Source organism: Macrotis lagotis, chromosome 3 (assembly GCF_037893015.1).
Source record: "Macrotis lagotis isolate mMagLag1 chromosome 3, bilby.v1.9.chrom.fasta, whole genome shotgun sequence".
NCBI lineage: Eukaryota > Metazoa > Chordata > Mammalia > Peramelemorphia > Peramelidae > Macrotis > Macrotis lagotis.
Genome location: NC_133660.1, coordinates 214,804,921 through 214,929,813, shown reverse-complemented (window position 1 = coordinate 214,929,813; position 124,893 = coordinate 214,804,921). Strand labels below are relative to the sequence as shown.

At 37.3% G+C, this 124,893-nt stretch overlaps 1 protein-coding gene across 3 annotated transcripts; it reads right to left on the bottom strand.

The window, feature by feature from the left end:
- Nucleotides 1-5,765: 5,765 nt before the first annotated feature.
- Nucleotides 5,766-120,337, bottom strand: TBC1D14 (TBC1 domain family member 14). 3 transcript variants are annotated; one of them, XM_074229828.1, is made up of 14 exons: nt 120,185-120,337; nt 106,975-107,710; nt 77,538-77,658; nt 52,005-52,123; nt 50,001-50,083; nt 47,632-47,749; nt 46,245-46,351; nt 38,530-38,610; nt 37,301-37,395; nt 35,524-35,595; nt 34,475-34,603; nt 31,051-31,160; nt 10,383-10,641; nt 5,766-6,016 (listed from the first exon to the last, which is right to left on the bottom strand). In XM_074229828.1, the coding sequence occupies exons 1-14, from the start codon at nt 120,222-120,224 to the stop codon at nt 5,951-5,953; spliced, it is 2,136 nt and encodes a 711-aa protein (XP_074085929.1). In that variant the 5' UTR covers nt 120,225-120,337; the 3' UTR covers nt 5,766-5,950. The 3 variants fall into 3 exon arrangements, with proteins under 3 accessions (XP_074085929.1, XP_074085930.1, XP_074085931.1); XM_074229829.1 differs by lacking the exon at nt 35,524-35,595 and having other exon boundaries at nt 120,185-120,285; XM_074229830.1 differs by lacking the exons at nt 77,538-77,658; nt 106,975-107,710; nt 120,185-120,337 and adding an exon at nt 61,009-61,092.
- Nucleotides 120,338-124,893: the final 4,556 nt, after the last annotated feature.

Below are 124,893 nucleotides of genomic sequence, written 5' to 3'. Positions count from 1 at the left end.
AATAGAGGTCTGGAAAATCCTACTTCAAAGTAAGACTTTTTCAGTCTTGCAGTTTTGAACACTCCATCTATTATCAGAAGCACCTTTTTGGTGCTTAAACTCTTAAATTCTATTTGGATGAATTGAAACATCCAGTGACTTCACATCCATACCCTAGAAACATTTTGTAATCACACCATTTATATGTGGTCCTCATTGATGCAAAGCCCAGCTGTTCATTTTGTGGTTAACTTACTTTCCCACCCTGCTTTCTTTACTTTCTCATCTGGAACTGAAAAATGAAAGCCATTTTGCAAAAAATTTCTATGGCTCAAGGTATCAAGACACATCTGGGAGAGTGGGTTAGCACAAGATGCAGAAAACTAGAAAGTGAAACTTAGAATTAATACTAAGAATGACTGGCTCTGCAGCAGCCCAGAGTTACAAGGCTGGCAGCATTTACTTAACAGTTGAGCACTTGACTCTCAGGAGGAACAAAGGAATTAGAGTGTTGGGCCAGGTCAGAAATCTAGGATTAAATTCAACTCTCAACTTAAGCAAATGTATGATTTCGGGACAGTCACCTCATCTCTGAGTCCCTCTAAGATCTGCAAGTGGGGCTCAAATTCTTTGACAGCAGTCATTTAAAGAGAATTTATTAAACTCAGATATCCCATACTAAGCACAAAAATGGTTTTTTCCCCCTCACTAATGGAGAAAACATACTAGTGTGTACAGAAAAAAATATAAGTTGAGGAAAACCCTGGGGGAAGGAGTGAAAGGATGATGCCTCTCTTGCATCACCCTGGGGATTTAAAGGGAGCTAGACAAGATGGGAAAGCCACCCAGATATTTGGGAGAGTCAGTGAAAAACTCAGGTCATAGCTGATACTTGCATTTAATACAGAAAATGAGGCCCAGTAAATTGGTAATGATGTATCAGAGGCAGAATTCTCTCCAGGGGGGTGGTAGTCAAATAAGCTTGATCCTGAACACATTTTATCCCACCCTGTCCCAAGATAACGATAGTTTGCTAATAAGCGAGAGACCTCTCTGGAGGATAGAAGAATTGGTATACCAGTTAAAGCAAGGGACCTGATGAGCCTGGCACCTAGATTTTTAAAGTTCCTAATTTGGCCAAGAAAAGAGAATGTTGCTCACATTTTTATTTGTAAATGATGTGAAATAATTCTAACTACAGAATAACAGATTTGGAAATGAAAAACAATCCATGCATTATTAACCTGTAAGTGGGGTTTTGTCAGCACTGATCAAGGGCATGAGAGAACCCAGAGTCCAGACAAAGGGGGTATTTAAATAGAAAACAAGAACTTCAATTAAAGCAAAACAATGCACTGGAGATAGGCAAAAGGAAAAATCACAACTATGGTCATTTGATTTTCTGAGCTTTTTTTCAACAGTTGCAATGTGCTGCTGGTGTGGGATTTCTGCCCAGATTTTTTGAAGTTCTTTTACACCTACCCTGATTTAAGTGTTAAATTCCATTCAATAATATATTGAACCATAGATGTGATGAAAGATCTGTTTATAAAGGGAGGGAGGAGAGAGGATGAAGGTACCTAATGCAGGAGGTATGATGGCTAAAGTCTGGAAAATTAGGGAAATGGAGAGGCTACCCCGAGTCTTTTCTAACAAGGGAGGCTCCAAGAAGAAGGGGAATGACTCAAGAGCAGGACATTCCAAGGTGAAAAGGCTGTAGAATCAGTGATATTTCAGGGTGAAACTGCAGAGAGATATGGTGCTGAAATCCAGAAAGGAGGGCAAGTATAAAAAGACAGATAAATTGCTGCAGTGATGTAAGCAAAAATGAGTAAAAATACAGGTAGGAGGGAGCAGCTAGGTGACCGAGCACCTGAGTGGATTAGAGCCCTGGAGTCAGGAGGACAGGAGTTCAAATCCAGCTTCTAACACTTAAAATTACCTAGCCATGTGATCTTGGGCAAGTCACTTAAACCCCATTGCCTTGCACTATCCCCCACCCCCAACAATACAAGCAGGATAGCAATACTAAACAGGAAAAACAACCAAAAACTGATAGCAAAAGACTGATGGCAAAAGACTGATCGTGTGGAACACTGCACTGATGTGTTATCCTGGTTTAGCTACTTTCCCCCTTTTTAATATGCTACATGGAATGGCTGACTGAAGAAATCTGATGTAGATATTCTGATATTTTGTCAAATTCTAAGTTTCTGGGATTTTGTGGGACAAAAAATTAAGGGGAACACCTTTTAAGCAATGATATTTTGCATGTTTTCTACAAACTGTCAGGGGAACTGAACCTGTACAAATAAGACCTCTTCCTATCTAAATATGGTTCAAAGTTCTTATTTAGTAAACTTCCAAAGAAGGATCAGGTTTCTGAAAAGTGTTTATGTTAACTGAGTTGACCCAATCATCTGAGAAAGATTGCTTGAAATTTGCGCTGACTGATAAGGGTCATTATCAGAAGAAGGAAAGCAAGACAGGCCCAGAACAAAGGAGCAGTAAATGGAGTGCGTGAGAAGCTGGAATAGACCTGGGCATTTATTTCAACCCCTTCCTTTGGAGAACATGACGAAGGGACCTAGAGAAGTTCAGCAACTTCCCCACAATTATACCCTGAGGAGAAAAGCAGCCCTGGAAGAACTGGCTTTTGACCCCAGTTCCTCTAGTTCCAAATTTGAATAGTCTTTCCCTTGTAGCATGCTGCCCAAAAGACAAGTTACTGAAGCCTGTGGGATGGATTTATTTAATAGGGTTCTCCTTGGGAATGGTGCTAAAGACTTAGGAAATGTCCATTACTGGAACCAATATATACTCCTGATTTATGTAACACAATTGGATATATTTTTTTTTTGCAAGGCAAATAGGGTTAAGTGGCTTGCCCAAGGCCACACAGCTAGGAAATTATTAAGTGTCTGAGACCGGATTTGAACCCAGGTACTCCTGACTCCAGGGCCGGTGCTTTATCCACTGTGCCACCTAGCCGCCCAATAATTGGATATATTACTTTCCAGCATATATATATATATATATATATATATATATATATATATATATATATATTTTTTTTTTTTTTCCTTCAGAGAGCACATTCTAAGCAAGGAGGAGTCCCTTTAAATCAGTTTAGTTTTCTCCAAATATCAGGAACTGTATCTGCCCGTTTCCATGAAAAGCCCTTAACCAACTTTGTAATAAAAACCTATTAAAATTTCAGACAAAATATAATTTATTTCTAATTTACAAGATAAGAGTTTCAGCTAAATTATATGAACAATAGGCATAAAACAATTTTACATGACTTTTATTTAATAAAACCACATATTTACAGTTCAAAAAGTTTGTTTGATACACTCACCTAAACAAAACATATGGATAACTGTACAAGCAATCAAAACATGATAAAAGCAAGTGTATCGAGTTATCAATAAGCAATATGAATTATTTAAGACATTGAAAAATATAAGAGTAATAAAGTACCTTTAAAATGAACTAAAAAAACCCCTAAAGACATTCTGACTAGTGATTGAAGATGCCAAGTTTGTTCTCTACTATAAAGTGCAGGTTGCCTAAGATCTGAAACATGAAGTCTTAGATTCTGTAATTGAGCTGCACATAAAGTGAAAAACGCAGACTTTTGAAATGGCGCAGCATGTCAATATTTGTTTTCCAGTTATTATTAAAGAAAAGCCAAGTTTGGATAGGGACATCTACTGAAAAGAGGACAAGTCTGTCTGTCTTCTAATTTAATCCTCCCAACACTTGAACAGTAAAAATTAAGTTGGCAAAATCTTAGGTTATCCCTGAATTGGTTATGAAAACTATTCTTCAGAACTTGAGATTGGGTAAATTGTCCAAATATATGGTGTCAAGGACTCTTGTACCAATTTCACATGCATCAATAATTCTCTCCAAAGGCTTATTTTTTTCTAAATTAGTCTGACAAAAGTTAAATAGCTGAATTTTTAGGAGGTGAGAAATTTCACAAACTGTGCAAAGTTCATTATTGCATCACTTTTCTTCATTACTTAACAAATATTTATGTACACCAAAAAACCCAGAAAATATATACATCCTCAGAGATCAGAAATCCTAAGTCACTGAACAAAAATAATTACATCTGTGGGTAATTAACAGTGCACAAGTGCTGCATGGCAAGTCTTAGGTCACAACCATGCCACTTTCAGTCTGTTACATTCACCATATTGATTTTAGGAAATGGGCATATGCAGATGGGTTAGAGGCTAGAAGGGATGGTAGGCATCCAGTGGAAAAAGAATGCCTTCTCAAAAAAATTAAAATTATAGATAGGCAAGTCCTCTTTTAAAAGGCTGAGGCAAAGTGACATCAACAGCACATTACAAATCTCACTGGAGGAGACAGCATTTTATACCTGAACACACACCTAAAAAATTCATTCCTAAAAAGATAACAAACCACACATAGTGCAAGTATTTGATGTTAGGCATACGATGACTTCAGAAATAGAAACCTTGTCTATTGTATCTAGGCTGATTAAAAGAGACAAGTAGCAGTTTTGGAAAAACTATGGAAATAACACCATAAGTCAGATATGTATGGGCTTACTTGAATTAGTATATACTGATAAATAAGAGTAAAAAAACTTTTTCTTGTATTGAGTGATAATATCCTTAAGCACTTATGGGAATGTCAAGTGACATTATGATATGCTTTGAACTAGTCAAAACTGCACTCAAACCAAGAAGGTGGTAGATCACTGGGCATTGGGGATGGGGAGAATCATCATTGCACAAAGAGATTATCACTCATTTATAATTTTTTGTCCAAACAAATAAACAAAACAAAACAAAAAAAACAACCCTGTCCATTTTCTAGTGGAGTAGGACTGAAGTAGTGGAGTAACTGAAGTTCCTAATTACATTACTAGGGAAAAAAAGCATCTGAAGGTAACCACAAAGAATTTTTTATATCCTAGTTCAGAGCTATTAAGGTATATATTGCTTCATTCTTTGATGATGATTTCTAAAGCGCATGATGCCAGACAAAAAAGGTAATCATGGGCACTTATGATTTATTCTGACATTCAGCTGGTGAAGTCAGGGAAAGATGTGGCCTTTCCCTCATGCATGACATATTGTTCTTTTTGTTTGTTTCTGACTGTGTCTATTACATAACTTGCTTTCATATAGATATTATATAATCATATCTCATACAATTGTGTTTCTTCCATTTCAATAAATAAAGGCTGTTTATGTTCTTCCACCCACCAAGTTTTTATTTCCTCTTGGTATGATTGCCAATAGAGCAGGGGAACAGTCTCTGGGAGAACTTGGTACTCTTTGGATATTAAATGTATCACTTGCGGCAAACACACATGCTAAGAAACTTTATAAAGGCAACTTGGTAAAACTCCAAAACAAGCAACAGGTTTCTTCCCCAATAATGTGTAGTTCTTTCATTGTATTCATATATAATCCCATTTTCACTGAATGTTATCTTTGGTAAACGTGTTTTAAAAATATGACCCAGAGCTTTGGAAAAAAAAACAACTATTGGAATTAATACCTTCTTTAACAAAAATATGCAAATGAACTGGTGTCATAGATTAAGAGATCTTTAAAACTACATTTCTTATGCATTTTGGCTATAAGAATGTAAAGTACTGTCCAGCATTTCATACTGACTTGAGATTTAATTAACTTGCATGGAAACTGAAAGGAAAAACTTAGTTATTGCCCTTATTCAAAATCCTGCACAGAGTATGAGGGCTATGTACAATCAACATCAGGTCATCATGCCACTGAGCTTTTTAAGGCTAAGCCTTGGTTTATTCTTCAAAAGGTATGTGTGGGAGTATACTTTTAAGGCCAACTCTAGTACTATAAACAAAATTTGAAAATAATAGACTTGATGTTTCTCAGATGCCTGTATCCATTTGAAAGCAAGACAGCCACTGGAGATCTTCTACCCCAATATATCTGAAGTGTCAGTGTCGGAGGGAAGGACTTCCCCTTTCCATATCCCGGTTGTCTTTCTGCAATGCAAGCAGTACCTAAAAATCGGAGATGGGAGACAATCAAAAAGGCTGGCTGGAAGAGAACAGTTACATAAAAGAAAGGACAATAAAGGCAGTTACAAAAGGGATTCACAGCAAGTTTTACAGGGCATGCTATAGGACCCACTCTAATTAAACAATTCAGATAAGAAAATTTGCCACCTCAAGAACTTCTTGAGTTTTAACCCAAATGATACTGAGATACAATAGTACTAATGATAGACAGATATAGAATTTTACAACTGTCAAATGCTTTTATGCAAATTACCTCATCTGACACAATTAAACAAAGCCTATAAGAACATGTGACATCTACAACTCTTAACTCTTTGCTGCTAAAAGCTGAGGTGACTACAGTATTTGTCCCTGATATAGGATGATATACATCAATGAAATAATCCTTAGAATTCATTTTAGCAAGTAATTTCAAACTCTTCTCCCACAGACAAGATTTCATATTTATGAGGGATAAAATACAAAGCAGCAACAATTCAGGAACTAAAGAGTTAACTACAGCATAAACCATAAATTATGTCAGACACTGACTCCTTTCCCCATTTACTTTGGCAAACACTGTACTGTTCACTCAACAAAGAGAATTTCTAATAAATATATCAATAAACAAGTCAGATGGCACTTAGTTCTCTCAATTTGATTTTGTTTAATTTCCAATTCTAAACTTGGAATTTTCAAATTCTCTCTCCCCCTTTATCACTTCCCTATCACATTGAGAAGGCAATAAGAACAAAACCTAATTCAAATATGTAGAGTAATGAGAAACAAATTTCTACATTAGCCATGTCCAAAAGGAAAAAAATGTTTCAATCTGCAGTTTTAATCTATCCACATTCTAACTACTGGTAAATACCCTATCCCATCATGAGTCATTGGGAACTGTGATTGGTCATTGTACTGACCAGAATTCCTAAGGCTTTACAATATTTCTGGTTCTATAAAAATTGTTCTCCTGGTTCTCACTTCACTTTTCTTCAGTTCATTACAAGTCTTCTCATGTTTTACTGAAACAATCCCTTCATCATTTCTTACACCACAATGGTATTTCTATATTGATATATGATAACTTGTTCCATATATCCCCCAATTAATGGGTATCCCCTCAGTTTCCAGTTCTCTTCCTACCACAAAAAGCTGCTGTAAGTATTTTATATAAGAATCCTTTTCTTTTGTCTTTGATTTCTTTGGGATATAGGGGTTTTGTGTCAAAGACTATAGACACTTCACTACTTTTATGGGAAATTGTTCTCCAGAATTGTTGGACTAGTTTCCAGTTCTACCAATAGTGCACCTACCTATTTTTCATAGCCCCTCCAGAATTTGTCATTTTAGCTAATCTAGGGCAGTTATTTTAATTTGCATTTCTCTCATTATTAGTGATTTAGATTATTTTGTTTAATATTGGGCAGCTAGGTAATATAGTGGATAGAGTGCTGGACCTGGAGTCAGGAAGATTCATCTTCTGATATTCAGATCTGACCTCAGACATAGCTGTATGACCCTGAGCAATCACTTAACGCTATGTGCCTCAGTTTTCTGATCCATAAAACAAACCTGAGAAGGAAATGGCAGATCACTAATGTCTCTGCCATGAAAACCCCAAAGAGGGTCACAAAGAGTTGAGACACAGCTGAAAAATGGCTGAATCCAAATAGCTTGGATTTGTTCCACTCAAAACTATTAATTCATATCCTTTCATCAACTGAAGAAAGGCTCTGATTTGGGTATGCTGCACTTCATTCCATATATTATTTAGAAATGAACTCTTTATCAGAGTAACTTGTTAGAAATATTGTACCCACTTTGCTGCTTTTCTTCTAATTTTGGATGCACTGGTTTTATTTAATTTACAATTTTTAAACTTGCTTTCTTCTGATTCTTCTTTCACAATATGACTAATATGGAAATATGGTAAAACATGATGGCACATGTAAAACTTATATCATAGTTGTAGGGTTCAGGAGGAAAGGGAGGAAGTAGAAAAATGTGGAACCCAAAATCTTACAAAAAGATGAATGTTAAAAACTATCCTTAACATGTAATGTGATTTTATCCGCCCCCCCTCCCCCCCACAAAAAAAGAGTCTTCCTTTTTCAGAACTTTTCTTCCTTGGTTCTCTGTCTTAATCCAGTGCTAGAATGCTCCCACTGCAAGCTACTAGTCAATGCCAAAGTCAGCAGACCTCTCTTGTCTCCTAAGCAGCACTGGGTTGGAAAAATGACTCACTTTGACTGTTTTCTTAGCTTTCTTTACCAGAGTTCTGTCTGGAGCATTACAAACAAAATGGATAAGCTAGACAAAAATATTTATTCTCATTATACTATCTTGATTCTGCCAGTATTTAGTTTTTATGACCATATTATCAAAAGAAAATAGCTCCATCATAAGTTTTAACACCTTTTAGGAATTCTGAACCAAAAGAACAAATAAAAAATGATGCATATTTCACAAATACTAATAGACATCACTCACATTTGTGTGGTATTTTATAGTTTACAAAAACATTTTCTTCAAAATGACCCTGAGAAATAGATGGTGGAAGTATTATTCCTATTTTGCAAATGGGAAATATAACTATATAGAGAAAAGTAATGTACCTTGATTAAAGTCACAAAATATATGACAGAACTGTGAGAATCCCCTTTCTTCCTTCATATCCAGTACTGCTTCTTAAATCCTATACAGCCTTCTTAATCATGTCCACTAAGTATAAGTCTTTATATATATTTAACCACTACCAAAGAGAGTATATTAAGTGTATATATATATATGTGTACATATATATATATAATTTTTGCATAATTTAATCAAAATGCTAAGAGTCATGAGTAAAAGAGCTAAACTTTGTGTACATTTGGATTTATTTACCGAAAAATTTACCAGGAAACACAGAGAAAGGCAAAAATTTTATTTTATGAATGGGGGAAAAAAACTCTAAGATCTATCCCTATTAATCACTTCAAATATGGACTTGGTGGTGGTATTTCCAAAAACCTCTGACTAATATGACAAAGAGCTTATCCAGTATCCAACTGCTGGCTCAGGTCATCTCAGGACTTAACACTATTCCAAATCACAAAGAATGCCAAAGTTAGGGGCCTCAAAGAAAGGGGGGGGGGAATTAGAGTCAGCATCATGATTAATGTTCAAATGGAATTAACACTGATAAATAAACTGTAATGCCAACATTAGACTGTCTGATCCTCAAGGGAAAGAGAAGCCTTTTGCCTCCTCTTATATCACCAGTACTGCCTGGAACCAGTGCCTAGCACATGGAGGCATTTAAAGGCTGGCAGACTGACTGAAAATGGTGCATTCAACTCTGAACTGTCCACAGCAGTCCACTACCTATTCTTTTCATTCATCCCCAGTTATGCAGAGGAAACTGGGAAAAGTACCTTAAAAACAGTAATATGGATTATTTACATCATTATCATTTCAGAGGCAAAACGCCCCAAGAATTCAAGACTCATTCAATAAATAAATACACAAATTTAGGTGCTTATGGTATGCCTACACTGTAAGAAAAGGTTGAATTTGTTAATAATTTCCAGACATGTCTAATGTTTTGTGCTTTGAAAAACACTTTTCACAAGCATTATATTTTGTTTCTCCTTAACAACTACTTTCCAAGAAAGGTGGGGCAGAGATTTTTCTGCATTTAGAGATGAAAAGCAAGTCACAAATTGGAAATACCAAATGGGTACATTTTACTTTGTATGTTTCTTTGAAACAACAACAACAACAACAACAGGACCATAACAGAAATTATTGAGGTAATAAAAATGAATTTGGCCAGGCCAATTTATCTCTCCAAGCCACAAGTGCACCAAATTTATGTGTAAAATGGGGATGCAGAAACTATTTCAAAAGGTTGTAGGGAGGAGCAAATGAAGTAACATGGGAATGGAAAGTCAGAGAAATTAAATCTCTTGATCAAGATTGCAGAGTAAACTCTCAGATTTTTGGGCCAAGGTTTCCTAGTTCCTCATGTAGTGACAGTTTGCTAACAAGCTTTACTGTACCAACATTTCAAATGAAATAGATTTCAAACTCATTAATTGAATCATGTCAGTCTATTATATAGGATCAGCACTTTGCAGTGTCTGGCTAATTAAGCAAGTGTTTCACAAGTGCTTTACTGACAGACTCTATGATCACTGGAAAAAATCACTTCCTTTCAGTTAACTCATCTGCAAAATAGTAAATAAGACCTGTTGCACAAAGCTATTGTGTGAAGGGAGTTATATAAACTTTAAGATGCAATAAAACTGGAGTCATTCTATTTTTGCCTAGTAAAGTCATATATTCAAGGGGAAAACTTTAAAATGTTAAGAGTGTTATTTACCTGAGCCCATTTTTTGTTTCTACTTTGCATCTGAATTGCAGCAATAGATGTAAAGAATTCTTCTGAAGGCAAATCTTCTGGTAATTTTGTGAGGAACTGGGCTATATGAATAAAATCCATTTTGGTCAAAATATCTTCAAACAGTTTGAGGATTCCCAGGGCAGTTCGGAACAGAAACTCTTCCCCATCACGGCAGAACACATCCCATATTCGACAAGCCAGATCGAGTGGCAGAGATTTACTGTACAAGGTAAAAATCCTGGAAATGAGAGGGCAAGATTTTCAGGTGTAGGATATGAGGCAAAAAAAAAAAAATTCTTCAATACAGTCATAGTCCAAACCTTTTGAAAAAAAGAATACCTAAAACAGAAGCCCTGGTTTCTTTCTTTGTTATGAGTTCTCTACAATCTGCAATAATTTTTTTTTTAATTCTAAAATCTGTATTTTGGTAGGTTTTTTTTTTACTCCCTCTTCCAGCCATATCCCCCCAAAATTATTTATTTATTTTGAGGTTTACAGTATTTCTCCTAATCTCACTTCCCTCCCCCCACAGAAAGCAATCTGTTAGTATTTATATTGTTTCCAGGGTATATATTGATCTAAGTTGAATGTGATAAGAGAGAAATCACATCCTTAAGGAAGAAAAATAAAGTATAAGAGATAGCAAAATTACATATTAACTTTTTTTTTAATTAAAGGTAATGGTCTTTGGTCTTTGTTCAAACTCCACAATTCTTTCTCTGAATATAGATGGTATTCTCCATAGCAGATACCCGAAAATTGCACCTGATTGTTGCACTGATGGAATGAGCAAGTCCATCAACACTGATCATCACTCCCATGTTGCTGTTAGGGTGTATAATGTTTTTCAGCTTCTGCTCATGTCACTCAGCATCAGTTCATGAAAAATCCGTCCAAGCTTCCCTGAATTCCCATCCCTCCTAGTTGCTAATAGAACAATAGTGTTCCATCACACACACCACAGTTTTTCTTTTATAATTAAAAAACATTTCTTTTTCAAGGCAAATGGGGTTAAGTGGCTTGCCCAAGGCCACACAGCTAGGTAATTATTAAGTGTCTGAGGATGGATTTGAACCCAGGTACTCCTGACTCTAGGGCCAGTGTGCCAACTAGCCGCCCCTATACCAGTTTGTTAAGCCATTCCCCAACTGAAAGACATTTACCCAATTTCCAATTCTTTGCCACCACAAACAGGGCTGCTATGAATATTTTTGTACAGGTGATGTTTTTACCCTTTTTCATAAATCTCTTAAAGGTACAGACCCAACAAACCATCAACAAGCATTATATTCAATGGGGAGAGGCTAGAGGCATTCCCAATAAGATCAGGGGTGAAACAAGGGTGCCCATTATGACCACTACTATTCAATATCATATTAGAAATGTTAGCTTCAGCAATTAGAGAAGAAAAAGAAATTAGAACTGGGAAGGAAGAGACAAAACTCTCACTCTTTGCAGATGACATGATGGTATACATAGAGAATCCCAAGAAATTATCCTAAAAACTACTGGAAACAATAGCAATTTTAGCAAAGCCGCAGGATATAAAATAAACCCTCATAAATCCTCAACTTTTCTATATATGTCTAGCAAGATACAGCAGGAAGTGCTAGAAAGAGAAATCCCATTCAAAGTAACCTCAGACAATATAAAATACCTGGGAGTCTATTTGCCAAGACAGACTCAGAAACTTCTTTGAAAACAATTACAAAACACTTCTCATACAAATTAAATCAGATTTAAATAACTGGGTAAATATCAACTGTTCATGGATAGGCAGAGCTAATATAATAAAAATGACAATTCTACCAAAACTAAACTACCTTTTTAGTGCCCCACCAATCAAAATTCCCAAAAATTACTTTAATGAATTAGAAAAAATTGTAAGTAAATTTATATGGAGAAATAAAAAGTCAAGAATTTCCAGGAATTTAATGAAAAAAAGTGCAAAAGAAGGGTGCTCAGCCTTACCTGATATAAAATTGTATTATAAGGCATCAGTTATCAAAACTGTTTGGTATTGGCTAAGAAATAGAATGGTGGACCAGTGGAATAGACTAGGTGCAAAAGCAGGAGACGATTATAGTAATCTGCTGTTTGATAAACCCAAAGAGTCCACTTATTGGGATAAAAACTCTCTCTTTGATAAAAACTGTTGGGAAAATTGGAACTTAGTATGGAAGAAACCTTAGATCAGACCAACAACTAACACCCTTTATTAAGATAAGATCCAAATGGTTACAGGATTTAGACATAAAAAACAATACTATAAGCAAATTAGAAGATCAAAGATTAGTTTACCCGTGAGATCTATGGAAAGGGGAGCAGTTTATGACTAAGGAAGAGATGGAGAACATCACCAAAAACTATCTAGATGATTTCATTTACATTAAATTAAAAAGATTTTGCACAGATAAAACCACTGTAACCAAGATCAAAAGAAATGTAGTAAATTGGGAAACAATCTTTACAACTAATGATTCTAACAAAGGTCTCATTTCTAAAATATACAGAGAACTGAATCATATTTTTTTTAAAAAGCCATTCCCCAATTGACAAATGGTCCAAGGATATGCAAAGGCAATTTATAGATGAGGATATCAAAGTAATCCATAGCCATATGAAAAATTGCTCTAAATCATTAATTATTAGAGTAATGCAAATCAAAGCTTCTCTGAGGTACCACCTCACACCTCTCAGACTGTCCAATATGACCAGAAAGGATAATGATCATTGTTGGAAGGGACGTGGGAAATCTGGGACACTATTACACTGTTGGTGGAGCTGTGAACTTATCCAACCTTTCTGGAGAGAAATTTGGAACTATAACCAAAGGGCAACAAAAATGAGCATACCCTTTGATCCAACAATACCACTACTGGGTCTATACCCTGAAGAGATGATGAAAAAGGGTAAAAACATCACTTGTACAAAAATATCCATAGCAGTCTTGTTTGTGGTGGCAAGAAATTGGAAATCAAGTAAATGTCCTTCAACTGGGGAATGGCTTAGCAAATGTGGTATATGTATGTCATGGAACACTATTGTTCTATTAGAAATAAGGAGGGACAGGAATTCAGGGAAGCCTGGAGGGATTTGCATGAACTGATGCTGAGTGAGATAAGCAGAACCAGAAGAACACCGTACAGCCTAACAGCAACATGGGGGTGATGAGCAACCTTGATGGACTCGCTCATTCCATCAGTGCAACAATCAGGGACAATTTAGGGTTGTCTGCAATGGAGAATACCATCTGTATCCAGATAAAGAGCCGTGGAGTTTGAACAAATTTCAAGGACTATTCCCTTTAATTTAGAAAAAAAAAAAACAGATATCTTATTGTTTGATCTTGTTATCTCTTATACTTTTTGTTTCTTTCTTAAGGATATGATTTCTCTCTCATCACACTCAATTTGGATCAATGTACAACAAGGAAACAAAATAAAGACTGACAGATTGCTTTAAGTGGGGGGGAGTAAGATTGGAAGAAAAATTGCAAAACTCAAAACTCAAATAAAATCTTAAAAAAAAAGAAGGTACAGACTCAGTAGTGATATTGCTGGATCAAAGGGTATGCACATATTTGCTTCCCTTTGGGTATAATTTCAAATTGCTCTCCAGAAAGGCTGGATGAATTCACAGCTCCACCAACAATGCACCAGTGTCCCAGATTTCCCACATCCCTTCCAACACTGATCATTGTCCTGTTGGCCAGTCTGAGAGGTGGTGAGGTGGTACCATAGAGATGCTTTAATTTGCATTTCTCTAATAATTAGTGATTTAGAGCAATTTTTCATATGACTATGGATTGCTTTGATTTCCTCATCTATAAATTGCTTGTGGATATCCTTTCACCATTTGTCAATTGGGGAAATGGCTTGTCTTTTTTAAAAAAGGTTTGACTTAGTTCTCTGTATATTTTAGAAATGAGTCTTTGGGGGGTGGTGGAGCCAAGATGGCGACAAGAAAGGATCAAATCTTAGGTGCTCTCTGATAAAACTTCTAAACTAAGGACTCTAATTAAACTTTCAAGAGACAGAACCCACAAAAGGACCCAGAGAGGCAGTTCTCCTACTCAAGGTAAGCGGGCAAAGAGTAGAAAGGCTCTGCTCCCCGGGGTCAGAGGGGCGGCCCGACAGAAGCATGGCCCACCAGAGGGGTGGCCCACCAGAGCGAAAGAACTTCAGCCTCCCGGAGGCAGCCCCAACTCACAGCAGCAGGGGAGTCTCCTGAGCTACACCCCGGGGTAGCACCAGGCACAAAGTGGGGGAACAGCGGGGGACCTCTGCCAGTGCGAGCACGTGGAGCCCAGTCAGGGCACACAGCGAGCAGCATGGTCATTCAGCAGCCTAGATCCAGGAACAGAAGCAGGCAGAGCCAGTAAGCAGGAGCCCCCAGGGCATGAGCCCATTGAGCTGAGAGAGGGGAGTGAAGAGAGAGAGACTGCAGAGCTCTGTCCTCTGTCCCTGGAACAGGACTCTGGGGCTCTGACCACATTCAGATCCTAATCGCAGTCTAGGCCCCCCCATAGAACAGCAGCCCCCCTCCCCACCTTGGCCCCTTGGCAGAGGGGGGCGTATATGGTCATTCACAGACCAGGAGGGAGGACAGAGCCTCACATACTGAGGCCCTTGTGGGAGTGCCCCAAAAGCTCAGGAAGCACCCCCAAAACAGGCTTAGGCTGGGAAAATGAGCAAGCAGAGAAAAAAGAGGAATACCATTGAGAAATACATTATCTATGATCCCAAGAAGGATCAATATACTCAGTCTGAAGATGAGGAAACACAAGCTCCTGCACCTAAAGACTCCCAGAAAAACAGAAACTGGGATCAGGCTATGACAGAGCTCAAAAAAAGACTTTGAAAATGAAATGAGGGAGTCAGAAGAAAAACTGGGAAAAGAAATGAGAGAGGTGCAGGAAAAACATGAAAATGAAGTCAGCAGTTTAGTCAAGGAAGTGGAAAAAAATGCTGAAGAAAATAGCATGCTAAAAACTAGCTTAGGTCAAATGGATAAAACAGTTCAAAAAGTTATTGAAGAGAAGAATGCTTTAAAAAGCAAAATTGGCCAGATGGAAAAAGAGATAAGAAAACTCTCTGAGGAGAACAAATCCTTCAGACAAAGAATAGAATTCAGGGAGATTGATGAATTTACCAGAAATCAGATATCAATACTTCAAAACCAAAAAAATGAAAAATTAGAAGAAAATGTGAAATATCTCATTGAAAACACAACTGATATGGAAAACAGACTTAGGAAAGATAATTTAAAAATTAATGGGAATACCTGAAAGTCATGATCAGGAAAAGAGCCTTGATATCATTTTCAAAAAATTACTACAGGAAAATTTCCCTGATATTCTAGCAGAGGGCAAAATAGAAATGGAGAGAATCCACCAATCCCCCCGAGAAAGAGATCCCAAAAAACCAACCCCTAGGAATATTATAGCCAAGTTCCAGAACTCCCAAGTCAAAGAGAAAATATTACAAGCAGCCAGAAGGACACAGTTCAAATATCGTGGAGCTGCAGTCAGGATCACACAGGACTTAGCAGCAGCTACATTGGAAGCTCGTAGGGCTTGGAATACAATATACCGGAAGGCAAAAGAGCTTAGAATGCAGCCAAGAATGAACTACCCAGCAAGGCTGAATGTCCTCTTCCAGGGAAAAAGATGGACTTTCAATGAACCAGGGGAATTTCAAATGTTCCTTTTGGAATGGCCAGAGATGAACAGAAGGTTTGATCTTCAGATACAGGACTCAGGTGACGCATGGAGATTGGAGGAGAAAGGGGAAATATGAGGGACTTAATAAGGATGAACTGCATGTATTCCTGCATAGAAAAATGACACTGATAATACTCATATGAACCTTCTCAGCTAATAGAGCAGGTGTAGAGGGAGCTTTTTTAGTTGAAGAACAGGAGAAAGCTGAATTCAAAGATAAAATATGGTAAAAATGGAGTCAATAGAAAAAAAAGGGAAATGGAATGGGAGAAAGAAAAAGGAGAGGGGGAATAGGCCAAGATATTTCATATAATAAGATTTTTCTTTATTATAATGAACTATTGCAATGATATAGAAGGGGGGAAGGCAAGGGGGGAAGGCAAGGGGGAATGAGGGAATCTTCACTCTCATCAGAGGTGGCTAGGAGAGGAAACAGCATATATGCCCAATGGGGTATAGACATCTGGAGTAAGAAGGAGGAGCAGGGGGAAGGGGTGGGGATGTGAATAAAGGAGGAGAGGATGGACCATGGGGGGAAAGTGGTCAGATATAACACATTTTCTTTTTTATTTCTTGCAAGGGGCTGGGATTGGAAGGCCTGGACCATAGGGCCAGGTGGATGCTGGGCCTAAGGGGTGGTATGGGGGCTCAGGGCTTCTTGGCCCCAGGACCAGGGATCTGTCTGCTGCGCCACTCAGCGACCCTACAGCAGAGTCAGAGTGAAAGGAGAGAGAAAATATAGTACATGGTAGTGGAGAAATATGAAAGGAGGGAGTTGCGATCAGCAATGGCAACGCTGGAAAAATATGGAAGTAACTTTTGTGATGGACTTATCATAAAGAATGTGATCCACCCATGACAGAGTTGTTGGTGTTGGAACAAAGACTGAAGCACATTTTTTATTATTATTATTTGGGGGAGGGTGCAGGGCAAATGGGGCTGGGTGGCTTGCCTGGGGCCACATAGCAGGGTGATCTTTGGGTGTCTGAGGCCGGATTTGGACCCGAGTGCTCCTGGCTCAAGGGCCAATGCTCTGTCTGCCACCCAGCCACCCCTACTATTATTACTATTTTATTTTATTTTGAGTCTTTTTTTTCTTCTTTTTGGTTTTTGAAGGGCAGTGGGGATCAGGTGGCTTGCATGTCACATGGCTGGGTGATTGTTGGGTCTACGGGGCTGTATGTGGGCTCGGGTGCTCATGGCTCCAGGGCTGGTGCTTCATCCATTGTGCCACTTGGCCATACCTACAATTATTACTATTTTTTTATTTTAATTTTTTTTCCTTTCCCCTTTATCGCTCAAGCAAGTTTATATTCATGGGGGGAGGGGGTATTTCGTTTACTCTTAAACAAGAATATTTTATTAATGTAAAAAAACATTTGTACAAAATGAGAATAAAAAAATAAAATTTAAAAAAAGAAATGAGTCTTTTGTCAGAAATATTAGTTGTGAAAATTGATTCCCAATTTACTACATTTCTTTTGATCTTGGTTACAGTTTTGTCTGTGCAAAAGCTTTTTAATTGGAGTGGCTAGGTGGTGCAGTGGATAGAGCACCGGCACTGGAGTCAAGAGTACCTGAGTTCAAATCCGACCTCAGACACTTAATAATTACCTAGCTGTGTGGCCTTGGGCAAGCCACGTAACCCCATCTGCCTTGCAAAAAACAACAAAAAAAAGCTGCTTTTTAATTTAATGTAACCAAAATTATCTAGTTTGTTTTTAATGATGTTCTCCATCTCTTTCTTGGTCATAAACTGCTTTCATTTCTAGAGATCTGACAGGTAAACTATTCCTTGATCTCCTAGTTTGCTTATAATATTGTTTTTTCTGTCTAAATCCTATATCTATTTTGATCTTATCTAGATAAAGGGCGTGAGATATTTGTCTAATCCAAGTTTTTGCCATACTAACTTCCAATTTTCCCCAACGGTTTTTATCAAAGAGAGAGTTTTAATCCCCAAAGTTGGATTCTTTGGATTTATTAAATAGCAGATTACTATAATCATTTCCTGCTATTGCACCTAATCTGTTCCACTGATCCACCACTCTATCTCTTAGTCAATACCAGACAGTTTTGATGACTGATGGCTTTATAATATAATTTTAGATCTGGGAGGGCTAAGGCACCTTCTTTTGCACTTTTTTTCATCGAATCCCTGGAAATTCTCAACTTTTTATTTCTCCATATTAATTTACTTACAATTTTTTCTAACTCATTAAAGTAATTTTGATTGGTATGGGCACTAAATAGTTTAATTTTGGTAGATTTGTCATTTTTATTATATTAGCTCAGGCTATCCATAAGCAGCTGATATTTGTCCAGTTATTTAAATCTGATTTATGTGAGAAGTGTTTTGTTATTGTTTCTAAAAAGTTTCTGAGTCTGTCTTGATGGGTAGACTCCCAGGTATTTTACAATGTCTGAGGTTACTTTGAATGGGATTTCTCTTTCAAGCTCTTTCTGCTATATCTTGCTAGTCATATATATAGAAATGGTGATGATTTCTGAGAGTTTACTTTATACCCTGTGACTTTACTAAAGCTGCTAATTATTTCTGGTATTTTTTTAGGTGATTTTTTGGGATTCTCTAGGTATACTATCATGTCATCTCCATAGAGTGAGAGTTTTGTCTCTTCCTTCCCAATTCTAATTCTAATCCCTAAATTCAATTTCTTTTTCTTCTCTTATTGCTGAGACTAATATTGAATAGTAGTGGTGATAATAGTCATCCTTATTTCACCCTGATCTTATTTGGGAATGCCTCTAGCCTCTCCCCAATTGAATATAATGTTTGTTGATGGCTTCAGATAGATACTGCTTAATATTCTAAGGAACAATCCATTTATTCCTACACTCTCTAGTGTTTTTAGTAGGAATGGGTGCTGTATTTTTGTCAAAAGCTTTTTCAGCATCAATTGATATAATCATATGATTTCTGATAGGTTTGTTATTATATAATTAATTATACTGACAATTTTTCTAATATTGAACCAACCCTGCATTCCTGAGATAAATCCTACTTGGTCATAATGTATTATCCTAGTGATAACCTGTTATAATTGTTTTGCTAAGATTTTATTTAAGATTTTTGCATCTATATTCATCAGGGAAATAAGTCTATAATTTTCTCTCTGTTTTAACTCTTCCTGGTTTAGGTATCAGCACCATATTGGTGTCATAAAAAGAGTTAGGCAGAGTTCCATCTTCACCTATTTTTCCAAAGAGTTTATATAGAATTGGAACCAACTGTTCTTTAAATGTTTGATAGAATTCACTTGTGAATCCATCTGGCCCTGGAGATTTTTTCTTAGGGAGTTCAATAATGGTTTGTTGAATTTCTTTTTCTGAGTGAGATACGGTTATTTAGGTATTCAATTTCCTCTTCATTTAACCTGGGCAACTCATATTTTTGTAAATATTCATCTATTTCATTTATTGGCATAGAGTTGGGCAAAATAATTCTGCACAATTACTTTAATTTCCTCCTCAGTGGCAAGTTTACCTTTTTCATTTATGATACTAGTAATTTAATTTTCTTCTTTTTTTTAATCCAAATGACCAGAGGTTTATCAATTTTATTGTTTTTTCATAAAACCAACTCTTGCTTTTATTAGTTCAATAGTTTTTGCTTTCAATTTTATTAATTTTTCCTTTAATTTTTAGAAATTATGTTTTGATTTTTAATTACGGGTTTTTAATTTGTTCTTTCTCTAATTTTTTTAGTTGCATGTTTAGTTCATTTATTTTCTCTGTCTCTAATTTATTCATATAAGCATTTAAAGATATATCCTTTGATATATTATATTCATGGGTTGTTTGTTTTTTTTTTTTGGCAGGGGTCAGCAAAGAAGCAAAGTTAATTTTTCTAATAAGCAGACCTGTGACATATCAAGTTGCCTTGGCTGTGTTCCATGAGTTTTGGTATGTTGTTTCATTATTGTCACATTATCTAGGATGAAACAATTCTTTCTATAATTGGTTGTTTGATCCATTCATTCTTTTTTTTTTAGGTTTTTGCAAGGCAAATGGGGTTAAGTGACTTGGCCAGGCCACACAGCTAGGTAATTATTAAGTGTCTGAGATCAGATTTGAACCCAGGCACTCCTGACTCCAGGGCCGGTGCTTTATCCACTACGCCACCTAGCTGCCCCCATTCATTCTTTAAAATGAGGTTATTTAGTTTCCAATTAGTTTTGGGTCTATATCTCCCTGGCCCAATACTGCATGTGATTTTTATTGCATTATGATCTGAGAAAGATATATTCACTATTTCTTCCTTTCTGCAATTATTAAGTTTTTATGCCCCATAGTACATGGTCATTTTTTGTACAAGTGCCATGTACTGCAAAAAAAAAAATATATTATTTTCTATTCTCATTCAATTTCCTCCCTAGGTCTAACATGTCTAGGTTTTCTAACAATCTAATTACCTCCTTAACTTCCTTCTTATTTATTTTATTATTAGATTTATCTAAATATGAAAGTGGGAGGTTGAGATCTCCCACCAGTGATCTGTAATAATTTTAAAGAGCAGTTAAACAGGTTTCAAGTCACTCACATTGAAAAATTATTCTCAATTTTAAAACAATTCATTCCACAACACTATTGAAAAAAATGGTGCAGTGGATAGAGCATCAGGCTTGAAATCAGGAAGATCTGAGTTAAAATCAGGCCTCCAACATTTATTAGTTGTGGGTTCCTAGACAAATCACTTAACCCTTATTTTCCTCTGTAAAATGGAGGAACAGAAAAAAGGTCAAACCATTACAATATCTTTGCCAAAAAAAAAAAAACAACCCACGGACAAAAGTCCACAAGGTCATAGAGTCAGATGTGCCTGAAAGACTGAACAAATAAAAAAAGTTAATTCTACCCTACCTAGACTCACATTTTCAAATTTTACACACAAATGTACACTAAGATAAGCATTCTGCTTTTCAAATCCACTTCAAATTTTACTAGTATTAATCCATATCAAAAAGTACTGAAATTGCTGAAGAGATATGAGTTACTTAAATATACTGCTACATACAGCATAGGTATATAACATTCCAAGAAAGTGCAATGCAGTTTTTCCCAGCAGGGGTCAGCAAAGAAGCAAAGTTACTTTTTCCAATAAACAGACCTGTGACAGCTAGAAGCTGACCAAAAAATGCACAATAAAATCCAGGAATGCCTTACATCAAGACTGAGACTACAACTGGAGGGACCAAAAATTAGAAGAAAGATCAAATGCTTGATAAAAGAATTCACTAAGTATTCTATTAATAGTTAATTCCTCTAGTGCATTTAAAAAATAAATTGATATATTTTTCTGTAATTTATTTCATACAGAAAATTATGAAAACCAAACTATTTCTGAATTTAGGATTCACTGGTTTGTTCTCTTCCAAAGCTGTTCTGAGTTTCTATCATTTTATATGCCACATCTAGATAAAACTGGAAGGCTATGGTTGAGCTTATTTAGTAAAGCTCTATGGAAAACCATTCAACTTTTTAAAGCATACATAGCATTATAACAACTCCAGGGTGCCAAAGGAGTATAACAACTTGAGAGAACATCAAGAAGAAGTTCAAGTTTGGAGTAAATGTTGCGAATGATCCTTGTTCTAGGCTGTATGCTAAGCTCTGGAGAAAGAAAGACAAGAGACAGTCCCTGCACTCAAGAAGCTCACACTTCAAAGGGAGAGACAACATGCTAACAATCATGAACAAACTACAGACAGAGAGAAGGCACTAGAATTAAAAGGGGTTGAGAAAAGCTTTTTCTAAAAGGTGGGAGTATTTAGCTAGGTCTTGAAGGCAGCCAGAGAAGGCAGGGGGTTTGACAAAAGGAAGAGAGAGAAAATTCTACACATGGGAAAGAACCCATGAAAATGGAGAGTAAGAGGATTTCAGGGCTGGTGGCACTATACAAGTGTAAGGGCAGAGCTGAAGAAGGAATTGAGTGGTTTTAAGAAAAGATTAATGGCTAATATTTAATTAGAGCAGATGATAAACTCCAAATCATATTTTAATCATTTTGCAATCTTTTCCTTGTTCAAGATTCCAACAATATTACTTTAAATGGTCTGAAGTCATGAGGAGCCTATGAGACTTTAGGCATTTTTTTCTCCAAACAGAGCAACCCTTGAATTTAGAATGCCAATTTTTTTTTTAGGTTTTTGCAAGGCAAACAGGGTTAAGTGACTTGCCCAAGGCCACACAGCTAGGTAATTTTTAAGTGTCTGAGACTGGATTTGAACCCAGGTACTCCTGACTCCAGGGCCGGTGCTTTATCCACTACGCCACCTAGGAGGGCCTGGAACAAGAAGGTGGCCATGCCAGAGGAGAAAGGGTGCAAAATGGAAAGGGTTTGAAGGTAGAATTGACAGGACCTGGCAACAGATTGGATATGAGGAGTAAATTATCTTCACTGGGGTCTTTTTGAAAATGCTCACAATGAATATAGCAAAAAGCAAGATGGCCAAAAGTTGCCCAAAATTCTCTTTTTTTACTGCTTTTGCACACACACTAAAAACAACTCTGCCAAGTTCCACCACTTCCTCTCCAAAAGGAATCTCTAGCCACCCCCCTAGAATGTCAATTTAATAAAAACTGTTCCTGAAAAAAGTATGCAGAGTGCAATGTTAATTTCATGTCAAAATGGGTTCTTTCTTGCTCATCCCCTTCCATCCCATGTATTGTCGAACTCTACCATTTCTATCTCTTCTAAAAATATTTTGGAGACACCCTGTTTCTCAGAGCTAAGGTCTAGTCAGCAGGCTTGACCTTGAACTTGGCATAACAACAATTCTTTGTACTCTGGATGATCTCACCCTTTAGCAAAATATATTACTTAGATGAGCATTAGATGTTCACTAAGGGATTTATGATTTTAGCTCCCCCTATTTCCCACAGACCCAAGAGTAATATCCATATCTCTTGACATGTTCATACTATTGCACTCCTATTCCCATCACAGAATTCTAGTTCTGCACTCTGAAGAGTAACCACAACTCCTAAGAACTGTTCCCACAGGACCCAGGAACACCAGCAACTCATGGCTAAGTCCACTTGTAATTTATGTATATAGACTTTGCCTTCCCCTCAGAAGGACTTCTACTTGCAAGCTTCATTTTCCTCATGATGAAATTCAACTTGTGTTTCATCTCTAATAACTCATATCTCTAGCCTGTTTTGTGAGGCTTTGGCCATCCCCAGGTTAGAGGCCAGTTCCAGTCCATCAGTACCAACTACATCAACTACTGTTCTGGTTCAGAGTTCCATTTAGTAACCACAATAGGACAGTCACCATACTAAAAACTGGGGATGTGATGAAAAGACAAAAAGCAGTCCCCACCTCAAAAAGCTCACAGTCTACTGGGGAATAAAATATAAAATCAACTGCCTAGAAAAAAATAAGACAGAGAAGATCTCAGATGGAAGGTATTTACATTGATATACACAAAGAAAGGCTTTCTGCAAAAGTGAGACTTGAAGGAGGCCAGGAGGCAAAAATGGAAGACTGTGGACCAGAGGGATATCCAGGGCTGGGGTGATGAAGCATCTTATAGAAGGAATAACAAAGGATGTACAGGGATGCAAGGTAGAATAAGACTAGAAGGGCAGGGAGGTCATTAAAAACTAAAAAGGGGGAGTTGTATGTGGGCATGGAATTAACAGCAAGCCTCAGAGTTTGTTGAATGGGCAAGGATGGTAATATGGTCACACCTATACTTTAGGAAGATTTGTCAGCTGAGTCAGGGATCATCAGAAGCAGGGAGAGACCAATCAGAAGCCAGCTCCTAAAAGCCCAGGAATGGGTAAGGAGGGCCTGGAACAAGAAGGTGGCCATGCCAGAGGGGAAAGGGTGCAAAATGGAAAGGGTTTGAAGGTAGAATTGACAGGACCTGGCAACAGATTGGATATGAGGAGTAAATTATCTTCACTGGGGTCTTTTTGAAAATGCTCACAATGAATATAGCAAAAAAGCAAGATGGCCAAAAGTTGCCCTAAATTCTCTTTTTTTTTACTGCTTTTGCACACACACTAAAAACAACTCTGCCAAGTTCCACCACTTCCTCTCCAAAAGGAATCTCTGAGCCAGCCTTCCATTTGTGTCATCTGGTTCGTCATAGGAACAATGTCAAGGCTAAACACTCAGTTCATCTAGGTTTATCAACTAAAAGAATCTCACATTTAGAATATCAACAACTAATGCATTAATCTGTATAGCTTGTCTCCAAAATTATGTGACTCATGGAATCTTTCATCCCAGCCCCTAACTCACCACCTCCCATTAACCAATTAATGTCATTACAGGTAAAGGGGGCCTTGCAAACAGATCCATTTTAAGTTTTTCTTTATTCCATGGGTTCCCACGACCAAAAACCATATCACTTAGGATTCAATACACTGATGCTGAGCTTTTTAATTTGCCAGAATTCAGTTTCCTCATATAGAAAGTGAAGGATTCTGACCAGACAATTTCTGAAATCCCTTCTAGTTCACAATGTATTCTCTCATTCACTGGTCATTAGCATGGCCTGCTGAGAGTGGCCGTAGGATATCACAAGGATGGCACCTAAACACTTTCCCAGCATAAAAAAACTCCAAGTGCTACTGCTCTACTGATATAACCTTTACAAAACCAAGGTTCTTCCACATTCCTCAACAGCCTCATAAAAGCAAGAAAGTGACCCTGGAGCTTAACAAAGTCTAAACCATTGTGCCAGGTACTAGACCAAGTCAAAAAGACATTGATCTGCTGCTGAGATAAGATTGAAGATTGCATCCAGGTTGCACGATGATGAATTATTGACCAAATAATGTCTCCTTGATGATTTAAGTCATGAAAGGGCCACAATCCCTGTCAATGGAAGGACTATCTATACCAGTCTTTTAAGTAAGGAGTGCAAAATAAACCTGCTATCAGAAGCACAAAATCAATATCTGAACATGATGGTTCCCTACTGGGTTAGTTTTCCATCCAAGTCAGATGGAGAAGTCCCATAAGATACCCTTATGGGTAGATGGAATTACTTCTTTTGGGTTTTTTAGGTTTTTGCAAGGCAATGGGGTTAAGTGACATACCCAGGGTCACACAGCTAAATAATTATTAAGTGTATGAGGCCAGATTTGAACTCAGGTCCTCCTCACTCCAGGGCCGGTGCTCTACCCACTGTGCCACCTAGCTGCCCGTGCAATTACTTCTTTAGCATCATTTCCACTGACAAAATTTGTTTCTGATGTTGAATCATTTGATGATGTCAAGGACTTTGGTGACAAGAGCTTTCTTTTCTGAGTCTTTAGGCCCTTTGGATATAATCCCTGTAGGAGTGATCAGTCAACAGGGTATATTCAACCCTAGAAGTTTTCTTCAAAAAGTAAACATTCATCATAAAAGTAAGAACTCTGTGTCAAAAATTTAAGACTTTCTTCCCTCCAAAATCCATTTGGGTCTCCTTGTAAATTCTTCATTTGATTGTTACCAGAAATATTTTGACAAGTGAAATGACCTCATCCCATACTTCCCACAAAATACCTATTCTTTTTTGTCTCAACATTGAAATCAGCATAGGAGGGCACTGACAGCTATGAAATGTTCTATTCCCTCACATCCACATCAAAGAAGGGAGGTGCGAAAGACAAAGCAGTACAAGACTCCTGCCAGAGACACACTATCACTCTGGTTTGGGTTCTGTTGGGAGTGTGCACCTCCAGGGGCTGAATGGTCTCCCTGCCTTCAAGGACACAGTCCATCCACACCTTCCTGTTCTTCACGACTCTTTGTCTGCATCTCCCATCCATCTTCTGGAGGCTTTCCTCAATTTCTCTAGGTGTCATGAAGAACTCAGTGAAGGAAAATTTTTTATAAAGCGTATAAGGCCAAACTGCAGGCTTGTCTGAACAAAGAGGAGGGTTTCTCATTCAGGAAAACTACTGATATAGTCAGTCCTTTATGCCGATTTCTAATTATTAGGATATGCTCTTTTAATAAAAGCTTCCATCCTGCCCCATCCAATTTCTACCTGTTGAGAAGACAACTCTCATGACTCCAGTAAAGATGTTTTAAACCCTTGCAACTCAGGCACTCAGAATACCAAGCCTTATTCTAAATTTAACAAATACCATTGCAATATTAAGATCCAAATCTCTCCTCTTTCTTTTCACTCCTTGAGAAGGAAAGACATATATATGTGGTGCTATTGAAACAAACAGGGAAGTGACCTGACCAGGGTCACATAGCAACCATCTGAGGTCAAATTAGAATTCAGGCCTTCCTAATTCTTGGTCAAGGCCCTATGCACTGCATCATCTAGCTATCCTACTAAAAAAAAAATATATATATATATATATATATATGGAAAGAGACAGAGACTTAAGAGACAAAGAGAATTACAGAGAGAGAGACGGAAACAAGAGACAAAGAGAGACAGAAACAGAGAGATGGAGATAAGAGACAGAAACAGGGGGCAGAGACAGAAACAGAGAGAGAGAAGGGGGCAGAGACAGAGAGACAGAAACAGAAACAGAGATGAACATAAGAGACAGAGAAAGAGAGACACAGAAACAGAGAGAGAGAGGGGCAGAGAAAGAAACAGAGACAGAGAGAGACAGAAATGGAGAGATGGAGATAAGAAAAAGAGAGACAGAAATGAGGGGGCAAGACAGAGACAGAGAAAATTTGTAAAATAAGCAATCTTCTTAAAAACTAGAATGGAACAAACAGAAGTTAAAACCAAGAATTATTAAAACAAATTCAAAAGACTAAAGAAAAGAAAATGTAAGATATCTCATATCACAAATAATTGATCTGCAGAAATAATTATGAACCACGAGACTACATGAGAGATATAACCAAAAAAGACTACATCTTTAATATTTTAAGAAATTATTAAAATAAAACTTGACCAAATCTTATTAGAATCAGAGAGCAAAGGAAAATGGAATCCTACAGGTCATCTCCTAAAAGAAAACTCAAAATGAAAACATCTTTGAAAATCGTGACACATATGTCATGAGTACCTAACTTGCTTTCCATTATTTTTCAAAGATAAGTTATTTCCACTGTCTGCTGAGTATCTCAGGAAAAAGTTCTCTGATTCTGGTGAGCTGAACTCACTGAAAGCAACTAGATCTTTACATTCTCAATTACCTTGGGCTTAGATTCCCTGTTAATTCACTTTTGTTCTATCTTCTAGTGTTTAAAGGTCATTCTTTGCAAAGTAAAAATAGGGAGTGGACCTGTGATGTCATACCTAGGAAACTATGGTGTACAGAACCATATTAAAAATTTCCTTTATAGGGGAAGTTAGGTGGAGTAGTGGATAGAGCACTGGCCCTGGAATCAGGAGTACCCAAGTTCAGATTGGACCTCAAACACTTAATAATTACCTAGCTGTGTGGCCTTGGGCAAGCCTTGCAAAAACCTTTAAAAAAACCCATTGCCTTGCAAAAACCTTTAAAAAAAAAAAAAGAAAAGAAAAAACTTCCTTTATACTTCAAATGAAAACATTAAGAAATATTTCTCTAATCTAAAGCCTTTTCCTAGGATTTTCTTTTTCAAAATTATGTAAAAGTTAAAAAAAAGTTAAATCCACAGGGAAAATGGACTAAGAATGGTGGCCAAATATAAAATAATTTACTTTTTTAATTATAAGTTGCTCTCTCCCACCCCCAGACAAGATTAGAGTTTTGACCTATCTAAGGGCAGAGTCTAAGAAGGAACTGAGTGGTTTAAAGATAAGATTAATGGCTAATATTCAATTAGAGCAGTCCATAAACTCCAAACCATATTTTAATCATATTGCAATCTTTTCCTTGTTCAAGATTCCTATAATATTACTTCAAATTGTCTGAAATCACAAGGAGTCTGTGAGAGTTTGGACATTTTTCTCCAAACTGAACAACCTTTGAATTTAGAACACCAAATTAATGAAAACTATTCCTGAAAAAACTATGGAGAGTTTGTTTGTTTTTTTAATTTGACACAGGTGAGGAAATTTGCTTTACCATGTAATGCAAGTCACCTTTTATGCAATTTAATAGTCCCAGAAGGCTGCCCAGGATCACCCAGCCAGTCAGTATGTGTCAGAGGTCAGACAATCTCCTGCCGCTTCCTGGCCTCTAGGCTAGTGTACTCAGTCATGAGGCCCTATCCACCTCCAGATGGACAAAGCAAACAGCAGCAAGCAGAACTTGTAAAGATCCGCCTTCTCTAGGTCCTTGTACCCCAGTGCTGAAGGATATTTTTATCAATGACCTATATTGAAAGCATATGTAGTCAGTGGGCTGTATACTTTACAAATATTCCTTAACCTGATCCTCACCACAGCCCTAGAGGGAGGGTGGTTAGTATCCCCATGTTATAGATGAGGCAACTGAGGCAAATGAGAGTTAAGTGACTTGCCCAAGAATGTGGCTAAACAAGATTACCAGGACACAGCAAGAATTCCTCCTCCCGTGTTTTGCCTATCACACCATCTTGTGAGCACCTTGTTCAACGTGGGACATTCCATTTAAATCAGAGCCCTGACAGACTGGCTCTTCTCTGGGGGCCCAGTCTGATGGAGATGATATTCAGGCTTTTAGTGTTATGTTCCACTTACTATGATACCTTTTGAGATTTTTCTGGAGTGGTCTGAGTAAACCCTGTGCCATCATCAAATGATCAACAAGTGCTACTTCAGCATCTACTTTATGCTAAGCAATGGAAATGATATCAAGACAAAAGGGAAACACTTCCTACCCTCAAGGAACCTACAATCTAACAGAGAAGGCGCTTCTACACCAATCAGTATATGCAGAATATATATACTATGAATAAAAATTCGGTGGGGGGGGGCTAGCGCCTTTCTTGAAGGAAAACCAGGGCTTCTAAGTCAAAGTGAGAAGGGTATGTGTACGAGGAGTATCCAAGGCAAAGCTCCAGAGGTAGGAAAAGCTGAGTCTGTGGAGCAGCAAGGAAGCCAGTAAGACTGGACTGTGGCATGAGGCAGTCTGGGAGGGTCTGTGAATACCAAATATATGACTTTACATCTGATCCTAGAGGAAAACAGAAGCCACTACAGATTACTGAGTAGCTAATCAGACCTACCCCGGGGTCCTCCTTGGTTCCCATGGATTCAATGATCATTTCTGTACAGAGGATTCTCAGCTCTTTTTCTGTCCTCATCTTTTTCCTGACCTCCAGGTTTGACTTCCAACTGCCTCCTGAGAATCTCAAAGACCTTATCGTGTCAAAACTGAGCTCATTCTCTCCTGCTCCTTCCCAAACCATTCCCAGGGCACCATCATGCTCTTATCTCCCAGACTCACAACCTAAGTCCAAAGTCCTCATTCTACCATGTCACCTCTCTCTTCAATACATCCAGAAATTCCCTGTATCATGAAGAAAGTCCTGCTTGACTTGAGAGCCCTTCTTAACCTAGTCCCCTTCTACCTTCTCATTTTCATTGATCTCTTCCAGACTCTCCCACCCACTGCCAACATCTCCTGGCTCCAGATATTTCCACAGATTGTCTCTAAAGCTAGAATTCTCTCCTTCCCTGCTTCAGCCTGTTGGCTTCTTTCAAGTCTCAGCTGTAAGAAACCTTTCTTGCTCCCTCTTAATTTAGTGCCTTCCCTCTGAGACTAACTTGGCCTGTAAATATACTGTTTGGATATAACTGTTTGCATATTGTTTCCCTCATGAGAATTTGAGCTTCTGGAGGGAGTTTTGGCTTTCTTTGTATCTCAAGTGCTTAGCAAGAGCCTGCCAAAACCTAATTAATAAATGCTTCCTGACTTTTTGATCTGCTTTAGGAAAATCACTTTGGTAACCTAGTGGAGGATGGACTGAAATGGAGAGAGGCCTGAGGAACTCAGACCAACGAGGAGCTACAGTAATGGTTCATGGTGAAAAAAGGGAGGAAAAGGAGGTGATGGGCCTACAAATGATGGAGGGGGGACAGGCTGAGAGAAATGCTGGAAAGAGAGAAATAAGATCTGGCATGTGACTGTAAATGGGAAGCAAGAGTGAGCATGACAGATCCTGGTCAGCAGAAGAATCGCAGTGTCCAAACAGAAAACAGAAAGTTGAGAAGGGAAATGGGCTGGAGAGATGTGTCTCTGCTCATGCTGTGCAGCTGACTCTGACCCAGTAACCTTAGGGGACCAAGTCTGGTGAGAAGGGGATTGCCCTTGTAGTTGCTAAGGCTTAGTCGGTGGTTAGATTATAACTGCCCTGGGTGAGGGGAAAATGCTCAGTGGACATAGAATGAGGTTTGAAGCCTATCCCCACCACAATGGTGGTGAAGGAAGTAGGGTCTCTGGGGCATGGCTGAGAGACTGGTTAAAATATGGAGGGTCAGAAACAGCTTAGATGCCCACTCTCTGGCTGGCCGATCATGCAGCCTGTAGGGCCATCCTGCGGCTCCTGACTTTGGAGACCACTAATCTTAATCTAATCAAGGGTCTGTGACCACGCAATAATTGTTCCACAGTGGCTATTTCCAAGCTCAAGGATTGGTTATGAGGGGTTTCTGACACAAGCATCAAAATTTTGTTTCACTTAACAAACACTCAATGAGCCCATGAGCTCCAGTTAGCCGCAACAAATCCATCCAGGTGAACTGGCCAGAAGCTGAGTCTACTGGATCTAATAAGATAACACCATGATTCATTTTTGAGGCAGCATTTCACCCTCCACAAGTGACGTCTTTCATTTACTCAAGAAATAGGGCTTCAAAAACACTGACTATTAATGGCTTGAAACAAGCCACAAGGTCTAAATTTTCCATGACCAAAGATCATTGGCTTTCCTCTGTAAAGGAATCACCTCAGACTGAGACTGCTGGGGATGACTTCATGGAAAAAGATATTGAGAGCAGATCATCAAAGACAGAACTAAGATAAACCAGTAAAAGTGGGGTGTTTCAACAAACACAGTCTTACCAGTCAATCAGATAGATGTCTGGAGTTAGGTTATGTTTCTTGAAATGGGCAAATAATTTTGGCAGATTTTCTTCAAAGAATACCTCAAATGCTGCAAAGTATGTCAACATCTGTGGAAACAATGTGAAATACTGTACTAAACAAATCATTGATACAAGTCAGTCGTGCTTCATCTACATTCATTTATCCTTTTCAATCATCACAGAAAAATCAACATTGTTCATAAAAGGTTCAGATTTTAAGAATTATTACAATCTATTCTTTCTTAGGGTCATAACATGGATTCACTGGAAACAACCTGGAGTAACAATAATATTTTTGGCTATAAGCAAAAAAACAAAAAACAAAATCAACCAAAAAACTCAAGAGACTATTTTTATCTAAAAAAGCATCCCGTGTCTCTTTCTGGGAAAGAGCTATGCTAGTATTTGGCAAGTCATTGTGGCTGCTAAACTTTATGTTGGCTTGAATCAGTAGAAAACGCTGCAGCCCAAAAGGTAACTGGGAGTACTACTTTTAATATCACCATCAACACACATTTCTATAGAGCTTCTGTATCTTAGGGGGGACAAAGGGCAAGAAGACATACACTTCTACATACATTCAACAACCCAGGTAAGAAAGCCGGACAAACACACTGCTCATTTTACAGAGAAGGAAAAGTTCAAAAAGCGATGTGATCAAGACAGCAAAGCCACCAAGCAGAAGAGCAGAAAACAGGTGTCTTGTCACTGCAAAACTTGTTCTCTCTTTCTAGGGCATCACTTTTATTTGTTCATTTTATTTTTGTAGCTTTCTTTTGTTTCTGCATCATTTTATTTCCAAATACATAATCACCCTCCCATCTCTTGTGAAAAATACATTTAAAAGCAGGGGCAAAAGGCCGGTTCAGCAAAACCAAGCAATACTTCTATGCTAGCAGCCTCTCACAACTCAGTAAAGAGGCAAGAGGAGGTGGCTTTTAAACAGTTACAAAAGAACAAGCATTCTCACGACCCATTTCTTAAAGAAAGCATTACAAGAGAATTGAAAATATTTTTTATAAAAGTAAAATAGTCCTTTAAATAAATGATTACTTTTTTTTGCAACTTATATAATCTTATATTCCCAAAAAAAGGCAACGTGGAAATTAATTGAATTCAAAAATACTAACTACATTTCTTGGTCAGAAAGCACATATTATATAAAACAAAGTCAACTTTTATTAGCTCAATAATCTGTCTTCTCATCTGGGCATCCCAGAAAGCACCAAGAAGATACCCTAATATTCAAATACCTTAACTGATGTTTCAAGAAAAAAAATGCTTGCACCTAATTTTAGCTTGTAGAACCATTTTTTTTAAAATAAAAAATCTTTTTTTAGCAAAACTGAGACTACTGGGGAGGCTAGGTGGCACAGTGGATAGAGCACCGGCCCAGGAGTACCTGAGTGAAAATCCCGCCTCAGACACTTAATAATTACCTAGCTGTGTGGCCTTGGGCAAGCCACTTAACTCCATTTGCCTTGCAAAAACCTTGCAAAAAGAAATAAAAAAAAAAAAAAAACCTGAGACTAATAAAAGAAAGAATAGTTTTCTAAAACTTTTCCCAAAATCCTTAAGGAAAAGCCCCTGGGAAAGGTGACAGGTTACTGATAAAAAGGTTTTTCTTAAGAAATGGATTAAGGAGGATACTCAACCTTTTAAGAAGAGTAACTCAGGATTTGTCCACCTCCTTTCTTCCCTACCTATTTGAAGTAACTGGTGTGGGAAGCTGCCTTTATTCTCAACAGGAAAGGATTAAGATGTTTGCTAAACAAGAAGGCCAGTGGTCCAGGCAACTTCATTCTTCAACCATAGTTGAAGATTAACACAGATTACATTTCAGCTTATTTTTGCCTTGTTCAAAATGTCTATAAATTTACCTTTCATATTCCTTTGGACACTTCTCCCTCCAAGCTAGAAATAGCTAAAAAAGGTTAAATTAAGTTCTGAGAAGTATTAGTCTTGATATTTTTCCTTCAAAAAGCTCAATTTGATACAAAAGATAAACTAGCTATATGTGTCCTTATATGTGTTTTCCCAATTTATCAGAATTAATTCTTAAATTTAAGAAATCAGAATCCTGCTCTTTCTTCTCAAAAGGAAAAACTCATCAAAGAACAGGGCATGATGAAAATTTAGAGGTCATTTAGTTTAACCTACTCCTCATTCCAGGAACACTTCTATACTATTATCCCTCACAAATGGCCAGAAATGTTTAAATATGTTATACTCTAAAAGATGAAAAATTGACAACAAATAAAAAGAGCTATGTGTTAATGTATGTTGTTAAGTAGTGATGAATAATCTGTAATGAGACTTCTTTTGTTGAAAATGTTTGTGCAAATGAGAAATAAAATTTAAAACTAAATAATAGCAATTTAATTACTAAAAACTTTCTTAATAGTACGTGATTTAGAGTTTGGAGCAATCATGAAAAGGTACTCTAGTCATTTTATGAATACGGAATGTAAGCTCCAGAAAATATTAAGTTTACTGCATAAGGTCACACAGCTGATGAGGAACAAAGCAAATTTTGAAATCCAAATTTTCTTACTTCAAATCCTCTGGATTATCTAATACATGCTACTAAATTATCTGAAAACTCTAATTTATACCTTTTAAATCTACTTACAAAGTGCTTCATGATTTATAAAGTATTTTAGAAATATCAACATTTAAAAATATTAACATTTTATTCTCATAGCAAAGGTGCTTTAATCTTCACTTTGTTGATGAAGAAAATTAGATGAACGTTAAACATCTTGCTCAGGATCAGTCACACAGCTAATCCATTTTTGAAGCTGTATTTTGACCCTAAGTTTTCCTTACTCTAAGTCCAGCACTCCATCTACTGTGCTAGCAGTAAAGTTATTGATCATTATATTTGGAAATATCAGATATTTTCCCAATATTTAAAACTATATAAACCAATAAACTATATTTTACCTTCCCAAATCTGAGTTAATTTCATTTCTTAGAGTGAAGTTTGGAAATCAACAATTACTAGGATGATACAATTCAATTAATGAGTAATTATTCCAAATGAATTGAAAATTTTGTAATCAAAATCACTCCAGTTCACAGTTAGTCATAAAATCAATAGCACTGTGCTACTACTCCCTCTTAAAAAAACCTTGGTAGTTAACTCCAGTCTACAGTAATATCATTCAGTCTGATTTCGCTAATAGTTAGCAACATATGCTATGTGTCACTTTTGATAAAAGCTATTACGGAAAAAAAAATGACTTAAAAATCCAGCAACGAGCTGTATTACTCAGTCTTGGAGCATCAAAGTAGAGAGAGCCAAGAGTAATTAACAACCACAAAAATTAGTTCTTTGAATATCACTGATAAGGGGGAAACATTTATAAAAATATCCATAGCAACTACAGAATACTCACAAGGCCATGGTCCACTCGAAAAAAAGCCATTTGACAAGGTTTATTCAAAAGATTAGAAAATGCAATAAAGGCATCTGCAGTATCTAAGTTCAGAATCAGTACTGCTGCTATAAATGACATGCCCTGAACCTAAAAGAAGAAAAATATTAAGTATCAACCAACATGGATATGTATACATAACACAGTACATATTTTTTTTTACTGTTTTGAGAACTAAAAGTTAGGTTGAAAATATATTTGTCACTCCATTCCAGCATATTACAAGGGAAAGTAATAGTCCTTTTCCCATCTACCTCTCCCCCACCACCAATCTCACTTCAAAATTCAATGTTTAGAACTTAGTAGATAACAATAAGATGGACCAGAACTGTATTAATGATCTTCATTTGTTTTTGATCTTTTCTCTAACCCCCATTCACCTCTTTCCCTAGTCCCTATTATTCTCTTTATTTCTGTTAGCCTGTCTGCCTTTGTAACTACAAAAATGAACGATATAATAGGAAACAAAAAGTACTTTACACTCAATACTTGAAAAAAAAATCCCTTCAATACATGTATTTCATCCTGACTCAAAAAAAAATCTTTATGAAAGTGACAAAATCATATAGTGTGGTGGGCACAAAAAGAGAGATGTCAACCAACCATATTTTTAACAATATATGTCATGGTTAGAAGAGTCTGTAGAAGAAATTCTATATCCATCATTGACCATGCAATGTAGAATAAGTCATTTATCAGTAGACTTCTCATTCTCCCTTCTTATCAAAAATGATGAGACCATGTAATTTAATTTGAGATTTTTTTTTAGGTTTTTGCAAGGCAATGGGGTTAAATGGCTTGCCCAAGGCCACACAGCTAGGTAATTATTAATAGTCTGAGGTTGGATTTGAACTCAGGTACTCCTGACTCCAGGGCCGTTGCTCTATCCACTGCACCACCTAGCTGCCCCCTAATTTGAGATTTTTCCATTGTAATATGCTATTCCCCAAAAGTTCTATTTTTGTTCAAGCTTATGCCACCCCAAAACACTGAAGAATAACTTCACTTACATAACCAACATCCGGTCGGTAACAAGTATATGCGCCCAAAATACTGTGCAACATGTCATGATATGGACCACCCTATAATGATTAACACCAAAAACAATACATGCATAAGAGTACAGTTAGTACTAGGAGTATCTTTTCACATGGGTTACCAGCAATCCATAGTTAATCCTCACAAACAGAATTTGGAGCCAAGTCCTTTAAGAAAAGCAGTAGGTCAGGTTTGAAGGCTGGAGTGTTAGCCTTATTCCTTGCTTGGTTTCTCCTCTATAGCTACATACTTTCTCAGAAAGGAAAAATAAGCTATATTTAAAACACAGAGGTATGTCTTGTTTTTTCTCCTTCTAGTTCCTTAGTATTCTCAGTTTCTCTGTTTATTATACCTCTCAATGAATTTCTGTCTGCCCCTTCCTTTCTGCCCTCTCAGTTTCACCTTCCTTTCCTTATCAGTTTCACCTTCCTTTCCTTATGTATGTAGCTGTTGTCCTATGTAGAAAGTACAATCTCACAAACTATGGTTAATCCCTGCAATGGTTATTTCAAAACCTGAGGTCATCAAGGTGTGCTTTCCTTCCCTTAGACTATATTCACCATTTAGAACAGGGGTGAAGAACTCAAACACAAGTAAAAAACAATGTTGTTTGGTAGGTTTTCTTTGAGAGATATCAAAATCTCAATCCATTTGGCTTTTATAAATACCAACAGTTGGGAGTACAAAATTCTACTAAATGTGGAAAATTAAAATTATGAACCTAGGAACTATTGGGACCATTACATTGATCTCTCCCTCCCTGCACTCTAGATTCCATTCCTACCTCCTCTAGGAGTTATCTTTATTTTTTTAGTTTTTGCAAGGCAATGGGGTTAAAGTGGCTTGCCCAAGGCCACACAGCTAGGTAATTATTAAGTATCTGATGCTGGATTTGAACTCAGGTACTCCTGACTCCAGGGCCAGTGCTCTATCCACTGTACCATCTAGCCGCCCCTAGAATCTCCTATTTCTCTTTTTCCAAGGGCTCTTTTCTTAATGTTAAAAGATGTTCAGATCTCCCCATCTTAAAAAAAAAATTCACTTCACTCTGATACTCTATCCAGCAATTACACTCTTTTATATCTTAGCTAGTGGTAGAAAAAAGATGTTCCTCAGCTTTCCTTGATAGGGTTTACTTGTATTTCAGTTTCAGTATTCATTTTTTAAAGCTACTACTTTCAGTACATTAGGAAAATATACTGGTTGTGAGATCTTGGAAAAATCACTTGATCTCTTAGTATCTCAAGCAACTAAGAATATAAGTTGCAGAGAGCATACTAATTGGCACTGGTATAGAAATTACCAATGAAATATCAAAGAAAATTAAAAAAAAAGAAATAACAAATACAATAGGTTAGCTCCCAAACAACAATATTTTATTAAGTATCAACTATGTGCTACAAGAAATTAAGCCAAGGATGATTTTAGAGCATGGGTCATGCATTAGGTTCAGAGCTACAAGTACAACTTGTATAAAGGGGGTAATTAGGGATTTTTATTGTATCGGACCCAGAAGACCACCTCCAACGCTAATCAGTGCACACCAAGATATATATGTAAAATGTGGTAAATGCAAGCAGCAAAATATGCCAACAAATGAGTGTTCAAAATACTATCAAGTCATGGATTTCAATATTATAATGAAAGAATATTTAAAAACAGATATTTCATTTATAAAAATACAAAGTTCATCCTCTTCAAATTTTAAGCACAAACTACTGGTGTAAAAGTAACATATATACCACTTACTTGCTGAAAAATACAGAGATTAGGGAATGTTCTAGAAATGTCCAGTTTGATTAGTTCCAGACTGGCTTCTCTGTCAGCTGCAGAAAAACTTGTATCTATCAACAACAAGAATAACAATGTATATAAGAAACAGATATATTACGATTAATAAGCATCAAGTGTTTTTGTAACTGTATGTCACTAATGGACTCCAAGGACACTGACATAATTATATTTTAAATCAAATAGGTTATATGACTAATTTTTAAAAGAAGAGTAGTGTTATTCTGTCAAAGATCTGACATAGAGGGAGAGGCAATGGAATATAAGACTATAGATCTTTGTAATATACTAAACTACCTGCACATAAAACTAAATCATTCCAACAAAGTGAGTTTATTTTTAATACAACATGACATTTTTAAACTAAGATCCATAGGAATTTACTACTTTCATCCAAATCAGGAAATTTAAAAACCAACTATTACTGGAATATTGAGAGATATTTTCCAGTTCTGAGAAACTGAGTGATTTGACAAAGTTCTCTATTAACTACAAAGTTACAGGAATATAAGAATATATGCACTTTAACGATCAAAACTGAATACTAGTTATAGTTAAAAATAAAAAGTACATATTTTCTAATTTGGAATTGTTTTCCTAAATCTACTTATGACTAGGATCTCAAGGGTTTAGGAATTTTTCACCTTCATCTCAGAGTTTCTTTGCTTTCATTTTTACATTAAAAGATGTTCAGATCTCCCCATCTTAAAAACCAGTAAAATCTTACAACTAAGAAATGTTCAAGTGCTAAGCCAGGAAAATAGATTAGAATATAGTAATATTCTAAATACTTTATATGAAGAATGCTATAATAATATAAGTTTCAAGTCCTAAAACTACTGCTAGTTAGAAAGCAGTCCTCATATAAAATGATGCTGAATTGCAGTTTCTTGAAATAACTCATCTAGGATATTTCTAGTTTCCTTTGTTGCTCTCTGGACTCAAATACCACACAGGCATACCTTTAAAATAGCAAAATGGTAATGCCATATTGCCTAAATAGTCCTGTATGTATTCTTCTCCAATCTTAATAATCTTCATAAATTTTAGTTTTGCTTTTAAAATTAACCAAAAAAAGTTTTCAAAAAAAAAGAAAAAAACATGAAATCCAATTAGAAAAATCACTATTTTTTTAAATGCACTCTGTTAATACTAGTATTGTGTACTAAATGCATATGGAGACAGACCTTCATTCTCTGCTTCAGAGACCCCAGCACTGAGGGATCGCCACTTTTCCTTGGCTCGAGAGAGACAAATATCATAGAGTTCTGAAAGACAAATTATTTTTAAAAATCACTTAATGAGATGAGCAAAACCAGAAGAACAATTTATAAAGTACCAGCAATACTGTAAAGATAATCAGCTTTGAAAGACCTAGTATTTCTCATGCACACAATTATCAATCACAATTTTAAAGGACTTATGATGAAACAAGCTATCCACCTTCACTTAGAGAACTAATGGTCTCACAGTGAAACTGAAGTACATTTTCTTTTGTTTTTTTTGGAATAGAGCTAATGTTGAAAATTATTTTATTTGACTATGCAGTTTTGAAGGTTCTGTTTTTCTTACTTTCTCAATGGGTGGGGAAGAGGAAGAGTAGGGAGAGAATTTGGAAATTAAAATAAAAAATTTTCAAAAAACATTTAATACATATCATTTGCTAATACTTGGGGGGGACTCAAAATTCTTAGAAGTATTTTCCAATATTTAAAATATTTTCATAAACAGTCTGAAATTTACTTTTTAGAGTAAACTAAAGCCTATTTATTAAAACATTATTAAAAAACTAGCCTCAAATTATTTCATACTTGCAAATTATAATGAATCTCATTCTAAAAAGAGAATAAAGGAATTTGCTGATCTTTTGGTTCCAAACCAATAGAAAATGAAAATTAAGGGAAGAAAAAAATAAGGATTAAGACCCTGAAAATATAACCAGAAAAGACAATGATCTATGTTAGAAGGGATGTGGAAAAGCTGGGACACTAGTGCATTGTTGATAGAGCTGTGAACTCATCCAGGCTTTCTGGAGAGCAATTTGGAATTACAATAGCAATAAAAATGTATTTCATACCCTTTGATCCAGCAATACCACTACTGGGTCTATACCCTGAAGAGATCATGAAAAAGGGTAAAAACATCATTTGTACAAAAATATTCATAGCAGCCCTCTCTGTGGTGGTAAAGAATTGGAAATTGAGGGAATGTCCATCAATTGGGGAATGGCTGAACAAACTGTGGTATACGTATATATACTATTGTGAACACTATTGTTCTATTAGAAACCAGGAGGGATGGGAATTCAGAAAAGCCTGGAAAGATTTGCAAGAACTGATGCTGAATGAGATGAGCAGAACCAGAAAAACATTGTACACCCTAACAGCAACATGGGAGTGATGATCAATTTTAATGGACTTGCTCATTCTATCAGTGCAACAATCAGGGACAATTTTAGGGTACCTGTGAAGGAGAATACCATCTGTATCCCAAGAAAGAACTGTGGAGTTTAAACAAAGACCAAAGACTATTAACCTTTTTTTTAAAAGGTATCTTATTATGTAATCTTATTATGTAATTTTTCTGTCTCTTATATTTTATTTTTTCCTTAAGAATAAGATCTCTCTCTCAACACATTCAATTCTGATCAATGTATAGCATGGAAACAATGTAAAGACTATCAGACTGCCTTCTGTGGGGAGTGGAGGGAGGGAAGTGAGATTGGGAGAAAAAAATGTAAAATTCAAAAAACAATCAAAAAATAGAATTAAAAAAATAAAATAAATAAAAATAGAATTAAGACCCTGAATCTTACTGCTCTAAAAGAATTCCAAGTTAAAAAAGCATGTACTAAATACCAACTACTCAAAAATATGGAGCTAGAAGCATACAGAGTATGTTGCACAGAAAGGAGTATAAATCACATGGCAGCATGTTGATATACTGAAAATCAAAGATTCAAGTAAAAAATACTCTAGGTAAATTTTAGGAGGCAGAAATTGGTTTCAAGTAGGAAATTTAAAAAGGCCTTTATAAAGAAGGTAGCAGCTGACAAGACTTGAAGAAAGAGAAGGATTTCAACAGTTCAAGATGAGGAGGGGGTCACTCAGCACCAACAAATAAAGTGGGGGGAAAAGCAGGAAATCAGGGACTACTATCTAATAGCTGAGTTTGAATGGAACAGATTGTGTGAAGAGGAATCACATGAAATAAGGTAGGTTGGAGAAGGCCCCCAGGAGAGTTTTAAATGCTAGGAAAATTTTATCTTATTCCACAGGCAACATACAAACTGAAGGGACAGAGTTAGATTTGTGCATTAACTAGAATATTCTAGCAATTGTGTAAAGGTTGAAGGTTAAATAAAGAAGCAAAATGATTGGAAACAACAAAGATGGAATTAGTAAAATGAATGAACAAGAAAAACCCTGATCACAATAGAGGAAAGTCAGGTAACATTAGGCATTCATTCTTTATTTTGAATAACTTTTTGGAAAATGCAAGAATGAATCAGTGTCAACTTTGGGAACAAAAATGTAAGTATCTTGCAAGTCCTAGCTAAGATTAACATACACTTGCTTTCTCAAGAATATTTCATAATTCATTTGTTTGAAAAGATATATAAAATTGACCATGCTAATCAAGAAAACTTTAAACTAATGATAGGAAAGGGAAGGAAGAAATTGCTTATTCTGATCTGACAAATACAGCTGGTCCTTGTAGATAGTAGCAGTTAGAACAGAGAAATAGCTGAAAAGAGGATCAAATATACATGTGAGATAATATCCAAGAGGATAAATAGCAGCAATAAAACCCATGATCTTAAATATCTGTTGTTTCAGATATCTATACTCCAATGAACAAAAGCATGAGAGTTCAACAGAATAAGCTCTAATATAAGACATTAATGAAAACTTGATGAAATGAGACTCATGACTAAATTATAGCTCTGGAAGACTTTATTGAAAAAGATCAGATTATATAAAAAGGAAAGGAAGAAGATGTATTCCTCTGACAAAATCCACCAACCCAGAATGAGAAGGCATGGTTAAGAGAAGCAATTTTAGATAGGGGACACAGAGAAGAAATGATGAGATGAAGAAGCTGGGAAATATATGAAAAATTGAACATAGAAGCATAATAATGAAGTAAGGGAAATGTCAACTATCCAAACATACCTTAGTTTCTCTGTGTCCAAAGCAGAGTAGCTGTCGTTTATCTTAATGATCATTTCATTCTTCAAAAGATGAAGCAAGAAGAAATTTTATCTCTGACCTAATTCTGACCCAGGATAAATAACATTTACAGTACTTTCAGATTTAGAATGTGCTTTGCATATGTCTTCTCGTTTGATTCTTTACACTAATACCATGAGGTATTTCTAGATGTTGTTACCTTTTTTTACAATTTAGGATATTTTACTTCCCTTAATTTTCCTGATTTAATAATTAAGGAAACTAAGGCTCAAAACAGAAAGATCCTGGTTCTTAATGCTGAAAGCTTAGAGACAAAAGTTAAGAAATATTCATGGGGGGCAGCTAGGTGACACAATGGATAGAATACTGATGCTGGAGTCAGGAGGATCTAGTTCAAACGTGGCCTCAGACACTTAATAATTGCCTAGCTATGTGACCTTGGGCAAGTCACTCTTAACCCCATTGCCTTAAATAAATTTTTAAAAGGTAAGAAAACAAAGAAGTATTCATAATTGAGAAGGAAAGGTCAGATGTAAACTGGATTTTGGAAGAGCTATTTTCAAAAGTTTCAGAGAAAGGACAGGTAGGATCCAATGACCTAATATTTTTATGGGAAAATTAGCCTAAAAATGTTGGAAAGCTCAAAAATTACTCTGATGAGGAGAGCAAGAATCATTACAGCTAACATTTACACAGCATTTTAAGATTTGCACAGCACTTTAATTCTTGCAACAGTCTCATGGCAGAAATGTTATAACATCTCCATTTTACAGATGAGAAAACTGAGGCACACAGAGGATGAGTAACTTCACTAGTCATTGTCTGAAGCAGAATTCCAATTCAGGTCCTCCCAATTCCAAATCTTATGATATGTTAACTGTACCACCTGGCTGCCCATTGTACAGCGAATTTAATATCAAACTCATATTTTAAATGGACATAAGTACAAAAGAGCAGCATGATAGTCTAAAGATTGTATCAGGAGAATTAAAGATAAGAATGTGTGCCTAGCCTAAAAATGAATGTTAGCAAGAATACCAAAGGGTGTAAGTCCCCTGGAGGACCACAGCAGGTGACAGGGAGAAGGCTATATTACTTCACATGTGTTTTCCCTTTTTAAAAAGAAGGGAGAGAGGAAAATCTGGTCTAGGGAGAGAACAGAAATGTGAGCAGAAAATGAAAAAAGTAAGATTTTAAAAAAATTTCAAGATACCAGGTCCAGAAGAACTATTATCTTGAGTCCTGAAGAAACAGGTGTGATTGCTAAACTGCCATAATCTTCAAAAGATTGTGGAGAAAATAGGAAGCAGACCTGGAGAAGACTCATTTTCAAAATAAAGATGGTGGAATTTGAAACTTAGAAGTCAATGATGAGCCTCATGACCCATTTATTCCAGGCAGAGTTTTAGAAGAAATTAATAAAGGAAAGTTTTCCAAGCACATAAAAAAGAAAGCAGCAATTGCTAAAAAGTCAACATGGTTTCATCAAGGAAATGTCATGCCAATGTAGTCATATTTTCTTTTCTGACAAGGCAACTCTACTGGCAAATCAAAGCAAGGCTGTAGATTTGGATGTGGATTTCGTCAAAACATTATAAATAGGAATATTGTGAAAATACGTAGGCTAACCTGATAGTCCATTAGGTAGATTTGGTACTAGTTAAACAGTTGAACCAAGAAAGTCCTGTGTTAACAAATGACATCATCTTGGAAGGCAGTCACTACTGAATGCCAAGAGAGATGTCTTTAGTGCTCTGCTACTCAATATTTTTATCAATACTTTGGAGTACACATAGCATACTTATCAAATCTATTGATGGCATGAAGACTGGAGGGATAATAGCTAACAGAAGCAAATATATAGAAGAAATCTGTTAAAAATCTCTCAAAACTATAAAGTGCAACATCTTAAACACAGATGTATAATGGATTATTATTCAGAAAAACAGCAGCCAATGTGTATGAACTGGCACCAGAATCAGAATTATAATATACACACACTATTTTCACTGTGGAAGCTCAAACTCAACCTTATTACTCACTGAAATCCAACTTAATGACTGAGCCCATCTTCACTAAAAATCAACTTCTCTTCTAACCCTCCCAATTCTGTTAAGGACATTGGCATCTTCCCATTTACAAAAGCTCAAAGTATCAGAGGTGTCTTTGCATGGAGAGGAGAGATAAGAAAAGAGAGACTCCCCCCAAAAAAAACTTTGTCCTAATATCCATTCTTTTCATTCCCATTGCCTCCACCACCAGCTCCCCCATAACTTTCTTTTGGACTTCTTTCTAATTTATCTACTTCTTCCCAGTCCAACACATTTAAGACTCTGCTGAAAGCACATACCTCCCAAACTACCATATATTAGGACACTTACCACACAATCCCCACTCGGGGGCTTTTGGATCTGCCCCTGCAGATCCTTCCCACCTGGCTCCAGCAGATGCCCCTCTCTCCTTTCTCCTCCTCTCAAGGCAGACATGACTCTACACTCCAACACCACATCTACTCAGAACTTCACAAACATGATCTATATTTTGACATCTAAGCCCCTGAGTTCATGCTGCTCCAATGTACCCCAACTTCCTTAGCTCTTGACTTATGCCCATTTATTTCTGAAATTACCCTAATTCTTTAAGACCCAACTACAATGCCTTTTTAAAAATCCATGTCCCTTGTCAAAGGTGATTTAGCTTGACTTTTTTTATTTTTGCAAGGCAAATGGGGTTAAGTGGCTTGTCCAAGACCACACAGCTAGGTAATTATTAAGTGTCTGAGGCCAGATTTGAACCCAGGTACTCCTGACTCCAGGGCCGGTGCTCTATCCACTGTGCCACCTAGCCACCCCTTAGCTTGACTTTTTTGATAGGACTTTGTACTTTTTTCATCGTCATCATCTGCCTTACATTACAACTAGCTATTAGCTCTCAAGAAGTTAAGAGTATTCATTTGCTTTTCTCCTGCTATTCCTGACCCATGTACTCATCCCCCCCTAAGGTTTCTTCTACCCTAAGGCTCTGCCCTGAGTCCTCTTCTTTTTGCTTAGTGAGTTCATCAGATCTCATGGACTTCATTATTATTTCTATAATTCTCAGTGTTTACCCATCCCTAACTTCTGATGTACAGCTTTTCTGGACTGCCTTTTGGACACCTTGAACTCAAAGTAGACATCTTAAATTCAACACATCCAAAACTGAATTCATTATCTTTCCTCCTGAACCCTCCTCTTTTACTAATTTCCTCATTACTATTGATTATATCACTATCCTTCCAGCCATCCAGACTCACTACCTTGGTGTCAATCTAGATTCTCATGCCATTGCCAACAACACCACCCCAATTTGTTGCCAAACCCCATCAATTCTACCTTCATTAAAGACTCATACATGCCCTGTCATTTCTTGACTCGGGCAGGACCCTGGTATAGGCCTCTTCCCTTCACACCTGGACCACTGCTCTAGCTGCTGGTGAGTCTGCTTCCCTCAAATCTGCTCCCACCTTAAAAAAAAAAAAAACACTAAAGAAGAGACATCCTCCTCTGCTATGTTCTCACTTTGAAGAGCAAGAGGCAGTTCCCATTCCACCAGCAGTTGCAATCTTCCATCTGTGCTCCTTCTGAGCAAGGGCTGTCACACCCCTCCATTGCATCCCCAGAGCTAGGACATACTCTGTATACATGAAGTATTGAAGAAATGTAGGGTTTTGTGCTCATCTCATCATTCACTCTAATCCATCCTCCACCTGGCCATAACATATGTCAAGTCTGCTCTTATCAGATTCCCCTTCACCACCCAGCTCCTTCCGAGTTTTCCAGGCTTCTTCCACCTCACTCCTGCCATTTTCACTGGCTTGTCTCACATCTGAATGCTCTCCCTCCTTATCTTGACCTCCAGGCTTCCTTTAAATCTCAGCTCAAATGGCACCTTCGACAAAAAGCTTTTACTGGGGCAGCTAGATGGTACAGTGGATAGAGCACTGGCCCTGGAGTCAGGAGGACCTGAGTTCAAATCTGGCCTCAGACACTTAATAATTACCTAGCTGTGTGGCCTTGGGCAAGCCACTTAACACCGTTTGCCTTGCAAAAACCTAAAAAAAAAAGCCTTTACTGTGCCCCTTGAGGTTAATGCCTCCCCTTTGAGCTTGCCTCCAAATTACTATGCAGTTGTCTTATTTGTATATGTTGGTCTGCATGGTGCCTCCCTACCAGAATGTGGGCTCCTTGAGGGAAGGACTGGTTTTGCCTTTCTTTGTATATCTCCAGTGGTTAGCCTATATATAACAAGTTTTTAATAAAGATTGTTTTACTGGACTTAATTCCATCTCACTGCCCCCATTCTCCACTCACAGAATGATAACAAGATGTTTAAAGGACTTCTGAGTCTTTTAATAGGACCATAATAATAATGGATCCTGCTGTCATTTAATCTACTGTAACTTAACTCCAGGTGTAGACAATTGTTATGCCAAAATACCCAGAAGCAGCAGACAACAGGTTGAAAGCAGTAGTTTTTGTTGAAATTTCAAAGAACAAAGACAGCATGTAAAATTAAGAGCCTTACATGCCAGTCCTAGAACTCAGTCCACAGTCACAGCAAGTTCTTCACTTCCCAATTAACTGTCCTAATAATACACTAGAAGAGGCAAGGGGAGCAATTTGATTTGCAAGATGAGTTACATGTATATAGGGAAAACAGAAGCTACTCACCATGGGTGATATTTAATTCATTCCCTATTGCCAAGCTCCAGACTTTACCTCTCACACTTGGAGGAATACCTTGCCACCATAATTCTCGAACTTTTCGAGAACACCACCTAGGTAAAAACAAAGCATAAATTCAAACCAACACAACTTCAAGGAGTCTATGTACTTTATTTATAGATATGTTATTATAAAATATAAACACACATCAAATGCAGGGAATGGGAATGGGATAAACATTTCAAATATAGGTGGAATTAATAAAACTCAATTCTGATTGGGATTGTTTAAGTGAGGGTAAACTTTCATTTGCACATTCATTCCCACAATGGATATGGTGAGCAAAGACTTCAAAATATTATTTGTTCTATGTGGTCCATAAACATGCAGCAACTCAGTTCCCCCACAATTACTATCTGAACAATTCTGCAGTAGCTTCTAGTGTTGTACAGGAATGTGGCCTGCTGATACCTTTGTACACAAAACCGCTTCTTTCATCTGCAGGCAAGACAGTCATGGGGTCCCCATGCTTTTGACCTCCTGGAGGAAGGGCACTGGTAATCATTAAGTATTTCATAGTCAAACCTTTAGTCCCATTGCAAATACTTTACATTATCTCAAAGCATTTCACATATGATCTTGTCTGAAACGTAAAACCACATTTTAACTGGTGCACTGGATAGAGCACTGGACCTAGAATCAGGAGGACCTGAGTTCAATGTGACCTCAGACACCTGACACATACCAGCTGTGTGACCCTGAACAAGTCACTTAATTCCACTGCCATGTAAAATTAAAAAATAAGAATAAAAAAAGAGAAGAGCCTCAGTTTCTTCCTCTGGAAAACAAAAGGACTAGACAAGATGGTCTCTGAGGGACCTTCTACAACTAAGATTATCTGATTATTGCATCTTCATAGATAAAGAAACTTGGGATCAGTAAGGTTAAGTAATATGTGCAAGATAATACACCTAGCAAGTAGTAGAATCTGGAATAAAATGTTGGCACTTGGATTGCTGGGACACTGGTTCTTTCCTTTATCACATCCTACCGGTCACAGTTATGATGTCAAGGTAGAAACAGGCATGATAAAATTTCAGGGGAGTCACCAGTCCAAGGTAACCTGAGTAGTAACAAAACTAGTTTTCTGATTCCAAATGCAATGTTATTTCCACTGTAGCAAGAGTGGCTACAGGCTAGTTAACAACACATTATATAGTACCTGACTAAAAAAAGAGAAACTTGATTCCACTGAAAATTAATGGAAATATATAGTTTACATTCAGTAATTGACAATCAAAAACTTTTCAATAGAAAAATACTACTTGATGAAAATATATCGTCTCCAAAGAAATGGTTTTAAATTAAACAGCAATTTTTCTTCATTTCTTACATTGTTTCCCAGTTAGGTAAAATTTCATTGTTCCAGACCAAGACAGCATTTCCAATGCTTTCTTCCAAACGACACCTCTCTTCCTGCTGTTTTTTCCTCCTCTGTGCTTCTTTAAGCTCTAAATTTTTAAAAAGAAAAGAAAAATAAACTAATAACTACGACACACACACACAACTTCAAAAGTAATAGTGCTATAAAATGAATATGAGCAAGAAGAAGTCAGTTCACAGCTATCCTATGAATAGGACAATAAATGTCTATAAAGACATCTTTATTTCATATAAGACTCTTAGGAGTAGTTCATTAAAACATTTTCTGCATGGACAGTTCTAGGACGGATCACGAAAGGATATCCTGCTGAAGTCGCTCCTTTTACAACTGAAAAAAACTAAGGTTCAGAGAGGTCAAGTGATATTCAAAGTCACTCAACTGAATAATGGCAGCACCAGAACCTGAACACACATCTCAATTTTTAATCCCATATCTTCCTGATATATCAATTTGTCTCCTAAATTGTATCAATTTAAAAAAGATACTCTTATTTATAAACATAATTGGAAAAGGCATTTAGAAAATAAATAATACAGTTAATACTGATTAACTCAACAAACAACAGCCAAAGCCTTCTGTACAAGATACCACAGGGATATACAAAGTTTAAGTAAGAGAACCTCTGCTCTCAAGAAGCTTATAATTTAATAGAAAACTGACAGAAAATACTGATAATTATGACATATACTATTAAATGCTGAATTTACTGCAAGCATGAGTCTGTCTATGTTCTCTGGCGAAAAGCTGCAAAGTCCCCTTGGTGAGAAAATAAGGGGTAAAGGGGTGGCTAGGTGGCATAGTGGATAAAGCACCGGCCTTGGAGTCAGGAGTACCTGGGTTCAAATCTGGTCTCAGACACTTAATAATAACCTAGCTGTGTGGCCTTGGGCAAGCCACTTAATTCCATTTGCCTTGAAAAAACCTACAAAAAAAAATAAGGGGTAAGATTTTTCTTTTTAAAAGAAGGGTCATTTAAATTGGAATCTACACAGGTAAAGAGAAAAGACAGCTATTACAAGTAGAGGGAAAAACTATGACCCAAGGGACAGAAATGAAAGGGCCTGGAACATATCTAGAGAAGCAAAAAGAAGTTGTTTTAGGCCTAAGCACTGAAAACACAGAAAGGGATCATTCGAATTAAAGCTGTAAAGACAAGAAAGACAGCAAATGGGGCAGCTATGTAGAATACTAAATAAGAGCACCAGCCCTGGAATCAGAAGGATCAGAGTTCAAATTTGGTCTCAGACACTTAATACTTACTGGCTGTATGACTCTGGGCAAGCCACTTAAACCCAGTTGCATCTCAAAAAAAAAAAAAAAAAGAACAAAAAAGAATGACAGTAATTTATGGATAGCCTCAAAAACCAACAATTTGATTAATATTCACTGAGCATTAATATGTATCAAATATTTTTAAGAGCAGTTAGGAGGCTATTATAGTAACTTGCACTTACAGTAACAAAGGACTGTACCAATGTGATGGTAGTAGAGAAAAAAAAATATGACCATGAGTGGTGGCATCTATAGGATTTACTATGTGACTGAGAAGTGAGAGAGATTCAAAGCCAAAAATAACTGAGGTTTTAACACAACACAATTAGAATAGCAATTGTGATGAATATAAATGTTCAATAAACATTGCTATGTGTTCAACAGATATATTAAAAGAACTGAAGTTAAGAATACAAGACAAGAATAGAGATTTGCTACTCTAAACTTTCAATCTTCTTCAGGGTCCCACATGATGCACTGTACATGGTAAAAGCTTAGTAAATATTTGCTGAATGAATGTTTGACTTCAATTGCATAAAAGGAAACTATATACATAAATACAGAGGAAAAAAGACAAAAAAACACTGCAAGGGGACAGAGAGGGAATAAATGTCAAATTGTTTTAAAATCGTAATAGAGTTAAGATTGCAGATTAAAGTTCTTTTTAACTCACTGTAAATATAAATTTAACTGGATATGCTATTCTCAGGATTCATAACACTTTTTTTTTTAGGTTTTTGCAAGGCAAACAGGGCTAAGTGGCTTGCCCAAGGCCACACAGTTAGGTAATTATTAAGTGTCTGAGACCGGATTTGAACCCAGGTACTCCTGACTCCAGGGCCGGTGCTTTACCCACTGCGCCACCTAGCTGCCCCATAACATTTTTTTAAAGGAAGAAAATTTTCCATCTAAAATTCTATATGATAAAATCACTAAAATATCACCAAGACTCAACTTTCTAGACTTTAAATTTTAAAAGAAAAATCTAGAATGGTCATTAAATCCTAAAACTTTAAATAGGTTGGAAATGACAACAATTACTCTACCTCTTTTTTTGGCCTGAACCACCATTTCTTCGTATTGCTGTCTATGTTTCTGAGCTTCTTCAGCTGGTTTTGCAGGGAGGTTTCTGGAGAGAAGAAAGGATTTTCTACCATTATAAAAAACAAATTCAAGTCATGAGGACCAAGAGGTACAGAACTGAGAAGCATTAATCTCTAAAAGACAAAAAACTTTAAAAGCTACTATTTATAAAACAAAGGTGATGTTTGTCTTACAAAGAATCCTTAATTTAGCCCTAAAACAAAAAGTTCTGTTTTGAGTTACTGCCAGTCATTAATTCCAATTCCTTACTTGATCAAATTTAAATCTATAAAATCTGACACTATATATGGTTCATATGTATGTGAACTAAAAAAATTAAAGACAAACAACTTCTTTCATTTGAAGGTAAACCCTTACATCTTTATCTAAAAGGTAAATTTTAAAATTATTATTATTATTATTATATAAATATCAGAATAATAGTAAAGAAATGTCTGACATCTGAAATATTTCACTTCAGGGCATGCCCCATTTTATATACTCTTCTACTTAGCCCAGTTCAAGACTTTCTCTATTACAAATGTTTTAATTATTTAGAACAGAGTCTGCTACATGAGTAGGACAGAACTCATCCTAGCAAATATGACATGCACTGTGTGCAATATGTAGTGCAACTCACTTTTACTGATAGTTCACACTGTTATCAAATTTTTAAGGTTAAAAAAATCATCCACCAAAACCTATTAAGATTATTAATCCATTAGATTTCTTAATATAAAATATACATATTAATATAATTCTATTTTCATTATTCTTTTTTTTTTTGCAAGGCAATGGGGTTAAGTGGCTTGCTCAAGGCCACACAGATAGGTAATTATTAAGTGTCTGAGGCCAGATTTGAACTCAAGTACTGCTGACTCCAGGGGCCGGTGCTCTATCCACTGCGACACCTAGCCGCCCCATTATTTTCATTATTCTTAAAAAGAATTTGTATGCCTTAACTGAAAGCAGATGTCAAGCTGAGCCACCAATAGAAGATGAAATATGTAATAAATAACTGCATGAACAGAATTTGTAAGACAATAACTATTCACATTTATATAGTGAGTTTATCAGATAGGGCACAGGATAAAAGGATTTTCAAATTAGAATTATCATAAGGGGTTATTCAATGCAAAATTTTCAATTTGTAGGTAAGAAATCTGAAGCTCAAAACTGCCAATAATATAAAACTCAAGATAACAATAAATTAGTCATAAGTAGCAAGGTGCTTCCCACTTCTCCATGAAAGCACAGCTGAAACACTAGCATATGCTATCTCTGTCCCCCAATGTCACAGAGCTGGAAGCCAGACATAAGAAGCCCTGGGTCTAGGACCATATCTCATGTTCCTTTTTAATATTATGAATGTCTTATTGTAATAAAAATAAATATTACAGGGCAGTTTTCAAGATCAATTCCTATTGCACAGTTTCCATCTTTTTAAGCAAGAGCAAACCTCAATATTGTGTTTTTGAGGGAGGGTACTAATGACTTACATCAGGGCTGTCCAAAATGTGACCCACCACCAACTGCATACAACCCACCAACCATATGCCACCTGCAATCTGATTTTTTACAGCCCCCTGTGGGTTTACTAAATGCTTTAGGAAATGAAGTCAAGCTACTGCAGTGCTCTCACTAAAATGGCAAATCAAAATATATTGTCTATTTTCAACAAAACATTTTAAAGGTAAGGTTGGACAGTCCTGGCTTACATTATTGGATTTCTTTATGAAACATATTTAACTTATTTATAGTAAGAAATAAAAAATCCCATTAAGACTTACTCTGGGGGCAGCTAGGTGGCGCAGTGGATAAAGCACGGGCCCTGGAGTCAGGAGTACCTGGGTATCTGTCTCAGACACTTAATAGTTAGTTACCTAGCTGTGTGGCCTTGGGCAAGCCACTTAACCCCCATTGTCTTGCAAAAAACTAAAAAAACAAAACAAAAAAAAAAAACTTACGCTGGTCTATCTTCTAGGATAAGAGCAGTGGTGGAAAGTGGTTCAAAATCAAGATTTTTCCTCACATTCTGTTTAGGAGAAAGAGGTTTGTGAGGTCGTCCAGCTTCTTCTTCATATTCCTATATAGAGAAAAAAGAATTAAAGAATATTAGTAAACCCAGGTATAAAAATGATTATTCTCAATGAAGAAAATCAAGTTTTCATTGAAATTGTTTTGCTTGTTACTAAAATCTTGTAAACCAATCTATCATAATTCAGTGAAAACTCTTGATATTGCTGGGTAGGAACTAAAATGCTTTACAAATAAGAATGCAAGAGTTAAAGTTTTCCAAGAAAATTCATCAAGAGGGAGACTTCTGATTGGTAAACTGTAAACTGCTGTATGGTCTTTTTAGCCAGCAATGGATCAGACAGACCTACTGACCATGCCCCAGACTGTACTGTTGAAGGAGTCAGAGAAGCTCTGGAGCACTTTCAGAAGAGCCTCCTCAGAGGCTCCAGACGCCCTGGAGAAGAGTTAAGAAGGGCAAAAGGTCTCACCTGTGCCTCCCCTCTGATTGTGAAGGGCTGAGCCTTTGTCCAGCACTGCATAGTGTATGACCAGGTGTAGACCCTTCTCAGAGGGGGGCTAACCCTGCCCACTAGAAGGGGCTAAGCCAGAACCATCTGAGATTCACTGAAGCAGTCCCTTTTCTCAAATTAGTAATCATTCAATGAATTACAGTAAACACAGCCACAAACAACTTCATAAGGCAAAGTCACATAGAATCTGCATGGGAGTAAAGAGAAGAGGAAAAACTAACTAACTGCCAAAGAGTCTTTTGGGCATCTCTAATTTACAGAAACTTGTGAAGTCTTAGAGCAAGAGACGTGGGAAAGAGAGGGAGGTAAGACATGGAACCTTGCCCTTCTATGACCTTGTTGGAGAGGCAAATCAAACAAACAGTAATAATTCAAGATTTAAATAATACTTCACAATATAGCATAAATGTCACACAGTAAGATTAAAAACAGATGACCTCTAAGGTCCTTTCCAAACCTGAGATTTTTTAAGTTTACTATTTGGTGATTAATTTTTCTAATTAATTTGATTGTGTATTGAGATTTTTTTTCCCCAGCATAAAAAGTGAGTTAAAAATGGGAAAGGAAAGAAGATGAATCATTCACATTTCCATTTAACCTTTACAGCAATCTTGTAAGATAGGTCATTAAAAAATATCATTTAACTCCTTTTTTGCATATGAAAAAACACAATCAGACATTTAAGATGATATGCCCTAGGTCACATGGGCAGTAAATACCAGAGCTAGGATTCTAATCCAGGCTTTCTGGTTCTGAATGCATCACTCTCTTCCCACTACATGATGCTTCTCAGACAAAGAAAAAAGATTTTAAAAATACCAGGTACCAGTCAAGTAGATGAGAAGTAACTTTACCTTTACCCTTCCTTCTCCCTAATCTCACCACCAGAGTACTAAAAAAGGAGAATATTAGCAGTGTTCTCTTTACAAATGCAAGATGCTTACTTCATGAAATGAACTCAATAGGAATATGAAAATCAACCCTATCCAAAATTCTTAGATCTATAATTCAGGCATTTAAATCATGGATCTTAGAATTGACAAAATCAAATCGAACTTTTAATATCACCTGGGTCAACCTCCTCATTTAAGACACTCAAGCCAACTGACCTAATCCAAGGTTACACAGCTAAGTCAATGGCACAGCAAGAAGGAGAGTATCTTTTCAGTTTACCGTCTTAGGGCTTAATTATGTAATTTGCAATGAAGCAAACATCCCATCAGAATAAAGACACTAATAATTAGTCATTAAAAGTTCAGAATCAATATAATTAACTATCACAATAACAATGAATTTATATACGAAATGGTTCAGACTATAGTCAAATATGAGGGGGGGAGATGAGGGAGTCATCCTTGTCAAAAAATGACCAAATTAATAAGGTTGAAACCTTCTCTCTCTGTGGGTTCCTGCTCATTAGATTTCCAACACCTGGACTGTCTCTACCTACCTTCCCTCTTCCCTATTTCCACATGCTGACATCCTGTCCTTCTAAAGACCCAGGTAAAAGGCTATGACCATCCCTGATACCACCACCTCCTCTTCCAAGCCAACAAAGATTCCTTGCTCACCTAATTTCTTACAACTTTGTTCTCTGTCACAGGGCTTAGAGCTGGAGGGGACTTTAGCAGAGGAAAAGGATGGAAGTGACTTCCCTAAAGCCTATTTGTGGACTCTAAATGCAGGAGTCTTTACACCAGACCACTGTCCTACTTCTCTGCGTGCACAGGTTTTTATCTCTCATTCTTGCAGACTTAGAACAATTCTCTCTCTGTGAGAGGCAGTGTAGTCAACTGGCTACCTCAGATTTAGGAGAGCCCTGGTTCATGTCCTGCCCAATGCAGCTGCTCCTTAATGAGCTCCAAGATCCACACACACACAACTGTCTTTTGCCCAGATCCAAGAAGCTCCTCCAAAGCAGCTCCCAATGCTGATGGAATCACAGGTCCTACAAAATGCAATCTCACAGTATCTAGTACACATTTAATAAGTAGGTCACTTATGGAGTAGAGAAGACAGTTTATAGCAGCTTGGAGCTGGTTTTCAAAGGGCAATCTGGTATTCAGTATGTCAGGAAGGGGTCCCCATGTGGGACACTTCTAAGAGTGGTCTGGGGCAATGGGAGCACAGAGAGGAAAGTTATCAGTCAAGTGACCCCTAAAATTCTGTATAAGTGGAGTACTCTGAGCAAATCTCAAGATGGTTACATCACACATGCAATTATTCCTCTATCTACCCAAAGCGGTGGGCTATGGTGGCCAGTGGGGATCTCCATCATAGGCCAGAGCCTCTACCAGCTGCAGATGAACACGGCTGCTGGTGGGCATACATGACAGTTCCAGGACTTTGTGGTACTGAGAGCCATTGACCTGTGCAGGCTCAGAAGTACCTGAAGGAATCCAAGGTGGCCAGCTATCAGACAGAAACCCACCTTGAGGCCAGCCCCATCTCGGTGGGCCCTTTTAAATTTTCAGCTCAGCTCATTCTAGATCTTTACCCACTCAACCAAGAGTGTCAGTCAATTTGGGCAATATCTTAAATCATCTGCTATGCTTTTCTCTATTCCCTGCAGAGATTAGGGAGATAGTCTTCAGTTCTGTCAATTGATTGCTTGACTTCGGTGGGGGGAGGGGAGTGGGAAGATCCTGTAATATAAAATAATCTTCAAGATTTCAGTCACTGGGACACTGACCCAGTTTGGAGGTCTGTCTTTAAAGTTCTGCTTTAACCTCTTCATGACTATGATTCCATTTGAAGAGAAAATGATCAAACTGACTTCTTTCTTCTCTGTCCAAATTTGCATTTTGCTGGCTCTGGGATATAATTTAGGGCTCTATTAAATTTCCTCTGGAATAAATCCAGTCTACCTCTAGCAAGAACCAAGTTTTCAAGTATTCAAACGTGTCAGAAATGTACACATTTCTCCATAGTCACAAAGAGTAGGAAGGAAATGTGTGCTTTATTCTCTCTCTCTCTACCTCCTGACCCCTCATCTGCTAGTCCTCCCCTTCCCTGTAAGACTGTACTATTTTACAGAGACAAACATGCCCATGCTTAGAGCACAAAAGCTCCCTCAAGACAGACTATTTCATTCATTATTTCAAATTTCACTTATGTCTTTGTATCCCCAGTGTCTAGCATAGTCTAACCCAAAGCAGATGCTAGATAAATGCTTGCTGATTGATTTTTGAACAAATTAATGAATGAAAGAAACCTATTTATAGTGCACTATTGCCTTAAAATCCTTCTCTCAAAGAAAGCAAAGGAGGATGAAGGAGGATCTAAGCATAAGGACACCAGAAAGGAGGTGGGAATGGAAGGAACCTATATAAGGGACCACACACTCTAGTCTGAGTATAAGCATAAAATAAGTGAATGGAAATAACATAAAACTAAAAACTTAGGGTTTTAAGACATATAAGCTTGTAGAGGAACTTGAATATCAGTCTAAAAAATTCCAATTAATTCAATTCACAACAGGAAACAAGTGAAGGATTGTGAACAGAAGAGTTACATGGTCCAATCTAGGCCTAAGGAAGATGACTCCAGTAAGCAGCACTGTTCATGATGGACTGGGAGTAGAATGGAAATATGACAAGACCAAGACTTATTGGGAGTTTGCCTATTGCAATAATATTTGCAGGGAATAATGAGGAGGTAGAGGGACCAGTAACCTGGGGTCAGATATGCAAGACATTACAAAAATGGAATAGGCTACTGAATGTGAGAAATAAAGGGGGAGAAAACTCCAAGATAACACCTGAAGACCGGATGGAATGCTGGTATCACATAAATAAGTTGGGAGAAGGAAAAAATTAAAAGAATTAAAGACAATAAGCCGGATTTGGAATATTTAAGATACCGGTAAAATTCAACTGAAAATGACCTTATCAAATGAAGACAATTCTGGAAGTCCAAAGAGAGGCTGTTGTTCAGTCAGTCATGTCCAACTCTCAGTGACCCCATTTGGGGTCTTCTTAGTTAGCAAAGATACTGGAGTGGTTTGCCAATTTCTTCTCCAACTCATTTTACAGATGAGTAACTGAGGCAAAAAGGGTTGAATAATTTGCCCAGGGTCACATAGTTAATATGTGTCTGAAGCCAGATTTGAACGCAGGAAGAGGAATCTTACTGACTCCAGGCCCAGCACAGTGCCCCAAAAGAAGGGTAACCCTCAACAAAAAGGCAATAGGGTGGCTGGGTGGTGCAGTGGATAAAGCACCAGCCTTGGAATCAGGAATACCTGAGTTCAGAGCTGGCCTCAGACACTTAATAATTACCTAGTGGTATGGCCTTGGGCAAGCCACTTAACCTCATCTGCCTTTTGAAAACTTTAAAAAAAGCTTCAGCAGTTGATGAAGCTATCTAGAGTAAGCTAGGAAGAGAAGAAGGTTGACAACTTTTAGGGGATAGGAAAGGATAAAGGAAACCAGGTAAGAGAGTAATCAGGACTGATTAGGAGCAGCTAGTCCAAATAATCTTTGAGTGCCGTTCCAGAGAACCAGAAAGGGACAGTATCACTGAAGCCAGGGGACAACCCAGTGGGAAGCTGTGTCAAATGCTATGGAAAGGTCTGAGAAGAAGATTCAAGTCTGATGGCTCAGAAATCATTTGTGACCCAAAGAGAACAGTACACTACTAAAGATGGAAGTCAAATGGCAAATGGAGATAATAAGTAGGCACTGCCCTTTCTGGAAATTTGGTAGTGAAGTTAAGGGGGAAAAAAAGGAATAGAATGATAACTTCAGGGGAGAGCATGGTCAAAAGAAGGTTTGTTATTATTTTTAATCAAGAAAAAGAAGTCCTGAGGTTATTCAAGGTCTCTTGCCTGGGTAACTTTATTCATACTGTTCCATAAATCCAGCGTATCTACTACTTTTCCTTCTCACTTTTTGAATTGCTCCTCATTTCCAGAGTCCTTCTCAAATACAATTTCCTCAAGCAGTAGGAAATAAAATCACAATTGGTTGAGACAAGGAAGAAGTCACATTACAAGTGGTTAAGGGACTGAATGGACAGAAGGAAAAAACACTGGGTAAAGGCTACTTTTTCCTAAGTGTGCTAGTAAAAGGGGAAAAAAAATGAGACAATAGCTAGATTTCTATAAGAAGGGTCAAGTGAAGGTTGTTTGGGGGATTTTTAAACAATTATTCACATTTCATTTCTCAATCTATATAGGATTATTAGTAGTTTAACAACACTCATGGCAAATCTTTGCCTAGAAAGGTTCTCAAGCAGATCAAATGCTTATGTCATACAGCTTTGAAGTTATCATAAAAGAATGTTTTAAACAAGTCAAAGATCCTTAACATGTACCCAAAATTCTAATACGCTTTAACTAAGTCAAAGATTAATTCTTATTTTTGTGTATATACATACTATTTTATGCTGATGTTATTGACCTGTTCAAAATTTGCTTCTCTCATAAATAAAGCATCACCAAGTCAACTTGATAAGTCTGAAACTAACTTCTAAAATATATCATCTATATGAACAATCAGCCATCAATTAAGCGATTAAGCACTAGCAACTGACTTGTAGTTATAAATGATTTTTTAAAAAAATAGCAAATATGATTGTCTCTGTGCTAACAAAACATACCTTTCAGGTTGTTTAATAAGTCAACAAACAAGAAATTGAATGTTTATTATGTGTTCACCATCACACTAGGTGTTAGTGGGGGATTAAGAATAACAATAAAAATTTAAAAGGTTTCTATCCTTGAGGACTTTATAACATATTTGGAAACATAAGGCTTACAGCAGCTAGGTGGCACAATGGATAAAACACCAGCCCTGGAGTCAGGAGGACCTGTGTGACCCTGAGAAGTCACTTAATCCCACTACCTTGCAAAAACAAACAAAAAAAAGTTAAGACTAATATATTAAAAGACAACAATAAAAACTGCATCACATAAAGTAGTTCATTCTCTAGATGCTATATGAGTTCAGGGGAAAAAAAGGGAGAAAGTTACTGTCATTAGTGTTAGGCCTAGAAGGATATGTTAACAGGTTTTGGACAGGTAGAATGAAAAGAGGGACACTTCAGGTAAGAACACAGAGAGTGAATTCACGGAAATATTCATGATAAAGATAAATGATCTGGGAAAAAAGTAATACTTCACAAAATTAAAAGTAAAAATAAGCTAATAATGTGTATTTTTATCAACCTTCATAGGACTACTTTGTCCAACTGAGAAAAACATGCTCAGATTGGGGAGTGCACATTTCAAGGCAGAATGTAGTGGCAGAAAGAATACTGACTGGCTTGGGGGTTCAAAGCACAGGATCTGCTACTTATCACTTAGCTGGAAACTCTGGGCCTCAGGTTCCTTTTCTGTATAAGAATGGTCAGACTAGATTATTTCTGAATCCTATAAAACCATATTAAAGGGCCAACACCCCAACATGACCTGGGGTGTGTCATGCTATTTCAGAATGTGAGCATTTGCAAGATTCTTATTATAATTTAGCTGTGGAGGGTTAAGAATAAGGAGAAAAGTATCTTTTGCTCCAAAATTAACTTCTAAATTGACAAGTGGAAGATAAAAAGTATATGGTCCAAAAGATAGGGGTAAACAGGAAAAAAAGGAGGGAAGAATATGATAGCCAAGAAAATTATGTTGACAGTAATGGACTAGAGTTCCAACTGTGATTGCATGGAAAGAGCTAAAAATCTGATCATTTTAATAACATTACTTTTAACTTCCTTTTTAAACCACTGATTTTGCAAGAATCTGTTTTGGGAAAGAGAAAGGAAACACCTATGACATCTTAACTAAAATTATACTGTTTACTTTTGGCTAAATCATCTATAATGTAAGAAGTAGAATATGAAATGACCTTAATAAGGTATAAAGATATCTTTTGAAGAAACCATACTAAAAAATAGGGGAAGTACACATGCTACTTTTTAGAAGATTCAGTTGGGAAAAAAGTCACTAAGCCTGGAGGTAAACTGTTGAAGGGAAGTTTTTTGTCATCTGGTAGTAAGGAATTAATTTTTCAAAATGTTTTGCTTCATTAGAGCCCACTTTCTAGTTCAAAATTCTGTCATTTATTTTAAAAAACATGTCTATCTGGCAAAAGTGGTTTTAGAATCAGTCTTCTTTCTCTTCATTTTACTGGCCCAAGAACCCCACAGAATCCTAATGAATGATCACTTCAAAGCCAACTGGAAACACCAGTGAGGCTTCATTTGACAATGAGCAACAAGCCCCAGAACATGGGAGTGGCTCCTGTTGAGGAGAGCAAGCTGCAAGAATTTTTTTAGCATGTTTATATGACTATAAACAGCCAGTGTTTATATACTGATGAATATTTCCAAAAGGGTATTCACCAAGTTGGAAAAAACTGGAGGGGGGAGAGAGGAGGATAGAGTTTTGGAAATTTCATCTTCATAAAATCCTTTTTTTACTCCGAGGCACAATTATACTTACCAGCATCCATTAAAAATGCCTACTATGGATCAGACTTTGGGAGAGGTGCTGAGGATCCTACTAGAAAGAAATCAAACAAAACCTACTCTCCAGGAATAAGTTCTGTCAAAACAAAGAGCACACTAAGATGCACAAACTAGATGCGCCTACAACACAGGCACATACTAGACAGGCCCTACAACACAGACACTCTCTCTCTGCGCCTACAACACGGGCACAGCCAGCCGGGCACAGCCAGCCGGGCACAGCCAGCCGGGCACAGCCAGCCGGGCCCCACCGAAGGTCAGAGCGTGCTTTCCTAAACTCCGGTCCCTGGCGGCACTCCCGGCATCATTTGTAAATCCTTTCAATAAGCCCCGAGCTTCCACACGAGTCAAGCGGCTGCTTCATCTTGGCTAAAACCAGAAGGGACGGTCCTGTCGGCCCGGGCTCGGCGCCGCACAGCCGACTACAGAGCCGCTGTAGGTGCGGTGCAAATGAGCCCCGGAGCCTAAAGACGCTAATTACACGAAGGACCCCATTATCAAGGGAAACAGTTTAAATTTAAAGTAAGATGAAGGGCGCTGCCGTGGACGAGCCCCACTGCACTGCTGAAAGCCCCCTGCCCCGGTTAAGGCGGAATCATTCCCAGAAGCCCCCCCCCCCGCCCCCGTCTTGCGGATTCTCTCCACAACGGGCCGGGGCTTCGGGTTAGCTGGGGGGGGGGGGGGGGGGGGGCTGCCGAGTCCTCCGCGGCTCCGTTGAGCGGCGCGGCCGGGGCCGGGGCCGGGGCCGGGGCCGGGGCCGGGGCCGGGGCCGGGCCGGCCTCCCACGGTTCTCCTCTAAGCCTCCGCTCTGGGCTCCACGGCGCGCCTCGGGCCGGCGGAGCGGCGGCCCCGGCTCCCTCCCTCGCCTGGGCTGGGCGGCCCCGGGGGGCGGCGGGCCGGGCCGGGCCGGGGGCGGCCGCAGCCCCCTGCCCGGGCCCGACGCGGGCGCCTCGCTCACCATGAACGCTGCGGGGCCTCAGCGACCCCCGGGCCGCGCCTCCATGGCCCCCCGCGTGGCGTCGGGCGCCGGCCGGGCCGGGCTCGCAGCGCCGGGCCTCCCTCCCCCGGGCTGGGCTCTGGTCCCGGAGCCGCGCCGTGTGCAGGCGCCCGACTGAGCGTGCTCCGGGCCGGGCGGCGGGCGGGCCGCGGCAGCCACATTAATCACCCGCAGAGGCGACGCGCCCGATCGGTTGTCTCCGTCTCCTCCGCTCAGGCCTTGCCGTGACGGGCCGGGAGGGAGGAGGAGCGTCCCCGCGAGACCGCCGCCCACTCCGCGGGAGTCGTCCGAGCCCGGGCTCCGGGGGGAGGGCCGCGGGGGGCCGCGGGCAAAGCCGTGCCGGAGCCCGGGCTCGGGCCGGCCCCGCTCACCCACAACGACGGTGTCCGAGAGCGGCGGGGGCGCGGGCCTCCGTAGTGCCGGCGGGTCCTGGCGCGGGGCGAGCCCGGCGGCCGCGAGCTCCCGAGGCGCCGGCTTCAGGAGGCGCCCGCTCCCCACGCCCTTCTGCCGGGGGCGCCGGCGGCCGGGGCCCCCGAGCCTCATCGCCTTGGCTGCTTGTTCCCTTCTCTTTCCCAAGGCTTTAAGTGACGCTGCCCACAAGCGGCGAGAACAAGGGGCACGAGGGAGCCCCGAGCGGCGGAAACTGACCCCCAAGAATCTAGTTCTCAAGATCCAGAGCCAGCTAGTAAAAAGGGGAAAGAAGGGGCGAGTGGGGCTCAAGAGGGCAGTCTACGAGGGCAAATTAACCCGTCCATACAGACAAATGCCCGAATGAAAGCTGATCAACGTGTTATGTCGACTGGAAGGGGCAGAAAATCTAGATAATTCTCGATGTATTTAAGTTACAAAGAGATGCATTCAAATGAAAAAATGACCCAAATGATGTCTGATTTCTGCACTGTCGATTATGACCCAGGAAAAGGATTAGTATCCACTTCGGATTCTTCTCTAAAGACACTGGTCCAAATATTAATATGGCTAGGGAAGAACACAGGAAAAACAACAGAAATTGTTCTTTCTAGGGACCAAATTATAGCGGGTATAGCTGTGAAATCTTGCATATAAGACTACGAAACGCACCTGTAGCAGATAATACACCTTGGAAAGGTCAAACAAGGATAATAAAAATGACAGATTTGGAATTTCAGAGCTGGTCCTAAAAGAGCTAGTCCAAATTCCTTTACAATTAAAGAAGCCAGGACTCAGAGAAAGGAAACCTATACAGAAGGCAGAAGAGCAAGGACTAGGAAGGAAGATCTTAGTTAACACCTAAGTCTACTATTTTCTCTACAACCCACAAAGAGAGGATGGGGTACTCACAAATTACAACAGATGTCAGCATTAGGCCACAGGTACCAAGTGGCAAGGGTATTGAAGGAGAGCAAAAGAAGGAGTAGGTATCGTGGGTACAGACCTGCCAATAAACTGTCAGTAATCTAGGAGCTAGTATTGATTATGTATCCATGGATTATAAGGAATTAATATTACCTCATACCCTCATGCCCAAATCAAACATAAGTAGAATTCCAGAAACACAGATAAATAAAGAAGTTATCTTAGACAATGGGTCAAAAATACACATAAATAAATTGCACAAATCAGAAGTCCCAGGAGCAACTAGAAAAAGAACCCAAAAGGCTCAAATGAGTCAAGAGATTTCCTCAAACTTTAAGTCATGAGAACTACCCAGTTTGACATTAAAGGCCTTTTGTCCAGTCTTGATCTATCATTCTTCTCTCATTACTCCTAAACTTCTCCCAAACTTAGTGTTTCTCAATCTATATATTCTTTTCTAAAATAAATTTTTATTAGTGTCTTTTTAAAAATTATAAACATTTTATTTTCCAATTACAATGGTAGTTTCTATCAATCTTGTTTTGCAAGATTTTGAATTTTACAATTTTTTCCTCTTCCTCCCCTCCTTTCCCTCCTCCCTCCCTCCCAACAGAAGCCCCTTTGATATAGTCTTTACATTTGTTTCCATGATAGGCATAAATTCAAATTTAAAGTGTTGAGAAAAGGATTAGATCCAAAAGAAAGGAAGAAAATATTAGAAGTAGCAAAATTATGTACTACATATGTCAACTTTTAAAAATTGAAGATAATAAACTTTAGTCTTAGTTCTTTTTCTGAATACAGATGGTATTCTCCATCACAATTCCCCTAAAATTGTCCCTGATTATTATAATACTGCTCAAATGAACAAATCCATCAAGGTTGAGCATCATCCCATGTTGTTCTTAGTGTATATAATATTCTTCTGGTTCTGCTCATCTCATGCTGCATCAATTCATACAAGTCTTTCCAGGCTTTTCTAAAATCTATCCCTCGTGATTTCTAATAGAACAATGGTGTTCCATAACATATATATACCACAATTTGTTCAGTCATTCCCTAATTGATGGACATCCCCATAATTTCCAGTTCTTTGCCACTAAAAATAGAACTGCTCTGAAATATTTCTGTACATGTGGGATTTTTACTCTTTTTTCATAATCACTTCAATAGTCCCTGTAGTGGTATTGCTGGATCAAATGATATGCAGATTTTTAACTGCCCTTTGGGCATAATTCCAGATTATTCTCCAGAAAGGTTGGATCAATTCATAGCTCTACCAACAATGCATTAGTGTCCCACGTTTCCCACATCCCCTCCAACATTGCTCATTATCCTTTCTGGTCATATTGACCAGTCTGAGCGGTGTGAGGTGGTACCTCAGAAATGCTTTAATTTACATTTCTCAAATCAGTAATATTCAGAGCAATGTTTCATAAGACTATAGATAGTTTTGATTTCTTCATTGGAGAATTGCCTTTGCACATCCTTTGACCATTTGTCAATTGGGCAATGGGTACCTTTCTTTTTACATCACCTACATCTTCCCCTCCTCCCTCTTGTCCCTTTCAGAGAACAACCTCATACAATCAAATTTTAAAAAGAAGGAAAAAAAATTAACAAAACCCATCAATACATGAAAAAACTAACAAATAAGAAATGTTCCACCCCCATGGAACTCCCTCCTCTTCAAGAATGAAGATATCTTCTCTTATACTCTGCTCTGCAGCCATATACTTGTTCTTTGGAATTTTGCAAGATTCTTTTTCAACTATTTTGCAATAGTTGTTCCTTCCATTTTTACTATCACTGTCCTATAAATTAGACTATTCCCTCTAATTGGAAAGCTGTCCATCTAACATAATCCTACCCTACCTGCCAATAGAAAAACCATTTCTTTCATAATCAGCCTTCCTTGACCCACTGATTCTTGTAAGCTCTTTTTTAGAGTGTTTTAGTAGTATTTCACTTCTGCCTCTGGAGGTCTTTCAACTGACACAGAGAAGTGACTTACTAAAGCATCTACTGAACTGAATTGCATTTCTGGTTGGCCCGAATCACCCAATTTCAAACATTAATTCTGGATTTTAGAGGCCCCAAGGGCTGATCAAATCAATTCCCAAGATCTTAAAAAAAGATTAGGCTTGAAAATAGCAAGGGTATTATAATAATAAACAAAGATGTTATTCCCAATTCGACTACCTTAATTGGACTACTTAAAGTAAGCCACCTATAACAGCTGTGACAAGGGAAGCAGCCCCAGCAGATTCTTAAACTTCCAGATTTTAGATATAAGTGAGTTTATTAAGTCACTGTAATGACCAATATAATCTTAGCCTCAAAGAGCCAAGGCTTCTAAATGCCCTCACCTCTGCTTGTTAAGGCAACAAGGGAGTTGGCTTTTTTTTAAATCTTGGCAGGAGGATCCTCCCAGATCTGTCAATCTTTTAGGACTCTAACTAAAAGACATACCCTTAGAAACTCAGGAATACTTAATTTATCTCTATTTTTGAAAGCAGGAAGAAAAAACATTTGAGGGTATAGCTTAGATCCTTTCTTAAGTGAATCAAGTTGCATGTATAGACTTTACATCATAAACAATTCTTAAGGACAATAAACTTTTTCCTAAAAAACTTTCAATCCAAAACTGAGCAGAGTAGAACTGCACTAATTTATATTAATAACTAAGACACCATTCAAAATAGCAAAACTGGAAGAATAGCACAAAAATAATACACCACTTAAAAAAAATCATTTATCCAAAAATTTATGATATCCTTTTCATGAATATTGGGAAACAAGCTATTTTGCTAATAAATCATCTTAAGGGAATTTTAAGCAAGCACTGCAATCTAAGCATTAATGGAACTGCTATTATAAGAACTTCCACTAAGAGAATCCCCACAGGACCAGGGTTAGAATCCAGGCTCCAGTACTTAAAAACTGCATGACCAAAAGTCATTTCACTTCTTTTTAAACCAATTTTCCCATCTGTAAATTAAGGTGATAACAACATGTGGCCTACTTATCTCATGTGACTATTATGATAAAAACCTTTAAGAGTTCTACAGAAATGTGAATTCTATGCCTGCATCTTACAGATATTTAAAACAACAGCCTCAAATTTTAAGGCTTGAAAATGAGGCTTAAACAGTCTTTACTTTGCATTTGACTTACTGATTAGATTAAATGCTTGCTAATCTGATTTTTATAAAATAACTCCCATTTCAGTAATGGGTTATAATTTAACTATTACTTTACAAGACAGGTTCTCTAGAGTTGTCTTACCTAAAAGTTTTATTTGTATATAATACTTATCCACAACAATATTCTCTTGGTCCTTAAAGTCAGAAGTTAAGATCTAATTTAACTTGCTCTATCCATGACTCACACATCCATGTAACTGAAAACTCAAAGTAATAACAACTTCAATAAAAACTACTGTACTCTAAACAATATTTTTGTATGTATATTTTATATGTAAACATAAAATATAAGCCAATTTTTGGTTTAAAATTGTTCCATATATTAGAATGGGCAAATCAATTCTCTTTTAATCTTAAGAATTGTTATTTTCAGTTCTGGTGATCACACTGAGCTTTAGCTTGAGGTTCAATTCTCTGTATTAGCTTTTAGCTAATAAGACTGCTAAAGATGTGGATTTTGAGTGAAACTTTCATTATTAGGTTCATATATATATATATATATATATATATATATATATAATTGTGACTGGTATACTTGAAGAAACTTAAGAGAAGTCACTTCATATCAATAATTCTCATTAATATATAGCAAGATAACCTAAAACTTGGTGAGATATTCCCAAGGAATTCTAAAGGATCTGGTTGAAGCTAGAGTTTATTTTACAAAGAGTTCCTCTGCACAGAGAAAACATTTATTAAATGGTTATTGAATTGATTTCTATGGATTACAGATTCTTAAGAGTTAGCAGAGAATCCAGAAATCTTCTAGTCTAACTACACCTGAAAAGGAATCCACTGTTTATTCTAAAAATCAAATTCTCTAGCCTTCACTTGAAAACTTCTAGTGAAAGAACAAATACTATTTACTGTTCCAAGGCAATCCACAACACTTTTGAACAGCTGTTTTATTTCATATATCACACATCTTCCAAAATATATCTTTCCTCTTCTCCCTATTCCTCTTTGCACTCAACAATAAAAAAGGGGGAAACAATTCAACAAAAGTTGAACCAACTGAACATCCAAGGTCTATGTCATATACAATGCTTCATATCCACTGTCCCCTAAATCTCAAAGGAGAGAGAAAAGGTGCATTTTCCTATCTCTTCTTTGGTAAGCCTACCAATTTTCAATGCTTAAAATGAGGTCTTGGCCACAACCTCTGGGAGAAATATAAATTTACAAGTGAAGGAAAAGAAAACTATATTTAAGAATGGAAAAAGGGAGATAGACACACCAAGAAAAGAGAGGCAAAAAGAGAAATGCAGACAGAAACATATATGCAGGTAGAGAGAGAGGTGGAGGCAGAAAGAATCACAGAGGTATACAGAGTCAGGACAGAACAGAAAAATAAGGAGAAAGAGAATGACATACACAAAGAGAACAGAGACAAATAGATACTTTTTTTTCTCACACCATGCCTGATTCTATGTATTAACAACTTCTGCACATTTCTCATATTTTTGCGCTCTAGATCAAAACAAATGTAATTTCTCTTGCTTGACAGCCCTTTAAATAATTGAAGATAGCAAAGTCTGAACTCCCATTTAGGTTCCTTCTGTTCAAGCTAAACATTCCCCAACTTTCGGCTGACTCCTAAAGCAGGATCACAAAGTCAATCAATTGCCACCTTAGTTGCCTTTCAGGATATTCTTCAGCTTATCAACACTAAACACCATATTGCAGATATGGCATGACTAGATGTGGTAAGACTATAATTTCTTTTATTCTAGATACTAGTTCTCCCTTCCAAAAAAAATTTTAAAAAATAATTTTTTTATTTTCAAAAAATTATCAACTTAAACACTTCTATCAACAACAGCAAAGATTATATGAAATCATAAATCTATTATGCATAGGTTGGCTTTTTAAAGCATCCATTACATCTTTTCAGTGTGTTTTCATATCTGTGAATTTAAAAAGCAGATGTTAGTTTTGAATATATAGCAATATCACAAACAAAACCGGAAAGCGGCTTCAACAAAAGAAATTCATAAACTTGCTCCAAATATGATTCAAGAATCCAAGTTGAACATTGAAAAAGAAAACAAATTTCTTTTCAAATTAAAAATTCTAAGAGAAAAAAATTTATGAGGAGAAACACTGGCAATGAGAAGTGTATTTCTCTAATCAAAGAACAAAGTGAGAAGGTAGTTGGTAGTTCTAAGCAAAGATAAAAGAACATATTTATCAACTACTAAGAGTTAAAAGGGTAACAGAAGTTTTATGGTGAGACTGAAGAAGGTAATATAAATATTTCTTTTCCAGTGATCATGTATAGACTTTGCTCCTTTCAGCAGTACAAGGATCAAAGACAATTCTAAAGGGCTGGTGATGAAAAACATCATCCACATCCAGAGAAAGGAACTATGGCATCTGAATGCAAACCAAAGTATACTATTTCAATTTTTAAAATCTGTTTCATGCTTTATGGTTTTTTCCCTTTTGTTCTGTTTCTTCTTTCATAAGATGACTATTATAGAAATATGTTTAATATAATTGTACATGGATAACCTATGTCAGATTATTCACTATCAAGGGGAGTGGGGAGAGAAGGGAGAGAGGGAGAAAAATGCAGAATTCAAAACCTTATCAAAAACATTAAATATTTAAAAATGATCTTTGCATATAGTTGGAAAAATAAATAAATTTATTTTAAAAAAATTTCTTCTCCAGGTAAGTCAGTTGAGCTCCAATGTAAATCAAAAAGTGGTTTTTTCCTAATAATGAAATTTCAAATTCTATTTTGTTATATTAATACTTATGAAAGACCAAAACAACCTCGAGTCCAAAAAGCATTAATTATCATTAAGTTTTTTAATTCAGTATTTTTCTTGCCAGTATATAAAAAGTATCCCCAATAGCCTGCGCAAACATGGCTAAGGTTTCAATGACATCTCCTAGTTCTTGGGTTAGTACATGAGTTGTATTTTGTCAACTCATCCTTGTGGTCAAATCATACCTTTTCCAATTAGCACCAAAGGCTCATCATCTGGGTTTTTCATTCATTTAATCTGTTCTCTGCAGAAATTTTAGATCTGCATTTGAATTCTGCAAATGATTTTCAGAACTTGCAAAGACTTGGCCTGCCTTCATTTACTAGTCTCCAGTGCTCTGTACTACATCTTTCCAGCGGTGGCAAGGGCCTCTAACAAAGATATTTCATCATTAATGCTGTCTTTCTTAAAGTCCTTTATTGTAGGATCATGCTCAACTCTGAAGTGATTCTTTCCAACACCACCAGCTCCAACCCCCATCAGTCTGTCCTCAGTCATTTCACACTGGTGAAGACCTCATGCTCTACCATCTCAAGTTCAGATGGACTCAGTCTTGGAGGTACTACCACCAACCCCTAGTGGTGTTCTGCACACATCATCAGCATGCACTGACTGTATATTCTCTCTCTCTCTCTCTCTCTCTCTCTCTCTCTCTCTCAAGGGAATAGGGTTAAATGATTTGCCCAAGGTTATACAGCTAGCACATGCCTGAGGCATATTTGACCGTGGGTTCTTCTGACTCCAGGCCCAGTATGTCACTCAGGGCTGTTGACCTTAGATTGCTCCCCTATGAGAAATTTCTCCCGTTGAGGGGTTCAGATATTGGGCCTTTGACCATTTAAAACCTGCTCAGAATCTGAGCCACCAGGAAGAGTAAGGTACGACTGACTGGTGCCACCACTCACAAGAAGGACAAGAAATCTTTTAACAAGTCTTCTGTTTATCTCTCCTGTGACACTAGCAGCCTAGGCAACAACTGTTCCTGCTCCTATTCTCTAGTCCTTCTTCCCCACACACCTCAGCTCTATACTCTTGGGACCCTAACCTGTTCTGCTCTTACCTTCCACTGGTTGACCTCCCCAATGAAAAATAAAAAGTTCTGCCAGACTTCCTCTTCCTACTCCAATTTTTTCCTCTGACTCACTCCTCCTAAATCTATTCTTCACTCTCCCCAATGCTCCTTTGCTCTCCGAGCCCATCACTCCTGAACAGGTCTCTTTCCTACCTTCCAAGAGTCATCCTATGGAAAGTCAGTTCATCTGTAACTGATCCTTTTACTTGCTCCTTTGTCCTACCTTTACTCAAGTCTTGCCAAATAGCAAACCCAGGTACTTCCATTGTGTACCGCCTCAAGCCCTATACAACATGAGGCCAAAAACCACTGAAAGAAATCATAAAATCACATCAATTGGATTCACTACCCTTTTACACTATCTCATCTCAACTGGGCCTTCATAGTTCTTTTATCTTTTCATCATGCTTGCCTTAACAACACTTTATTAGACTAGGCAAAACGGTTGTTTCAAACCTCTTCTCTTCTCAAGTCATCTAAGCTGCCTCTTCTCCCTCCCTCTTAGCAGAGGACACTCTCTTCTGTTTTACTGATAAAATAACAAGTCAATCATCATGAACTCCCTCTTCTCCTCCACTGCATAGCTCATCCTCCCCATATAATCCCCCACTTTCTTCTCACCTGAAGCAGAGTTGGCTCCTCTCCCCATGCCTTTGATATTCCTTCCCATCTCATGCATACAACCCACTCTATCCCAGTCTTTAATCTTTTTTATTCACTAGTTCATTCCCTACCATCTAGAAGAACCTTCTTTAAAAATCCTTCCATAATTAGGTATCCAAGTTACCATCCTCTGTATCATCTCTCTTTCAGCATCAAACTCTTAGAAAAAGCTGTTCACTCCCTATTTTTTTAGGGTTTTTTTTTTTTGCAAGGCAATGGGGTTAAGTGGCTTGCCCAAGACCACACAGTGTAGCCTTAAGTGTCTGAGGTCAGATTTGAACTCAGGTACTCCTGACTCCAGGGCCAGTTCTCTATCCACTGCGCCACCTAGCTGCCCTCACTCCCTATTTTTAAAAACACATTCCACTGTCACATATTGTCCAATGGTCAATGAGCTTTCTGACTTTCCACTCACTTCTCAACCACTTGTCATCTGGTTTTCCAGTCTGTCATTCAGCAAACTGGTCACTCCCAAGGTTACCAAGGCTCTCTTTGCTACTCTTTACTCAATCCTCAGAGTACTAAGATCAGAGAAGAACATGCTTGAGAGTAACTTAGATAATATGATGTAATAAAAAAAATACAAGACAGCATTTAGAATACTCCAGTTTTCATCATTTCCTTAGCACTGTAGTTGTGGGATAAGATTCAACCTCTCTGAACCTCAGTTTTCTCATCTGTAAAAGAGGGGTCAAATTGCTGTGCTGGTATGAACTGGTTTGTATAAAACCTAAGTATAATTTGTTATAAGTATTATTTTTTGCTACAAGTTTCTATTTTTTTCCCTTTCAAAGAGACTTTATTTTAGGGATTGAGTCTATATTCAAATAACTATTATATTTACCATCATCCTATCTTAAATGCAAGGTTTTTTAGAACTCAGTAAACAACAAAATAATATACAAATATGAGCTATTTTTAAAAATATGCTCAAATTAAATATTGTTCAATAGTCCACTAGTGGTCTGACTTTATAAGAGAGAATTCATTCACACAAAAGGAAGCAAGAGAACAGAAAAATAGATTTCAAACTCGAATTTATTTTTCAGTCATGAAGTGTTCATTATGTACATACTAATTAAAATTACACATAGTTAAAAAAAGATTTTCTCACACTTTCAACTATCCAAAAGTAGAATGGGTCACTTCAAGAGATACTTTATGGCACTTTTCTCACATAAATTCTATGAGGTAAATATATGTATATTTTCATTTCCTAGTTGGTGAAACTTGGGTTCTGAAGTGAAATCATTTGCTCAGAGTCACACAAATCTTCTAAGTGCTAGAGCTAGGATATGAAGCCAGGATTCCAAACTCCAAGTAGAGTTCTCTTCACCATACCAAGCCATATAAGAACAATTCGCATTTCTACACATGTTAAGGTTTATATTACATATTCCTGCATTCACAACAACTCTAATTATTTAACAAAATTTTAAAAATTAAGTTCAAAGGTTTAGAGATTTGCCTGTGGCCATAGTTATTAAATATTGCTGGAGTTCCTCAAGCAGAATATGGATCACCACAGTCGGTGTTTCAGTTTTCAAGGAGAGGCTGAACAAGAATCAGCTCTCATTCAGTTTTAGATTTAACCTCAGATTTAATACTCAATACCATTTCAAAAAATGCACTAAAGAAGAAGAAAATAAAGTACTAGGTAGTTCACACATCATTAGTCAATAAATGATTTTGGAGTTAGATTAGATTTCTCATATACTAAAATATTCCATGGTATTTATTAAAGATGATGGTTGAGGTTTTTTTAAAAAATAAATGCAGTAGGGGAAGCTAGGTGGCGCTGTGGATAGAGCACTGGTCCTGGAGTCAGGACCTGAGTTCAAATGCGACCTCAGACACTTAATAATTACCTAGCTGTGTGGCCTTGAGCAAGCCACTTAACCCCATTGCCTAGCAAAAACTAAAACAAAACAAAACAAAAAAAAAAATGCAGTAAATTGCCAAAAAGGAAACAAAAATAAGGAAAGCTCACTCTTTGTTTCTTAATACAGGTACCATTATAAAACCACAGGGTTCAATTTCACTGCTTTTTTTACTAAGCAATAAATAAAATTTAATTATATTACATCTAGTAACAAAAAGTTTCACAATTTTCAAATATAATCACTCTACCTCCCCAGACCTTTTAATTATTTTTTTAATATAGGTATTTATTTTTCCAATTACCTGCAAATGGTAGTTTTTAATCATTTTTTGGAAGGTTTTGAGTTTTACATTATTCTTCCTCCCTTCCCTCCCTGCCTGCAATCTGATATAGCCTCTAGATTTATAACCACGCTAAGCACAGATCCATATTTATCATGTTGTGAGAGAAGAATCAAATCCAAACAGAAGGAAAAAAATGACATAATATGTATTCAATTTTTAAAAATTGAAGATAATAAGTTTTGGTCTTCAGTTAAACTCTACATTTCCTTCTCTGGATATGGATGGCATTTTCCATCACAAGTCTTTTGAAATTGTCTTTTCATCTACTTATTTCAATTTGAGTCTCAAGAATGGGGCCTACATCTTAAAACCATGATTAATTAGAAAACTACACAGAAAATATTAGACCTCTCTAATTTGAGAAAAAGAGTTATATTCTAAAAGTTTTGGCTGGAACCCAGAAAAGCCTTTCCCCATAGAAACTTTATTATAAATGGAAATGATATTCCAATGCTAGAATACAAAAGTTTAACCTATAACTCTCAGTTGAAATGCCATATATTTGCTAAAAACCTCTCCCTTTCCAAGAGTGCACAACAGTCACTTAGAATTCCTGAATAAGGGATGGCTAGGTGGTGCAGTGGATAAAGCACCGGCCCTGGAGTCAGGAGTACCTGGGTTCAAATCCTGTCTCAGACACTTAATAATTACCTAGCTGTGTGGCCTTGGGCAAGCCACTTAACTCCATTTGCCTTGCAAAAACCTAAAAAAAAAAAAAAAAAAAAAAAAGAATTCCTGAATAAGAAATAGTTTCCTATTTATCTCACATGCAGTTATTCTGCTCTTTCATCACCAAGATAGCTCTGGGCTTTCAAATGTTTCATTAGCAGAGATCTCTCCTCAGTCTATGCCTAACAATGAACTGCGTATGTGAGGGTGCATCTCCCAAAAGACAATTAGATCTCCACTGGGCTTACAGCATCAAAATCACAGGAATACTTCAGTATCTCAGTAACTCTCTCTCTCTCTCTCTCTCTCTCTCTCTCTCTCTCTCTCTCTCCTAGATCTTCTGAAATATTTAAAAAATTATCTGATATTCAAAAGTGGTTTTAAAGACATAAAAAGAGTTGATGAATCTTTCCAGTATGAATATAAAAATTATACTTCATTAACAGCATAAATTCAGTGAAATTGTAGATATTTGTAGGAACGACCATGAACACTCATTCTATCCTTAAAGACAACACAAAAGACCAATTCCTCAGATCTATCAAAATGAGAGTCGAGAGACCTAAAGTTCAGCCCTCTCTCTGTTTTTACTTAACTTTATGACCCTGAATTTTGTTACTTAACTTTTCTGGGGCTGAAGGGGTAGGGTTGGGAATAATCTTTAGGCTCCCTTCCAGCTCAAAAATTCTTTCATTTTATTCTAGTACTGGAGGTGAAGCAAAATAATGGAGATGATACTGAAATCAAGAGTTAGAAAACCCAGTTTCCCATCCTGGCTCTGCCACTTCTTAGCTATATAGTCCTGGATCATTCTGCAAGCTTTAGTCTCACATATAAATGAGAAGCATACTATTTGCCTTTCCTAGCTGAAAAGCCTCCAAAGATGACACATTCAAGGATGGAACCTACCTTAGAGATGATTTAATTCAAACCCTTATTTTATAGTTGAAGTACCAGACTCCAAGAGGTTAAATGACTTTGTCTGAGGCCACATTTGTTTCAAAATAGCACAAGAAGGACATGAACTCAAGTCTTCCAATTCCAAAGCTGGTACTCTTTACACTATATTAAATATTGTCTGCCTATTCTTGATCAAGTCAGAGAAAAACCTGTCTTTGCTCAGCATTTATTTTATATAACAAAATAGTAGGCACTGATCTTCGTTATGTTAATAAAACATTTAAAATTTACTCTTCAGTACTGTTGGAAGGAAAGACCTTTACAGACTTAGATACTATAGAGAATTAGGTCAGTTAAACATTCCAGATCCTCTCAAAAAAATTCTTCAGACATCAAGAGATGATCCAATTTACAACTTGATTACCTTAAACAGATCCATTATTATATAATGAGGATGGTACAATGAATTTTGAAAGAAGACCCCACAAAAAATAATTCTATTTATTCTTCATTTCTAATAAATATTTCCCCAAATAGTTAAATTTGTACTAAAAAAAAGTCTCTCACATTTCTATGAAAACTACAAAGACATATACATGAAAAAAGTGTGATCAGGTGTATGGCGCCTTTCTGTTTACACATGCAAAGAGCATAATTAACACTACAGAAAACAGTAACACAACACTGCAAGATGTTCAACTATGACAGACTTTGGTCTTCTTGGCAATACAGTGATCAAAGTTAATTCAAAAAGACTTGTAATGGAAAATGCCATGCACACTCTGAGAAAGAACAATGGAGTCTGAATGCAGATCAAAGCATACTATTTTGATTTTTTTAAATTTGTTGTTTTTTTCTTTCTCATGGTTTTTCCCTTTTGTTCTTATTCCTCTTTCACAACATAACTAATATGGAAATGTGTTTAACATGATTATGCATGTAACCTATACCAGACTGCTTGCTGACCTGGGGAAGGAGGAAGAAAATTTTATAAACGTGAATGTTGAAAATTATCTGTGCATAACTAGAAATAAATAAAATACTATTAAGATAAAAAATAATTAACACTAAAGAATCAATATGTGAGCTTCATATTCTTGAAATTATTCTGAAAAAATAAAACATTTACTTCCCCTTAAAGAATCCACTGTTTATAAAACTAAAGACAAAACATGATTCAAAACAAGGTCTGTTTTTTAATTATAACCTTATTCTTACAAATGATTACTGACTATTAAATTAATGAAAAAAAATGTTCATGATTCAAATTAAGCAGCATGAATGACATTTGCTAAGTAAAGATCATAAAAATCTCCTTTATTAAATGTTGCCTACAATCAATACCCCCACCACAGGATCCTGACCAGAAAGATTTAAGGGACCTCAGGGCAAGAGAGTCCAACCCTCTTTTTTTAACTAAGCAAACTGAGGCCCAAAGATGTTGGGAAGAGACTTGCCCAAGATTCCATGGAGAAAAATGAGGGGTCAGCATTGTCCTTTGGCTGACTCTATAATCTTCGTGTGGTATCACAGTCAATTTGAACTTCCAGGGTCCTGCTGACCTTACAATTTCTATGATAACTACAATATCAAACAAATTGTTTCAGAAAATATTGATCATATATTCCGACTATAACTAAACAAAACTGTTAACTACTTTCATTCATTGGCCTTGTTTCTTCCATCCATTGGCCTTGTTTCTTCAACTGCCATTTGGGACAAAATAAGTTGTTTTTCTCTTGCAAAAGGAGCAGCAGAAAAGGCCTCTGTGATCATGAGTCCAGAGAGAGGATGAGCTGCTGCTCAAAGGTGCCAAAGTAAACAATGCTCTCTCTCCTACACTTTCTACACTAATTAATATCACCAAATTGGTTACAGTGTCATTCTAATAGGTTTCCTATTTCTTATAGGTGCTTCACAGAAGTACAAAAGACTCCAGTGTTTTGAGAATAATGAACGCGAACAATGAATGAAGAAAGGCATATGTGTCTAAGCTTTTAAGTTATGCTTTCATAGTAGATGAAAATTCATCTGTTCTGCTGGCTAAAATTTAAAAGCACAAAACTACTCTAACCCTGCTCTTCTGTCCCTAACTAACCCAGGACACAGAAAACAGGAGAAGAAACAAAGCAAGAGAAACCAGGTCATGAGCTGGATTGTATAACTAATGCAGGTATAATTACATTCTTTTCTTACTAACACTTCCAACCAGATGGTCTTTCACTGCAGTACTCTGTTACCATTTAATTAGCTATCCTAGACAGTTGTTACCTTTAAAGACCATAAGTCATTTTCATGTTCTGATGAAAAAGGATAAATGAGAAAGACAAAATCATTCAAGCAGTATTATGAAGCCTAAAGAGAAATATGCTTTTGATCCAAGTCCCAAATAAATCATGCGTGTTGTAAAGAAAAAAAGATTTCAGGATCACAGATTTGGAGCTTAGGAGTTGTCCAGTCCAACCCCTTCCTTTCATTTTTAACCAGTGAGGAAACTGAGGTCTAGATAGGTAAAGTAATTTAGCAAAAGTCACCCAGGGAATAGTAGAGAGAGGATTCAAACCTGAGTCCTCTGCTTCCCATTATAATGCCCAGGTCACACAGCTGAGAGAGACAGACACAAAAAGCTAGAGGGTGATTGTGCTACACAGATCTATGTTACATATGTGTATATAACAGTGATATATAAAATGTATGTTACATATGTGTTATATATATATATATGGAAGTTACATACTGTGTAGATCAGAAAGACAGGAAGATAAGTCAACATTATTCACAAATACAAAGACCTAGAAATAACTGAAACATTCAACAGTTGATGTAAGGACCAATAAATTATATTTCATCAATGTAATGAAATTCATCACAATTTAAAAAGCACACATTAATACTAGAAGATCTAAGTTTGTCAAATGATTTAAAGAAATTATTTTACTATGAAATAAAATTTTAATCCTCCTCTTTTCTTGGCTTAATGGGAAAAAAAAAATAACAGCATCAACCAACCTAGGTTGATTGTTTGAAGTATTCAAAAGCACTGGTCCTCCTAGTGTTAAAACTCCTGATGTGCAAGACTCAGGACTAGGCACTGTAGATACAAACACAAAAAAGGTCCTGTCCTCAAGGAGCTTCCCTTAGAGATTGGGTGACAGGAGAAGACACCAGAACCTCAAGGAAGTCAATACAATTTCAAAAACATTTCCAAGGCAGGGGAATTAAGAAAAGTTTCACAGAGTAAATGAAACCTGAAAAGAGCTTACAACACAGCCAGAGGAGAAAAAGGAGTTTCCTGGTTACAAAGACAGGAGATGGACATCAAGTCCTAGGGTTTCCATGGAGACCAATCTGACTAGACAGAGGACCTCTGGGGGGCTAACATGAAATGGGTTGAGAGAGAGAAGACAGCAACTAGCTTTAAATGACCAATAGAGGAGTAATTAGAGTAGTCCATAATGCAAAGTCTCCATAAGGACAAATGGAAAAGAAGTTAAAACAGGTCACCCACACCCTAAATATAGATTGGACTTTTTAAAGAACTTGGTGAGCAATTTTTGATGCAATTCTGTATTACCTGTTAAAGCTTCATAAACAGAGTGTGTGCATCACAAGCAGTTTTGTACTTTAGTCTAGCAGACATACCTTTTGCATTTTCTTGGAATCTTTCTGAGAATGCTCTCGAGGTGGTCCTTTCCCAAATAGCTTCCATCCCAAGTCATTATGTGAGTCAAGTGTCGAATTTTGCTTTCTAGCAAACAAATTCCTACAAAAAAGAAAATATAAAGATTAGAAAATTATTAGACATTGACTATGAACACTGAAATGACAGCTGTCTTTCCTCCAACATAAAGAGAGTGTGCAGGACAGCTAAGTGGCACAGTGGATAGAGCACCAGCCCTGGAGTCAGGAGGACCTGAGTTCAAATCTAGCCTCAGACACTTAATAATTACCTAGCTGTGTGACCTTAGGCAAGTCACTTAACCCCATTACCTTGCAAAAGTAAAAAAAGTTTTTAAAAAGGTAGTATGTTATGAGAATAAATTATATAAGTACAACTACACAAGTATAGCAGCAAACGCACCAGAAAGATGACCAAAAAAAAGGTTTTTCTTCCCTTTTCTGTTACTTCATCAGACTCTACTTTATCCTGTCAAATAAGATTTTATTTTATAAAATTGATCTTTTATGGCTAATAATTATTATGTTAATAAAATATATGCAAAGTAAAATGTAGATAAAGGCATAGAAAAGTTATATTTAAACAAAAAAGGCACTATGTTAATTCTAGAGCATTAACTGTAATACTCTACTCCTTATTCTAGGAAAATATTTTATACTTCAATAATTCTGTCTCTTGTTTTCGTAACAATTCTAAGTAAGAGAAATCATATTTCTTAGCAATTTTTCAAGGACAAAAGAAAGGTACTCTAAGATAATTTCTAAATGAGGTTTTCAGTAAAAATAATAAAAAATAATATCTAAATAAACACAGCAAAATATTAAACTGTCATAATACATTATCCTATTTTATAATTTCTATGGAAAATAAAATAAATGCTTACATTTCATCTTCCCAACCTCCTTGAATCTATTCCAGAAATAATTTACTGAAATAGTTGCTGCAGGCAATTTCTATTTAAATTTACAAAAAAAAAATGAACTGAGGGTTGTTTTGTTTTGCTTTTACCCAGTAGTTTGACTTCTAGGAGTTTAAAGATGCTAGAGTTCAGTTTAAAACTTCATTTGATACTTAGATACTTAAGAGAATGAGTTTGAGGTTGGTTAGGTTAAAAACTAAAAAGAAATACCTTGGGGAAGACTTTCAAAATTACTGATGATAAAAGCCCACCTTCTTGTTTTCTTGCTCCATTTCACAGTAAGCAGTTTTTTAAGTGTCCATGTGGTACTATGCAAAACTTATTTGTAAACATATCACAAAAACTTGCTATATAATTTCCCTCCCTCCCTCCCACACAGTCATGAAAACATTTGAGATTGAAAACTTATATGTTACCACATACTATTACTCATATTTAAGTACATTTTATTGATTACAAATCTTTATATCAGCTATTCCCCCCATCCATCCCTATCCAGACTCATCTTCCTTTATGAAAGAAAAACCATAAAGCAAAAGAAAAAAAAAGAATCAAATGGACATAATGTAAGATCAAGAACCAAGCAAAACAGAGGCAATGGCTGAAAGTGAAAACAAGAATAACTCAGTAATTAGGAGGTTCCAAGGAATAAGACTGGAATAAGACTGGTTATTACTTGGTTGTTTTAGTAGTATCCACCTCTTCATGATCCCATATGGGGTTTTCTTGGCAAAGATACTTGAGTAGTATGCCATTTCCTCCTTCAACTCATTTTACAGATGAGGAAACTGAGGCAAACAGTCAAGTGATCCATCTAGGGTCACAAAGTAAGTTTCTCCTGACTCAAGGCCCAGCAATCAATCCACTGTGCCACCTAGAAGCCAAGAATAAGACTACAACCTTTCAAATATCCATTTTTTTTAAAAAATAAAGGATCATTAGATTTGAATCTGATAGAAAGTGTCATCAATCTCCAACCACAGTTAATCTATGAGCACATAAATTTCATAGGCCCAGGACAGTGAGCCATTCCTCTTACATCAAAGTGGTTAGAGGATTGTGGTTAGACAACCTGTGGTAGTCTGGGCCTCAGTTTCCTTACTCCTAAAGGCTGACAGAGGATGCCCTCTGTCAGAGGAGGGTGATAGAGACACCCTCTAAATTATCTTCTGTTAAAAAAAACAGGTAGAAAATTTCATCCTCCACTCTATTCTCTATATCTTAAGCCCATCCCACAGAGATGTCATTTCATATGGTGGCAGTTATTTTTCTTCCCCAAGGAAAACTGAACAGTTGGGGGACAGAATCAAAGTCAAAGTTTAAGAAGATTGATCTGGCATCAAGAGAAGAGAGGGAGGAAAGACATGGAACTGCGGAAATGGGTTAGAAAGTTCTTCTAATTGTCCAGGAGACAGCCAATGAGAGGCTGAACTATTTTGGGAGCAAAGGGGAAAAGGGAAGGCAATTTTAACAAAAACTGCAAATCATTAAAATATCTAGGAAATTACTGAATTTTAACAACTGCTGGAAAGAGGGGTTGCTTGGAGAAACAGACAAGTTAAAATCAATTCTTAGACTATTCCCTAACTGATAAATGGGCAAAGGATGTGAAAAGGCAGTTCTTTGAAGAAGATATCCAAAATTAACAACAGCTATATGGGAAAAAAAATGCTACAGGCCACTAATTAGAGAAATTCATATTAAAGCAACTCAGATGTTCTAGCTCACACCCATCAGCTTAGGAAAGATAACAGGGGGGAAAAATGACAAAAGTTTGAGGGATTACAGAAAGACAGGCATATTAATTATTTTTTTTTTTTTACAAAGCAACGGGGTTAAGTGACTTACCGAAGGTAAGCTAGGTAATTGTTAAGTGTCAGAGACTGGATTTGAACTCAGGTCCTCCTGACTCCAGGGCCAGTGCTCTATCCACTGTGCCACCTAGCTGCCCCATATTAATGTATTTTTAATGGAGCTATGAACTAAAAACAATTTGGAAAATGCTCAAAACATTTATTAAATTGTATATATCCTTTGACTCAGAGATACCACTGCAAAGAGATCAAATGATCATATGCACACACAAAATTTACAGCAGTTTGGGTTTTGGTTTTTTTTTTTTTGGTCCCAGCCACGAATGAGAGTCTAAGAAAGAATAGCTGAACAAATGATGGCAATATGAGTAATGGAATATGATTGTGCTGGAAAATGTTTTAAGAACTGATGCAGACTAAAGTGAGAAGAATCGGGTTACAATTTAAATAATGATTAAAAATTAAGGACAAGCAACTTCAAAGATTTAAGAACTTGAATCAGTTTAAGTACTATTAAGTCTTAAGTCATATCTCATTTATACATGGTCTCCCCAATAGACTGTGAGCTGGATCTGTTTTGGTCCCTCCTTTGTACTCCATCACTTGGCACAGTGCCAAGTACATACAGCAAAGGTACTTGATGAATATTGGTTGATACGCTCTTTCTCACCAGGTTCTCATCTCATCTCAAGCCCCTTCTGAAACTGGCTATACTCCCAGACTCAAAGGAACCCAACCCTCTAACCTGAGGGACTTGCAGAATCCTGACATTCTTCATTCTTTTAAATACTTCCTGATGACCCCTAATCACTAAAGTCACCCATCCAAACAATACTGTGTTTTACTACTTTGATGTATCCTCATTATACTGATTCTGCATATCTTACTCTACACTTATTGGGTTCCCTATCAAGCTCTAAAGTCCTCACTAAATGGGATTATTTCATTCTTGGGCATTCCCAGCACCTGGCAGAGAAGACACTGGTGCCTTATCCACCTTCATATACCACCTATACCACCTAGTTCAATGCAATGCACAAGCCCAATAAGTACCAGTTAAAGGAAAGGTCTAGGGACAGCAAATTCGCATCAGGAAGCATCTCTGAGGGGTCAGTTAACTGATCTAATTGCTGGGGATACAAAGGAAAAAGGAGCATTCACATTCTCTTCGGGCCAAACATAAATATAAAGGGGAATGCAAAATACAGATAAAATAGAAACAAAGTGATTTGAGGAGGGGGTCCTAATGGCTGGAAGGGGTCAGAAAAGACCCCTAACAAAAAGTAATGCCTTCAATCAATCTTGAAGCCAGCTAGGCAACAAGGTGATGCAGTCAAATAGGATGCTGGAATGAGATCACAAAGACCTGAGTTCCAATTCTGCACAGACACTTACTAGCTTTGGCACCTGTTTTTTATATCTGTAAAATAGAGACAATTAAAATCATACCAGTCTCACAGCGTTGTGGAGGGAAAAGGGGAAGGAAGGAATGATGAGATATCATTATGTAAAATACTTCACTATGTAAGTGCTGGCTACTGTTACTATTGCTTCTCTACAAGGGTCTTCCAAGCATGAGGGGCAGCCGAAGCAACAGCATGTTCCCACCTTGACATGCCCAAGGAACAGGGTTAGGGTTGCGGGGCTGCATCTGAAAGTGCAAGAGACTCATAGGGAAAAACTAGAAAGGCAGGAAAGGAAGCCAGGCCACAAAGTGTGTCTGAAAAGTCAAACAGAGGAATTTAGATCTGACCTGATGGGCAATATGGAGTCAGTTTTTAAAATGTTTTTCTTTTTATGAATTTGACAAACATAAACTTTAGCACTTTCAAAAACACAGAAAAAAAGAGAGGGGGCTATACACAAACTATAAATCTTTATTACAAACAATTTATATATATATATATATATATTTTTTTTTTTTTAAAGAATGATAAATTGGGGCGGCTAGGTGGCGCAGTGGATAAAGCACCGGCCCTGGAGTCAGGAGTACCTGGGTTCAAATCCGGTCTCAGACACTTAATAATTACCTAGCTGTGTGGCCTTGGGCAAGCCACTTAACCCCATTTGCCTTGCAAAAACCGTAAAAAAAAAAAAAAAAGAATGATAAATTGGGACAGCTAGGTGGTACAGTGGCATCAGAAGGATCTAAATTCAAATCCAGCCTCAGACACTCAATAGCTGTGTGATCCTGGGAAAGTCACATAACCCTGATGGGAAAGACAAACAGACAGAAAAAGACAGACAAAGACAGAAAGAAAGATGGATGGACAGACAGAAGGAAGGGAGGAAGGAAGAAAGGAATGATAAATTCAATTTGTAGGTTTAAAGTTGTCCCTCTTGTCTTTCCTTCCTCCTCTTCTGAACTGTATATTTGAGTGAGAAAGGGAGCATGTAGCAAATAGAACATGAGACCTAGCATCATATCACAACTGCAGACCCCTATGTGACAATTTGGGCAAGTCACTTAACCAGAACTGTAAAATGGGAAGAGTAATAGCACCTCCCTCACCAAGTTGTGAGAATCAAATGAAATATTATTTATAAAATGTGCTTAGCAAAATGCCTTAAAAAGGGAATATAGCAGATATTTTATAAATGTTTATTTCCTTCCCTTCCCTCTTCTTTCTTATCTTTTTTTTTTAATTTCATTTTTGGCATGACCACAGCAAAGCTCTCCAACTTTCATCTCTCCCAAAAAACCACACCCCCTTTTAACAAATATTCATTTTCAAGCAAAACAAATCTACATATCTACTACAGCTGAAAAGGTCTGTTTCAATCTGTTGAAATTACCCATATCTGATAGATAACAAGGGTGATTCACTGTGGTCACAGCAAATCATTGCATTGATCAGAAGACTTAGGTCTTTCAAAGTTGTTTTTCTTTACAATGTTTTCATGATATAATTGTCCTTTTTCTGCTCACTCAATCAATTCATACAAGGCTTTCCAGGTTTCTCTGAATTCATCCCTTTTGTCATTTTTACAGCACAAAAGTATTCTATCATATTCATATTCTATAAATTGTTCAAGAATTCCTCAACTGATGAGCACCCCTCCCTTAGTTTCCAATTCCTTGTGTGTGAGATAAAAATCTACTTTAAAAAATATAGAGACTTCTCTGAACAACAACAAAAAAAGGTTTATTTTGGCTTTTCTTGAGAAAAGGGCACACTCACAAAGTTCTCACAAAGGTAGTGAAGATCAAGCAAGATTATATGGCCTAACGCAATCTCCCCCCACCTATCTCCTCTCTCTCTCTCTGTCAACTCACTGGTTAGTCTTCAGAGCTACACTCTGCTCATGAAAATCTACCCCAGCAACAAGGAAAAGAATAAAGGGTTTTCATAAAATAGTACCTCACCATCCAGATGGTGAGAATAACCTTCAGGATTATAACTATCTTATGAAGTGTGTAACTTGTCTTGGAACATAAGGTCTAGGAACAGTCTACTTATTATCATCAAACAAGAGGAGTCTTATGAGCTTCTTTGGAATACAAGATTTGTCTCATGGGAAAAAGTCTATTAACCTTCTAGTAGTCAGTAAAAGTAGTTTTATCAAAAAGTTAGGAGAGTGAGCCACCTGTTTGGAATACAAGGGGCTTTCTTCTAGAGATAGTTTAAGAATAAGTTTAGGGGCAGCTAGGTAGCACAGTGGATAAAGCACCGGCCCTGAAGTCAGGAGTACCTGAGTTCAAATCCAGTCTCAGACACTTAATAATTACCTAGCTGTGTGGCCTTGGGCAAGCCACTTAACCCCATTTGCCTTGCAAAAACATTTAAAAAAAAGAATAATAGTTTATTCTTTCTTTAATATTTCTTAACCCTGAGAGGACTTCACTATAGGATATTAACTCTTAAGAAGGTCTTATTTGAGAATATTCCACTCACTTGTTATTGTCACTATAAATAAATGTGTTTATCTGTGTATGTGTGTGTATATGTATGTATGTGTATATACCATATATACATATACATATATACATATATACATATACATATATACATATACATATACATATATACATATACATATATAGATAGATAGATAGATAGATAGATAGATAGATAGATAGATAGATATGGGGTTCCTTTTCCTCTTCATTGATGTCTTTGGTGAACAGTTCTGTAATTCAATATATGGGTTTAAGAGGATGCACAATTTAGTCACCTGGAGTTTAGATTCTAATTGATTTCCAAAAGGGTTGAACCAATAGAGCAATGATGCATCCTTTCTCCTAGAGTTTCTCTGACAGTTGTTATTTCCCTTTTCCATCATCTTAGCAAGCTGATGCACATGAAGTGGAAGCTCAGAACTGTTAATTTGCATTTCTCATTAATTACTTTGTGGTTGGGAAGTGGCTATTGATAGTTTAGATTTCTTCCTTTGGGAAATGTCTGCTCATATTTGCCCATCTTCTGGGGAATGACTTATTTTTGTGCATTCAAATGAGTTCCTGATATGTCTCAGATGGAAGAATTTGCTGCCAAGATTTTTTTTTAAATTCAAGACTATTTTTTTCCCTTCCACATACACCCTCTAATATAAAAAGAAGAAAATGAGAACAAAAAACAAAATCCATTAAAGTATATCTAGTCAAGTAAGACAAATTCCACACTGGCCACCTCTAAAAAATATAGTTTTGATTCAATCTTCACTTAGAATCCACAAGCTCTCTTTCTAGAGGTGGATAACATTTCATTACGAATTCTCTAAGTATGATTGATCATTTTGTTCATTGGAATTCCTAAGTCTTTCAAAGCTGTTTGTCTTTACAATATTGCTGCTATTGAAAAGAAAATCTTTCATCACTTCTATGGACTACCTTTTTTATTTTTATTTTTAGTTATTTTAATTTATTTTTAATTTGTTTTTATTAAAGATATTATTTGCGATTTACAATTCCCCCCCATCTTACTTCCCTCCCCCCACCCCACCCCCCACGGAATGCAATCTGTCAGTCTTTGTTTCCATGTTGTACCTTGATCCAAATTGGGTGTGATCTTTTATCACTTCTTAAGGAGTAACTGTACTCCATTACATTCATAAGCTTACTATATAAAAAAGGGGTTCTGTGCAAAGAACAATTTAAAATGTCAAAGTTGATGTCTCATCCTGAGACTTTTATCTTAGGAAAAGCTAGGTAAAATTCTATGGTTTAAAATTCGGATTATGATCACTCAATAAATTCAACAGCCAGTACTTTGGGGTAAGAAAATCTACCCTAACGTACAAAATAAAAGAACAGCCTTCCCAAATTATGTTATATTTCCAGTTTACTCATTAGTGAAATCATCAGAAAGTTTTATGAGGCTTTAATCATTATAAAGTATTCCTGAGAGCACCAACAACAAAAAAAATTAATACTTTTACCATGTATGTCTTAAGGTCCAATCATCTGCATAAAATATCCTAGATTTGTTTAATGAGATATACAACATTTGTTTAATGAGATGCAGAAGAAACTTAAGATACTGTCTCTTCCATTCAGAAATGTATGTTTTAATTTGAAAGACTGATGGTCATACATCTGTAAAAGTATCAAGTAACAAAGGAAGATAATAAAAGCATCCAGAGAACACAAATGAATTGTAAAAAATTATGGGTTTAAAAAAAGGTTTTTATCAAGGGAAAGTTGAGGAATCTCTGAGGATCTCCTAAGAAAAAAGATCATTATTTTTATGAAATGATTTTAAAGTGCAATTCAAGATAGGGCCCTGAATGTCCATAGGCTATGATCCAAAGATGAAGTCCAGGGGCAGCTAGGTGGTGCAGTGGATAGAGCACCAGCCCTGGATCAGGAGGACCTGAGTTCAGATCTAGCCTCAGACACTTAAAAATTGCCTGTGTGACCTCGAGGAAGTCACCTAACCCCATTGCCTTACTAAAGAAAGTTGAAGTCCAGTACTTATGAACCTTTCTTGCCTGTTTTCCACTCAGAAATGAAAGCTACAGCAGTTAACTCACCAGAGTAGATTTCTATATTTTGCTTGGAGAACAAATTACCACCATGACTAAGGGAATCAAGAACATCTAAAACCGGAAAAATTTAAAGGTCATTGGGTTCCAACAACAGTAACATTTGCTATACAAAATTAAGGTACCAGTAAGCAAATAGAAAATCTAAAATCTAACAAATGGAAAGTGGAGGTGATGTTTTTAAAAAGTGACTTGATACTTGAAAAGAGTCAGGGTAAATGATAGCCAGTATTTAAGTTAAGATATTCCTTGCCTTCACATAGTTAAAGCCCAATTAAAAAAAAAATTCCATCAAGGACAGTCAGTATTTTGCACCAATTTTCTTCTATGACCCCAGAATATAGAATCTTGAATTTAGCAGTATGTCAACATAGGGGACCCTCCTAGTATAAATGTTCTCTCACTATCCCACTCTTGTCACTTTCCTAAAGAACACAGACAATGCAATGATAGAAGTACAATAGAAAGCTAGAGTACTCCACCAGAAACTCACCAGGAAGACTAGGCACCATGAAGGATATAAAATTACTGAACAGAATTTCAAGTTATTTTACTTGAAAAAAGTTATAAATTTGTGTTTAAGTAAAATAGCCATAATAATTAATAAATGATCGATGAAGGTACAAAATATTCAATTCACTTTAAGAGATCCAGACAAACACATTTTACTAGTGCCTTTCCCATGTAGTTCTTCCCACATGTATGACTAGATCAGCTACTTGTGCTAAGAAAGCTGACTAGAAGCTTTGGTTACACTGAAAAAACATTCTGTCTGAAACAATATGCATAGGAGATAGAATGGAATCTAGAAGCAGAAGGAACCAGGTTTGAATCCACCTTTAAACACTAGCTATACAACCCTGGGAAGTCACTTAACCCCCTCTAAACTTAACTTTCTCCAGCAATAAAATGAGAATAGTAGCATCCAATTCATAAGACTGTTATGAAAAGCAAATGATAAACTCATATAAAATCATTTTATAAGCCTTACAAACTCTAAACAAATGTTATCTATTGCTATTAATGCTTTGCCTTTCTCTAGTTCTAGGAACATTTGACAGACACAATGCAGAGTTGTGGATCATGTGAAAGAAACAGAAAGGCTAATTATAGAGAGTAGGGGGAACTTGACCTCTGACTTCAAGAATCTGAAAGGCTCTTGATTTGTCCTGTTTGACCTTAGAAAATTGGGAATAGGGGGTGGCGTAGTGGATAAAGCAACAGCCCTGGAGTCAGGAGTACCTGGATTCAAATCTCAGACACTTAATAATTACCTAGTTGTGTGGCCTTGGGCAAGCCACTTAACCTCGTTTGCCTTGCAAAAATCTAAAAAAAAAAATTGGGAATAGTGAGTGAGTGGAGGACGTGGAGAGGCAGATTCTGGTTCTAGACTACTCTGGGAGGCATTGGTCTCACCATCACTAGAGGCCATCAAGGGGGGAGGCTGGGCAAACCATTCCAATGGGGTCTTCTAAGAGGCATTACTTTTTAGGATAGGTCAAACTGGTCTGTGGTCCTTCACAGTTATCTTATATTGTAGGAAATTACATATTCTACACAAGTGATCATCCAGCCTTTGCTTGAAGGTTTGAGAGAAGCAGTTCATTCCACTTTGGGGTAGTTCTGTTAGGCTGTTTTTTCCAAGGTCAAGCATGAATATTCCTCTTCCCAATTTCCACTCAGGGATGGGACTCACTACCTTTCCCAAGAATTTTTTTTACCCCTTCCTAACTTCTCCATTGCTGTTCAGGGTACCACCATCTTCCAAGTCATCCAGGTTTATAACCTAGGAGTCATCCTGACTAACTCTCTCTCACTGAGTCCCCCCTTACCCTATCCAATCAGTTCCCAAGTTTTATCATTTCTACTTTGATTCCTTCTCTCCTTTATGCCCTTTCTTCTCTTCTGATACTTCCATCACCCAGATACAATAGCTTGGTGGTTGATCTTCTTTTCTCAAGTTTTCTTGCAATTGCAGTCCATCCTTCACTCAGTTTTCAAAATGATATTCCTAAAAAGAACATTTCTAAGTTGCTACCCAACTCAATAAACAACTTCAGCTCCCTATTTTCTTCCAGTATCAAATCCATTATCCTCTGGCTTTTCAAGACCTTCATAACTGGCACTTACTACCTTACTTGTACTTTTTGATCCAGTGAAACCGGTCCATTACTGACCCTCAAACAAGACCCTCCACTTCCTGACCTGGGGCCCTTTTTCATTAACTGCCTCCCATGTCTGGAACTCTCCTAGTATCTTCTTGGCTTCTCTAATTTTATCAAGTCTCTACTAGGCCCTGCTGACCTGCAGGAAACTTTTCTCAGTTCTCCTTAATCTTACTTTCCTCTGTAATTAGCTCCAATTTATTCTATATGTAATTTGATTGAAGAAAATCTCCCCCCATTATAATGACTCTGAGCTCCTTAGAATCAGGGACTGGTTTTTGGTGTTTTTTTTTTTGCCTTTCTTGTATCTCCAGCCCTTGCTAAATCAGAAACCTTTAATGCCCACTGACTTCACTTGATATTGCTCCTAATTACGTCCTGTGAAGGAGAATAAGTTAATCAGTTAGATCAGTCCTCCAGAACCACCCTAAAATTGCAGTAAATTAAAAGAATTAACCCCTGAAGAGGAAGTCTGTAGTCATTCAATATGGGGCCACCTAATATCTCTGGTGGAGGGGGAACATTGAGGAAGAATTTTGATAAACTAGAGACACTGTTTTATTTGTGAGTCTGGGAAAGTTGTTGAATCTACCTTAGTTTCCCCCTCTGCTAACAATAGCTCCTATCTTCCAGGGTTTAATAAAAGCTTGTCTCCTTCCTTCAATGGGGCACTGACTGACCTTCACCTCTTGACTCCAACTATCTTTCCAGGCTGATTTCATCTCAATCTCCTTCCAGGCCCTCTATTTTACAGCTCGGCCTCCCAAGTTCATCTCCTCATGCTTGCCCAAGGCAAGCCCATTCCTAGAATACTCTTCTTCCTCCTCTCTGAATCTTGGAATCCTTATTTCCCTTTTAGTCTTGGCTCAAGTTCCATATCCTACAAAAGGTCATTCCTTATGAACAAGATCATAAGGCTCTCCCATTTGTTTTGCATTAATTTTTTTTTATATACTTAACCTTTGTCCAGGTTGTTTCTTTCCAATAGAGTGGAGTAGAGATTCACTTGTTCTCTCTGAATTCTAAGGCTTAGCTTGGCCCAGAAGGCATTTAAAAATACTTTTAGAAGCAAATGAAGGCTGGAGGCATCTTGTGGGAAGGACACAAGAGAGGTGACCTAGTCAAGAGGTTAGACCACAGCTAGATCACACAGCTTATAAGCCAGATCAAATTTAACCACAAAAAAACCCACCAGGAAGGTGAACACAAAGTGTGAGAAGCCTCTGGTAGTTTAGGCAAAAATGAAAGCCAAATGTACTAGAATATCAAACTCAGTTAATACACATAGCTACACTCTCTCATCATGGGAAACAGCAGTGGATATAAAGAGAATGCATCACCAAATCTGTCACCATTTCTGGGAAGAGCCCTTAACAAAAGGGGGAAATTTATATTGTGCAGGTATAATTTACCTATTGTCAATTATTAACAATGGTTTGTACAGAATCAGAATAGGAGACATTATAAAGGAGTTATAAAACTAAAATGAGTGTACCATCATGTAGGAAGAGCACCAAAGGCTCAGTCACAACATGAGGGTGCTGCTACATCACGCCTCCATCACACTGGAAAGTCCTTCATGTAGGATTTGTAGTAGAACAGGGACAAGAATCACAAGCAAAGAAAGCCACATCTGGCTGTGATCTATTTCACTGATGGAAGTCACTGTATTTGCAAGATCACCAAATTACCCAAGCAGCCTAATAAAGCAATAAAAGATTGCTTCATTTCTATTTGTCACCTGATTGATCCATTTTATAAACAAGTCAGAAGCTGCATATAAAGAGAATCAGTCACAACTATTTTACCAAATTCTCATTATCAATTAAAAAAAAACACTACAAAACCCCAATCCTTACAGTAGTTCATAAGTTCTGAGGATCCTAGGCAGAATGAACATTAGCATTAGATCACCAAATCTTCAATCCTCTCCCGTGTGTGTGTGTGTATGTATGTATATATATATATATATATATATATATATATATGTATATATATATACATGTAATATGTATACATATATATATGTAAAACAGAGGCTTAAAAGAACATTCTTTGACTATTGCTATCATTAAAAGTAAAAAAGCTGAAAACCTTCAGATGCTTTTAAATAGTGAAGCTACAGCCCTTCAACTCACTGGAGGATTTTCTCATTGTCACTGCAGTATAGCAAAATAAAACAGTCACAGAAAGAAGGGTTAAACCAAAGTATTAGTAATCTCCATATCTGGATAAACAGGTTTCACAAGTCACCAAAATGCAGATGACTTGGGGAGCTGAGAAGTTATAGTTTTCAAGGGTCATTAATACAGAAATGCTCCAAACTCCTACTCTAAAACATATGACATATTTAACTTCACTTTAATCATTGACTTGAGATTTTTTTTGACCTTTTCTACTTTGTACTCAAGGCAGGGAAAAATGTCTAAGCAAGTGAGACAGGGAACAAGTAAAAACAAAACAACTTGAAATTCTTTAGAATTTAGTTCCTTATATCTAACTTCAAACCTCATCTGAAAACTTGACTGTTCTCCAAGAGAAAAATTAATCTTTTTTTTTTAATTTAACTGCTTGGTTTTTTCAGTCTCTTTTATAGAGGCAGGGTAAAATGTGATATTTTAAAAATATTTCCTAAAAATTCTATTTAAATTCTATTGTTAACTATATTGTTTCTAAATCAATACTATTAACTTTCACCAAAGGTAAAAAATAAAGTCTATGGGAGTGGGGTAGGAAATGAGGGTAATCAATCTCAGGTACTTCCCAGCACCTTCTGGAATCTTGAATCCTCCCCAAGAGATTTGTAATTCTTACTATCTTCCCACACACTTACATGGAGAGGAAAAGGAAATTAAAAAAATCTGTTTTCAGGAAAAGAGAAAATCAGAGCCAGTATTCCCTATATAAACATTTTCTGTAATGAGGTTTACCTTTTTCAAGAGAAATAGGAAGAAATGAGAAAGACAAAAAGTTTTTACTACTATTCAATTACAGCTGTAGGAATTCCAGTTTCCCACAACTACTGAAAAACTGAAAAGTCTACTGAGGAAAAAAATCTACTTTAAAAATCAGCAAGTAAAGCAGCTCACAACAAAAATGTCTTACGTCCTTTACATCCTTAAGCACAAGCAAGGCAACAGTCATCTACAAAAAGAATTTTGTTAAATTTATACAACAATATTGCATTCAACCCACTCAAGTATTTTTTCCCATCATCTTAAGCTAAATTTGAAATTATTTTATATCCTTGTTTAAATAGATTCCCTATTACCAAAGAAGATCAGAAAAAACAAAGGGGTCTAAGTTTTCGACAACAAACCTGTCCATTAACAGGAGTAAAGGTGAGACAGCCATAGCTTCTACTGTAACAACGCAGATATAAAAAGCCAATTGCCAGAAATTTTGCTTTCTGGGTTAGACATTCTTGTCAAGTCCGTCCTTCAGGGTCACTGTCCAAAGAAACACCAGCTGCTTGAGTTTAAGACTGTCACTTCATAAACCTGTCTCAAAGTTAAGGTGTAGACAGCTGAATAACCTGGCTTCTTCCTCTGGGTAAAGAGGGAGGGCTGGGGCTTTCTTTACAGCAATCAAAGGGAGGGTAGGACTGGACACACCCACGGAAACCTGCTCATAAACACAGGTTCATTTTGGACACAGACAGAACTGCATTCTAAACTCCTGGATACAAGCTCAAAGAGTTTTAGGGATCAATCTGGCAATACAACTTTCACAAATGTCAATAAATTTTTATATAGTAGTAAAAAAGATTTCTGACATGTTTTTACATGTTATTAAATGTAATCTAAAGTTAAAGGAAAGCTGTATGAACAGAAAGAAATAAGTTGTTTGGGATATTTGATGGGAAAAATCATAACCACAGTGAGGTATTTAAACTTTCTATTTCCAAAAGGATACATCATGCTGTGTATGGGAGAGTAATCCTTGTCCATTAAGTCACATTTATTAAAAAAAAATTCATACCCTTACCATCAGCGTAACATTAAGCTGACAGATCTGTTCTAAACCCATAGCAAGTAACTTTTGTTTTTCCACTTATAATAACAGCAAGATTTTATTGTTTGTTGCAGGGTTTTACAATAGTAAACTGTAATTATTTAACTGAAACTGAAATAGACTTCAATTTTTTCTCAATTGATATGTCACTGAAATTTCAACAATTTCTACATGATCAGACAGGTCTGTCAAGAACTGAGATGGGCACTGACTAAGCAAGCCTGGCATTTACTCCCAACTTCCCAAAACACTCACATTTAAAGGAATTTCAGGTGCACTTTTGTATGGAAATCAAAAGCAGCTGAGAGAAGGATAATGGTTATATAATTTTACTACACTTGTTTTCTAAGTAATTGCTACTATCGTCCTAATGGACAAGGGGGAAGAAATCAGCAAGATTACTGGTGAGTACATGTCCTTTTTAAAGGAATAACCAGGCTAATACTAGTTTAAAAAAGGAATAATATACTCTATTTTCAATACTAGAAATAATGAAGGGTAAAATATTTATCTACTTCTAGTTTCTTTGACAGATCCTGTAAATTCATACTGATTTAATAATAACTTTTGGGGGGAATTTCTATCAAACTATTATTAGTATTCCAAAAAAAGATAAACCACTTTAATAAACCAATTTATCTTGCTAGAATCTCCAAAGAATTCTTAAAGTTCATTTTATGTAAATACAAGTATTTCTAACACATAAATGCATCTAGACAAATACAGTTAAACCTTTAATTACATTTATTTCAATTCATATCAAGAGAACTCTTCAAACACATGGAAACCAATCAATTTTTTAAGTCAGGGTAACTTTTCCCTTAGCATAGTTTCAGGATACTTTGGTCCAAATAATCAAGCCAATAAGATGAGAGAGAGAGAGAGAGAGAGAGAGAGAGAGAGAGAGAGAGAGAGAGAGAGAGAGAGAGAGAGAGACCGAGACCCTAATACAGCAGAATTTTGGGCTAGAGCCCAGCCCACCAACAACAAATGAAAGCCAGCATAGTTTCCTCAGTTCTGCTCTTCAATCTTATCTCTTTCCTACAACTTCTGAAGAACAAAGCAGAAATACCTGTCACCCCTCCTAGACCTATTCCATGGGGAGATTCAAGGCAGTTTCCTACCAAAGGAAACTGGCTTAAAATGTCTGATAGATGAAAGGAAAGGAACTCCTAAAGGTAAACAACAACCTTCAAATCTACACATAGGCTCTGCTTCAGCCTTTCTGTGAGAAGAAATGGCTGCAACAATGGCAGAACCCTGAGAAGATACAAATGCAATGATCTTGCCATTTCTGAAAATTATTCTTCCCTAAAAATGGGTAAAAGTAATGAAAGTGTCTATTCTCAATTTATCCTTTTCCCCACCTAAAAATTTCAAAAATCAGAGTAAAATAAGTTCTATAAGTGAAGTCAAACATGCTTAAAACTACACAGATTTATTAGGGTAAGTGGAATATTCCCAATAAAACCATTTCAGGGTTAATATTACTCAGAGAAGTCTCTATAATTTTAAGAGGATTTTTATCACACACAAGGGAGTAAGGAAGGGAGGGGAAAGAAGGTCTCCTACTCAAAATAATAAGCAATATCAAAAGTGGAATTATAGAGTCAAAGATATAGTCCAACTTCTCTTTAAGGTCTCAGATTTAGAGGTGAAAGAGAAAGGATCATGGGCTTTGCGTTAAAAGAGCCCTTAGAGATAAATTAAATTCAATCCCCTCATTTTACTAATGAAATGAGACCCTGGAGATATTAGATGGCTTGCCCAAGGTCACAGAAAGTTCCAGGGCCAGGATTTTAAACCAAAATATCTGATTTCAGACCACTCTTCATGTCATACTTGTATTCTCCAACACCTTCACTTTACAGATGAGGAAACTGAGTCACAGTAAAGTCAGGACCACTCACTCAAATGCTGAAAAGCTAGGACTCACCTGAGATATAAATCCAGCCTACCTGACATACACAGGAACTAGGTCATTGTTATTGCAATCTACATTAGTTGTAAGTATGCATATTAAAAAATTACCAAATATTACTGAAAATATTGATGTAAATATTTAAGGATCAGAATTTAAAATAGAGAATATTCAACACGGGCAAAAGAATCATCAATTCCAGAATTAGAATGAACCACTAGAGATCATCAAGTTCGTTTTCTACCTTCAGATAGGAGAATAAAATAATTCCTGGTTTACAGACAACTGATGGTTAAATATCCCAGTTAGCCAGTCAAAGATCATATGCTAGAAACCTCAATTTCCAATTCTTTGCCATCACAAAACAAACAGAGCTGCTATGAATATTTTTGTTCTCAGTTCTGAGTAAAAGCATTTTGCTTTTACAGAAAGCTTGAATGATGGCTCTCCTTAAAAAAAAAAAAATCAGGGGCGGCTAGGTGGCACAGTGGATAAAGCACCGGCTCTGGAGTCAGGAGTACCTGGGTTCAAATCTGGTCTCAAACACTTAATAATTACCTAGATGTGTGGCCTTGGGCAAGCCACTTAACCCCATTTGCCTTGCAAAAACCTAAAAAAAAATCAAAATAACACATTATCTGTCCAACTTCCAGGATAACTGTATGTTTCCAAATAATGTGAGAGAGGAAAGGAATTAAATAAGAATAGTATTTCTCTTCTTTTACCAATACAATTTTAAAAGTTTCTAAATCTTGTAAGAAAACCAAAGGCCAAAACTAAATTTTATAAACCTCAAATGAATCACAGACTGATAGATCAAGAGTTAGCAGAGGAAATCTAGTCTAATTCTCATTTTTACGGGTGAGGAAAATAAAACCAGTGAAGTCACACAAATAGTAAACAGCCAAGTAAAGAGTCATTACAACGATTAAACCTGTCCATAAATTGATATAATGTTCAAAAATCAATAATATATATAAATCATGTGGATGCAATGGGTAACAGAATACATGGGAATGAGCCAAGAGTTGGGTAAGTATGGCAGCTAAATGGCACAGTGGATAGAGCACTGGCCTTGGAATTAGAAGGATGGAAGTTCGAATCCAGCCTCTGACATTTACTAACTGTGTAACCTTGGCCAAATTACTTAAACCTGATTACCCCACTTCCAAGGCCATCTCCAGTCATTCTGATTCATATCTGGCCACTGCCCCCAGGTGGTTCTGGAGGAGAAAGTGAGGCTGACTTAGCACAGCACCCCTTCAATCAAATCCAATTCATGTGCCTATAATGGCATCACCTCCCTGATGTTGTGGTCTTCTTCGAAAATGAAGGACAAAACATTATAAATATGTGTGTACAGCAGATTTATAGCTTTACAAAAATTTTCTCTTTCTGTTCTACCTTATATATGGAAATGTTCTCTTTCTGTTTTGAAGTTTTTTAATATGCATAATTTTGGGTAGCTTCTTTTATTTGTTTTTACAAGGCAATGGGGTTATGGAACTTGCCCAAGATCACACAACTAAGTATTAAAGAGTCTGAGGCTGGATTTGAACTCAGGTTCTCCTGACTCTATGGCCAGTGCTCTATCTATTGCTCCACCTAGCTGCCCCTATATTCATAATTTTAAACAAAAAAGTTGAACAAGAATAGCAGTTACCAAAAATGTTTTCAATAATATCATACATTCCATAGTCCTACAAGATTCCTAAATACAGAAAGATTCAGAGATCTACTCACATTTCAACACCATCTCCCAGATCTAAAACATTTATGGTTAACCAAAGGCTTTTTCCTTGAAATTAGGGCTCTCTCAATTTGGAATTACACCCAAAGGGCAGGAAAAATGTGCATATCCTTTGATCCAGCAATATCCCTACTGGGTCTCTACCCTGAAGAGATGATGAAAAAGGGTAAAAAAATCACCTATACAAAAATATTTATAGCAGCCCTTTTTGTAGTGGCAAAGAATTGGAAATTGAGTCAATGTCCATCAATTGGGGAATGGCTGAATAAATTATGGTATATGTACATTATGGAACATTATTGCTCTATTAGAAACCAGGAGGGATGGGAACTCAGAGAAGCCTGAAAGAATTTGCATGAACGGATGCTGAGTGAGATGAGCAGAACCAGAAAAAAAAAAAACATTGTACACCTTAACAGCAACATGGGGGTGATGATCAATCTTAATGGACTTGCTCATTTCATCAGTGCAACAATCGGACACCTTTGAGTACCTGTGATAGAGAATAGCATTTGTATCCAGAGAAAGAACTGTGGAGTTTAAACAAAGACCAAAGACTATATTACCTTTAATTTTTAAAAAATGTTATCTTATTTTATGTAATTTTTCTATCTCATATTTTATTTTTTCCTTAAGAATATGATTTCTCTCTCAACCCATTCAGTTTTGATCAATGTATAGCATGGAAACAATGTAAAGACTGGCAAATTGCCTTCTATGGGGGGTGGGGAGAGGGAAGCAAGATTGAAAAGCAAAAACATTTTAAAAAAAAGAAATTAGGGCTCTCTCACAAAACCTAGGGCCTAGGGATGAATTAACTATATCAGTAATATTATAGCACGAAGCCCTCTGACTAGGGATACATTTTAAATATCCCTTAAGAAATAAATGGGGGGGGCGGTTAGGTGGCACAGTGGATGGAGCACCAGCCTGGAGTCAGGAGGACCTGAGTTCAAATCTGACCTCAGACACTTAATAATTACCTAGCTGTATGGCCTTGGGCAAGCCACTTAACCCCATTTGCCTTGCAAAAATCTTAAAAAAAAAAAGAAAGAAATGGAAGAAATTTCATTCAAAGTAACTTCAAAAAGTATAAAATAGCAGAGGTGATCTATTTAGACACATTCAAAATTTACATAAAAACAAAATACTCTTTAAAAAAAAGAATTAGATGTATGTTCATTATTCATTGTTAGGCCCAAGAAAGTATAATAAAAATAAATTAATTAATTTACACATTTAGTGCTAACACAACCAGTTAACTGTTTAGAACTAGGTAAATCATAAGGAGAGGATCTATAGTTTAGCCCTGTGAATGACTTCACTGGTATAAGGATTTCCTGGGTCAGGAAAACTCCCTCTCCCAATGTAGAATAGTATTTCTCGAAGTCTTTCTGGCTCCAAGTCTAGCTCTTTATCCACCAAGCAAGGTTTTCTCTCAAATTGATATCAATAATTTTGGAAGAACAAGAGGTCTAGAAGTAAAATGCAACAAAAATTAGGAAGGACAAAAAGGTAGCAGTTTGAGGCAGCAAACCATATTATAAGGTAGCAGCCATCCAAACTATTTGGTACTAGTTAAAATATGGAAAAGTAGATTTGCAGAAAGAACTAGATAAGCAAAAAATATATATAACCCAAGAATATAAAGCACTTGAGTAAAAACCCTCTTTGTGACAAGTAGAGTTGAGAAAACCAGAAAAGGAAAAAAGAGAAACAATGGGAGACAGCATTCCATAGTAAGTTCCAAAAGGGTAAATCTGTAAAAGATCACATCATTTTTTTTGAAAAATATAAACTGTTTACATCATTAACGCTAGGATAAGAAAGGGTGCCCTAACTATTTCTGAGAAGGATCTGATCTCTAACATATAAAGGGAATGAACATAACTAAAAGACCAAGATTCATTCATTATTTAATAAATAATCAAAAGATATGAACAAACAGTTCTCAAAAGAATAGCAACCATGAACAATTATATTAAATACTGCTCTAAATCATGCCTAATAATAGAAAAGCAAATCAAGACAATTTGGACAGCCTCATACCCAGAAATTTGGCAAAGATGACAAAGGATAAAAATAGTCAGTTTAATGAGCTTCAAGCAATCTAATACACTATTGGTACTAATCACTGTTCGGAATCATGCAACAAGGGATTAAAATGTTTAGTCCTTTTCCCCTGAAACCCCACTGCCAGGTATGCACTCCAAGGAAGTCAAAGACAGGGAGGAGGTCCTACACACACACCAAGATTTATATGAATAAATGCCAAGTAAAATAAATCCAGAAAAAACAATATTCACAACAACAAAACAATGTAAAGGAAAAGGATTAATCTGAACATTGTGTAATGTTAATGGCCTAAAACTGGTCTCAGAGAAGAGAAAAATTAACCTCTTTTCATTTGTTGAAGAAGACTACCAATGTGAAATGTTGTTCCTGTTCTAGTAACAACAGATGTTTTGGTTGGTTTTGCTGACTTGTTCAATTTTTTTCCCCTTCTTACAGTAACACAGGTATAATGTTGATATTAAAAAGAGGGGCCTCAGCTTTGATAGGAAACAGAATCAAAGTAAATATTTCAGGATAAAGTAACATTTCTATTTTCCTAAAGGCAATCTCGCCAATTCTTCCCTTCTCTAATTCTGGGACCATCTCATTTTTTAGATCTAGATGTACTTAATGATAGCCCCAGATATATAGCCCAATGGATAGGAAAGCTGTAAAGGTTGCATATCCAGATACATGTTGCAGCTGACCAATAGACAGTCATAATTATCTACTTGATTTTTCCTGTCATGATAATCAAATCAAACTTTTGAGTTTTTACAGAGCTCTTGCAGAAGGATCAGCAAAGTTCTGCGGCTTAATGCAATCTGCAAAAAAAAAGAGCCATCTGAAGAAAGTCACTACCAACAGAGAATCTTCAACATGCAATCTGCTGGATCATCCACATAGCAGGGCTTAAAACCTCTGGCTAACGGACATCTTTCTGCCTTATACTTTGCTTGATATTTATCACTGACAAGTCATAGATTAGAGTTGTCTCTGTAGTTTGTTTTTTTTAAGAAAATCTTGAATGATTCTGCTCTATTTTTAGAAATGGGGAACTGAGGCAAACAGGGCTAAATGATCTGCCCAGCTAGTGAGGTTGAATTTGAATTCATAAAGATGAAACCTTCCAATATACCACAATGCTGCCCAAATGGGAGAGACCTTGTTAAAAAAGAGATCCTCTAAGGTAGAGTACTGCTCCTCCCAAACAAATGCTTTTTCATAATCAATAAACAATTAGTCAAATGTATTCTTATATTCCCTATAACTTTAATTCAAATGTGGCTTGTTAGAAACATTGTGTATTGTTGTTTATTGCTTGTAAAACCCTGCTTGTTCCTTTATACCCTCAATTAAACATGCCCTTGATATATGTTTAGATAATTCTTAATATTTAGTAAAAATTAAATAGGAAGGTTTGTAGTTATTAGTTTCTCTTGACTGACTTATTTTGATATTAATAATGCCTGATTTTTTAAATCTCTCTAATATACTCCTCTCTTTCAGATCCCTTATATATATATATATATCTCTATCCTTCCACATGGATCAACTCAATGTATATTGTAGTAAAGTCAGCCACCTTCGCTCCCTTTGTTTTCTTTAGTCTTTGCCTCCCCCTTAATAAACCCAGATAATTTTAGGGTTCACAGGTACATGATTCCCTTTCTAGATATCATGAACAGCAGGATAATACATTTTCACAATTTTTAAAAATTCTTTTTGTTATCTCTATTTTCATTCTTAAATGCCATTGGGCTGATGTTGCTTACTTGGATATCTTGCCAAACTCTATTTAAAACTAGTTTTATTCTCTTTTATTTTTTTCCTTTTTTTTTAAAGTATCACACTACTTATCACTATCTGTTCCTCTTTGTAAGATTTTATATGAATGAGGTTCTATGAATGCGTTCTAAACCACTTCTATCTTTGACAATAAGCTATTCATTTGGGAAGTCTGTCACATGATTGCCAAGGTACTTTCTTGGCTCTTTTGCTGACAATTTATGTCTAAATATCTTCAGAAAATCATTACTATCAGTATCAACGTCATTTCTATTATCTATTAAAATGAGTCAAAAAAAATTTAATATTTTCAAAAGTCATTGTAAGGCATTTAGATTCATATATATATATATATATTTGTTTGTGAATATATGTATGTGTGTATATATGTATGTTTCCATTGAACTATTTTCCTTTTTTACTCTAAAACCTACTATAGTCAAAGACATCAAATTTGGTTGAACTTTTAGCTTGGAAATAAAAACCTTGACAGCTAGGTGGCGCAATAGATAAGAGTACTGGTCCTGGAGTCAGGAGAATCTGAGTTCAAATAAAGTTTCAGACATTTAATAATTACCTAGCTGTGTGACCTTGGGCAAGTCACTTAATCCCATTACCTTGACAAAAAGAAAAAAAGAAAAGAAAAACCTTTAAACAAAAAAGATTATGTGTATGAGAAGTAGTGCTTTTAAGACTGATGCTTCTGCCATACCAAATGACTAAAAAACTATCTTATCAACCTAGAAAGAAACAAAAAAAATTCATTTGGAAGAACTAAAAGTCAAGAATAGTAAGGGGATTAAAGTGGAAAAATGTGAAGGAAGGTAGCAACAATCATCAAAACCATCTGGTACTGGCTATGAAACAGAGTGACAGATCAGAAGAATAGATTAGGTACACAAGCCAGCAGTAAATGACTATAGTAATCTAGTGTTTGATTAAACCCAAAGATCAAAGCTTTTGAGACAAAAACTAGGAAATCTGCAAATGCCTGGCAAAAACTAGGCATAGACCATCATCTCATAAAGCAAAGTATAGTCAAAATGGTACATGATTTAGACATAAAAGTTTATACCATAAGCATATCAGGAGAACATGGAATAATTTACCTATCAGATCTATGGATAAGAGAAGAATTTATGAACAAACAAGAGAATAAAACCAGTTTATGAGATATAAAATGGATAATTTTGATCATAATAAATTAAAAGGGCTTGATACCAAAAAACCAATCCATTCAAGAGTAGAAGAAAAGCAGAAAGTTGGGGAACAACTTTTATTGCAAAACTTCAGTTATAAATGTCATTTTTAAAATATATATAGAACTGAGTCAAATTTATGAGAATATGAGAATATAATTCATTCCCCAATTGATAAATGTCTAAAGGAAATAAACAGGCAGTTTCCAGCCCAAAAAAAACCAAAGCTATCAATAGGTATATGAAAAGATGCTTGAAATTACTACTGATTAGAGAAATGGAAACAGTTCTCAGAAGAACTGCAAATATTATCAACCATTTTAAAGAATGACCCAAATGGGCAACAAAAATGTGCACACCCTTTGATCCAGCAATACCACTACTGGGTCTATACCCTGAAGAGATGATGAAAAATGGTAAAAACATCACTTGTACAAAAGTATTCATAGCATCCCTGTTTGTGGTGGCAAGGAATTGGAAATCAAGTAAATGTCCTTCAATTGGGGAATGGCTTAGCAAACTGTAGTATATGTATGTCATGGAACACTACTGTTCTATGAGAAACAAGGAGGGATGGGAGTTCAGGGAAGCCTGGAGGAATTTGCATGAACTGATGCTGAGTTAGATGAGCAGAACCAGAAAAACACTGTACACCCTAACAGCAACATGGGGGTGATGATCAACCTTGATGAACTCACTCATTCTATCAGTGCAACAATCAGGGACAATTTGGGGCTGTCTGCAATGGAGAATACCAGCTGTATCCAGAGAAAGAACTGTGGAGTTTGAACAAATTTCAAGGACTATTCCCTTTAATTTAGAAAAAAAAGAGCAGATATCTTATTTTCTGATCTTGTTATCTCTTATATTTTGTGCTTCTTCTTAAGGATGTTATTTCTCTCTCATCACACTCAATTTGGATCAATGTACAGCATGGAAACAAAATAAAGACTGATAGATTGCTTTCCGTGGGGGTGGGATGGGGGGAGGGAAGTAAGATTGGGAGAAAAATTGTCAAACTCAAAACCCAAATAAAATCTTTAAAAATAAAAAATAAAAAAGAATGATCTAAATGAGAAAAATAAAAAAATCTATTCTAAGGTTTTACCTCACATCCAGAAAGTTGGCGGAAATAGCAAATGAATGGGTATAGTCAATGTTGGATGGCTGTGAAAAAGAGGGGCAAACCAATGCACTCTTTTAGTGGAGTTATGAATTGGTCCAATTATTCTGGAAAGAAATTTGGAAAATGCAAAATCTAATCGGGACCAAGCTGTATAATAGATACCAGGGGAGATACAAATGTCACATCGAACATTGTTTCTACCCCCATGGAATTTAACATGAAGTAGAAGGAAATAATACACTCTGACAACTATAAAAAACACAACATCACAGACAAGTACACTTATCCTGTGTGAGAACAGTTTAATGCTGACAAGAGAAAAAAAATGAACCAATATACTATTGGTAACGGTGGAATAGGAAAGGAGTGGAAGCTCTCTGAGATTTGGTGTCCAGAACAACATTTTCTCTTCTAGACCAAAACCCTTACAAACATCTACATTGGTTTGATGAAAATTACAGGGAAATTCAAAATCTTGGGGCGGCTGGGTGGCGTAGTGGATAAAGCACCAGCCTTGGAGTCAGAAGTACCTGGGTTCAAATCCGGTCTGAGACACTTAATAATTACATAGCTGTGTGGCCTTGGGCAAGCCACTTAACCCCGTTGGCCTTGCAAAAACCTTAAAAAAAAAAAAGAGAAATTCAAAATCTACTATATAAAAAAGGAGAATTCTATAGGATCTACAGAATAATTCATTCATCTCCAAAAGGGCAGCATTTGACTCCATCAAAGATAAAGTGCAAGCAAAGGTTAAAGAATTGCAGTATTCTTGGCTCAGAAAGAAGGCAAATGAATTTCAATTTTACACTGATATCTTTTGGACTATGGCTGTCCAACCTTACTTATAAGAGTTCTTATTGAAACAATAGACAGCATATTTTGATTTCCCATTTTAATGAGAGCACTTTGGTAGCTTGGCTTCTTACTAAAGCATTTAATAAACACACAGGTGGGCCACACATACTCACAATGAAAGCCCTATACAGCCTGCTGGTGCATTTTGGACAGCCTTGTTTTAGATTATTTATGGCCCAAAGATCTTTCTCAACAACTTAGCACTGATTGATCCATCTTGAAAAAAAGATAAGGTCATAATCCTGAAGAGATGGGCTGAACTCTTCAAGAGTATTTTCAATAGGCCAACATTAATCACTGCTGAAGCTACTGACTTTATCTCAGATTAAAGTCAATCCCTCTTAGGCTAAACTTCCAATTGAAGAAGAGATTTTTGAATGCCATTAGGCTTCTCTAGAGTGCTGGTACTGATTCCATTCCAGATCGACGAGGCAACAGATCTACTATTCATACAAAGCTGATGGAAATCTTCCAAGTTATAAGGCAAGAGCAGGTTATCCACAGGAAGGGGGAATCAAGAATGCCTCTACTGTCCATATATGTCAAGGAAAAGGAACTAACCTGACCAGTGACAACCACAACTGGGTCTCTTAGTATTCTCAACAAAAGTTGTCCTTCACCATCTCCCTGAGAGCCAGTGGCTTCATAAAAGACCAAGGAACGATCAATATAATCTTTGCTGCCCAACAATTCCAGAAGAAACACCAGGAGCACAACAGTGGTCTGCATTCAACATTTTTTGATCTAATCAAGCTCTTTCATAAGGTCATGATGAAACCTGGCTGATCAGAAAATGTCTTTGGTATTGTATACCAATTTCCTGATGGCATGCTTGAAGCATTCAACAAGGCAAAAGTACTATCAAGGTCAACTACTACACTGACAGAAAATATTTAATGTAAAAAAGGCTACAGTCAAAACTAAAGTGGAGGGAGAGTTGGTGCACAGCCTTCTGTTCACACATGATGGCATTCAATGCAGCTTCTAAGTCTGATCAACTCTCTGCTGCCTGGGTTAATTTTGACCTGACACCAAGAAAACAAGTTTTCCACCAAGCAGCACCACCACACTATCCATTTGTGGAATCAAATTACAGAAAATGGAGAAATTTTGAATGCTGCAGATAAATTCAAAGATGGTTGATGATGAGGTTGACACATGCATTGCCAGAGCTAGCTCAGCATTTGGGAGACTCCAAGAGTTGTTAGACTGCCTATCAGACTGAAAGGCTACAGAGCTGATCTGCTGACCTCATTGTTGTATGACTGTGAAGCCTGGAAAGTCTACCAGTGCCATGCCAGAAAATCGAACTGCTTCCACATGAATTATCTGAGGAAGATTCTTAAGGTCACCAGGCGAGAGAAGGCTGTAGCTACCTGGCGAGAAAAGACTGAGATCCTTGTTCAAGATAAACTGCCAACCATGCCAACTCTATTGCAGACAGCTCGACTCCAATGGGTTGGCCATGTCATTCAAATGCCAGAATCTGCCTAAAAGACTATTTTGATGGAAGATTTGCAGGAGGCCAGTGCTCACATGGTGCTCAGAATTGATACAATGCCACTCTCAAGGTCTTTTTGAAGAATTTTGGAAATGATCAGGAGACCATGGGACAGGGCCTTCCAGCTTGGTTTATCTGTATCAAAGAAGGCCCTGTGCTCTATCAACAAAGCAGAACTGCAGTAGTTCAAAATAAACACTAAGATTCTCAAATTTAACAACATCTCCAATCTTAATGTTCATATAGATTTTCATATGAGAGAAGGTGGTAAAACCTTCCAAGCTCATAGTGGTCTGACCAGCAAAAGTCAGTCACACCATCCACTAACCCTATTGAGCACAAAGGACAAGTAACTATTCCACCATTAATATCTTAGAAGGGAAAAATAATCAGCAGCACTGATTTTCTCACAGATCTCCCTATATATCATACTTGAATTCCAAATGAACGCAGTTTAGGAAGCATTGTTTTAAGTCTTAAAGAAGTGAATGCAACATTACAGGAGTTCTGGTACAGTTCAAGGATGTAACAATAACAGATTTCTCCTCAGCATGAAATCCAATCAAAAGGTACATTAATAATATGGAACATTACTATAAGGTAGGGTGTACAAATTTGAAGACTAAGAGTTTGTAAAAAGACTCCTTAAAGTAGGGAAAGGTTTATAGTATAATAGGACAAAAAGTATTGCCATTTGGGACTTTGAAAGCTTGGCATACTTCCATCCCTATCATCAACTGTGACCCCTTGGGCAATTCACTTAATTTATCCTAGCCTCTGTATTATGAGTAGGTGGATTCAAGCCCCAACTTGGATACTTAATGACTTGTGTGACCTCAGACAAGTCCCTTTAACCACACCTGGACTTCAGATTGCATATCTGTAAAAGAGGAATAAGACTAAATAATCATTTACAGTTTTGAGAATGCAAACTTTTGAAATAGAGGTTCTTTTGTTTTTTTAGCAAGGCAATTAGGGTTAAGTGACCTGTCCAGAGTCACTTGGACTACTAAGTGTCCAATGTCTAAAGACAGATTTGAAGTCAAGTCTTCTTGACTCCAGGTTTGGTGCTTTAACCACTGCACTAGTTAGGTGTCTCTAGAATGGATGTTCTTGAAATTCCTTCTATCTCTAAACACTAAGATTCCTAGATAGATAATAAAAAAGTAATCTTAAAAATAAAAGCCTGGGCTGTTTTGTTTTACTGCTATATTATCATATTGCTTCCATTTCCTTTTAAAAGGGAAAACTATTCTAATGTTAATATCTCAACCTTGCAATATACAGACTAAAATCAGCAGTGAAATCATTGTGTGGGTCTTCAATTCTATGACAAGTAACAACAGTATAAAAATTAATTGAAGAATTTGCATTAAGTGAATACTATTATCTTAATAAGATAAATATATAACCAATACTTCAAAAATCTATTTTTCCTGTCCTGAAATTGTATTTTATGGCAATAATCAATAATAAAACTAAGACAAAAGACATTCTTATATCCAAAATGCCACAGTAATAGTTCACTTCTACAAATAAGAATAAAGTAGTATGAAAATAGAGCAAACCCCATTTAACTCATCATGAAGCTTTAACCAAACTGGGTCTTATGGAATGTAGCCCAGAATTTAATTTCCTTCATCAGTAAAACAAGAGAGCTGAATCACATCTCTGTAGTCCTTCTGAGCTATAAAAGTCAGCAATTCTATCCAAAAAAAGAGAAAACTGAGCACTGAGGAGAATTAGGCTGGCTAGTAAAAATTAAGGTGCCTGATTAATCTATCTTGGTTATGTGAGATATCTCCAAATTTGTCCTAAATTCTATGAGAAACAAGATGAACGCAATGACAGTGAAGACAATTGAGGAAAGACTATGAGAACATGAGAAAAGATGTAGAAGTAGCTGACAGTGATAGAGAAATCCACAGCATAGCTAACAGCCAAGGGTCCCTTTAATGCACAAAGAGATCCACCTACCCTTAACACTCTGCATTATAAAGGTTAACCTAAGTTCAATTAATTCTGTTTAATGAAATGAGGATGTGTAAAATGCATTTTAGAAAGATTTCCTTAAAAGTTGCTTTGTTACCTAAAGTGACTATTAGCTTCTTTACCAACATCAAATAAATGAGGTTATTACTAACTACAAGCAAAGCAAAATTCATCAATGTATGTGATGTTTACCTTTTCTAACAAAAAGGAAAAAATGTATGTCTTTTCACGAGTGATATTTAAACAGCTTAAGTTCACTACTAACCCTAGTGCTATTTTAAAAAGAAACCTGTTAAGTATCACAAAGCTACAGTACCTTGTGAAGAAGTTAGTAAATGGTCCTAATATTTTCGATTTACTATCCACTTCTGTTGCTTCACCACAGGTGTGCAGGTTTTGATCACCAATTTCTTTTGAAGCATTTAATGTAATGTCTGAAAAGTGAGCTTCATCATTCTCCAATGTCACAATCGCACTTGAGTTACTGGTGACCACCAAGTCTAAGATATCTTCATTACTAATGGATAAGGTTGTGGACAATTCAGTACTGAGGCTTGAGACACTGCAAACAGAGATATCATCGCTTCGAGTCAGAACCTTGGAGGTGGGACTGTACAGCTTCACTGTGTCATAGCCAGTTCGTGGAAAAGTAGAAGACTTCCGGACACGATGCTCCCGTTCAGTGTTTGTGGAGAGAGGAGGCATATATGATGGGAGTGTGCATGCACTCTGAAAAGGTCGAGCAGGGACAACTTCTGGCTCAGATGGTTTTCTTTTAACATTTAACACGCTGCAGTGGACAGGTTCTGGGTCCCCTATTTCCAGGGTTGGAATACCTGAATCCACCGATTTAAGGCTATGTCTATCATCTAAATCACTGAGTTTCAAATTAGGTTTATAGTCAGGCAATGAAAGGGATCTAGGGGTCTTTACATTCAAATGCTGAAGATTCTGAATATGATTGCCTGACCTCTCATCCAGAACTTTCCTCGAGCTGAAGCCATTGGTCGAAGTGGAAAGATTCCCATCAGTCATCTTGTTCCAAGAAGTAACTAGATAAAAGAGTAAGATAAATGAAATAAGATGAGAACACATGCAGTAGCTTGCCCTCTAGTATAAACGCCATTTCTTACTCTCCTAATCATTTCTACTTCCTACAAAAATCCTAAGGGGTGAGGGGGAGGGGAGAAAAAGTCTACATCTCTGACCCCTTGATTTGGGCTACAAGGTAAATCCCAACAGGTTTCCTCCCCACCCCCCTTGAATATAGAGCCAGACTGAAATGTGTTTCCCAAGAGAATATCACACAACTAACAGTCAATTTAGACATTTTTATTTCCACATAGTTCCTTGGCAATCACTTCGCCAGTTGGATCAGAGACACACCCTGGATGACTCCAACTCATGCAGCTCTGGACTTCCCACTAGACAACCTCCACATCCTGACTGAAGAGGGCCCCTCCTATTTGGCTCTGGCCATGCTGAACCTGCCTCTTGGACTATCTTTTCTCCAGTCACCTTTAAGATGTTATACCCATTCCCCCTTTCCACTTTTTGGTTCTAGAATCATAATCAATTCAATATTGTCATTGCTACCAGAAATAGTGCATACTGAAGAAAATAACAACTAGAGTTGAACAGAAAATTTTATCTTCAAATACAAGACTCAAGTGAATATAAAAAAAATTAACAGGGACTTAGTGATGTTGAACCACTTATATTCCTGCCTGGGAAAATAATACGAAAGCTCATTTGAACTTTCTCATTTATTACAGCAGTTAGAAGGAGTATATAATATAGAAAAGGCACTGATCAGAGTCAAATTTGAAGGGATGAAGTTAATGGATAAGAGAGAAATGCATTGGGAGAAAGAGAAAGGGAGAGGTAGAATGGGGTAAATTATTTCACATAAAAGAGCTAGTGGAGTGGAGGAGGACGAAGGTGAGGGGGAGTGAGTGAGCCTTATTCTTATTGGAATTGGCTCAGAGAGGAAATAACATACACACTCAATTGGATATAGAAATCTACCTTACTCTAGAGGAAAGTAGAGCAGAAAAAAGATGAGAGAAAGGAGGTGGGGAGGGAAGAAGGTGGTAAAAGGGAGAGTAGATTGTGGGTGCAGGCAATCAGATGCAAAAGCTTTTTTTAGGAGGGACAGGATGAAAGGAGAGAGAGAAAACAGAATAAATGGGGGTTGAGGAGAATAGGAGGGAAATTCAGTAGTAGTAATTGTGGGAAAAAATATTGAAACAGCTTCTCTGATAAAGAACTCATTTCTCAAACATAGGGAACTGAGTTAAATTTATAAAAAAAAATTAGAACCATTCCCCAATTGATAAATGATCAAGAGATAGGAACACTTTTCAATTGAGGTTATCAATACAATCTACTTAAATCATTTTTTAAACATCCTAACTTACTACAGATAGAAGAAATGTGGGTTGGAACAACTCTGAGGTAATTACCTTACACCTGTTACATTGCCTAATAGGACATTAGGAGAAAATGACAAATGTTGGAAGTGATGTAGGGAAATTGAGACATTGATGCACTGTTGGATGAGTTGTGAAAAGATTCCACAATTCTATAGATCCATTTGGAACTATGCCCAAAAGGCTACAAAACCATGCTTACCCTTTAGCTGAGCGGTGCCACTGCTAGGTTCATGTTCCAGAAGAGATGAAATACAGAAAGAAAAGAATTTATATGTATAGAGGGATATTTATAGCAGCTCTTTTCTAGTGGCAAGGAACTGGATATTGAGGGAATGCCCACAGGTTGGGGAACAGCTGAACAAATTTGCGATATATGGTCGAGATGAAATGCTGTTCTGCTATGGGGAATCAGTAAAAATTTAACATGGGACAGGGTGGCTAGGTGGCTTAGTGGATAAAGCACTGGCCCTGGAGTCAGGAGTACCTGGGTTCAAATCCGGTCTCAGACACTTAATAATTACCTAGCTATGTGGCCTTGGGCAAGCCACTTAACCCTGTTTGCCTTGGAAAAATCTAAAATGAACAGATGTAATGGGAAATGTACTTTAATATAAAGTAACATAAATATTAGAGATGATCAGCTGTGAATGACTTACCTTTCCTCAACAGTGCTATAGCCCAAGAGAACTTTAAAGGACTTATGATTAAGAATACTACCCATATCCCCCAAAAGAAAAATAAATAAATAATGAGAGGGGTGGTTTCAGAAAATCCTGGAAGGATTATATGAATTGATACAAAGCAAGCAGAACTAAAAGAACAATCTTATATAGTAACAGAAATATTATAAGGATAATCAACAGTGAAAGATTAAGTCATTCTGATCAATACAATGATCCATTACAATTTTAACTGACTTAAAATATAAAATGTTATCCAACTACAGATAAAGAACTCATGGTCTCAAAGTGCAGATGAAAGCATTTTTCTTTTCATTTTTCTTACTTTTTTTTAAACATGCTTAATGAAGGTATGTTTTACATGATTTCCTATGTATGATGGACACTATATTTTTTGCCTTCTCAAAAGGTTAGGGATAAAGTAAAAGAAGAGGGAAAACTTGAAATTGAAAATAAAAAATTTTAAATAATAGTATATGCAGGAACATTTGAGCAATTCATAAGAGAAAAATGGATGAGGGGATAAATAGAAATTTATGGGGTAGAGAAAGTGAGAAAAGAGTGAGTGAAGGAAATTAGAGCTTGTAGAAATAAATCATGGTAAGAAGCACTGTTTAGTCCAAGAGAGAATGCTCAAAGTTGATAACTATTAAATATTTTTATAAAGACATTTTGAGCATATATCACCAACTCAGGGCAAGAGGGCCTTAAGAGATCATCTTGCCCCACAGTACTTGTATTCAGTAAGTAAGAATAGTAAGAAAACCAGTCTGATCAGTGGGAAATAAGATTTTATACACTAAGTAAGGGCTAGAGAACTTTTAAGATTAAATAATATGAGGGCAGCTAGGAGGCGAAGTGGATAGAGCACCAGCCCTGGAGTCAGGAGGACCTGAGTTCAAATTCGGCCTCAGGCACAATAATTGCCTAGCTGTGTGACCTTGGGCAAGTCACTTAACCCCATTGCCTTAAATTTAAAAAAATTAATTAAAAAAAGATTAAATAATGTTATCTCATTGATCCTCAAAGTAATACTGTGAGAAAAGTGCTATTACTATCAGTACTTTGTAGAAAAGGAAATTAAAAATGAGATTAAATGAGATCACTAGCAGTAAAGGCTAGAAGCAAAATTAGAAACCACATCTCCTATTCCCAGTTCAGTTGTGCATCCAATTCCTTCCTTCCTTCCTTCCCTTATTTATTTGCTTGCTCATTCATTCATTCATTCATTCATTCATTTATTTAGGTATGTATGTTTTTTCAAGGCAATGGACTTAAATGACTTGCCCAAAGTCACACAGCAAAGTAAATATTTAATGTCTGAGGTCAGATTTGAACTTGAGTCCTCCTGACATCAAAGTTGGGTGCTCTATCTAATGTGCCACCTAGCTGCCCCAAGGAAATATTATGTCTCTAGAAGGGGTTGTTCTCCCACTCCAATCCTTTATTATGGTATGGATATAAGAGCTCAGCGTCTGAATCAGTGAAGGACAAGTTTTACCAAAGTATAAAGGCTTCCAGTTTACCTTCAGTGACCATACCTATCCTCTAGGGTGGCTAAGGACAGTTGGGAGAGGCCAATAATCACTACAGGTTGAGGAAGTGGATGATGAATTTTTGTCACCACAGCAACCCATTCATTGAACCTCGGAGAGGTTACAATATGAAAGAAGACAGAATGGTGAGATCACAGATCTTTTAAGTATTAAGTATTAGTGACACAACATATTTGGGGGTAGTATGATTTTTCCCCCTACTAAATTATGGTATATGCAGTAAAATTCGAACAATTCATAAGAGAAAAATGTATGGGAGAGGGAATAAATAAAAATTATGAGGTAGAAAAAGTGAGAAAAGAGTGACTGAAGGAAATTAGAGCTTAGGTATTCTTGCATAAGCCCCTATATCTTCTCAAGCAGCAAGTTTTCACCTAATAGAGGTGTTTATAAAATGGCTGTTAAGATGAAACCAGGCTTTCATCTGAAACTAAAGCCAAACTACTGATCTTCCCCTGCCAAGATGATCTATCCTATCTCTATTAGTTATATTACCATTCTTAAAATCTCTCACAATTCAACAGACATTTATTAAGCAAGAAAAGTGACTACACTGTCCATAACATTTTACTATATATATATGTATGCATATATACATATATATATATATGGCAAGGAAGTAAGAAACAAAAACAAGAGTCCAACAATATGCCAAAAAAATAGTAGCACTTTGTTTAATAGAGAACTGAAAACAAAATGAGTATTCATTGACTAGGAAATAACTAAAATACCATGGTACATGAATGTCACAGATTATTATCAAATATTAAGAAGAATGAACAAAGAATGTGTAGAAACATGGGAAGAACTGTGTGGAATAATGTAAAGTGAAATAAACTGAATCAAAAGAAAAATATACATGTCTACTCTCTAAATGAAAAGACTGAAATAGAAATTGAATTCCAAGTAACAGTTAAGGGCTCCAGATAATGAAACAAAACTTCCTTAATGGCAGAGGTGATGAACTATTAAGACAGAAGATCATATTCACTGTCAGACATAGATTCAGGGTCAAATATTTTTGTTTAATTGTTTCTTCTTTGTCACAAGGTAGAGTTTAATCTGTTGAGGAGGAGCAATAAACTGTGACATAAAGACAAACTAACATTAGAATATTAATACATTTACTGAACATCCACCACAGATGAAGCACTGAGCTTTTGGCTAAGGGAAATCTGAAAGGCGTTGAAATATGATACCACTTTCAAGGAACACATTAGTTAGGATTCAGTAAAACAGCAGTTTTCCAAGTTTTTGGGATCTCTTTATACTCTTAAAAAATCAGTGAAGATCCCCAAAAGAACTTTTGTTTATGTAGGTTACAACTGTCAACATTTATTGAATTCGAAATTAAAATATCCTAAAATTATTATGAAATTAGACCTGAAAGGGATTCCTGCATCACATTTTAAGTCCCATAGGAGAAAATATGAACACAAATAATTACAATTTGAATTGGTATCCTACTAAAGTGAACAGGATAGGTCACAGTGATATGAGAAGAGGAAATGAGGGGAAGGGAACAGAGAGATTAGAAAAGTAAACAATATACATACATATATATATATATATATATATATATATATATATATATGTATAAAAGTACCTAAGACATGTACAAAGTACTGAGAGTTCAAATGAAGGCACTTCCTGGTTTGAAATTTTAAAGTTTTCTTCGACTCTAAAAACAGATTCCAGTCATCTCTTACCTTCAAATGCCTCTCTACCTCCCTCTTCTCCATTTCCAATATCTTCTCAACTCAGACCTTCAATATCTCACTCTTAGTTTTGAGAGCCCTTCCTGTTACACCTGTCTTGATATTTCCAAGAATTCACAATACTCCCTATTGTCTAACACAACCAATCCAAATATTCCTTTGCCTCGGTTTGCAAGGCTCTTCCTCATATCTCAGGATATTAGGGTTTTTCCCTTCCTGCAAGGCCCAACTTAGATGCCAACTTTTTCTCTAAAGTCTTCTCTTCCCTCTTTCAACTTCCTTTATTCCTCAATTAAAGAGAGCTCTCCCTCCTCAGATATCTCAGATCACTTTCCCCAGAACTCACCTTTGATTTAAAGATGAAAGGAAGGAAAATGAAAATTTTTAAGGTACCCACTATGTGCCAAACAATGTCCTAAGCATATTACAATTATTATCTCATGAAGGAGCTTGATATACTTATACAGTTATCTGTCTTCACTGTTAGAATGGAAGCTTCTCTTTAACAGGACTTATGTCATATCTGTCTTTGCTTTGTACTTTGTATACACAACAAACATTTAATAAATATCTATTTACTTGTTTTGAAATCAGCTATGTAATATGAATGTCTTTATCCTTCATCTGTGGAAGAGAAAAAACTGGTCCATAGTCAAATGGTTAATAAGAAACAAAGTTAGAATTCTGCATCAAGATGGTGCAATGGATTGAGTATCTGGCCAGGAGTCAGAAGGACCCGAGTTCAAATATGACTTAAGACCTTCACTAGCTGTGTGTTTCTGGGCAAGTTACATAACTCTATTTTGCCTCATTTTCCTCATCTATAAAATGAGCTGGAGAAGAAAATGGCAAACTACTCCAGTATCTTTACAAGATGGGATCCCAGCGTTGGACCCAGCTAATCAGCCAAAAAAAAAAAAAAAAAAAAAAAAAAAAAAGCCAGGATTCACAAACCTTGTCTTCAGTCTTGAGATTCAATGTTCTTTTCAGCCCACAACCGAGGTTTGCAGAACAAAACCCATTTTCAATGTTACAGATAACAGCAGCAAAGAAAATTCTTGCAAGTGTCCATTTATCCAAGAAACATTCAAAACTTCAAACAAAATGCAGCTCTACTTATATAAGGAATACATTAAGGAAGATGAAGAAGATTCAAGGAGTGTATAGTCAAGTTCACTTAAGACATACTATACAAACATAGACAGACTTCTGTGGCTAAAGAAGTCATCTCCTAATAATCTTAATGTATCCAACATAGAGAGATTTTACTGAAAAACTCAATAGTTCAAAATTGTGATTCACTGCTTTGCTCCTCAAAAGTAATAACAAATGCATCACCTTTCCGTCTACCCAACAATTAGCAATCCCCAAGTAGCAAACATTAGGGAGAATACATCAATTCTTAGATTAAATGTAATATATATATATATATTATAAAAATTTTGTTAATAAAAACTTCCAGGTTTAAAAAGAAGCTTCCCTACAATAAGATTATAAAAGCAAAGACTTTAATAGACAAAATACTGCCTATTTCTATCTCTCTTTCTGTAACTGCAAATGGCCAGGAAAAAAGTAAATACTCTTTGTCAAATCCAGAAAGATAAGACTTCTGCTTGGTCCCAGAAAGTAGAACTAAGATCAGTAAATAGGAATTAGAAGTAGTCAGGTTTCAGCTCAAGCTAGGGAAAAACAGTTAAGCACTCAGGAATCATCCTCCAAAGATGACTGCCTCCAAAATTTCTAATCTCTTTAAGTCTTTAAACAAAGGTTGAATGATATCTTCTCAAAGACAAAGAAAATGGTTCTTGACCAGAAAATCTAAGGCTATTTTTCAGGAGATCAATGAACTGAGTGGGATGGAGGGAAGAAAATTACATTTTAATTTCAATGTAAGAGATATCTTTTGTATTCTGTATATATTTTATTTTTATGGATTTAAGAACATGATTCTGAGAAGGGGTCCATAGGTTTCATCAGATTGCCAAAAGAGTCCATGCAACAACAAAAGGTTAAGAACCCTTTGGCAAGGGGACTTGTGAGTTAGGACTAGAATACATTTATAGGATATACAGAATAGAAACTGATTTCACTGGTATAAGGAATTTGAGAGTGAGGAAACTCCCCTGACCAATGGAAGGCCATGACTGTCTTTTCAACTTCTATTCTTCAAAGGCAACCTGGAGTCACTTGCCCAAGGTATAATAAGTATGTGTCAGAGACAACACTTTAATTCCACAGATAGCTCTCCATGCATGAAGCTATGGTTCTTTTCATTATTGAATGTTTGTCCTGTGTTTTCAAAGACCATGACAACAGGGAGGTGATACCATGACAAGCCCATGAATTAGATTTGAATGAAGGGGATATTGTGCTAAGTCATCAGCCTCACTTTCTCCTCTAGAGTCATCTGGGTCCAGTGGCTAGACATGAATCAGGATGACTAGAAGATGGTCTTGGATGTAACACCATCAGAGTTAATTGACTTGCCCAAAGTCACACAGCAAGTATCTGTGATACAGCATGCCAAGAAACACAGTGAAAAGTAAAGTATTTCAATCTAAGGGAGGGATTGTCTTCATGTATTCTACACTGATTAGACCGCATCTTGAGTATATGTGGTTGTTTAACTGTGGGGATCCCATCCCATTTTTAAAAATGATACTACTAAGTTAAACAACAGCCAAGGAAGGCAATCAAAACGTGAAACTATTAAACAAATGAATCTGTTCTGTCCAAAGCTACCAGTGATCTAGTAATTACTAATGACTTTCCTTGCCCCTCATTCTTCTTGTCTTCTCTGCAAACTTTACCACCATCAATCATCTTTTTTCTTGATACTCTCTTAATTTTTCTGACACCACTCTCTCCTCTAGTCCTTCTCTTAGCTCTCTGACCATTCCTTTTTACCCTCTTTTGCTTTATCTTCATTCGAGTCATGCCCATTAATAGTAGATGTTCCCTATCCTAAGTCCTCTTCTAATTCTACTAGATTACTTAGTGATCTCATCAGCTCCCATGAATTAAATTATCATTTGTCTGCTGATGATTCTCAACTCTTTTTAACCTCTCTGCTGCCCTCTAATCTCAAATCTCCAGCTTCCTATTAGAACCTCACATTGGATGTCTACAAACATCTTAAACTCAACATGTTCAAAATTAGCTTATCATCTGTCCCCCCCCAAACTCCTATCCTCTTCCTAATTTACCTATTACTGTACCACCATCTTTTCAAGTGCCTGGTCTCACAACCTAGGTGTTATCCCTAACCCCTCCCTCTTTCTTACTGTCCATATTCAATCTGTTGCCAAGGCCTATCAATTTTATCTTGATAACATCTCTCAGATATGCTCCCTTCTCTCCTTGAATACTGCCACCATCCAAGTCCAGGCCCTCAATCCCCTCAAAACTGGACTGCTGCAGAGCCTTCTGGTTGATCTCTCTGCCATAAGTCTCTCCCTACTCCCTATAGTCTAACCTCTACTCAGCTCTCAAAATGATCCTCCTAAAATGCAGGTCTGATAAGACATGCCCTTTACTCAACCAACCAACCACAGAAGCTCCCTATGACCTCCAAGATTAAATATAAAATTCTCTGCTTGAAGTTCAAAGTCCTTCATAATCTGCTCTCCCCAACCTTTACACAATTTCATATACTTACCTCCTTCCCTGCCCCCATGAACTCAGCCACGCAGTTACACTAGTCTCCTTGCCAATGCTCAAATATTCAAAGCATTTTTCCTGGCTATCTGCCACAGCTGTTATGTTCTCGGTCCTCATCTTTGCACCCTGATTTCTGCACATCCTTCGAGTTTCTGATTTTAATGCTTTCCCTTCATTATTTCCAAATGAATCTCTCTGTGGATTTTTTTGTACATAGCTGTTAGCATGTTTTCACCCCATAAACTGTAAGAGCTTAGACAGTAGGTACTGCCTATTTAGGAATCTCAAGTGTACAATCAGCACAGAGGAGGCACATAATCAATGATTATTGACTAACTGATAGCTGTCTTCAAGTAAAGGGTTTTTTACATGGAGGGTTTTACAGTTTACATTTACATTTCTTCTCCTTGACTCTAATGCATATTTCAGGTGGTTAGGAAACTTGGATGGAAAACAATACAGCTTTATTTTTACTAAACTCTAATTTTGCATTTTCTTCCATTTTTTATAAGTTATTTTTAAAAGGTCATAGAATTCATCAGAATTTCAAAGTGGACCATGATACAAATCAGGGTAAGAACTTCTGCTCTATGGATTTCAGAAAAGCTTGGAAAAATTTCCATGAACTGATGCTGAGTGAAGTGAGTGGAACCAGGAGAACACTGTATACAGCGACCTTAACACTGGGCAATGATCACTATTACTAAGTAATACAATGATTCAAGTCAATTCCAAAAGACTCATGATGGAACATGCCATCTACAGTCAGAGAAAGAACTGAATGTCTGTCTAAATGCAAATGGAAGCATACTATTTGCACTTTTTTGGAGGGGGGGGTTGTGTTTTTTCTTTCTCATGTTTTTTCCTTTTTGTTCTGATTCTTTCATATGATTAATATGGAAATGTGATCAGTATGATTGTACATATATAATCTATAGCAGATTGCTTGATGTCTTTGGGGAGGGAGAAAAATTTGTAATTCAAAATCTTTAAAGTGAATGCTAAAAATTATCTTTATATGTAATAGAAAAAATACTGTGAGGGAGGGGGAGGTAGGGTAAAAGAACTTCTGCCCTAGATAAACAAGAAGCACTACATTTAAGTTACAAAGAAGCAAATTTAGGTTTGATAAAAGACAGTAAAACTTCCTCACAAATTAGAGCTATGTCAAAGTGAAACAGGCTGCCTCAAAAGAGTGGTTTTTCTTCTTACTGAAGAGCTTCAAGTTAAGGCTGGATTGACCACTTGTCAAGTAGGTTATAAAGGTAATTCTTGCTCAAGCAGGAAGTGCACTAAATAGGTTCTGAGATTCCTGCCAATTCTAAGACAATGATTTGAGTCACAGAATTGATCCCAGCTCTACTCCAATCTTTATGTTCTTCCTAGCAAACAAATCACTTAACCTAAAGGTAACAGCTCAGTTTCCACCTCTATAAAATGTCATGGACCAGACTTTGGTAAACAGGCAAAATGAAAATTATGAAATCATTTATCACTTAGTGGGAGCAGGGGAGGAGAAATCATTCAATGGGTTTTAAAGAGTCAAAGGTTCAAAAAGTTGGTTCTCCTTCCTGGAAAGTTTTTAAGCAGAAGCTAGATTTCAATTGGTTTTTATAGTGGGGATTCCTTTGGAGTATGAATTGGGCAAAATTACCATAGAGTCCTTCCCAATAGTCAAATTCTGTGATTTCAACATTGTTCTGAAAATGGACATACATTCTTGCAAGGCTTAAAAACCCTGAAACTTGATTTACAATCTTTTCCTTAAACAAATCATGAGGAAAATTCACCAAGCCTTACCTCCAAAATGCAAATCAATGAAATGAAAAGCTGAGACAATTATTCAGAAAATTCAGATTACAGAAAAACTCAAACAACAAAAAACTCCCCTTTACCCAGTCTAGATATGGAAATGTCACGACATCATCTATTTCAAATTTGCTTTCTAATCCAAATATGCACTTTCTAGATTTAAGATGGACATTCCTAAATAGATTTATTTAGTCCTGGATTTCCATTCTAGAATGAAAGCTTTACATTATTTATTTTCTACACAGATAAGAAATTTGTCAATTTACGAAGCTGAAATTCTAGAGGAGGAGTTTCTAATCTTTTATGCGTCCTGGGTCCCTATGGCAGTCTGATGCATGTGGAGCCTTCTCACAGCAATATTCTTAAATGTATAAGATAAACATCACAAAATAAACCAATTATATTGTAATACAATTGTCAAAATCATTTCTATTAAGAGAGAAATGAGAATCACTGTTCCTGAGCCTCTTACGTGTTAATGAGGAAGTACTCAAATAGCTTTTAAACTTTTAGGAATTCTTTTTTCCTAAGAAGGCTAAATATTCCCCAAATCTATTTACATCATTTGCTTAACAAATTCTGTCGGCAAAATGAAAAGGTAAGATAGAGCATAATTTTACTAGGAACTTAAAACTGGAGGGGGGGGAGGGAAGAATCCAAAATAATGAGGTTTTATTGTGGTTAATTAGGGTTTCCATCTAGACTGACTTGGGCAACTGGAACCACAAGGAAGTTGAGCTGACTTCGGGGATAAAAGGAAACTTTAACAAGGTGCCCAACTGGAAAGGGACTTAAAGACTATTATGTTCGGTAACGTCATTTTACAGATGGGAAACTGAGGCCCATGGATTTTTACCACCTGCACATAAGTCACCCGGCTCGTAAGGGTGTGTGGGCTGTGAATCCAGGGCTTTCTCTAATTTTATGTATTTTTGAACTAGTTTACAAACGCTAGAAAAAAAAAAAAAACGAGCACCTCCGTATGAACTATCGATCAGAAAGAGTGCACTGTACAAGAAAGAATTAATCTCTGTTAGATTTGTTCCTGCTCTCCCGTTAAGAAAGGAGTCAGTTTGCAGCTGGCCGCGCTGGCCTGGGTCTGCTTCTGGGCTTCCCTCTCCCGGCTGCCCTGTTTGGCCGGGTTCTACGGACCCGGGCGGGCCGCCCGGTCCTGGGCCGCCCTGTTTGGCCGGGTTCTACGGACCCGGGCGGGCCGCCCGGTCCTGGGCCGCCCCGCTTCTCTGGGCTTCCCTCGTCTCCTTGTGCAGCCAGGGAAGCGAAGGTGTTGGGGGCGGCTTGTGCGGTCCCGGGCCCTCCTCCCGCCGTGAGGCAGGGAGAATGGGGGCATCCCGGCCGCCCCGCAGCCCCCTTCCCCAAGCTTCCCCAGGGCTGGGCTCGCTTTCTGCGGCCCTTGGGCTCAGCACGCCCCACGCCCCACCTGTCCGCTTCAGCACTTGGCCGGCTGCCCCGCTTCTCCGGGATGCCTGCTGGCCTGCCAACTTTGCCAAGCCCGAGGGGCCCTGGAGGGGCGGGGTGGGGGCGGGGAGGAGGGCCCGCCTCACTTTCCGGGGTGCCTTCCGGCCGCCGGCTCTATCCGGGGGTGCGCGTGGTGGGGGCCCCGGGCCGCCACAAACTTGCGCGCGGGCGCGGCGGCTCGGGCTTTACCTGGGCAGCCGGGGCGCGCGCCGCCCTCCAGCCGGGCCATGGGTCCCGCGGCGGCCGGTGCTGGGGCTACCAGGGCCGGGGCGGCGGGCGGCGGCGGCCCGGGGGGGCGTCCATGCTCCGCGCTCCCTGCGGCCTCCGGGGCGCCCGCCTCGCTGCCCCCACTCAGCCTCCGGCCGGCCCCCGAGGCCGCCCCTCCGCCATGGCCCGGGCCCGGGCCGCTGCTCGCCGGACGCTGGAAGCGGGCGGAGGAGGGCCGGCCGGAGGAGCAAGCGGCCGGCAGGTGCGTGCGGCCCGCGGGGCTTCCAGGAACAGCCGCCGGCCAGGAGCGGGCGGGCTCCCCTCCCCCCGCGGCCGCGGCGGCTCCCGCGAGCGAGCCCCCGCCCTCCGCGGCTCTTCCAGGAATGCCTCCCCCTCCCCTGCGGGGCGGGGCGGGGCGGGGCGGGCCTCTCTCACTGGCCCGTCAGCTCGGGGGGGCGGGGCCCGGCCCGGCCCCGCCCCCTCGAGGCCTGCGGCGGCTCCGCGGGGGGGGCAGGCCCGGCCCCGCCCCGCGCCTACCTGGAGGCGCCCACCCGCGGCCACGTGAGCCCCCGGGGCGGGGGGGAAGGTGCGCGGCGCCGCGCCGGAGCTCAGGCCAGGGGAGCCGAAGCGCCGAGCGCATCGATCAGGCCCCGGGAGCCCTCCTGTCCAAGAGGAGCCCTCCCCGCTTGGCCTAGCCCAGGATGCAGCCCCGCCCCCCCAGAAGCCATTCACAACCACCCCGCAAGCATTTATGCAGCGCCTGCTGTGTGCCGGCCAAACCGAAGGCAAAGCAGCGGCCGGCTGCGGGGGGCAGGGACGGACGCGCGGGGAGGGCACAGGTGTAATCCGACAGGTGAAGGGACCGCAGGCAGGGACACAGACCCACCTGGAACACAGACACACAGGATACATGACTGATAGACAGGATAGATACGATAGATGCCTAGATAGAATAGATGATTAATAGGTAGATGATAGATAACATAGATGATTGATAGATGGATGGGACAGATGATTGACAGGTAGATGGGATAGATAATTGATATATGATAGATGAGACATAAACAGACAGGCAGGTAGCCAGGGATCTAGAGGTAGATTGATAGACATATTGAGAGAAAGAGAGAGGAAAAATGGATAGGTAGGCAGGGATCTGGGGGTAGGCAGACAGACACACACAGAAACAGTCCGAGAGAGATGATATAAATGGACAAGTGGGTAGGTAGGCAGGGACTTGGAGCAGACAGACGTAGAGATAAATGAACGTGTAGGCGGAACAGACAGAAGTAGGTACATAGACATAGGGAGAGAAAGAGATAAATGGATAAGTAGGCAAGGATCTACAGGTAGGTAGACGGAGACATTGATGTACATGGACAGAGACAGATGACATAGATAAGAAAGAACATGTATTGTCTACCATATTCCAGGCCTTGTACTAAGAATCACAAGTATTTTTCTCAACAAGCTTCCTTCTTCCCCAGCCTCTAACAATAATGCTCTAAGTTCCACCCTCTGGGGCCAAGCAGGAGGTTTCAAAGCCCAATGACTTCAGTGACAATCTTTATCAAAAGACAGCTGTTTAGTGACTTCTCTCTTCATGCATTCTTGTACTCCTCACATGGCTTTTGACAGGAAACTGTTAAAACGCCTGAGATTACTAGAGAGAATAGGAATACCATATAATACTTTTCTCTTTTATAGGACTTAAAGCTGAGAAAAATCCTTAAAGATCATCTAGGCCAGGGTTTGTTCTTGTTTTTATGCTCATGGACCCTCTTGTCAGTCTGATAAAACATATGGACCTCAAAATAATGTTTTAAGCACATAAAATACATAAGATACAAAACAAACTATAATTAGTTACCCCCCAAATTTTTTTTTATTTTAAGAAACAAGTTCATGAACCCCAGGTTAAAAATGGCCAAACATAAAGCTCAAAGGGACTTTAAAAAAAAAAAACCATTAGCTCACAGCCTCAGCTTCTATAATTAAAAATGGTAGGGGGGGCAACTAGGTGGCACAGTGGATAGAACACCAGCCCTGGAGTCAGGAGGACCTGAGTTTCAAATTCAGCCTCAGACACCTAGCTGTGTGACCTTGGGCAAGTCACTTAACCCCAATTGCCTTGCAAAAACCTAAAAAAAAAAACCTATAAATGGTGGAGAGGTTCCTAGCCAAACATCCCTTACCTCATGAGATTCTTGTACAAAAGTTTTTTGTAAACCATATAATACCATATAAATTTGAGTTTTCTTTTTAACAATGTTGAGTTTTTCTGTGTCTAACCTGGAGACAGGTATCCATCACATTTCTCAGTTCCTGGTTCTCAACCATACTGCCACATGTAGTAAGCCCAAACTTCTTGCCAGCTCCCTTTAAAGGTGATCTTCCCTCTCATTAATGATAGCAGCTTCTTAGCATCTAGGACTCTCAATTTGTATCTGTAAATTCATTTCATAGCACAATTCCTGCCTGGCAGTCAGTTCTCAAGAACTGTCTTAACTTTTGAGGGTAGTGGTTATAGATGGCCTGGGAGTCAGAAACTTCCTCTAACATTGACTCTGGGCCCCTGGCAAATCACTTAATCTCCTGGTACTTAAACCAACTCTTTTAATCCTTAAATTGCAGAACAGGTGCTGCTCTACAGAGCTAAAGGGAAATTCCTAGACCAATAAAATCAGTTATAGTTAAAAAAAAATTTCACTGTACTCCCCAATTCACCCATTAATCATGGAGTTATTATTATTATTACTAATTTTTAGAACACAATTCTTTAATTTTCTTTTTTTCTTATATTAATAAAGCATATGTATATAGAGAGACTCTAAATTTATATATACACACAAATACATAGACATACATACATAGAGGATGCTCATTTATTCATTGGCATTCAAAAATAAGCAGGAAAAGCCTCAAAATGGCTAAAATTGCTTTCATAAAACCCATGTGCCTTTATTTCCATCTAGAGTTTTTAATTTCTTTTCTCTACTTACTGACTCTTAATTTATCAACGATTATAACAATTGAGGTATTATGTTTTCCAAGTCCATAGCAGAATAAAAATAGCAAATTGTAGAGAGGTGGGTAAAAGAAGAGGACTGGGGGAAAAGAACTACTAAATGCAAATACACTGAGGACAACAAAAAGTGACATGTCTTAAAGAAATAAAGAATTATTAATGAGCCCTTGCAAGCTGTGTAATAATAAGGGGAAAATCTGACAGAGTAAAGAAGCCATGAGATCAAGTTGTGCTGCTAGCTCTGCAATCTTGCCAGCCTTGGCAACTTTCCTAAAAATAAACAGTCACTCTGCCTTAGGTGGGAGTTTTCATACTATGAATTTTCACCTTGGGTAAAGTGACAGGTCTAGACTTGACCCACCCCCCCCCACCCCTCACAAAAAAAAAAAAAAATAAAGGAAGCAGAAATTCCAGCAACTCATCACCTTACACATGCAGGTAGTTATTATACTCAAGGGTTTCTTCCTTGTGCATTCTTCCTTCACTGGTACAGGTTTCATTTACTCTGAACTGGGAAATAAAGAATCCACCACCCTGAGACCAATGTTTCACTGATCATCCTCAGGCTTAACTAGGCTAGTCAGATGACAGTTTAAGATTATAAAATACAAAGTTGGTGAGGTTCTGGGAAACCGGGCACACTCTTCCTCTGCCAGCAGCCCTATGAACTGGTACAATCTGGCATTGTATTAACAAGCCATTTCTTAATTTGAAAGGGTAAAAAAAAGTGGAAGAAACTCATGTGTCCAAAATGTGAAGAATAACTGTCATATGTTTAGAGTCATAGGATTTTGTGTGGGAAGGAATTTCTATGACATATGATCCAATTCCCTCATTTAGATGGGGAAATGAAGACCCATAGAAGGGAAGGAGGTTTGTTCAGTCATATAGATAATATCAACATAATAGAATATTATTCCATAATAATTGTATAACTCTATAAAAAAGACAAATATGAAGCACATGAAGAAATATGAAAAGAAATGAAATAATGAAGACTTCCAGAATCAGAGTAATATGTATGACTATATTTAGGTAAAAAAAGTAAATTTAGGTAAAAAAGTTGTTTTTAAATGTTTTAATGATTTAAGAAACTTAAACATTTTTAAAACAGGGACAAATAGTTTATGATTTTATGTGAGATTTTTATTTTCTTTTGAAAATTGTATTTATAGTTATTAATTTTGAAAGAACCCAAGTGACTCCTAAAAGCTTGGCATGAACAAAAGAAAATTAAAGAAAAATGATACAAGTTTATAATGGTAGAGCCAGCTAGTGACAAAATAATTGCCTGCATGCCTCAGAAAAAGGATCCTAAGTTGTAGCCAACATCATACTTATTCATACGGATTATCTGAGCCAAGGGAAAGATAGTCTGTTCAGTTGAAAAGCTTTGGCATCAAAAGCAGAGTCTCAATTTGTAGGATACCTGCTGGTGATTAGGACAATTAAGGGGGCCGGAGGGGAAAAAACAGGTGGGGAAAAAAGGGTGTGATCCAAGATTAGTGCAGGAAGATAAACACTGCTTCAGAGCTACCTTGTAGGAACTTCTGAGTAAACAAAGTTAGCCAGAACTCTTGGATGGAGTCTATAATTTAGAGTTGAAGCAATATAACCATGAAGCAGGAAAGATAATGAGACATTTGGAGAGGGCTTTCAGTGTTTG

Bases quoted from the DNA above. Each gene is read 5' to 3' on its own strand.
- TBC1D14 (XM_074229828.1), bottom strand. From the start codon at position 120,224: ATGGCCCGGCTGGAGGGCGGCGCGCGCCCCGGCTGCCCAG. The intron at 77,659-106,974 runs GTACTGTAGCTT...TCTTTTTTGTAG, and splicing joins TTTACTAACTTCTTCACAAG to GAATTTGTTTGCTAGAAAGC. The intron at 46,352-47,631 runs GTAAGAAATGAA...GTTTTTACCTAG, and splicing joins TTACCTAACTGGGAAACAAT to GTGGTGTTCTCGAAAAGTTC.